Source organism: Haliotis cracherodii, unplaced genomic scaffold (assembly GCF_022045235.1).
Source record: "Haliotis cracherodii isolate W230 unplaced genomic scaffold, xgHalCrac1.p SCAF_2, whole genome shotgun sequence".
Lineage (NCBI taxonomy): Eukaryota > Metazoa > Mollusca > Gastropoda > Lepetellida > Haliotidae > Haliotis > Haliotis cracherodii.
In genome coordinates this window covers 24,665,115-24,809,293 of record NW_027266275.1, presented here as the reverse complement: position 1 = coordinate 24,809,293, position 144,179 = coordinate 24,665,115, and the positions used below count along the sequence as shown (strand labels likewise).

General features: G+C 40.4%; 4 protein-coding genes across 5 annotated transcripts; 1 reads left to right on the top strand and 3 right to left on the bottom strand.

Annotated features, from left to right (window-relative positions):
- Positions 1–8,084: 8,084 nt before the first annotated feature.
- Positions 8,085–23,734, bottom strand: LOC139467872 (peroxisomal membrane protein PMP34-like). Its single transcript, XM_071249390.1, has 9 exons — positions 23,476–23,734; positions 20,917–20,977; positions 19,782–19,848; positions 17,611–17,765; positions 14,779–14,904; positions 12,855–13,003; positions 11,956–12,054; positions 11,332–11,393; positions 8,085–9,792 (listed from the first exon to the last, which is right to left on the bottom strand). Exons 1-9 carry the CDS (start codon positions 23,644–23,646, stop codon positions 9,642–9,644), a joined length of 1,041 nt encoding a protein of 346 aa, XP_071105491.1. The 5' UTR covers positions 23,647–23,734; the 3' UTR covers positions 8,085–9,641.
- A 290-nt stretch (positions 23,735–24,024) lies between these two features.
- Positions 24,025–26,920, top strand: LOC139467871 (uncharacterized protein C16orf52 homolog A-like). Its single transcript, XM_071249389.1, has 3 exons — positions 24,025–24,432; positions 24,849–25,061; positions 26,249–26,920. The coding sequence occupies exons 1-3, from the start codon at positions 24,330–24,332 to the stop codon at positions 26,434–26,436; spliced, it is 504 nt and encodes a 167-aa protein (XP_071105490.1). The 5' UTR covers positions 24,025–24,329; the 3' UTR covers positions 26,437–26,920.
- An 11,609-nt stretch (positions 26,921–38,529) lies between these two features.
- LOC139467870 (multidrug resistance-associated protein 1-like) lies at positions 38,530–124,693 on the bottom strand. 2 transcript variants are annotated; one of them, XM_071249388.1, is made up of 31 exons: positions 124,628–124,693; positions 96,171–96,347; positions 95,496–95,621; positions 94,829–94,966; positions 94,148–94,273; positions 93,586–93,647; positions 92,046–92,177; positions 90,343–90,573; positions 87,373–87,550; positions 86,054–86,308; positions 85,091–85,156; positions 83,981–84,118; positions 83,150–83,296; positions 81,609–81,693; positions 73,788–73,854; positions 72,676–72,802; positions 72,088–72,264; positions 71,041–71,208; positions 70,551–70,752; positions 68,439–68,508; positions 68,052–68,259; positions 64,691–64,904; positions 56,519–56,829; positions 48,442–48,641; positions 47,288–47,414; positions 45,336–45,437; positions 43,990–44,136; positions 42,476–42,634; positions 41,468–41,634; positions 40,924–41,118; positions 38,530–40,601 (listed from the first exon to the last, which is right to left on the bottom strand). In XM_071249388.1, the coding sequence occupies exons 1-31, from the start codon at positions 124,679–124,681 to the stop codon at positions 40,487–40,489; spliced, it is 4,671 nt and encodes a 1,556-aa protein (XP_071105489.1). In that variant the 5' UTR covers positions 124,682–124,693; the 3' UTR covers positions 38,530–40,486. The 2 variants fall into 2 exon arrangements, with proteins under 2 accessions (XP_071105489.1, XP_071105488.1); XM_071249387.1 differs by lacking the exon at positions 56,519–56,829 and adding an exon at positions 53,145–53,455.
- LOC139468850 (uncharacterized) lies at positions 101,300–106,354 on the bottom strand. Its single transcript, XM_071250984.1, has 2 exons — positions 105,438–106,354; positions 101,300–103,107 (listed from the first exon to the last, which is right to left on the bottom strand). Exons 1-2 carry the CDS (start codon positions 106,051–106,053, stop codon positions 102,056–102,058), a joined length of 1,668 nt encoding a protein of 555 aa, XP_071107085.1. The 5' UTR covers positions 106,054–106,354; the 3' UTR covers positions 101,300–102,055.
- Positions 124,694–144,179: the final 19,486 nt, after the last annotated feature.

Here is a 144,179-nt window from a genome sequence, read left to right as displayed (position 1 = left end):
GTTATGCTACTACTATCAGATGGTTTATCAGCATTTACGGCATTGAAATTATGCAGTATATAAAATGCATTTGTATTATGCTTAAATTCGCCTTTTAGTAGACAATAATAAAGTTGTATTAAAATATATATCGAAATAAGCATGTTCAGAAACGTTCAAGCCAGTCGCTGCTACCGTAGTTATCTCAATAGCAATACAATTACTATCTATTCAAATCTATCACAGGAGATACACGTTCTACCACAGTCATCTAATCTGTGGTGTATTATTGAATGTACTATTTACTAACACCATGTACTAACACATATGGAATACAGAACCATGAATTAGGCAAAATCACAATTATTTCAATATCTTGAGAAGTAATATTGCTCTGTTGTCAATGTACACAACATGAAATCATGAACCAGTATTATCATTCATTTTCGACTGCTAATGTTATATGTAATTGTTAAAGACATTTACTGTATCTAACTATCTAAAATATTGTGTAAATTATCTCGACTTCAAGGGACTCTCTCTCTCTCAGCCTTCTCTCTGTTTTAAGGTAATAGCCGAGTAATCAGCTCTACCAGGTTAATTCCCCTACTATCTTGGTCACTGTGACCTAGCAAATGGGACCACGCCCAGACAAGACAAAACGGTCCCACATCAAGCAAAGTCAATAGTCATGAAAGCAAAGCCCATTTATTGAATAATAGCAATTTGTTTTGCACTGTTTTTTGTTCGAAACATGCCCCAAGGCTTCTGAAGTGTGTCCTCTAAAGCAGTGTCCTCAACCCTACAAAGTATAGGCAAACCATGGGTTACTTAACAAACATTCGTATTTCGGGCATTTCTACATTATTCTGCACGATTGTTGCCACCACGTCGAAGCCAGAGATTATCCACTAAGGTGGTGAAGAAGTACATAATCTGGAACGAAGTCGCTGAGCAGCGTTGCGTCCCTCAGTAGTGCAAGGAACCAAAGGCCGTGGGTTTGAATCACAAATTCGCCACGATTGTACCTGGTCTGTAAGCACCATACCCGTTCTCATTGTGTTGTCTTGTATTTTGTTTTTATTTTTTTACAAATTGATTTTTGGCGTTTTGACATTGATTGCCCTGAGGAACGTAATTTCGAGCAAAGTTCGATCTAGGATATATCGTTCCATGTTTCATTTAATTCTATTTGGAACCGATTGTTCTTTTGATGATTTTCTTTATTACCCTTTTTGTGGTTCATTGTGTTTGGAAACTGTATGGAGTTCCTCCAGTGTTCGAGCAGCAGCATACACGCAATTTCACGTTGATTCCATGCAAAGAACAGTCCGCATTGATAGTAACAGAAGTTATGTCATTTAGTTTATCAAGTTGATTCTGTGGAAATGATTGGTTTAACTGTTTTATTGACCTCCGTTTCTCAATCGGTTAATCACAGATTTAGTTATGAATTAACATAAACAAAATATACAAGGCACAGTCATAGAGATCACTGACCAAACGGGGTCTGAATGGGGGGAGTAGTAGTAGTAGTAGTAGCAGTAGTAGTAGTAGTAGTAGTAGCAGTAGTAGTAGTAGTAGTAGTAGCTGTAGCAGTAGTAGTAGTAGTAGCTGTATAAGTAGTAGTAGTAGCTGTAGCAGTAGTAGTAGTAGTAGCTGTAGCAGTAGTAGTAGCAGCAGCAGTAGTAGTAGTAGTAATAGTAGTAGCAGTAGTAGTAGCTGTAGCAGTAGTAGTAGCAGTAGCAGTAGTAGTAGTAGCAGTAGTAGTGGCAGTAGTAGTAGTAGCAGCAATAGTAGTAGTAGTAGTAGTAGCAACAGTAGTAGTACTAGTAGTAGTAGCAGTAGTAGTAGCAGTAGTAGTAGTAGCAGCAGTAACAGTTGTAGCGGTAGTGGTAGTAGAAATAGTAGCAGTAGTAGTAGCAGTGGTAGTGGTAGCGGTAGTGGTAGTAGTAGTAGTAGTAGTAGTAGTAGGAGGAGTAGTAGCAGTAGCAGTAGCAGTAGTAGTAGTAGTAGAAGTAGTAGTAGCAGCAGCAGTAGTAGTAGTAATAGTAGTAGCTGTAGCAGTAGTAGTAGTAGTAGTAGCTGTAGCAGTAGTAGTAGTAGCAGTAGTAGTGGTAGTAGAAGTAGCAGTAGTAGTAGTAGCAGCAATAGTAGTAGTAGTAGTAGTAGCAACAGTAGTAGTACTAGTAGTAGTAGCAGTAGTAGTAGCAGTAGTAGGAGTAGTAGCAGTAGCAGTAGTAGTAGTAGTAGTAGTAGTAGTAGTAGAAGTAGTAGTAGTAGTAGAAGTAGTAGCAGTCGTAGTAGTAGTAGTAGTAGTAATGGAGTAATGGTTATTATTTTTGGCGTTGACGTTCTATATCTCCATGTAAAGCCGGCGAGCCGGTGTAACTGGGTTGATTTCCGTCAAACAAGACCATTCTGAAAAAAGAACCAGACAGGGTAAAACTGGTAAAAATGGCAACATTAAATTAACGCGTGCTGGTTGTTACCGTGAGAGGGCCATTGTTGCAGGTAGGGGAAACGTTGAAACCAGGCACGACTCTTATGGCATAGCTTATGTTATAATAACGGTTTGAAAAAATTGCTTTGCTTGACACTACGTACGTGTATGTCGCAGCTACTAACGGCTTTTGATACTCATTCTCTGTTTCCTGAGACTTTTGGTTGATCTTGTTAAAAACATCCTTATCTCCTCGAGTGGTGTGACACAGCACATGTTTTCCCGAAGCAGTATTTTTCACCAGAAATTCTTCATACAACATACAGGCACAGACTGTACCGAGAACATACTGACCCCAAAACTTACCCTGATGGACATCAGGAATTCAGTTTTTCATTCTTCAGTGAGTTATGTTTTACAAATATATTAAAAGTCATACAGATTACCCAATGGCCTTTCTAGCAAAGTACCTGTGTCGCAAAGTTCGTGGACTTCTCAATGCTTATCGTAGGATAAAGATAGACGGGGAAAATGCACACAGGTTGAGAAACAATCGTCAGTAGACGTCATTATTGGTTAGATGCATGACATCAGGGTTATAGTGACGGTCAAAATACTCGAGAGATGACTTCTAGGAAAATGGCGGACGACATGTCTATCGGTAGAAACTAACACATGTTCTTGAGTTTAGAGTCAATTATAATAACACATGACCTGGCTAGCACATGACCTGGCTAATCTCGATACAAAATCCCAGCTCAAGCCCCAGCCCAGCCCCACCCCTATCCCAGCCCCGGCCTCAGCCCCAGCCCCAGCCCAGGCCCTAGCCCCAAGAGTATCCGGTGGTTGTCCTTGGTAATATTTTAAACTGTTGACGACACATCGACGTCAGCAACAGTGCCGTGGCACTATTTGTGTTGCAATGCAGGTCATAATGTGTGTGAATTTGATAAGGCTCGTATCTGTAACTATGCTCTATCACAAACTGGTAATGCTTACACTGCCTCCTGAAGACAACAATCCTATAAATTAGGAGTAGGTACAAGGGGAAAGGTCAAATAAAGGCCAAACTACAAAATATCGCGAAAAGAGGAAAATTGCTGAGCAATGTTAATAGGTTAGGTTAGGTTATTTGTTGTTTAACGCCGCACTCAGCAATAATCCAGCTATATGACGGCGGTCTGTAAATAATCGAGTCTGGACCAGACAATCCAGTGATTTGATATCATAAGCATGGATCCCTGCATTTGAGAAACGATGACCTGCATAAACCAAGTCAGCGAGCCTGACCACCCGATCCCGTTAGTCGCCTCTTACGACAAGCATAGAGTTATGGTAAAAAGAGGTTACAGCTTTCAGTATTGTTGATAGTTCAAATTAAGATCAAAGTTTTGTGAGAATTAGTGCAAAGCTGAAATAAGGGTAAAAGTTTAAAATAAACTGTCCATAAACTTTATATTTTGACTTCTCCGAAATGACTTGAGCTTAAATTTGACGTGGATGTTTGTTACTGTAAGGGGGTGTAAGTTTGTTCAAGGCATCAAAATTGAAATGCAATATGGCCTCCAGATAACCATCAAAACCTTGGTTGGTGAGAAGTTTGTTCAAATCAGATATAGCTGTCTATGACCATACTGGAAAATTTACAAAGTCGCGAGTCATCCGTCCCTGACGGAACATATATATTAAGCTCCACTACTAACTACAGGCGAGGTGAAGTGGGGCTTAGCGTCGCGTTATTGTATGGCGAGATACATGCACTTTTGTGTGTTTGTGGCTGCTTGTACTTGTCCGGACTAAGGTCGTTTTTATAGAGCAAGCTCACTGAGATACCATGCCGCAGTTTAACATGAATACCCCACTCAGACACAGTATACTGACTCCGAGCTGACCAGTCCTTGTTTTAGGCCCTTAATGCCGAGCACCAGGCAGGGTAACAAGTAAAAACCCTTTACGGTATTCTGGTATGACGCGGCCGGGGATCGTAATGGGCCTTCTGCTCTACCACTAGACAACGTTGGAAGTCCTTTACTAACTACATGTATACCAAGTATACCATATTTTGAAACAAAATGGCTGAGGAATGGCCACAGGAATTCTCAGCTTTCGTCATGGACGAAGTGCAGAGGTCAGATCATGGTAAAATAATATAATATTGTGAATAAAAGAACATGTACGTTTATTCCATTGACTTCATTTCAAAATGGCCATAAGTAGCCACGGCAGCCATACTGAAATTCTGATTCAAATCTCTTCAGCAAATTCAGGTGTCACCATTGGTGGGAACAAGTATATTAAGTTCAGCTTTATTAGTCAGTTGCTTTCTGAGAATATATTTATGATGCACGATGTTCTATCAAAACACCAAGTAGTTACCAATGCAGTCAACATATCCTAAAGGCCCCTAATATGATTGGACTGTGAAAAATTATGCTTATCACATTAATTCCACCATTGAAGAAGTTGTTGTTTCAATCTTGATGAAAGAAAAATAATTATATTTTTCAATTCCATGCCACAAGGAAGGTCCCTCACAGCCCTCTGGGAGTCAGTTTGTACTAAATATCTTTTACAAAAGTAAAGTTTTTACTCAAAAGGCATGAACAAACCTGAATGTGATTGTGTTGCTGCACATCATGTCAACGTCTCAGATTCATAGACGACCTGGTTTCTAAGAAGAAGTTCCTTAAGATCTTTTTCATAATTGTAAAAAAAAGGTCCTTGTGACCTAAAAAAGACATGACTGAAAAGTGATCTCTGTAAAACTAAAACTTTATTGATATTGATCATAAATAGACATGAGATACTGGTCAGATCCAGGATACATGTAACAGGTAAACATCAGAACAAGACAGCATCCTCTATAACCCAGTATGTTATATCTCAATTCTATAACGTACCTACCCAGTACCCATTCTTTGGCTTTGTATTGAGCATATATTGAATGTATAAAAACAGCCTTCCAATCAGACTACTCTCACCACCCATTCAACACCATGGCTTTGTATTGAACATATATTGAATGTAACAACTTTAAAAACAGCCTCCCAATCAGATTACGCTCATGAGCGAGAGAAGTTGTGTGCTAATTTGGTGATAAGAAACATGGATCTCACAATTCCACTTCTCAAGCAAAACTGTGGCGGTGAATGGGTACAAGCTGTTTATTATTATTAGTGAAAGGAGATATAATTATGTACCAGATAACTGAGGATGAATAAGATTGATGTACAGTTCTCCAATGTTGTTTTGAGCACCATGTACCATATAAAGCACTTCTGAGGGATACAGGACCCTCAAAATGAGTACGTGGTACTGAGTACCATGTAAATGTCACTAGGCTACAGGTGGAGTGAGTGTGAGTGAGTTGGGTTTAACACCGCTTTTAACAGTGTTCCAGTTATATCATGGCGTGTCAGCTTCATGTGGGAGGAAAGCCCGAAGTGATGCAGGTCTCAGACGTTTACCACTTCAGTGAAACCCTCGATCCCGAGTATGGTGCTGACAAACCTAGAAACATAATCGGGGTGAACCGGGATTTGAACCCACAATCATAGGTTTCTGGCGTGCCCAAGTGATGCAACTCTGCACAGCGAATCGCGTCCCCTTAGACGACTGGGCCACCCGTGCCCCGGCTACAGGTGGATGGTCTTGCAGCAGAAACATTAGTGGTACTGCATTTCCTCTACTATATGCCCTGGTGTCTATTACTTTCATGCAAGGTGTTGACCCACAGGAAATGGTCATTATAATTCACCCAATATCTAATACAGCTTCTACGTTATGACCCATGAAGATCCAGGATAGAATAGGTCTTCAGACACCCATACTTGAAGTAAAAGGCAACTGTTCTTGTTGTGAGAGGCGACAAAAGAGATGGGTGGACAAGCTCGCTGACTTGGTTGATGCATGTCACCGTATCTCAATTGCGTGGATCGATGCTCATGATGACAATTACTGAATTGTCTGGTCCAGACTTGATTATTTACTAACCACCGTCATATAGCTGGAATATGTTGAGTGAAGTGTTAAACTACAAACAAACAAACAAACAAACAATCTAACTTTTGGAAAGGGCATATGACCCAGCATCAATTATAGGCCGACGTGTATTGGAGACCAGGCATCTAATAGAGGAAATACAGTATATACAGAGCTGTTACAGTGACACTAATGAAAAATTCCTCAGCATAAAGGACTCTGATTCACTCCCAGCACAGAAGCGTATGCAATGCCCAGTTATGACTTTATATGATCTTAAAAGTTATTTTTTCATGTTCTGACTCTGCACAACCATAATAAATACAACAGTCATGTATGTGTACCAAACAACGAAGATAAACTGACACATATTATACATGTATACAAGAGTCATAGTTACTGATGGTCAAAAGTTCATCAGTGGGTGTAAAGCTATGGGAAACCTACATGGATGATTTCTATGTTATAACTCACATCTCAGTGGAATAGTATATATAACTATACTGACATCAGGACCAATATTATTCATTCTACTGTGGCATCTAATTTCATCAGTGGATCAGAATTATGGTATATTCTTCACAATGCTGTACTGCACATATATTATTTACTCCATCCTCGTCAGTTTGGTATTTATTTATTTATAAATATGGAATTTAAGATGTTTAACATTTTGTTAAGATAAACCTCCCATTTCACATTTCAATACTGTAAAATATTTAGGGGATTTGGAGAGTTCCCAAGTTTCTTTAATTTACACAGCCAATATGCACCAAAAAAGGATGACTGACCTACCTGAGATCAATGAGTGAGTGAGTTGGGTTTAACGCCGCTTTTAACAGCATTCCAGTTATATCACGGCGTGTCAGCTTAATGTGGGAGGAAAGCCCGAAGTGATGCAGGTCTCAGACGTTTACCACTTTGGTGAAACCCACGAGCACGGGTATGGTGCTGACAAACCTAGAAACATAATCGGGGTGAACCGGGATTCGAACCCACAATCATAGGTTTCTGGGACGCAACTCTGCACAGCGAATCGCGGCGCCTTAGACGACTGGGCCACCCGTGCCCCCCCCTGAGATCAATGACATGTTGCACACACACAATGGCAAGAAATAGTACTCCGGAAAACTGTAAACAATGGGACAATAAATAAGTCTGTTATAAACAGTAATGATATGTTCAACACTTCAACATTTGAGAAAATATTGTTAGACACATTCAAAAGTGTTCATGATCAACAACCTCTATCACTTGTCCTCACACACTACAGATGGGTTGTTAAAGTATGGAAGTTACAGCAGTCATAGCGCTAAGTCGGCTTTGTGCAAGTGGGTTCTGCTCATCACATGGTTTTACACCCTAAATATTGGTTACTGTTCTACTGCCTGATCCAGCAAACTGAGTGAAGCGACAACCTCCTGATCCGTGTTGGACACCTTGTCAATATGACCATAGAGATTAACCCCATCAGCTAGCTGACAAGGTAAGGATGTCATCTGTCATCTTCCCAAGGCAAGAGAGTTAACTGACTTTAAAAGTCCAGTTTCCACCCTTGCTGAACTAGCCTGGAATTCCTGGGCTCGATCGTAGCGCCACCAGTGGCTGTTACGAGTTAAGTTCCTTCTATGCCTCTCCTATGAACCAATCAGATTCTACCTCTCGTATCACTTGCAAAACAAAATGGCAGCGCCCAGTCAAGACGATCTGATCGACAATCAAGATCTATATTGTGAGAAAACGGGTCTTACATCAGTACATCAAATCATGTGAGCACCTTGATCATTGTTGATTAAAAACTTGAAAAGATTTGGAAAATATCTGTTGACAACGAGTTGGCGGTGCACATGCTGTGCAAATCCTGCAATGGACCCAAATCTGCATGACAGTTTATGAACCAGATTTCGATTTTGGTGCACGATTTTGATTGGACTATGACATAAGACTCGTTAGTCCAGCCAAAATATAACTCCATAATACCAGCCTAGTTTGGCAAGGGTGGATGGAAACTGGACTTTTACAGTCAGTTAACTCTCTTGCCTCGGGAAGATGGTCATCTGTGGGATAACTGAACGCCCTGCTACATACTCCCTTATCAACAGAAGGCTTGTCCTGGGCATCATATTTAGGTACTAGGACTTTTTTTTAGCTCAAATTCAATATGTACATGCTCAGCCCAACATTGGGTACCATTGTCACAGCCTTCAAATATCCAGTTCCTGTGATGGGATTTGAACCATGGGCCTTCTGATCAGGTCAGGTCAGACACCTTGTCCACATGACCAAACAGATTAACCCAAGCTAGCTGACAAGGAGGGGATTCATGGTGAAGTACAGGTAGTCAATGCATTTACATGGTTAACATAGCCAGAGTCTTAAGTCCACAAATATTGCTGTAACTGAACAATCCAGCATGAAGTGTACTGTGTTTTTCCTTGGACCAGTTATATCAATACCGATAAATATATATATAAAAAAGAAACAAGTTTTAAAATTTGTGAGAAGCTGTTTGGTGCAGCTGTACTCAGGGCAGTAAGTGAGTGAGTAAAGTTTTATTCTTATGAGGATTAAGGTTAAGACTAACTTTGGATATGGTCCCTTTATCAGACAGGTTCTGAAACCGACAATGCCAAATTATTTTATCTTGTTCAGAACAACCTACTTATAGTTTTCCAAAAGTTGAAAGAAACTGTTTTTAATGTTGCGTTCAGTTGAAGACATATTTTTCAAGGTAGACACAAGTTTATGGATAACAACTTCTTTAACACTGTAAAAAGCGATGTTTCGGTATACATCCTTATACCGTTGTCAATCTTGTCACCCGTCAACTTCTAAGTAATGCCTATCAAACAATTAAGACATATTTTTGTTTAATTTTTTGTTAAAACCTTTAAAAACATGTATAAGCAGGTTTACCATAAAACAAGGAATCAAAGCTGGCCTTCAGTGCAATTCATTCAGTATGCTGACAATTGGCCCAGAAATGTTTGGAAGGACTCAAGACTCTTTGCTTCAGAGGTAGAAGTGGAAATCGGCAAACATGAATTAAACCTTCTTCTTAAAATACTTGAACCAAGTCCACAAATATGAGCTAAATGCTTATTAAATGTCAATTCATCTAAAATATATAAACAGATTAGTAAAATGGAAGAAACGTACAATAAAATTCTGTATAATAAGAACAGTAAATGGCGAATCAAACCGCTAAAGTTGTGATGTTTGCTAAGGTCCGACGTCATCATCTTTTCGGCATGGTTGGAGCCATGCCCATCAGGCGGAATATAAAAGCTGCTATTTTCTCGTAAGTGAGGAACATGAGAGCTGCTGTGAGCACTGTCTGTACCAACTTGGTCTCCATCCCCTTGTACAACGCCTGAATACCCTGAGTCCTGGAACACAACAAAGCTGTTTTCTTATAACTACAACACATTCTTTCCTTAAGTTTTGTTTGTTTGTTTGTTGTTTAACACCACATCTAGCAATATTCCAGCTATATGACAGTGATCTGTAAATAATTGAGTCTGGACCAGACAATCCAGTGATTGACATCATGAACATCGATCCACACAATTCGGATCGATGACATGCATCCCGATCCCGTTAGTCGGCTCTTACCACAAGCAGGGTCGCCTTCCCTAAATGAGTGTGTGAGTTCGGTTTAACACCACTTTGAACTGTATTTCAGTAATACCATGACATGTCAGCTTGATGTGAAAGCCTGAAGTGATGTAGGTCTTAGACGTTTATCACTAAACATAATCAGGTCGAACGGGGATTCGAACCCATGACCATACATTTCTGGCAAGCCTAAGGGACGCCACTCTGCACAGAAAATTGCATCAACCAAGATGACTGGTCCCATCCGGGCCCCTCTTTGATAAATGGGTTTGCAATTCACAAGTAACCCAAGTTAATATCCTTGTGAAACTCAGGCAAATGCCAGCTTCATTTGCTGTGATCAAACATAGGGTATTTTCTGCTGCTAAAAAATATAATATTGTGGCTCACAAAACAATTCCATGCATACTGTAGTGGTGATTGGAAAGGGAAGTAATTCCTGTGTTTTGTTTGTTTATTGTTCAACACCAGTCAGCAATAATACAGCTATATGGCGGTGGTCTGTAAGTAATCGATTCTGGACCAGACAATCCAGTGACTGACATAATGAGCATCTATCTACGCAAATTGGATACAATTGGAACAACCAAGTCAGCGAGCCTGACCAACCAATCCCATTAGCTGCCTCTTACAAGCATAGAATGCTGAAAAACAATTTCAACCCAGATATTCATGGGGGAACTCCTCTCAAACCATTAAAGGTTTATATTTAAAGCTACACAGAAGAGTTGTTTCTAAATGCTTGACTGCAATAGAACAAAACCTAATTCAAAAATAAAACATTACCAATCATGCTAATGTTTCAGTAAATGGATGACAATATGCATAATACTTTAAAAAACTCCCATTTACATTTGTTATAAGCTGTATGTGGGCAAGTAGGAGTTAATTTGCTTATTAGTTGATAGATAAAACGCTGTGTCTTTGACAATTAACCGTTAATCCTTGATTTCAGTGACTCTGCTTCATACCGGTCGCCAGCAGCCATGCTTGTCATAGAAGGTGACTAAATGGATCAGGTGATCAGGCTTGAACACTTGGTACCCTGACAGCATGGATCGTTGATCATAACATCAATCACAGGATCGTCTGATCGTACTCGATTGTTTACGGTCTGCTGTCATATAGCAGGAATACTGCTTAATGCATCAGACAAAGCATAATGTCAGATTACAGCATTCCCAAAAAGGACAGTTAAGAGTTGCACTGTGAATACAAACTTACAAAGGCAGACTTCCTGAACTGAGTATCAGGATATTTGTAGGGGCAGATGGTATTGAAAGTGCTGTTATCACCAAATCTCCACATACCTGACGAGATGATGGAGGTTTTGGAGAATGGACTGTGTGGATTCCAGCTTGCAAAATCCAGCCTGTAAGTAGAAACAACATCTAGATGACAGTGTAACGTTTACCTGTCTGTGTTACAAAACATTGACATGTTTACAACTGATATCTGTTACCATTGTTGTTACACTTTAATTCAAACACTCCATCTGTTACTGAACTGGGATTTGCTAAAGCTGAAACATGAAGATATCTAGTTGGTTGATCAGACTGGTGAGGCGTTAGAACTTACAGAGACATTGATGGCTCACCCAGAGAGGGACAGATTACCACGCAACAGAAAACTTAACCTAGAGATTGAAAACTTGAGACTGAGATCTTTCATGGAGGCTGAGATCTTACCCCAAGACTGAGATCATACCCAAGGACTGAATCTTACCCCAAGACTGTTATATTACCCCGAGACAGATATCTTACCCCAAGACTGAGATCATACCCTGAGACTGAGATCTTACCCTAAGACTAATTTCTTACCACAAGACTGAGATCTTACCCCAAGACTGAGATCTTACCCTGAGACTAAGGTCTTACCCCAAGACTCAGATCTTACCCTGAGACTCAGATCTTACCCCAAGACGGAGATCTTACCCTGAGACGTGACTGGATCACCTGCAGAGGGTAGGTGAAAACTGTGGCTGCTGCCTTTGCTATCGCTCCAATCACAAAGTACAGGAAACCACTCAGCTCCTGTAACCATAGCAACACAACTTCAATACATTTTACATTGTCCAAATATGAATAATGGGACAAAGGCATAAATGGAATTTGTAAGTTGTTTCTGAAAAGATGTTGGGTGAGTGGGGTTTTATGCCACCTGTATGAATATTCCAGCAATATCAACACGGGTACATCAGAAATAAACTTTACACATTGTACCCATGTTTGAAAATGAACCCTGACTTGCATGAGTGAGTGAGTGAGTGAGTTTGGTTTTACGCCGCTTTTAGCAATATTCCAGCAATATCACGGCGGGGGGACACCAGAAATGGGCTTCACACATTGTACCCATGTCGGGAATCGAACCCGGGTCTTCAGCATGATGAGCAAACGCTTTAACCACTCGGCTTCCCGACCGCCCTTGACCTTGCATGACAAGCTAGCACTTTAACCACCAGGATTCCCCACCAGCCCTCATAAATAAGTACTCAATGCCTTCTGAAACCATTTCCTGGAGTTTCTACATGTAATTTCAATCAGATGGTCAGACTCTTTAACTTGGTCACCGTACCCCAGTGTTCATCACATCAACCACTGGTTCAACTGGCCTGACATTTTACAGGCCAGCATGATAAACCTGGAGTAAAGCTGACCAGCAATATTCCCTCGCTGATACCCCTGTCACATGTACAATATCTCTGTTGGGATGATTTCATCTACAAACTATTACTCCACACTCAACCTCCTTTCCCTTTAGACAGCTGAATATTTCAAAAGCCAGAAGAAACCTCATATTTTTTACAGCCCAACACCTCTCACAGACAACTTACAGGTGTTTTGAAGAGTTTCTGGAAGTATCGCTTGACGAACTCATACACCATGAACTGTATAGCTGGGTTGGAAGCCAGTAACAATGAGGGCATCGTGCCATTCCACAGTCCCGACACACCCTCAGTCTTCACAATCTTTGTCAGGCAGTCTACAAATAAACAAGTGGTCCTGAACAGTATTTCAGTGATATCATGGTGTCATACTAAAGGGAGTGGCAATTTAAAAGTAAGACAGTGGGTAGGGCTGGCTATTGATATAGATTATATAGATTGATAATCACTAAATATCGATTAATTATCGCTAAATATCAAAGAAGTAACTTTAACCATATATGCAAGAAAGTCCCGAAAGAAATCAACAATATTTCATGCCACTGGTGAGCAGTGACACATTTATGCATAGATTACTTTGTGGACATTTGAGATATAACAAAAGAAACCGTTGCTTTCCATCTTTGATAACTGACATTATTGACAATAACAAGTCAGTTTCGGTACACTTAAAAATTATTTCATTACAATAGTTATGTTATTATTTTAGATGACAACAATTTCATACCGATAATTGTTATTATGTCTTCCCATCGACGATAATTCCAGTTATCTATCTTTTTTGCCAGCCCTAACAGGGGGTATACCATCACCACTGGGACAAAACCTTAGACTTTCAACTTATGAAGCAGGAATAATCGTGAACAAAGTCTGGCAGCTAAACAATGCAACTCTGCACAGTAGCTTACTACAGACTAGCCAATGGACCACCATCTTCCCGAGGCAAGGGAGTTAACTGACTTTAAAAGTCCAGTTTCCACCCTAGCCAAACTAGGCTGGAATTCCTGGGCTCGATCGTAGCGCCACCAGTGGCTATTACGAGTTATGTCCCTTTTATGTCCCTCCTATTGACCAATCAGATTCAACCTCATATCACTTGTATTTGCTTCAAACAAGATGGCGTCATCCAGTCAAGACGATCTGATCAATAATCAAGTTCTTTATTGTGATTAAATGGGTCTTACTTCGCAAAGTGCATCAAATCAGGTGAGCACTTTGATATAAAACATGAAAAGGTTTGGAATATATATATATTGACGGTACACATGCTTTGCAAATCCTGCGGACGGCCGAAATCGTCATGGCAGTTCACAAAACGGATGTTGATTTCATAACGTGATTTTGATTGGACTATGCATAGTCTTGTTAGTCCAGCAAAAATATAACTGCATAATTCCAGCCTATTTCGGAAAGGGAGGAAACTGGACTTTACTGTCAGTTAACTCTCTTGCATCAGGCAGATGATGGACCATCTGTGCTACCCTACAAACACACAATAAGTAAAATGTCAGGGTGTATGACTAATTATACAAAGACCTCATACACAGTGGAACTGTTTGCAGAACTGTAACCATGGTAACTGGCTCACCGAGAAACATAAATGATCCTCATGTCCTTTGCTGATGGAATTACCCGAATGAGTAATAATTGCTATTTAGCTTTTCTAAATTATTGCAAGCATTTTTGTCAAAATGATCACCAATTATTGAATTGTAAAGAAGTTAACAGTAGACTCAGTGAGTTTGGTTTTACGCCGCTTTTAGCAATATTCCAGCAATATCACGGCGGGGGACACCAGAAATGGGCTTCACACATTGTACCCATGTCGGGAATCGAATCCGGGTCCTCGGTGTGAGCTAATGCTTTAACCACTAGGCTACCTGACCTCTCCTCGCTAACAGTAGATGTTTTATTTTATAAACTATGATATACGCTTGTAATGTCCTGTACTGTTCATCATAGCCAACAATATAATTACCACCTGATCCTATGTTTTACTGAGCTCATAAGACAATCATCGGATACCATTGTACCCCGGATTTTCCACAGTGTCTGCTGGAGACGGCTTTGTCACTACAGCCCCGGCACTTACCCCAGATGCCCTTGTAGTGCTGTGTTGTGTGCTCCTCGTACTTCTTGGTGTGGAGTTTGGCCCCCTGGAGCTTTATACGTGTGTTGACAACCCACAGAGGAGTCGTCGCTAAAACATTCACAATTCCTGAAACACAAAAAGATACTCTATAAAATACTCCATAAAATCTACGATAAAACTTAAGGAAGAGAATTTATGGATGGCAACTTCTTTACTATGAGGAACACAACATTTCAGAGTATATGCTTACTCCTTCATCAGGTAAATGATGAAGTATGTGATACACCTGATGAAGGAGTAAGTACTGTAAAACGTGAAATTAACGCAAGCATGAATTAAATGCGAAAAATGCGAGTGGTCTTTGCTCACATTATTAAACATCGCATTTGTATCAACAATAAGACATTTTGGATAGCAGAAATACCAACTTAGACATACGCTGAAAACAAACAACTATGTATTCCACATCAATGTTTGTAACAAGTACATAAACAATGTCTTTCAAACACTAATTACATCCTGTGAATTGTCACTACTGAGGTGAAGACAAGCGTTCTACTCACTCATGTCATCACTTATCACACCTGCCAGTCCAGACAGACGCCACCCAACAGGGTGTCTTTGCTCTTTGCGACTGAATCAAGGGCCGACACGAGCCAGCGCGCAGGTATTGTTTTAGCTGAAGTACTCTACTCAGCGCTAATCAGCGGTGCTATTTGGTGTGTGACTGGATTAATGTAAGGTTGGATTAAGGTGAGGATTCTCCTGTAAACCTGACAGAGGACGTTCTGTTTAGATATAAATCCACTGATGCTTGAGAGGAGGGGTTGTCGCATTCATATTGAGTCGCACTTTTGGCTAGGGGCCAGCGGTCGCATTCTTTTGGAGACGCATAAATTACACGTTTTACAGTATATACTCTGAAACATTGTGTTCCTCTAAGATAGAAGTTGACATTCATAAATCCTCTTCCTTATCATGCTTATGTGTATCACTTCTAAATGCCTTTCAAAGATTTCATATTTAAGTTTATTGTAATAATATTCTTCAATTTACTCTGATTAGTGCTGGGAATCTTGTGCTTGTGACCTTCTACTCCTTGCTGTAGATCAATCTTTCACCTTCAGTCTTAAACCTCTGGATGCCGAGGTTTTTTTTTCTGACTCACTTTTTCCAAAGATCTAAATAGTGAAGGTTGTGCGAGAATTGCACTCACGCGCCACTGGATCTACCTCTGGCTATAAAATTACACAGAGGTGGAGAATCTTAAATTTCCTATTTGATGGTGTAAATTTAACTGCAAATATTAAACCGGCTTTAAAAAAAGACACATCTAAGTGTTGTCCGAGAATTTATTCTGCGTTGAAAAACAGTAAATATTTCCTCTTTTTATCGTACACCGACAAAAGTACTGGGCGACGATATTTTTTATTTAGAAGCTTTACGGAAACTGTGAGCGAACAAAATACTGCCTAATATCTGAACGACAAAACTATATATCAAATGGAGTTATATGCATATGCCGAAATGATGAAATCGTACTTCATCAAAAAGAGGTAATAGAGAAATGGATGGCCCTATCTAACCTATAGTGACAAACAAAAAGTGAGATGTCAAAAAGACTTCCACTTCAAACGGAGACTCAACTGAACATGCAGAAGGGTCTTACAGTTACTGTGACAGACCCTGTACATTCTGCCAGTGATATTGACTTACGTGAGACTCACCTAACAAGGTACAGTCATGACCCGCTTATACAGGCTTCAGATATCCGGAAACCTCGGTTCCTGGACGATTTTCATTCAAAACGAAATAATTACTATATAATTTTACCCGTATATCGGGAAATTCAGTTTCCGGAACCGACGGTCATTTTCATGTACAAAACACTGAAATGCACACAAAATTGTCTCACTTATCCGGACAATACACTTCCGCTGGTGGTAATCCTTCCGCTGGTGGTAATCCTTTGATTCGTGAGAAGTCAATTAACCAAGTGACACTGAGTTACGTTTGAGACGAGCTTGTTTATTGTACATGTAATCCCCTTCGATAAATATGGCGTCTGTGGAGGTCAAAGTTGTGTAAGTATGGCCTGTCAACCAGCGAAACGTAAGCAACACGCAGTTACAGCACGCGAAAAAAGAGAAATTTGTCTGTTTAAAGAAAAGCACCCGTCAGCAAGTTTAGAAACCATCAGTAAGCATTATGGCACTGAATTTGGACATACCATAGGAAAATCGACAATTGGTGACAGTTCAAACTTCCATGACAGACTTTTTGAAACGTGTATGAATAAAGATTGAGTGGATGTATCTGTTTGCTCTGTCATCTGTCATGAGTTGCATAACTGAAGGGGAGTAACTCTTCCAGTAAGAAGCTGGTTTCAGTTATACGGAAATTTGTTTATACGGACGAATTGTGAAATGACGCAAGTGTCCGTATAAACGAGGCACGCCTGTATGACTGTTACAGTGACATGAGTGGGTTTTTTATTGGCAATTACCATACAGTTTTGACCAATAAAATATAACACAGATGAGGAATTTTACATTAAAATTGCTGAAATAAATATGACAACACAGGTCACATCACCATACTGTCACAGCCCATTCAGGTCACATCACCACTCTGTCTCAGCCCAATGTCTCCAATGATGATATTCACTTCACCTGACACAAACAGCAGTGGGCTAGCCTTGTGGTTAAAGCGTTCACTCGACACGCTGAAGTTCCAGGTTTCGTTCCCCACATGGGTACAATGTGTGCAGCCCATTACTTGTGTTCCCAACGAGACTATAGCAACAAGCAGTGTAAAACCAAACTCACTCACCTGACACAAAGCCAAGGAGTAGATCCTTGCTAGGTGCAGCTTTCTCTCCTGGTCCAATGAAAACACTCTTCAAGCCATTGTATGTGTAGAAGTACACAAAGTTAGATAGGCACAAGGAAGACACGACGGAGAACCACCCTCGGTATATGCCGTGGCTGAAACATAGCACAAGCAGTTCCGCCTGAGATCTCGCGAATAATTTTACGTATCATGGTACAGGCTGACAAAACCACGATGAAATCACTAAAATAACTGCTTCACACAATCAGCATACCTTTTTTTCTGTTTGGGGACTTTTCAAACCCACAATACATGCATTTGAAGACTTAAGTGTGTATCCAATATGACGACCATGTGCTTGTGTTCCCCCATGTTTACAGGTGGCGCTTACAGTGAGACTTCCACTGTTATGGGAGGTAACTCAATCAGTTTGTGTTCTATTTATAGCGTATTGAGACTCCAGAAACTCGCAAGATTAGTATCGTCTGTGCCTAAGTATAGCTGACATCATAGGTATCGGTGAATCGTTACCATGGTTACAGCCCTAATGAGCAGGATAAGCAGAAATAAACTCCTCACTGACCCCACTGATCCTTCACAACTAAGTTCAGAATTTCTTATTACCTCTAGGCAAAAGAAGAATATCCTACAACTAATCTACACACCAGAACATGGATACAAACGAATTACTCAACAGTTCAAACCACCTCTTATATTTATCCTTACAAAAATATGGACAAATTTATTGTTTTCATTATACACACAGAAATTGACACAATCTGCATGATCAGGTCCAAAATATCCTAATAATTCAGAACAGCTCCATAAGCACACATGAGCACAAGCAATGTTCGAAATAGACATCGGCCTATAGGCCCAAGCAAGACAGATTTATTTGCGCTTGGGCTTATGGTTTTAAATTTCAGAAGGTCCTAACGGCCTGCAGTTTATTTAGGTAATTTGAGTGAGTGAGTATTCCACTGTATTCCATTTATATCGCGGTGTATCAGCTTAATGTGGGAGGAAAGTCAGAAGTGATACAGGTCTCAGATGTTTACCGCTTCGTTGAAACCCACGAGGACGGGCATGGTGCTGACAAACCTAGAAACATAATCTGGGCGAACCGGGATTCGAACCCACTATCATAGGTTTCTGGCATGCCCAAGAAATGCAACTCTACACAGCGAATTGCGGCACCTTAGGCGACTGGGCCACCAGTGCCCCTTTAAGTAATTTGAACAGAAGGAAACAGTTGTTCTGGGTTTGGTTTGGTATCGCTCATCCAAATACACTCATCGATTGGCATGGAAGTGCTCGCCCAAACACATCCGTTTATATACCACTTGTGCATGTTCTTTTTCGTAAAGCTTGTGCTTTTCATGCTCTGTATGTGACAGACAACTACGTTGAACAGTGTAACATTTTAGTTGACATTTATTTGTTGTGGGACAAAGACGTCCTTAGGACTCCAGTTAGGTGGCTGCGTTTGAGTGAACTTCCATTATCTGATTATCGGGAAGTTAAAACCACTTCATAACAGAAAGTGGTCAATTATTCACACTACCGTTGAATATACAGAAAAAATGTCATTTTAAGGGGACTTATTCAGTTTTGCAAGGAAGGTTTGTATTTCTGTCTTTTGTCTCATTAAATGTCCGACATGATCTTTTCGACTTGTTACTTATTTAACAGGGAATAAGAACTGCCTCATTCCAAAAATTATTTATTAAGCATTATGATAAACATAACTTTCATATTTATAAACAGTTAGATCAGACCTTTCCAATGACATTTAGTCGCAAAGAAGTTTGACAAGCTGATAATTTCCTGACATATTTTTTAAGACAGAGTTCGAAAATTTAATCAATTTTTCTGATGACATATAGCGGCCTAAGCGGCTATCTCTTGTTAAGGCTTTATACACCTTTTTTATAGTTCATATTCACTACTATATGAACAAACAAAATTCTAATGTGCCCCATGGTGGGGGATAGTGATAACACTGCTTACAAGTTCATTTTACTCTAACAATATGTTATCATAGTAGGCAATGTGCAAACAAAATGTCTTCAGATGAAAAAAGGGGAGAGGCCAACCCCAGAACTCTCCCCTCTGGATTCACCACTGAGGGGTGGATAGCTTTCGATCAGGAGAGTGTATTAAGAACTTACAGTCCCTCTTCTTTCACAATATCACTTATCACTTGTGGCGTGTGCTTGGACTCTCGCTGATCATCAACTACAAATAAAGATAATGCATTTTAATTTTCATAAATCCAAACTAACATGCTAAACTGGGGTAAAGGTTAAAACTAGGAGGGAGTTCTTGCGACTGAAACAGGAAATAGGTTCTCAACCCTGCCCAAAACAGAATCACAGGTCACAAAACAACTTCTGTATTGTTTGCAATGACGTTCCTGGGGTAATTCTTGCCCCTTCATTATTGTTCTGCAGGTTAATACTGTGAGAAAGCATATTGAGGTGAGGTGAAATTGGGGTTAACATCGCATCCAAGATTATTGCACTTACATAGTGATGTGCATGCACGTATGTCGTATGTGGGGGGGGGGCTGGTACCATGCTGGACTGATGTCGATTGAAAGTGCTAGCCCACTGAGATACCATACCGCAGTTTAACATAAATACCCTACTCAGACACAGTATACTAATTCCAAGCCGCCCAGTCCTTGTTTTATCCCCTTAAAGCAGAGGGCCAGACAGGGTATCAACAAGTACCATCTTTTTACTTCTTTTGGTATGACACGGCCGTGGATCGAACCCCGGACCTTCCACTCTCCTGGCAAAATCTCTACCACTAGACCATGGAGGCAGCCGTAAGCATATTGAGCTCATACATGCTGATATGTCTACACAACATAGGGTTAATGGTCACCTAGCAACAAGTGGGAACCCCGATTGTATGAGCATGCCACAGGCATGCATACAGAGCCAAATAAATATGCATGGACATTCCTATTATACCTGATAAACGTTTACCAAGATCAGGTCACAATACTAATAGCCAGTGCAGATCCAGGGTAGAATAGGTCTTCAGCAACCCATGCTTGCTGTAAAAGGCGACTATGCTTGTATTAAAGGTGACTAACGGGACTCGCTGACTTGGTTCATGCATGTCATCGTATCCCATTGCCCGGATGGATGCCCATGATGTCAATCACTGGATTGTCTGGTCCAGACTCGATCATTTACAGACCACCATCATATAGCTGGAATATTGCTGAGTGCGGCGTTAAACAACAAACAAACACAAATACTAATAGAAATAACCATATCACATATAACCTACTTTGAAGTCGAGTCCGAGCGGTGTCCAAGGGGAAGAAGACAGTTATAGCCACCACACTTCCCTGAAGATAAAAGAAGACTATTGTTATGTAGCAGTGAAGATGATTTAAGTTTATTTGTAGTGATTGTCCAGGGCAGCAAATGGTTGAAAAGTTGACAGCTCCAGTGGCCAGACTGTAAAAGAAGTGTGACATACAGTTGTCTCCCTTGCTTATTGACAAACACACCAGACTTGATCGTTTGAGAGGTTTCAAGATGGGACAGATTCCAGAAGAATGGTTATACTAATATGAGAACAGTGCAGTGGATATTCCAGGCCTCTTACGACCTGACTTACATTTTATCTACTTGACAAATGTGGACTGGATACCTGTCTGAAAACACCAAATTTTCTGGCAGCTTCCAAGAACACTCTGGAGCACAGGCATCTTTCAGACACTTGACAGTGACAAGTTCTGGACATTGATGAGTACACTAGTTAACATATACAGTCTGCTAGCTTACTGCTCCTGCTACCATGGCTACGTATCTGACCCATCGTATTGCCTTGTGACATTATAAACCTAGCCCTGTGTGTTCCAAACTAGCTTTTGTTAATTGTTCATAAACTTGTGTGGTCATTTACTGACTTCATAACTCAGTCCCGTTCTTTCCTCTGCATTTCAGTTTGTAAATCACCTCACAGTGAGTACTCGCCAACAGCACAATAGGGGGCAGGGGCTAGGATTCTTGAGGTTTGCTGCTATGGTATTTAATTCTGCTATGGTATTTAATTCACGCAATTCTATCATGTCTATGGACACAGTAAATCTTAACATCATGCAGGCCCAGGACATCATGCAGACCCAGGACAACTAAACATGTTAAATTTCTACAATGTACCTATGAATATGTTAAACAAGTCCAAAATATTCCTTATTTCATCTACCTGATCTACAACAATCTGATATATGATAGTAATTGTTAGTACCATGGATAAAGCGGAAATAACTTGATGTAATCAAAGATATTACATCAAAGTTTAATCCCATGATCTACACATGCTACAGGTGTCTTTGTCAATAGTATATCAAATGCTGTCATAGTATAATCAATTCTCCCCCAATTTTACAAGCATGACTGAGCACTGTCATTGATTGTGTTTACATTTTTAACACTTTCTCAAAGTTCATACATATAGTTTCCACAAAATAAATATTGAAAAGTATGATTTATTAGTTATATTAAAGGTTTGTAATTCAAATTTATGTACATATAACGTATAACATTGTATTTATACAGGCAATTCAATGGTCTGTGAAACTATTCAGTCGCAGGTTTCTATTGGTAGTCACTGTACACAGACTGGTGTAATATAGACCTGGTACCCAGAACAGTCACTTCAAAACTTCAAGGCTATATCATGCATATCTGAATAACAAAACTGGGGTTCTACTTATACACTAGATTCGGACTTCTAATAATACTTATAACCATCATAACACTGAGGGTAAAAGATTACACCACATTTCATGTTTTAAAGTGAGTGAGTGAGTTGGGATTAACGCCGCTTTTAACATTATTCCAGATATATCAGGGCGTGTCAGCTTAATGTGGGAGGTAATCCTGAAGTGATGCAGGTCTCAGAAGTTTACCACTTCGGTGAAACCCACGAGCACAGGATTCGAACCAACAATCATAGGTTTCTGGCATGCCTAAGGGACGCAACTCTGCATAGCAAATCGCGGCCCCTTAGACAACTGGACCACCCGTGACCTCTCATGTTTTACATGTTAAACTTATTTGCAGGTGAATAGGGCTAGGATGGGTAACTCAGGTACACAGGTTGGTACTGAATAGGACCCAGGTACCCACAGCACTTCCCGGACCTGTGGATAGTCACGTGATATATTATTTTATGATAAAAACTCACGACAGCTCAGTTACACTACAAGTCGCTAATGTTTGCATTCCTTTTGACTTGTAAATGTTTCAGTAAAGAGAAAGCTTCAGTCGACTTCAGTGTACGCATGATCTGATCTTTTGATACATGTTTCTAATTAGTTTTTGCCAGGGCTGCAGACAAATAATCAGACATTTTGTACCCATCAATCAAGTCTACAGTGGGTACCCAGGTCGGGTCGGGTCAGGTAATAGGGATATGGGTACCATGTTAAAAGTAGTGGAACTGTTAAATTAATATGAATTTACAATTATCAGAGAACTTTCGTTACTGATACGGACCTAATTAATATGTAAGTGTATGAGCTGTTAGTACTTATTTGAGCATTTATCAAAAGAGGAGACAATGTATTTTATATTATATCAACCAACAAGAATAATAAACGTGATACAGAACTGTTTCAATGTATGGATATACATGAGCATAAACTTTAAAAATCACACAAACTCTTAATAGATCATTGAACATACTTGAGGTAATGCTTGCAGTGGTGGTCGAAGGAGAGGATATAAGTTGAGCACAAGTGTTTATAATGTAAGCATATGGATTCCGACTGATGACGGGTGGGGTTCATCAGAAACATAGTGAAAATAACAAAACACGAAGATGTCAACTTACCACGGCACCTGAAACAGCGTGTACGAGGTTGGAATACGAGAAGAGCTTCGACAAAGCGCCTGCTTGGACCATTTTCGTCACTCCATTTTTCAGCTCAAGTTCAACTTTAGGAGCCACAGCAGACGAACATAACCTGATTGAAACAGGAACCGGATATCCCCATATGTTCATGGTAGGGCAGGTCACCCTATTTTTAACGTTTAACCACCGGTGACAACTGACACACTTTATCAGTTTACTATCAACCCAAGCTCCTCAACTCACCGGTACTTTTTCGTGTACCATAGACCATACACCCGTGTAGTCCTCATATTACTTTAGTAAAAGGTTTCTTTCCGACTGAGTAGAGTTTAAGTATTGCATAGAACTCTTGGTGTTTGAAAAACATTTAATTTTCGTTTACAGTGTGCTTTTACGACTCATTAGTGTCGAAATATGTGTACATATTAAAAGGCCTAAATCGTTTTACTCAATATCCCACTGAAAATGGTCCTCCATTTATTCTTAAACATCCGGGACATGTGACATGTAAGGTGAAGGTCGTATAACCGGAACTGAAGTTTTCTTCGGATCCGTGAGTGACGTTTTGTTTTGTTCATCTCAGACGACGGGAAAACGAGTTCACGCTAGTTGATATTGGTCATATGTCAAAATATATGACGTGTGGGAATGGACGTAATTAAAATTGACGATTTTGTGTTTAATTAATTAAAGAGGTGCAGGCTGTAGCTCATTTCAGGTGCGTGGAATCAGCTGATAGAATTGAACAGAGAAATACTCAAACAGATCAGGGTCGGATCGAGAGTCGTCAGAGTCTGTCAGTTTGTCGTTAGTGCGGAGACCTAGAGCGAATAATGGACAAACTGACAGCTTTGTCTGGGATACTGTTTTTCACAGCTGATGTCTTTGCAATTGGAAGTCTCGCCAATCCTGATTGGATTGTAACCAGTGTTGCTGGTAAGTTAAACAATGATACGTAGATGTTAAATGACAATACAATTCTTGTTATGGAAATGTCAATAGACATGACCTGCAAAGTCTTTCAAGTCTGTCTGTTTGTACTCAGTCTCACAATTAATGGTAGTTTGCTCAACCTGTTTAAAACATGTTTCATTCGTTTCAATGATTCAAACAGCCAAACTTTCTTCTTTTTTTTCCTCAGTTAGTGAATATTCCTCAACAAAATCAGCAACTATCTGGGGTGATTGTTTAGTAAAAGAGTTTATATATCAGATACACTTGCACCATACAGAGCATAATTTTCATATAAATGTTAGGTTTCTTTGTTCTTTTGGACAGTATATACAGTTATATAGATTTGCTCCATTCATGACAAAGTGTTTCAAGCATATCTTTTCTTTTTGTACTTTTAGGAAATATGAGACTTGGTCTCACTCGACAGTGTCAAATGATTCATGGCCGACCAGAGATCTGCACATCGCCCCGACTATCAACTGAGTGGATGTTCTCATTTATTTGTATCGTGGGTGGGATTCTGTGCCTGACTGCCACATGTGCCCTTCTATTTGCCTCCCACTGGCGGAGGGCAACAGTTCGCTACTCAAGATGGCTGGCATTCATTGGAAGTAAGTTTTTGCTAGGGCATATTTTGTGTGGGTGAAACAATACACCAGTGTACTGGCGCCGCGTGAGTTTTCATGCAATGATACAAAGCACAATATATCCTTTTCTGTAACGATGCAAGACGATACACTTGCTAAAATATATTACTTAATTACTACTTGATTAATGACACCTCAACAATTTTGTAGGTCAAACATGTGTTGTAATTAGCATTCCTAGTTCACTACTAAAAATATTTTTTACAAAACATTTCACCCTTTGTCTGCAGCTAGCTTTTCCTTTTCAACCTCCTCTAAAAATATTTACAGTAAAGAGGTGTAAATTTGACATAAATATGCGTATCACGATATGTATCGTATCGTGACCTATATGTAGTGAGATACATATATCTTGACCTTGATGTATCGTTTCACCCCTAATATTTAAGCATAATTTTGCTATTTAGGAATTTTTCCAAAAACAGTTTTTCCCTGTTTCCATGGAACAAGTTACACTTAGCTGAAATGGAGGTGTGTGTCATTTCCAGAGCAGAACTAAGATTTTTCATCCACACTAAATACATGTGTTAATCAGGGGCTGAAGTTGTGCCTTTTGTTATTTAGGAATTTGAAGAATTTCTTTTTCACTGTTTCCATGGAAACAAGTTAGATTTAGCTGAAACCTGGGTAGGTGTTATTTCTGGAGCAGAACTCAAAAACTATTCAAGGTTTTTCATCCAAACTTGGTAGATATATTAATCAGGGGATAAAGTGGTGTCCTTTACTATTTTTAGAATTTTTTCTTTTTTCGATTCCATAGTAAAAAGTTTTACTTTCACTCTGTTCATATTGGTGTGTTTGTCCAGACCATATCTCTGATACTGATAGGCATTATTTCATGAAACTTTGCACACACAAAGACTATGCTGTCAACCGGTGCCTTTTGCAATTAAGGGATGTTTAGAATTTTTTATTTTTACATTTCCATGGCAAGAAGTTTGATTTTGACTCTGTTCCTGGTGTTTTTTGTCAGGACCATATCTCTAAAAATAATTGGTATTCTTTTATGACACGCTTCACACACAAAGACCATGTTGTCAAGCAGTACCTGTTGCTATTTAGTGATTTTTAAGAATTTATATTTTTATTTATGTCTACCCCTGCCTAGATGCAGTGCTGAATATTGTACTCAATTTCTTCATTTACTTCAGTGACCTTGTTTTGCCTTGCTGCCATTGTGTTCCCTGTGGGTTTCCATATCGACGAGATCGGAGGCCAACCCTACAAGCTGCCCAATCACACGCAAGTTGGATCATCTTATGTTCTCTTCATCATGGCCATCTTCTTCACCATCATCTCCGAACTCTTCACAGGGAAGGTGTGCCTTCCAGTGCTGTGACAATCATTCAGAGTTTTGTGGAACAGAGCTGTGTGGAGTTAATTGATGATCAACAGTAAACATAAGACAATGGGTTGAGACATTCTTACATGGTCATAATGGTGTACTGGAGGCTTATGTTGAATATCAAGTTTTATGTCTTGTCACCCTGATTGTCTCAAGTTTCATGTCTGATTGCCATGATCGTCATGCTATCACTTGACTTTGTGTGTTTCTGACGGAAAGTGGACGTTGCCATAATGTCACATCAGTCATAGTGGCACCCAAGTTGACATAAAAAAAATTAACATGACTCTACAAATATTACAGATGAATCTCATTTCTTGGTTGTTTCAAAGTATGTTTATCTCATAATTGACCACTGGCTCGTCACAACGAAGACCCGGGTCCGATTCCCCACATGGGTACAACGTGTTAAGCCCATTTTCCGGTGTGCCACGCCGTGATATTGCTGGAATATTGCTTAAAGCGGCATAAGACCATACTCACCATGCTCACTCACTCATAATTTGCCAATGGACTTCATGTGAATTGTTTATGGCAGTCCCTCTGTGTTAATACTCTTGATAGCAAAGTTTCCCTTGACATCCAGATGATGGTCAGATTTATAGCATGACATTTTCTCATACAAACATGGCTGCTGAAGAGAAACGTGGCAGGTGAGAACACATCACTACAAGCAGACATGACTGGTCTGCACTACCCTGCCAGGGCTCGACATGTTCATAGTCCTTGTTCACTTCTGTGCACAAAGTACAGGGCCGATGACAATCAGGCTCGGACCAAACTATGGTGCTTTTTCTGCAAACAGGGACCATGAATTATCTCCAAAGGGGTCACTTTTATAGTGCTCTATGGAGGACAATAAAACCAAAATGCTTATGACTGCTGATGCTTTAGGATGTGGCTGTCTGTCATGTGAGTCAGTATGGTTGTTACTGATTGATGATGTGCGACATGCTGTGTCTCTGTGTTGATGATAGAACCAGGATAGCCCCACCATTGTAATGATGATACCTGTTTAACGATGAATACTGTGTTGGAGGTCCTATGTCACAACTCCAACTGCTGGGAGGTCTTATGTAGGATCTCTCACTGTGTTCAGAGCTCTTATGTAGGATCTCTCACTGTGTTCGGGGGCCTTATGTAGGATCTCTCACTGTGTTCGGAGGTCTTATGTAGGATCTCTGTGTGTTCGGAGGTCTTATGTAGGATCTCTGTGTGTTCGGAGCTCTTATGTAGGATCTCTCACTGTGTTCGGAGCTCTTATGTAGGATCTCTGTGTGTTCGGAGGTCTTATGTAGGATCTCTCACTGTGTTCGGGGGCCTTATGTAGGATCTCTGTGTGTTCAGGGGCCTTATGTGGGATCTCTCAGTGAGTTCGGAGGTCTTTTGTACATGATGTAGGATCTCTCACTGTGTTTGGAGCTCTTATGTAGGATCTCTCACTGTGTTTGGAGCTCTTATGTAGATTCTCTGTGTGTTCGGAGGTCTTATGTAGGATCTCTCACTGTGTTCGGAGCTCTTATGTAGATTCTCTCACTGTGTTCGGGGGCCTTATGTAGGATCTCTCACTGTGTTCAGGGGCCTTATGTTGGGATCTCTCAGTGAGTTCGGAGTCTTTTGTACATGATGTAGGATCTCTCACTGTGTTCGGAGGTCTTATGTAGGATCTCTCACTGTGTTCCGAGGTCTTATGTGGGATCTCTCACTGTGTTGGGAGGCCTTACATTGGATCTCTCACTGTGTTCGGAGGCCTGTGCAGCATCGCTCACTGTGTTCAGTGACCTATGACTGGATCGGTTACACTGTTTCAAAAGGTCACATATCTAGTTCCTAATACACTGCTCGGAGACAGCTAGACAGTGTGCCCCTTACCTTGAGGTTATTTTCTATATTGTTTTTACCAAATAAATAAATGAGACCAATTCACCACATATGACCACTCACATGCATATTTTGTATGAAATTGTTATTTTTGTAATCCTTTTTCAACAAGAAGACTTGTTGACATAACTTGATAGTGATTTTGGAACATATTCAAAACATTTATTTTGTTCCCCATCCTTGTGTGTATGAGGTGGACTCTCTCATTATGATGTACATAGGTGTGTCTTCCAACCAGCTCCGTGGTCCAGTAGATAGAGCACCTGCCCAGAGAGAGGGAGGTTGTGGGCTCGACCCCGGCTGCATTGTACCAAAAGACTTTTAAAAGATGGTACTTGTTGTTACCCTGCCTGGCGCTCAACATTAATGGGATAAAACAAGGACTGGTCAGCCTGTATTTTGTGTCTAAGTTGGGTACCCATATTAAATTTTGACATTGTATCTCATGAGCTGGTACTATAAAACCGGTATTTTAGTCCGGACTACTACAAGCAGCCACTAAGACACATATAAATGTACATGCATGCATGTTGTTATAGAAGTGGAAGAATCTTGAATGTGGCATTAAACTCAAATTTTATCTCACCCTGCATCCAGTTCATGGATTATCAAAGATACAGAAAAGCCCAGAACAAATTAGTAAAATATGAAAAAATAGTTGGACCATGTTGACAGGCTTGGTGACTTGGTTGATTGTGTGTCATTGTATCAATCACTAGTTTGCCCGATCCAGACTCAACTATTTACAGATCGTTGTCATGTGGCTGGAACATTGCAGAGAGCTGCGTTAAATAAAAAACAAATGCATGAAGGCACATGATCAAACACTCCTTTACGTGGTGGGATGCATGAAAGCATGTGATCAAACACTCCTTTACGTGGTGGGATGCATGAAAGCATGTGATCAAACATTCCTTTACGTGGTGGGATGCATGAAAGCATGTGATCAAACACTCCTTTACGTGGTGGGATGCATGAAAGCATGTGATCAAACACTCCTTTACATGGTGGGATGCACGAAAGCATGTGATCAAACATTCCTTTACATGGTGGGATGCATGAAAGCATGTGATCAAACACTCCTTTACATGAGGGGATGCATGAAAGCATGTGATCAAACACTCCTTCACATGGTGGGATGCACGAAAGCATGTGATCAAACATTCCTTTACATGGTGGGATGCATGAAAGCATGTGATCAAACACTCCTTTACGTGGTGGGATGTATGAAAGCATGTGATCAAACACTCCTTTACGTGGTGGGATGCATGAAAGCATGTGATCAAACACTCCTTTACGTGGTGGGATGTATGAAAGCATGTTATTGTAGGAAAGCATGTGATCAGCTCATCGCCTGAAATCATTACAATGTGTCCACTTATGCATTGCTCAAATTCACATGAGCTCGTAAATATACATGTGCAAATTATAATAGTTTCCTGAAACACAATTGCTTTTTTTTGTGAATAAAGCTTTCATAGACATATAACTGTTTGTCATCAATATGTGGTTGAGGTAAATAAAAATACATGCTACTTTGTCCACCTATCTTGTGCGTATTCCAGGGCTGAATAGGTTTTATGAGTTTTTAGCAATGAGCAATGATCAGGATTGATTGGTTAAGTGTAACAAAGCTGATTGTGTGTCATTTTGAGTGACATGTTGATTGTCGGTTATTGATTATTTACAGGTCCTGTTATATAGCTTGAATATTGCTGGTGTGTGAAACTACATACACTCACTAACATGAAGCTGAATGTGTGTCACTGTATCCAGTGTAAGAAATAACAACCTGCGCAGTAGCCCTTTCTCTTATTTATGGTTAGTGAAAATCAAACCCAGATAGCCTGACTGAATTGTTTGATAAACCAATTCTCAGAAGTTGACAAAGTAGACACAATCTATGCTGAACAACTTCTTTAATGTATTAATATAGCAACTTTTCGGTATAGATCCTTATACTGTAGTCAATCAAGATCGAACAATCTTAGCATGCTAACGAATTATATGTGGTTGGTGAAGGATTAACACTAACAATTTACATACATAGCCTGACTTGCTGATCATTTTTCCAAGTGAGCTATAACATATAAACCTTCCCCCATCCAATGTTCACTTGAAAAAGACGAATTTCTAAAAAACAATATCTCTTGTTTTACACCCGTTCTGAAAGTGACGGAAACCAGTTTGACATTGTCTCAAATTGTAGTTCTAACTTTGGTTAATCCAATTCAGACGCCACTTTCCATGGTTGCTACAAAACCAAAATATTACCAGTTAAACATTTATTTTGGTCCCAGTCCACCCCCTGTCCAAGTGCACTGGGGCACTGCCGGGGCAGATTGGGACAATCAATTATTTTACTATTGGCAACTGAATGCAATCTTGTGTTTATAACATTTGAAGTCTGAGCATATTTCTGTTAAAACAAACAACAATGGCAGATAGGGTAAAAACAATCGCTACTTAAATCTGAAATGGTCTACGGTCAACTACGGTTATAACGAACTAGCTTATAACGAACTGACGGATATAACGAACTTACTTTTTGGTCCTGACTATTTGCTGTAGTTATGCTGTATATATGCTTATAATGAACTACGGTTATAACGAACTAAAATTAGAAGTCCCTTTGAGTTCGTTATAACCGAGGTTTACTGTAGTTTATTCGCACATGGATAACATCCTGTTTTTGCTCATGCTGTGAAGCACTGGTTTGTCTTACCAAGACCTGAGACCAAGATCTGAGCCCAACTACATGTATAATGGAATGGCTATGTATTTGGTTCAAATGCAGCCAGCAAGCATGGACAGTAGTGTACTCAAAATTCTGGGTACCCGGGTCTGGTTACGGAGAAGGACCAGGGTACCCACAGGACAACCAGGGCCTGTTTTTTTGTCACGTGATATATTTTTTAATGACAAAAATCATCTAGAACTCTATGATTACAATACAAGTCACTAATGTTCACATTTCTTTCTGACTATGCACCCATTCCTTAGGGCCTTTATAGGTGTGAATATAGATGAAACTTCAGGCAACGTCAGTGTATGCATGACCAGATTGTTTTATATACGTATCTAAGTACATTTTGTCCAGGGCTACGGTCAAACTATTCCAATCGAACATTTTGTACCCAACTCTTGAGACCTTCAGCGGGTACCCGGGTACAGTCGGGTAATAGTGAGGTGGGTATACAGGTAGTAAGTTTCGACTCGTCCCAGCCCTAGTACTTAATACATGCAAACTGTAATGGGTGTACTAGACATCCTTCAGAACTTCTCAGCCACCCCTTGTATATCAGTGAGTGAGTGAGTGAGTGAGTTTGGTTTTACGCCGCTTCTAGTAATATTCCAGCAATATCAGGGCGGGGGACACCAGAAATGGGCTTCACACATTGTACCCATGTCAGGAATCAAACCCGGGTCTTCGGCGTGACTAGCGAACGCTTTAACCACAAGGCTACCCGACCGCCCCGCCTTGGTATATCAGGTTTCCATGGTAAGGCTGAGGTGGATCTCCAGTTGGCATTCCTTTGGTTGTCACCACCTCCCAGCAAAAAGGTTGTATGTCTGGCTGTTTGTTTGTTTGTCACTGAAAACATTATGTGTAAATCAAAAATACCTACCTGCACACACCCCACACCCACACCCACACTCACACCCCACACTCACACCCACACCCACACACACCCCACACCCACACCCCACACCCACAGCCACACCCCACACCTACACCCCACACCCCACACCCACACCCACACCCACACCCAGCATGAGATGGGCTGCCCCTCAACCACAACAATCGATCACATTTTTAGAAAATATTTTATTTGAATAAAATGTGAAGAGTACATTACTACATTCATTATTTTGTAACATAACATCAAACAGATACATGTCATGTACAGGGCTTAAACCGGACATTAATGTTGATACCTACTCAATACTTTATTTCAAGGTTGATAAAATAATCTTTTATCAAGATGCAGAAAAAGATGCTGCCCACAAAATGAAAAAGTTTATTTAAACAAAATATTACCTATCGTACTGAACAACTGACAATATGTGCTGACACAATACTTTCTCCATTGGGAGCCAATGAAGACCATCTTCCCGAGGCAAGTGAGTTAACTGACTATAAAAGTCCAGTTTCCACCCTTGCCGAACTAGGCTGGAATTCATGGGCTCGATCGTAGTGCCACCAGTGGTTATTACGAGTCATGCCTCGGGAAGATGATGAAGACCAGAACATTCGGTGTTCAGCTTCTTTTCATCAGGACAGGAGGTTATCTAGGATTCCAAACTAAGCCCTTAGGAAGCGAATTGGGAAAATATTTGTTCTCTTGTTCAAAATTGAGATTTTTTTAAAGTTCTTATTTACTTAACTTCGGAGGTCTTTAAACAACATATACCAACTTTACATTCAATACAGTATAACAGCTATTAATCCTCTTCCTCATAACTGATGCTAATATCTTTCATCATTCCTTAGGCCAGACTTTTCATTAAACTTGGTTTACAATCCACCGACTACAAAATATTGAAATGTGAAAAAAAGAGAAGAAATGAACAGCAACTCATTTACTGTAACTATCTACATGATCTATATAAATAAATTATATAAAATACAATAATTAAAACCTGTTGAAAATTTACCAGCATTTTCAAAACTACAGGCCCCAATATATTTTTTTCACTTACATTTTTTTGGGAAAAAATAAAATATAAAGATTGGAACCTTTTTTTTTACCTACCAACCTGAATTTTCGGGCTAAAAATCCATTAAAAAAAGATATCTATATTGTCTACTTCGGTTGGATCAGGTGGTTTTACTGAAAAGGCCAACATTGTTTTACTAGATTGGCTCACAGAACCAGCAGCCACAGGTTTCTGGTTGCCTTGGGGACACAACTTTGACAGTGAATTGTGGCGCCTCAGATGACTGGGCCTCCTGCAGCATCCCCCCCGAATAAGTCTGTGACCCAATAGAAAACTGCTGCAGCCTTAGAAATTCAGGTGTTTTTTGGTTTTTTTAAGACTAGTCCGGAGGTCTAGTGTAAAACTTATTTAGTTTTTAGCTAGTATTGCTTAACAAGACCAAAGATGTTTACTATGTTTATATATTCTGTTGGCAATAAATATCTAAAACCACAAGTCTTCCCTTGCAAAACTAAAACTACTTGCACAAACGACTAGACTCAATACAAAAGGTAAGACCATACAACTTTAGGACTACTTAACATCGGGCAAGTGGCATGAAAAATCAGTTAACACTGGGAAAACGTCCATGTCAACACAACAGCTGTTGCGGAACAAGCACAACAATAGCTCATATTGTGCATAAGAGCAGCAACAATAAATATAAACTGATGTTAGAATAAGTGAGAAGCGTTGTAGCTGCTTCAGAGTATTTCACAGAAAAACTTACCCTAAATCCTTGAATCTATTTTGGCTTCTATTCAAGGCAGGCATCTATTTTTCAGTTACGATAAAGCCTTTAATTTCCATTAAAATGTCATGTGTAATTTGAATAAAATGTTCTCATTTTTTGGTATAACAGTTTATGTTTCAATATCACTATATTGAGTACCTAAAGGAATATATGTTTAGACCTGGCATCTAATCAAGGCAGGCGTTCATTCATATCGCGAATCTGTTACAACCTATGTGTATCCAAAGCAACATCTATTTGAGGAATTACGGTATTAGCTTTGCTGAAAAGCATAGCATCCCTGCTGTTCCTAACTACACATACCTATCAGAAACAAATGTGAATCTGGCAGCAGCTGTCACTGTCAGAATTTTCATGTTTTAGAAGCTCACTGATCACTATGAACGCAGCTGGAATGAAGCTTACCTCTCTTATCTCAGTGTCTTAAATGTTGATAAAAACAGTTTGTCATATAAGTCTGATTTACAAATGGACTAAATTGGAGCCAATATATTTTCCTGCTGTGTGAAGTGCAGGCATTGTGACTTTGTATGAAGATATACATAGAGAATCTTAAAATGCTGGCAACATAACCCGTACATCTCTTTAATTTGCCTACATGTTGTGTACCTTATATCAATATTCAGATATTAAATTTCAATAGGTTTGTATTATTGGCTAACATTATACAAATTCAAAAGAAATATTTCGACTATGGATTAAGTTGTAGCATTAAAGAACAAATATACCAAAATCTGATATTAACATGGCCATATGGACTTTTAGCGAGAACTTACATCAACAGCTGAAAAATGACCCTTGTCGAACAGCTCATCATATTACTGAACTACAATTTCATATATATTTTAGCAAAATATAGTATTTAGTAAAGTTCATTTTGAAAGATTTTTAAAGAAGCAGTGATAACCTCCACTTGGATGCAGTATGCGAGTATACTCCCCAGGGTGCTGAGAATCATTGAGTGCATATTAATCCATTGACCAGGGTAATAATGAGCGCTTTGAACATGATTTAATGTGTGGATTTGTTGCATTATTTATATGACCATTATTACGAGTTATGCTGTTTTGAACAGTATTCAGTCCTATCCCAGCTTAATGTGGAGGCAAGTCCCTTGTTCCCGAAGTCAGCTGTGTGCCATCTTAATGTAACCCGCTTGGTGTGGAGCTCACAGACCAAGGATAAGTATGAGGGTGAAATCTTAATTCATACCCATGGCAAGCAGATCCTGTCACAGCTAAGGAAGGCAACTGTTCACAGGGAACTTGCAGCACTTATAGCCCTTTGATCCAAACATGGTTGCATGAATTTAGCAAATCATACTGGTTTTTCAATTCAAATTAAACACAAGCTTCACCATATTGTATGAGTATGAGCAAAAATCAAATACCTCCAAAACTTGAGCACTATAATTAACAGGGCAGCATGGCTAATGAAAATATTAAGCCATTAAAACTAAAAGTTGACACTATTTTCAAAACCATGTCTATTACAAACAATCCATAAAATCAAAATCCTCTACATAAAATATCTATTTATGTACAGTCTTTCAATGCTAAAATGACACGATGCACACTATACAAGGCACAGAGTTATTTGTCGATTGTTGCTAAATGTATTACGGTCAAAACCAGGGAGCTGGTGGATAAGATCTACCCTTGAATTATGAAGACATTCTGTTAAATAAGCCGCTGTAATTGAAATTTGAAAATGACTCTGAAGGCCTTGTCCATACCACTTCCTGGGGGGAACAGGGGAACATAAGTGCAGCATGAAGAACATAAATGCAGCATGAAGAACATAAATGCAGCATAACGTTATATTACTTACACACATACAGTCAACAATCGAAAGTAACATAGACAACAATCAAAAGTAACAATCAAAATATACAGCACATCCATATTTGACACTTCTAACCATAACTACTTGTATTCAAAGCTGATGTTTGGACATTGAAACCATGTTTATCTTCAGATTCCCAGTGACAGTGAGTCGGTGTTTTTCATCGCTTTAAACCATGTCCAACATCCTGCCAGGGGACAATGGAAATGGGCTGCCCCACCTCTGTCCAGGTTTATGAATCACTGTAACGAGCCATCTGTCTTACATATAGATGTTCCCAACAGTTCTCCACCAGAAGACTTTCGGACTAACAGGGTTTCACTGTAACCATGGTAACAGCACCCTGAAGTCCATGTTCAATGGAGAGCAAGACGGCTAGATACATCTTGTCTAATAGCAGACAAGCATATTGAGTACAAAACCACAGTTCCTAGATGAGGAAATCAACAATTACTGTCCATTAACAGAAGGCACACAGTGTATGGCAACAACATCAGTAATCACACATTTATAACACACACTATATGTATACAGCTCAAAAAGTTTAAATACAGACATTAATTTCACATTTAACTGTTCATTAATAGAAGGCATTGACAATGAATACCTGTTTAATTCCCTATGCACATTAAGCAATATTCACTCATTCACTCTTTTAATGTCGGAAGTTCAAAGGAAATGATTATCAAAAACAAATGCCACAAATCTTCTTAAGTCTGATTGACTGTATGCTACATGAGTCAATTACAAAGGACAACAGGTTCATATTTCTCAAAACATCACACCAGTGATGAGAGCTGAAAATCCAAATGTAGAAAATATAGAATGTCTTCCTAGAAGAGGTAGTGTTCTGTTTGTCATGCTTGTGTCGTGAGTTGTGAGATTCCAATAGTCAAACATGGCACAGCACAGTCGTGCCCTGGATTACATGCAAACCATGACTACAAAGATGTCCATGACTAGAAGGAGAAATTGATCATTGTCTAAAACAGCACATTGTCTAAAACATGAAATAAAAACATAATAAAACTTTGTACATGAAAATATACAACCTTTGCACAAAATGTTCTAAATCACCTGAACAAATTATAATTCTTTAGTATGATCATCACCAAGGTTATATATATGCAATCCCATACTGGGCCTCGAGATCTTTTCTTAAATCACATGAATTCCACTCAGTCATGGCTGTTGTTCCAGCTGATATAAGTACACAGCAAACAAAAGGTAATATGTTTTCAGTGAGCGATTATGGTTTTACGCCTCTTTTAGCAATATTCCAGCAATATCACGGCGGGGGACACCGGAAAATGGGCTTCACACACTGTACCTATGTTGGGAATCAAACCTGGGTCTTCAGCAGGACGAGCAAAGGCTTTAACCACTAGGCTACCCCACCAACCCTTAATAATATGTTTTCAGAGACCCACCTCTTTTCCAATTGAAATCCTAAAGCAGTTTGTGTTTTTGTCAAGCTTTATGCCAACATGACAGAAAAGATGAGCCACTACCAAGATTTGATTCACCACCTCCCCAGCCTCAGTATAAATCAGTATAAGTCAATCTCAAATGGTAGGTAAATAAAAACAAGTATACATAAGTCTTAAAACATTTCGGTACGATGACAAACTGTGTATGTATATTTGTATTTTGTTGGTTAATCCAAACTTTTGACTCTCCCATTGTTCAACACATAAAATATAACATCTAAATATAATCAATAATCATCATGCAATGAACAACATGGCTATTGCACAACACTTTTTGTTCAATGGTACTTTTATGAAGCACATGTTTTGATCATTTTCATCAATTCAAGATGGTCAATCGTCATGACATCAACCCCAAATTTTGACAAATGGATCAGAGCCCACTGGGCCTGTACACAATGGCACCATTAATATTACCGTTCCAAAGCATCAACAGCAGCAATGTCTACAGCATCAACAGCAGCAATGTCTACAGCATCTACAACAGCTATGTCTACAAACTGGCTATAGCATCTATACTGCAATGTCTACTACAGACTACAGCATCTTCAACAAGTCCTTGGACATAAACACTGAGTTAATGGTGACAACACAGTAAAAGACATTTGGCCTTTTGCATTTGATCATTTTCTCAAAACCATTGAGTACATTAGGTTTAAATAAAATAAAAGAATTGGTTCTCAGAAAATGACTTTTGAAAATATCATGCGGGCAGGCAATGGTTGTTGTTTTTTGGCTTGTTCAAACTAGTATGTAACCAAAGAAAATTTTTTTACCATTAACCTGGGAAAGGGGCCCCCCCATCAAAAACAAGCATACAAACTCCTATTGCCGCCATTACCATAACACAAGATGCGCATTGGGAAGTAATTGCATGCTCTATTGGATCGCATTGTTTTTAAGTATTAGGATTTTTTTATCTTATTAAAAATGGAGAAAAAAACTAAACATGCGACACACTTTATGATGATGCTGGCGGTGCCTGAGAACCAAGACTATTAATCTTTTTAGCCTTACATGAATGTTATACAAATGTAACCTTCCTATTTCTGCTAATCATTTCATTACGAGGTAACATAAGACAGCTAGCTACGAGATATATAGCAAAGAATAATGAAGAACAAAGCATGGTTTATTTCACGATAAAAACATTGTTCTATCATGATTTCATTTCTGGAGATTCGAATATGCACTCTCAGCTTGATGTCATATATTCGACAATGTTTTTTTGAGAGGAAGTCCGAAGTGTCTTTTAAGTTGTTCCCCACAAATGTAGCTGGGCGGATACAGCAGATAAACGCAGTGGCCAAACGATCGCATCCTAAAGTGGGAGACATATTACAAACAGTAATAGGAGAAAAGGTACAGATAATTGACGTGAGGATTGTGAGAATATGCAGGAAATACATGTACCAAACATAACTCACCTGTTCATAAAATAGACTTGCGTGACATTTCTGAGGTCTTTAAAGAGGCTGTACATAATGTTGATATCTCATAAAAGAAATAAACGACTCGTGGTCGCTGTTTATCGTACAATAAAACACTGCTTGGAGATTATACAGTTCGGAGTGCACTTGTCGTTTTTTTCTTAAATATTGTGTCAACAAGGAAGACTCTGCAAGTAAACATACAATCAATTAAAACATCACTGCAAGGCATGCTTGATGTGATGTGTTTCCTGGTACAGGTCTGCACACACTGTTTGTCAGTCATACATGTCATGTCTGTATCAGTGTCACACATAGAACTCAGAACTGTCCTGACATAGCAATAAATACACAACAGTACTGCTAAATTTGTACTTTCAATGGTGACCCAAACTCTTTTGAACACAACATTTGGATTATCACAAAATATACGATTATCAGATTAAGTACTCTGCTCAGGTGCATCATAAAACACCACACAAGATTCCCTCTGGCGAATAGTGTCCCATATCGTAAATGACAGACACAAGCATGTTCTAACTGACCAGACTCCAACAATACACCATATGTACAGAACTTACAGAAACCTAGTACCTTCAATACACACATTTCTTTTGATACAATGATATAAAAACAAATCAAATAGTAACTGTTTGATATTTGCGCATGTGCATTATAGTGATTCTCAGTGCTTATTGGTCAGTTACCAGTGCATTTTAGTGATTCTCAGTGCTGATTGGTCAGTTACCACCATCTGACTTCACACTGTTCCATAGCCTAGACCTTAAATTGATTAGCGCTGGACGGGTAACTTGTGTACTCGGGTCAGGTAGGCCGTCAGTAGGACCTGGGTACCATGGGACTACTTGGACCAGTGGTTAGTCACGTGATATGTTGTTTAATGACAAAAAAAATAAAACTCCATGGTTACACGAGCAGTTGCTAATGTTCAAATTTTTTTCTGACTATCATATGCCTAAGATTAAGCTTCAGTCGACTTCAGTGTATGCATGATCTGATTGTTTTATTCTTGTATCTAAATAGTTTTTGCCAGGGTTCTGGTTAAAAAATTGTCAATCGGATATTTCGTACTAAACTCTCGAGACCTAAAGCAGGTACCCAGGTAGGGTCAGGTACCCCGGCAGTAAATTTGAACTAATCCCAGCCCGAGCATGTACTGTTTGCAGACAAGTGTAGGCTTGTCATGGCTTGGTGAGGATGATAATTTTGATGAAACCCACTAGCATGGGTACAGTGCTAAAAATACCAGGTATCATGTTGATGCAAAGTGCATTGTTACAGCCCATATTCCGTAACAGTAAGGGAGTTAAAACTATTCCAAAATCACAGCAAAGCATACACACTAGTTACTCCCTCAAAACACATGAGAAATCTTTCCTTATCTTTAAAATGACTATCCTGCCAATGTCCTGAAGGGCCACAAGCAGACTTGAAAAGAACCCTTTTCTACCAACGAGCAAGACCTACTGGCTTCAAGTTCCTTGCGTACTGGTGATAAATTAAACAAAACTGAAATAAACTTCCAACTTATGGAACCCGTATCAGTCAATCAATTGTTGTGCCTTCCCTTTTAAAAGTTGGTAAGTACCAATCTCCAGGAACAAAGGAGGAAGCCAATTCGCTTCCATATCAAGTCCTCCACACAACTTGCACAACATGCAAGACTCCACTGAAATGTAGGTCATCTTGACCAGTGTGACACACGGCAGGTTATTTCATGAAAACAAGCAGGCTGCTGAAACCGGTCCAGGGAATTGTTTGTCAATGTTTTCTGAACCAACTACATAGCCCTAGCCTGGCCACTCGGCAGTCGTGCGCCGCTTCTGAAACACCTGTTCAACATCTTCCTCCTCCTCACAGACGAAGAACTCTTTTGGCACCTCTGTGAAGCAGTTGGACAGACACTCAGACACTCAGCTTCTTCATAATACCAGACCTGCATCTTTAGCCATTCCGTAAAATATAGAGTCGGTGTCCTGCAGAAGGACCTGAGGATTCTCGTACTCTCGGATCTTTCCAGCATCCAGAACCATGATTCTGAGAAAACATAATGGCAACTTAATACATTATTAAGACTAAAAGAAAGTAAAACCAACTGGTCTTCAGGAAAAGTCTTCTTTTTATACAGGTAATTATCAAGGACTCTAATCAAAGTGCCTTTGGCAGGCAAATTGGGGGGAAATCTCATTTTTGCTGAAGTGAATTTTTTTAATGTTAATATTTTCGTAAATTGTGAGAAAATTACAAATTAAAAAAAAGCTTTGAAATGATAGTTTTAGACCGTAATACGTAACAAATACAAAAAAAACTCGGGACTGTTGTCAGCTATGGCTGCCTACTTCCGATGTACACCACTCACCGATCATAGTCCAGGATGGTGTTGAGTCTATGGGCGATCGTGAGCACGGTACACTCCGCGAACTCTGTACGTATCGTGGCTTGGATCAGATCATCCGTCTCCAGATCCACAGCGGCTGTGGCTTCGTCCAGGATAAGGATCTTGGTCTTCCGTAACAGCGCTCTGGCCAGACACACTAACTGTCGCTGTCCAACACTGCCATAACAAACAGTTGTTGTCAGTGGCGTCTCAATCACTCAACTCTACAGCTACCATGATATGTGGACATGGTATTATTGTTTCAGAAGAGGAGTTTTAACTTGGGGTCTAACAGAGAGGATAAAAGGATGGATGGTTTGTGAACAGACCAAGACCATAATATATTATATTACAGTTTGCAGCTTAAAGCTCACAATATTTAAATGAGCTGTAAATGTAGTAGAAATCGTAAGTAGAAAAAACAACAGGTAAGTAGATATTTGCTAGGTCCAGACTACTATATCCGTCAAATCAGTTTACAATATGTAGAATGAAAACATTTATGGGAGTGTACTTTCTGCCCCACCTGAGATTGTCCCCTCCCTCGGTACACTCGTACTGAAGTTGTTCTGGGAGTGAGGTGATGTAGTTCTTTAGATGTGCATGTTCCAAGGCCCGCCAGACATCCTCGTCCTTGAATTGGTCAAAGGGGTCAAGGTTCATGCGGAGAGACCCGGAAAACAGGACAGGATCCTGGGAAATAAAATAATTACGTCCAATGATTGATACTACTAGCAATAACAAAAGGTTACATCCAATGATTGATACAACAGGCAATTACTTTTTTTTACATCCAATGATTGATACAAGTGGCAATTAAAAAATATTGCATCAAATGATTGATACAAGTGGCAATTTAAAAAGTTACATCCAATGATTGATACAAGTGGCAATTTACAAAATTACAGCCAATGATTGATACAAGTGGCAATTAAAAAAATTACATCCAATGATTGATACAACTGGCAATGAAAAAAAATTACATCCAATGATTGATACAAGTGGCAATGAAAAAAATATTGCATCAAATGAATGATACTAGTGGCAATTTAAAAAATTACATCCAATGATTGATACAAGTGGCAATCTAAAAAATTACAGCCAATGATTGATACAAGTGGCAATTTAAAAAAATACATCCAATGGTTGATACAAGTGGCAAATTAAAAAATTACATCCAATGATTAATACAAGTGGCAATTAAAAAAATTACATCCAATGATTGATACGAGTGGCAATTGAAAAAAAATACATCCAATGATTGATACAAGTGGCAATTAAAAAAATTACATCCAATGATTGATACAACTGGCAATTAATTTTTTTTACATACAGTGATTGATACAAGTAGCAATTCCACATTAATGTGTGTGAAGAGAATTCACAGGGAATACAAGTCTTGCATATATTATAGGCTTTGTGCATACATATCACACATTGCCATATCGAGGACCGCAGAATAACAGGTGAAAATAGAAAATCCAAGATGGCCGTCTGTCAGCCATGTCTTAAAGGTGATAAAGAGAACATTTACCTGAGGAATGATGGTCAGTTTTGATCGGAGATCGTGTAGGCCAATCTTGGCAATGTCAATACCATCAATGTTGATACTGCCACCTGCAGGCTCAATGATACGGAACAATGCAAGCGTCAGGGAAGATTTACCTGCCCCTGTTCTGCCCACGATGCCGACCTGAGAACAAAGAAATAGTTTCAGGATTCAGCCATCTTTCACATGGAGCTACAGTCAAGCACCATTGTGTCGAGTTGAAGGGAAATATGTAAATACTTTGACTTATCCGAGGTTCAACACAACTAAAAATGATTGATAAGGAGGAATATGCAAGGACCAAGCTTTCACTTCGAGACAGCTGTTGGATCTACACATCAAAGTTTGACACAACAGTGTTAGACTGTAACAGTATAAGGTTTGCCGCTGTTGTGTCTCTGCTTCCTCACATGCATGTTGTTTGTTTGTTTGTTTGTTTGTTTGTTTGTTTGTGGTTTAACGCTGCCAGAGCTACAGATAAGCTGCGTATTTGCGTAAAATACCTCCCAAAAATATTCAAAACCCAATTACTTTCAATTAACTTGCACACAGAAACGCATGCATTAACCTTTAGCCTCAAATGTATAAAAACACCATGTGTACCCAATAAAGCTTTTTCAGCATGCGTACAACGGAGCTAATTTCCGACACACAATTATGAGCAAAGTTACTGTCTGAGTCAAGCCTATATTTAGAACCGTTACACACATCTAAAACCTTATCTTTGGCTGGGAAATCTCAAAATATGTTCTCATTCTGGGTAAAACCCAATAGAGTGATGAAGAGATGAGTAAAAAAATATAGGTTACCAAGTGAAAAATGTAATAACCCAATGAAAATAGAAACCCTCAAGTAAAAACTCAATTGCTCAAAAAGTTATCGAGAGCTCTGCACCACACTCAGCATTATTCCAGCCATATGACAGCGATCTGTCAATAATCGAGTTTCGACCAGACAATCCAGAGATTGACATCATGAGCATCGATCAACGCTATTGGGATACGATGTCATGCATCAACCAAGTCAGCAAGCCTTACCACCCGATCCTGTTAGTCACCTCTTACGACAAGCATAGTCGCCTTTTAAAGCAAGCATGGGTTGCTGAAGACCTATTCTACCCCGGATCTTCACAGGTCTCACTTGAATCCTATAGACACAGGTATAATAGGCTTTGAGGGAGACAACTAAATGGCCTTACATTCTGTGTAAATCAACATTATACACAACAAACTGTTGTTTGACATAGAAACATATTATTTTAACCAACATTTTTTCCTGGTTCCACTGAATGTCTGTTTTGAGACAGTCGAAGGTTGCACTACAAATCATATTTATACATTGACACATACTTGTCAACCATTCTCTGCAAATCACTTGCTTCCTAACAGCGTTAGAACCTACATTGAAATGTCGCTCCTAATTGTAATAAAGAAGTTGTTCATCCATATATCTTATCCTTACTGAGGTAACCAAGGACACCATGCCACTAATTATCTCACCCTCTCCCCACTGTTAACACTGCAGTCGATTCCCTTCAAGACAAGGTCAAGGCCATCTCTGTAGCGTGTCTGATAGTTGTCAAAGGTCACCTTCCCAGTGACCGGCCAGTTACTGTCAGGCTTCTTGTCTTCTATCTCCCATGGAGCCTGAAATACACCAGACCCAGTTGAGTTGACAACGAAAGCACATACACTGTCACGAAGACGAAGTCAGACTATGTAAGATTCTACGAAACACTTACAAGGATAGGACAAATACTACTCATGGTTCATGCAGACATGGATGAGTAATGTGGGCAAAATAACATCCTAATATGGCTGCCACAGTGATAATGTATGAGGGTTGATCAGTGAACAACTATTGGAGGCACAGTTCGGATCATCACACAAAATATCAGCATCATAGGACTTGATACAAATGTAATGTAAAAGTAAAAGTTCCCACAGTAAACATCAAGAGGAACTCAGAGATGACAAGCTCATGTAACCCTTAAAGGCAGATGAGCTAATCAAACATGGGACTCACTTTGAGAGTCCATCTCAAGTGTGCCATTCTTGTACCATTTTTTAAATGACTGCTATTGATGTAAAATGATTACTATTGATGCTATATGATTAGTATTGATGCAATATTATTACTATTGATGTTATATATGATTACTATTGATGTTATATTATTACTTTTGATGTTATATGATTTCTATTGATGTAATATGATTACTATTGATGTAAGATGATTACTATTGATGCAATATTATTACTAGTGATGTTATATGATTACTATTGATGCAATATGATTACTATTGATGTTATATGATTACTATTGATGTAATATGATTACTATTGATGTTATATGATTACTATTGATGCAATATGATTACTATTGATGCAATATGATTTCTATTGATGTTATCTGATTTCTATTGATGTTATATGATTACTGTTGATGCAATATGATTACTATTGATGCAATATGATTACTATTGATGCAATATGATTACTATTGATGTTATATGATTACTATTGATGCAATATGATTACTATTGATGTAATATTATTAAATTGATGTTATATGATTACTATTGATGCAATATGATTACTGTTGATGTAATATGATTACTATTGATGCAATACGATTACTATTGATGCAATATGATTACTATTGATGTTATATGATTACTATTGATGCAATATGATTACTATTGATGTAATATTATTAAATTGATGTTATATGATTACTATTGATGCAATATGATTACAATTGATGCAATATGATTACTATTGATGTAATATTATTAAATTGATGTTATATGATTACTATTACACAAAGTTGACAGTGGTCTCACCTCAGTTGGGGTCTCTGTGTATTCCTTGATTCTCTCAACGGCCACAATGTTGGTCTCCAGCTCGCACGTCATCCTCACCATCCAGTTGAGGGTCTGTGTCACCTGTGTACATAACAGTAATAGCCCATACAATATGCTGGTGTAGACTGAAGTGAGAATGTATAATGGGTCATGGGCTTTACCACATAGTAGTATGTGTGTTGAACCAGAATGAGGTTTCTAAGCATAAGAAAAACAGGTCATATTACTTCTTGAGCAGTTTACCCTGAGCCACTATGCCGTGAACCACATGCCCTTAACTGCTATGCCCTAAGCAGCTTCACCCAGAGCAGCCATGTCCTGCACAGCTATGCCCAGAGCAGCCATGTCCTGAGCAGCCATGTCCTGAGCAGCCATGCCCTGAGCAGCCATGTCCTGAGCAGCCATGTCCTGAGCTGCTATGTCCTGAGTAGCTTTGACCTGAGCAGCCATGTCCTGAGCAGCCATGTCCTGAGCTGCTATGTCCTGAGCTGCAATGTCCTGAGTAGCTTTGACCTGAGCAGCCATGTCCTGAGCAGCTTTGCCCTGAGCAGCTATGTCCTGAGCAGCTTTGCCCTGAGCAGCTATGCCCTGAGCTGCCATGTCCTGAGCAGGCATGTCCTGAGCAGCTTTGCCCTGAGCAGCCATGTCCTCAGCAGTTTTGCCCTGAGCAGCTATGTCCTGAGCAGCTTTGCCCTGAGCAGCTATGCCCTTAGCAGCTATGCCCTGAGCAGCTACACCCAAAGCAGCCATGTCCTGAGCGGCTACACCCTGAACTGCTCTGCCCTGAGCTGCTGCTATGTCCTGAGCAGCTATGCCCTGAGCAGCTATGCCCTGAGTGGCTATGCCCTGAGCAGCTACACCCAAAGCAGCCATGTCCTCCGCAGCCATGTCCTGAGTGGCTATGCCCTGAGCAGCTATGCCCTAAACAGCTATGCCCTGAGCATCAATGCCCTGAGCAGCCATGCCCGGAGCAACTAAACCCTAAACTGCTCTGCCCTGAGCGGCTACACCCTCAACTGCTATGCCCTGAGCAGCTATGACCTGAACATCTATGCTCTGAGCTGCTATGCCCTGAACTGCTATGTCCTGAGCTGCTATGCCAAAAAAATGGATATGCTCTGTGCAGCCATGCTGTGCTGCCATGCCCTGAGATGATATGGCTGAGATTCTATGTCCTGGCCTGCTATGTCCTTAACAGCTATGCCCTGGCCTGCTATGTCCTCAACAGCTATGCCCTGAGCAGCTATGCCCTGAGCAGCTATGTCCTGAGCAGCTATGCCCTGAGCAGCGCTGCTTTGAGCAGCGATGCTTTGAGCAGCTTTGCCCTGAGCAGCTATGCCCTGAGCAATTAAGCCCAGATCTGCTATGCCCTGAGCAGCTATGCGCTGAAAAGCTATGCTCTGAGCTGCTATGACCGAAAACGGATATGTTCTGTGCAGCCATGCTCTGTGCTGCCATGCCCTGAAATGATATGGCTGAGATTTTATGTCCTGGCCTGCTATGTCCTTAACAGCTATGCCCTGGCCTGCTATGTCCTCAACAGCTATGCCCTGAGCAGCTATGCCCTGAGCAGCTATGTCCTGAGCAGCTATGCCCTGAGCAGCGCTGCTTTGAGCAGCGATGCTTTGAGCAGCTTTGCCCTGAGCAGCTATGCCCTGAGCAATTAAGCCCAGATCTGCTATGCCCTGAGCAGCTATGCGCTGAAAAGCTATGCTCTGAGCTGCTATGACCGAAAACGGATATGTTCTGTGCAGCCATGCTCTGTGCTGCCATGCCCTGAAATGATATGGCTGAGATTTTATGCCCTGGCCTGCTATGTCCTCAACAGCTATGCCCTGAGCAGCTACGTCCTGAGCTGCTATGCCCTGGGATGCTATGCCCTGAGACAGTGTTAAAAATCTTGCTACAATTGGTTGTTCTGCAGTACTTACATTCATGGCATACGAGATCGACAGTCCGACAATGCCCGGGTTGAGACTGTCCCGACCCAGAACAGCAAACAGCGATGCAAAGAAGATGATGCAGTTGCCCACAAACTCCAGGCGAATTGCAAGCCATCTGTCAGAAGAACAGCAGTCTCACATTACATTACTCAGTCAAACCTCATTGTCCAATGATAATAACTAAACAAGGGAATGCTTACCTTAGAGACTAGACCGCTGGAATTCTTAATTAAACTATTTGGCAGAAATAAGAACCATTAATAGTGTACTCTTGTTCCAGGTAATAAAATGAACACTTTCCAAGACACATTAATGACGACATAAATCATTATTGTCAAGGAGAGAAATAACTGAATGTGAATTGTTTCAATATTGACAGTCAAATCTGGCCACAAAAAAACATGTTTTTTGGGTTGGGTTTGTTGTTTAACGCCGCACTCAGCAATATTCAAGCTATATGAGGGCGGTCTGTAAATAATCGAATCTGGACCAGACAATCCAGTGATTAATATCATGAGCATCGATCAACACAATTGGGATCGATGACATGCATCAACCAAGTCAGTGAGCCTGACCACTCGATCCCGGTTGTCACCTCTTACAACAAGCATAGTCGCCTTTTACGGCAAATGGGTAGCTGAAGACCTATTCTATCCTGGATCTTCACGGGTTACAAAAACATGGTTGATGGCCTAAGCACAACCATGCTGTCAGGGCATAATGACATACTTTCAGTGACATTGATTACTGTAACCACCAAAACACAACTGGACTCTCGCAGCAAGCGGTACACCAACACATTACTAGGGTTAGTATTGTAATAACCATATGGCTGTCACCACGAAGGTTAATCACAAGTCCTCATGTGGAGAATCAAACCCAGGCATCACACCAATCATTGGCTCAATAGTGTTCTGTGCAAAGAAGGGGAGGGGGAATCATAATTCAATAATGACAATACGAGTACATTGTTTCCAGCAAAAGAAACTAACATTTTTAGTCTACTAGTCCTTATAATGATAACAAAAAGCAAAACCCTTAAAAATGGCAAATTCAATTAGTCTTTATGATACTTACTATTGGGCAGTTTGGCAAGGACTATAGGACTAGTGCCAATTTCTATCGCTAGTTTCACATCTCACCTGTTGGAGACGATACTTGGGTAATAGGAAATCTGGTTCTCATCCACTTTATTTTGGGATTCGTGTATGAAGCAACTCTGCCGTCCGAAGGCTCGGATGGTCACAGCTCCTGTGATCGTCTCCCCGAAGTGGGAGTAGATGGGGGAACGGCTCACTGACTCCAAGCGCTTCAGTTGCCGGGACGATGCCACATAAAATCTCTGAGGTCGAAACACACATGTATAATGACTTACAGTGATAGACATCCAATTTAAGTTTCAATAATAATTATTCTCAGAATACGATTCATTTTTTGAGAGTAACCACTTAAAACACATATTCTTCAATTGCTTGAATTTAAAAAATAACAACCTCTTTGAATAATGGCTAGAATTCCACAATCAATATAAATATTTATGCAGTAACAAATCAACTAATTCACACACTAAACATTTTGAAAAGACAATGAAAAGATGATTGCAGTCTGCAGTTTATAAGAATAACGGCAAGCTCTGGTAATTGTTCAAAATTACTTATCAAAACCATATGACAAAGGAAAATGTTTGTTAAGTCTTTATAAGACTAGTTGGATGTGTTAGTAAAAGGTGCAGTAGATCTGCAGATAAGGCAATATACAAAGAGGCTGGAATATACAGAAAACATGCAGCAGCTACAGAAGCAAGTTGTTCATTCACCATGGAAGGCCAGCAAGAGACTATGGAAGCACAAGGAAATACCCAGTGATACCTGAAGGCTGATATACAACAAGCAACACAGAAGTCTTCTCATCTATCAACACTCCGTAACCTCAAACTAATTTGACTTTCTGAAGCTGACACCGCGACAACATGACACCGACCATGATGGACAAGTTCACGACTGTGGCGTCACAACACATCAAAACACAATCAACAACAATGGTGTCTGTATTACAGCAACAGGGTTGTAGGGTTGTGGACTTATTGATAAGCTTGTATTATTTCGCTAGATGTTTTTAACACGTTTATCCTGAACCATGTACACAATAAATAAATTCTTCAACCAAGTTCAGTCACACCTATCACGATCTTTGTGAGTACACGCATCTCACCAATTGCTTCAGAAACAATTCCGAAAGATCAAAATGGCTGTGAAGTTGCTCATCCATTCAGTCTTGTAATTCGTTTCACATTGATCTCGTAGAATGCCACTCTGACACAAAGAGTGAAAAAGTATACTGCAAACAAGCGCTGAACTGACACAGATTCTGCATTCACAACATGCCTCCAATACCTATGAGTGAGTGAGTGAGTTTGGTTTTACGCCGCTTTTAGCAATATTCCAGCAATATCACGGTGGGGGACACCAGAAATGGGCTTGACACATTGTACCCATGTTGGGATTTGAACCCGGGTCTTCGGCGTGACTAGCGAACGCTTTAACCACTAGGCTACCCAACCGCCCCCTCATACCTATGAATACATATGTCAGCTTCTCGTTTCAGCCACAGCCTGTTTCCAGCACAAGTAAAACTAACACGTATTCTGACCAATCAGCACACAGGTTACATCCTGTGATTTGTCTAGGACCCTCAACTAAGTGCAACTAAGTGCCTCTGCCAAGCAAATTGGGAAAAAATTGTTAATCTGTTCAAATTTTTTAAAAACTTTTAACTTTCTTACATTGAGATGTCTGCTAACATTGAATACTGAGATTGCATTCACTGCAATAATATAGAGCTATGCATTAAAGCAGCTTCCTTTTGGTCCTGTTATCAGTGAAATTCAAGTCACCGTGACCAAGCCATAACACTAGTTACTAGTTGTATTGATATTATCATGAATTAGGACCATTTTAATTCCAATCTTGGAAATTTTAATGAAATTTGCTGCAGACTTGAGGCCGAATATTGGCCTCTGAGCAGGAGTAGAGGTGAGGTGAAATGGTGTTTAACGTCGCGTCCAAGATTATTGCACTTATATAGCGACGTGCATGTACGTGTGTGTGTTTGTGTGGCTGCTTGTACTAATCCGGACTGATGCCGATTTAGAGTGCTAGCTCACTGAGATACCATGCCACAGTTTAACATGAATACTCCACTCAGACACAGTATACTGACTCCGAGCCGACCAGTCCTTGTTTTAGCCCCTTAATGCCGAGCGCCAGACAGGGTAACAACAAGTACCATCTTTTAACGTCTTTTGGTATGACGTTGTCGGGGATCGAACCCCGGACCTTCCGCTCTCGAGGCGGATGCTCTACCACTAGGCCACGGAGGCGGCTAGCAGGTCTAGACACATGCATTGAGTGCCCCAGCCTTGCGGCCATCAGCTCTTCATATTGTCGCATGATCAGGCAACGGCATAGTTTAAATAATGTTCCTGCACAGAAAAGGTCCCACTTGACTTCTGCGAGTCATGAACGACCTCATTTCAATAGTTGACCAAAAATTGACACACGTCATTCTAACACCGCGAAGTGGCTGCATGTATGTATGGGTGATGGAGGAATGTAGCGTGTACAAACATATAAAGTACTGACAATGACAAGAACAAACATTCCAAGCTTGAGGGAGCTTGTTAGTACGAACGAGCACAGAAAGTAACAACTGGTAACAATACGCCAAACACGTATCGAGTACGAGGATGTAATTCAATGAATAATTTTATCTATCCCTAAAACATATCGGCAAAAAATTCTTTCCGGGTGGATGATAATTTCAGATTAACAGAAGTGCTTACAAGCATTATGATTGGTGAACAGACGTAATTTGCATTGAAAAGAGATCTTAATTTCCATTAAGGAAGAGTAATACGATTCCGATAACATAAGTTCCAGATTTCTGGACGTGTTCTGTCACCTTGACCTACATAGTCCTGCTATGGAGGATGCCGGCGGAGGCAAGATGCATCATGGGACATCCATGGACTTGGTGCAGAGGGCAACTTCACATTAGATACAGGCTGTTTAGGAGAGTAGAAAATAGACAATATGGTTTTAAGATGATAAATGCAGTGAGGGAGTGAGTGGCAATCTGTTTATTCATATTTAGCAATCTATAATCTATCTCATTGTTTGCTTATATTGTGGATGAACAACACATTTTGTCAATGTGGGGTACCCTGGTGTTTCAGGTGATGAGATGGGGCCTTAACCATACATTGTGCCCCTGTGGGGTACCTGGTGTTTCAGGTGATGAGATGGGGCCTTAACCATACATTGTGTCCATGTGGGGTACCCTGGTGTTAGGGGGGATGAGATGGGGCCTTAACCATACATTTTGCCCCTGTGGGGTACCCTGGTGTTTCAGGTGATGAGATGGGGCCTTAACCACACATTGTGTCCATGTGGGGTACCCTGGTGTTAGGGGGGATGAGATGGGGCCTTAACCATACATTTTGCCCCTGTGGGGTACCTGGTGTTTCAGGTGATGAGATGGGGCCTTAACCACACATTGTGCCCCTGTGGGGTACCCTGGTGTTTCAGGTGATGAGATGGGGCCTTAACCATACATTGTGCCCCTGTGGGGTACCCTGGTGTTTCAGGTGATGAGATGGGGCCTTAACCATACATTGTGCCCCTGTGGGGTACCCTGGTGTTTCAGGTGATGAGATGGGGCCTTAACCATACATTGTGCCCCTGTGGGGTACCCTGGTGTTTCAGGTGATGAGATGGGGCCTTAACCATACATTGTGCCCCTGTGGGGTACCTGGTGTTTCAGGTGATGAGATGGGGGTTTAACCATACATTGTGCCCCTGTGGGGTACCTGGTGTTTCAGGTGATGAGATGGGGCCTTAACCACACATTGTGCCCCTGTGGGGTACCTGGTGTTTCAGGTGATGAGATGGGGCCTTAACCATACATTGTGCCCCTGTGGGGTACCCTGGTGTTTCAGGTGATGAGATGGGGCCTTAACCATACATTGTGCCCCTGTGGGGTACCCTGGTGTTTCAGGTGATGAGATGGGGCCTTAACCATACATTGTGTCAATGTGGGGTACCCTGGTGTTAGGGGGGATGAGATGGGGCCTTAACCATACATTGTGTCCATGTGGGGTACCCTGGTGTTAGGGGGGGATGCGATGGGGCCTTAACCATATATTGTGTCAATGTGGGGTACCCTTGTGTTTCAGGTGAAGAGATGGGGCTTTAACCACACATTGTGTCAATGTGGGGAACCCTGGTGTTAGGGGGGATGAGATGGGGCCTTAACCATACATTGTGTCAATCTGGGGTACCCTGGTGTTTCAGGTGATGAGATGGGGCCTTAACCACACATTGTGCCCCTGTGGGGTACCCTGGTGTTTGGGGGGATGAGTGGACACCTTAACCACGAAACAGTGCAACCCATAACCCACATGACACTAAACATGGAGATTGGCATAGTTATTTCTGTGTATGCAGCGTGTGGCAAGAAATGTCAGCATATAATATACATGTACACAGATATACCTAGTGTACTCAGCAAACTACATGTAACATTTTACAGGTCATTCAATCTAAAAACTGAAGTGAAGTGAAGTAATTGTTAGAAAATACGCAAACAAAAAAACAAAATGAAAAGCAAAGAAAATGTGAACAAGACCAAAAAAAACATGAATAAGCCATGCACAAATAATAAAAACACAACAACCATGCACCATGGCATTAAAACAAATGTAAAAAAAACTCAATCAAAAATGCAACCATAATGGTTAGAGAAGCCACCTTAAACAATCGAAACTACTTTCCATACAACCAATTACCTGTACAAAGTAATAGAGAAACATCAGAGGGACGATGACAACGAGAAACAGCGGGGTGCTGATGGATATGACCACCAGGGTGCTGAACACGTGCAGAAGGCAGTACAGCCACATGTGGACAACCGAGGGGATCGTCACGTCAATGCCATCCACGTCTTTGCTGAATCGGTTCACAATTCGACCCAGTGGGGTGGTATCAAAGAAGCTCATGGGTGATTTCAAGATGTTCTTTAGGAAACTCAAATGCAGAATTTTGGATGCATCTCTTGCCCCAATTGTACGAATCAGTGTTCCAAAAAATATGAAGAGACCTGCAGAAATTAAAGATGGAGGCAATGTTAACAGAGTAATGTCTTATGTTCACAGGTCCAATAATCTTTTTTTCATTTGGTGTACTGTACTTAGCAATGGTAAATAATTGAGTCAAGGACCAAGCAACACAGTCATTGACATCATGAGCATCAATCCACATCACTGGGTATGATGACACACTATCGACTAAATCACCAGGCTGAGCACCTGATCCTATAAGTCCCCTGTTACAACAAACATAGATTGCTGGGATGTATTCTAACCAGCAATTCCCATGGATCCGTTAAGCTGCCTCTTACGACCAGCATAGGTTGCTTAGGACCAATTCTAACCTAAAGTCCCCATGGATACGTAAGTCACCTCTTACGACCAGTATAGGTTGCTTGGGACCAATTCTAACCTAGAGTCCCCATGGATACGTAAGTCACCTCTTACGACCAGTATAGGTTGCATGGGACCAATTCTAACCTAAAGTCCCCATGGATACGTAAGTCACCTCTTACAACCAGTATAGGTTGCTTGGGACCTATTCTAACCTGGAGTCCCCACGCATACGTAAGTCACCTCTTACGACCAGCATAGGTTGCTTGGGACCAATTCTAACCTAGAGTCCCCATGGATACGTAAGTCACCTCTTACGACCAGCATAGGTTGCTTGGGACCAATTCTAACCTAGAGTCCCCATGGATAAGTTAGATGATATGGGCATATTCTTATTGTCAGCATATGATGATCTTTATTGGAATTCACAAAGAGACTCAGATCACACAATGATATGAAGGAACATTCAGGAGGTCTTATGACCTGTTTTCCAAATATTGAGCAAATGTCTAAACTATGCAAGGACCAAGTACTGGTGTGACATGTTGAAACAGTCACAAGTTCTTAGGAATGAAAAATATCCAACGCTAACAGGTGCAGTACTAATATAACTAGCCATAAATATTACCCACACTATTACCGGTAACAAATTTCTTATTGACCTTGGATGATCTTGATCTTGACACTTATGAAGTCGGATGAAGTCTTTGCCTGGAGACGTCATGATGCATTAGAATCTGATGCAACTTGTTTCACAAACATAATGTTACCTTGACCTTACACTGACCTTAAGCTAAAACTTTTCAAAGCAGGACCCATCCTTGACAAGAAATATACAAAGTTTCGTGGTACTATTTGAGAAAGTGTAACCACAAACATTGTGCAACTTATGTCTTGTGACTTATCCTGTGACCTTGACCTCATGCGCAAAAAGAATTCCCAAGGTTATAAAGCTTTTAAGGTGCTTTGAACAGTATTTAATTTATATCACTGTACATCACCTTAATGTGGAAGAAAACCTGAAATGATGCAGGATGCCATTTCAGGGTTGGTTGGTTGGTTTGTTGTTTAACGCCGCACACAATATTCCAGCTATATCACAGCCGTCTGTAAATAATCGAGTCTGGACCAGCCAATCCAGTGAATAATATCATGAGCATCGATCCACGCAATTGGGATCTATGACCTGCAATTCGCCTCTTACAACAAGCATAGCCGCCTTTTATGGCAAGCATGGGTTGCTCAAGACCTATTCTACCCCAGATCTTCACGGGTACCATTTCAGGGAAACCCATGAACGCCAGTATGCTGTTGTCGAACAATATATCATGATCAGGACAAAAGTAGGATTTGAACCACAATCACAGGATTCTGGCATGCTGAATAAGAGTTGCACAGCAATAGGCTTAAGATGATTGGGCCAGTGTGTTGCCCCAGGTGTGGTGGATGTGCAGAAGGAACTACAAATGTTGCTCATGGCAGCATCTAAGCAACGTATATTATTGCTGATATCAAGCAGAGAAGCTTAAAATGATAAAGTCATTGATATGGAAAAACAAAGAGAATTGACAGCATGCTAACTGCTTACATTCATATAGATATTATGTTTTGTTATAGATAAATGTTTTATCCGAATGTGGTGAAAATACTATAAAAAGCTAAATACTATTAATTATTACATTTACCGTATTCGACGTAATAAGTGCCCCGTTCTAATAAGCGCCAATGGCGATATTAGCTAATATACTGACAAGTGAACAATCCCAATTTGCACCCCTTCTGATTGATCAATGTACACAAGATTTATTTATTCACGTATAATACGCACTCGTGTGTTACATGCACCATTAATAATGGGCAATTAAATTCTGGAATAATATATCTGTTGTATATAAATATTTCATTCTGTCAGCATAAACCACGAAATTTATCTTTCAACTCTTTTTTACACCAACAATATATTCTCATATGACAGCCTTTTTCCTGAAGGACAGTGAGATAAAATAAGTAATTTTTCATAAATACCGATCTCACATTTTGAATATTAGTTTCCACTGTAATGCCTTCATTAAAGCTGCTGTTTTGTAGGTTGTTATTGTGATTTAAAACCTCTGATTGACCACGGCAGCATTCATAATAAAGCTTTCAATTTCTCAAAACATTTTACAACCATAATCTTGATTACAAATATTGCCTATTCCTCATTTTCATCTTGTATTTTCTCAACATCCTTCAGACAGAGCTTTTCACATTTCACAACTTAAGAAGTGTTAAGCATTATGTTTAGCAGTCGTGATACTGAATTCATAAAAGAAGCCCCTGGTTACAAAGGCATGGGTTAGGAAAAGAATGAACACCAGTAAAGGCAGAGTTAACGCAGTATTTACAAGAATAAAGTCTTTCACCCTAAACATTTTCCTTTGTCAGATGTTCGTTCCCCAAGAACTCATAGATTCATAATGACCATGAACAATATAATCCCCCAAACAGTTTCCGTTACCTCAATAATGAAACACAAGCATCCTCGGGCTCCAAGTTAGTCCAAAACATAGGCAATAATATCCGATTTTACACAATGTAACCCAAAGTGACCTTACAAGGGAATAATTACAGGATCCATCAATGTAATGTCCAACCTTCAACACTGAGACAGCTCTAGCTAGTGTTACAGCCCAACCAACCAGCCCTGCAATCATCTTGCCTCAACATGTTGACGACATGCACATATAACTCTGTCCTACCTGGATAGGGACATAGACAATGACAACGACTGGGATGGCCACAGCCACAAGGGGTGTCGTGTACAAGATGATGCCACACGTTCCAACAGCGCCCAATATGACATTGAACATTGACCTTATTGTGAAGGGCAATACAAGGTCGATCTCAGCAATGTCATCAGAACATCTGTTCATAATTCGGCCGATTGGGGTCTGGTCAAAGTATGATAGAGGGGTGTTGAGCAGAGACACGATCACTTCATGATGCAGGTTCCGAGAGGCAGCAATTCCCGAAATCTGTGTCGCCAGCGCACATGCCATTATCAGCAGCCCTGGGGAGACAGGAAGATGGAGATAGTGTTTACCTCATACTTCGTCTTATAACAGCCTCGGAAAATGATATTTTACCACAGCGAAGAAACAGTCACACCTCAAAACATGGTGATGAAATCGGTATGAAGTTGTCAGATCTCACGTGAAATTACCACACAAACTCATCATGAATAGCTGTCAGCCTGAAGAATACTAGGAAAGCAGCATCACAATGTACTAAAATAACAAGTGGATCATCATATTCTTGACTTGGTAACTTTAAGCTGAATCAGAATAGTATCAGTGTTCTTGACATGGTCACATTCTGATCCTGAGTGAGTGAGTGAGTATGGTTTTATGCCACTTTTAGCAATATTCCAGCAATATCATAGCCGGGGACACCGGAATATGGGGTTCACACATTATATCCATGTGGGGAATCCAACCTGGGTCTTCAGTGTGACGAGCCAACCCTTTAACCACTAGGCTACGCAACCGTCTCCTGATCCTGATCTTCCTGTTGGAAACTTAATCCTTATGAGACATTCTTCATTGAAATACACCAATAGGTGATGTATCCTCAAGTGAAGTTGTACAAACTCATGTCCCTTCTCCAGCCATAATGAATGTGTCAGCGAGAGTTAATGAGTGAGATCTAGCAGTCTTGATCCGCACTGCAGCCATATCACAACGGGACACCACAGATACTTAGTGTGCTACATCAGCAGGTGTAAGCAAATCAAATATCATCAGTATCCACAGACTCTAATTCCTGGTGAGGGAAAGCATGTTAGCATATCAGACAAGGAGCTACTGGTCTATCACTTTGTAGTAGGAAAGAGGTTTTAGTAACATATCTCAAATTTCAAATTTCTACTGACGATCACCCGTTTCTTATCACACGTTCACTGGAGGGGTACGGTGTAATTGTTTTTCTGCACATAATATTCGCAAAAAAATAATTCCAAAATACTGAATCCGTTAGAGGGGGGCTGCGCATTATACTCGGGTGCACACTATACTCACGAAAATATGGTACACATTCACCATAGCAGATTCTAACACACCTGTTAGGGAGAAACCCAAAGGGAGATAACTTGTATCAAACATGTCTGAAATTGAATTCCAGGTCACTGATTGGCTACTCCATGGTGATGATCAAAGGTCAGAGATTAAATGGTTGGCCACTTTCCTGATTATAAGTCTCTCATGCTTCAGTCTAAATTTACCAAATAATTTAATAATAATCTTCTTTGATCTTATCCATTATCAACATTGCTTTATAGTCCACAGAGAGAAATGAAATTTTTGTGTGGAAGGTCACACTAAGTATGATAAGTATGGCTGAAAAAAAGAAAAGAAATGGTTCTCAGGCAATGACTTCTGAAAATATACTGCTGGCGGGCAGTGGGTTTGTTTGTTTTTTTGGCTTATTCAAACTAGATTTTAGGGTGTGTAAGAAACAGATTACTGCAACTCGTAAGAAAAATTGCATTTGACAGCCACTCGTGTAGTAATCTCTAGTTACACGATACATTCTGTGATTCTAGGGCTTAATAACCATTGACAGGTTTAGGCATAGACAGGGATAGAAGCTATGAAATGAATGCATAAATATACACACAGATAACGTGAGAGAGAGAGTTGGGTTTAATGAGCTCAAGGAAGAGAGATTAGTGATGTCATGGTAACTCATGGCATCACAATGGTCTGGAAAGCAATATATCCAAAGACATAGCAGACGTATCTCCTGTGGAAGCCAGTTTTGGAGGACAAGTCTTGGTATAACAACACAATGTTTCATTAGAAGGTAGTCAGGCAGGCTGGGATACATACTAGCGTTATTACTGATTTAATGCATGAAGCAGCTGTAGACTGTCTAGCAGAGGAGGGCGCCATACTTCCCACAACCATACATGTATGTCAGCCATTGGGAGAGGTGTTCACTGATGCCTGCAGATAGCACTGTCAGCATTCAAGGTATATCTGTTGTGTCGGGTTGGCAGTGAGTGAGCGAGTGAGTGAGTATGGTTTTACGCCGCTTTTAGCAATATTCCAGCAATATCACGGCAGGGGACACCAGAAATGGGCTTCACACATTGTACCCATGTCGGGAATCGAACCTGGGTCTTCGGCGTGACGAGAGAACGCTTTAACCACTAGGCTACCTGACCGCCCCCAGGTTGGCAGTGAGTTGGGGAGTAATTAATCTTCCATAACTGTTGTTGCAATATTAGACATATCAGGGGATTTTGAAGATTGGCTTCAATCATTGTACCATATTGGGATCAAACCCAGTCCTGCTTTACGATAGAACACCTGACCAAGTCAATCAAAAAGCCTGCGAATAGACTGTTGTTCAATTCACACAGCATATGAATCGGTGAAATGCCATCAGCTGATTGTTGGCCATCACAGTATAAACTTCTTGATCACACACAATTTTGATTAAATCACAGAGATTTTCAGACTGTTGAACTTCAAAGTCATATTTTTAAAGTAAATTATCCCAATTTTGAACAACTGGAAAGTGTGTGAATCTTACAACATTCAGCCTAAGACTAAGGCCTGAGTCAAGTGAAATTCTGTTCAGTCTAGTATCAACAGCTAACCAAGGTCCATACGGGAACATTACAATGTACACAAAATTATGCTTAAAGCACAGTTCAGGCTCATGGACTCAAAAGTTGTTGGCAAAGACCAAAACTAAATTTAATTAAGTTACAATATTCTCCATTGAACTATCAATCCAAGTGCAAAATCAAAGTGAACTTGAAGAGTTCAAAATTTGGCAGTCTATCAATGTACACCTCTCAGCCAATCACTGACACCTCATGTCACCTGACCTGCACTATCATGTAAAAGAACATGAGAGGAACCATCACACAGAGGAACAATGGTGTCGTTGTGCTGATTATAATAATGACTGCCAATACAGCAATGATTCTGGTGATGAGGTCAGAGGTCGTAGGTGCCAATAAAATGTCTACAACATCCACATCCTTTGCAAATCGATTGAGAACACGCCCGAGCGGAGTAGTATCAAAGAAGGACATTGGGGAGGAGAATACATTGTCCAGCATAGCACTATGCAGTGTCCGCCCAGCACGGACATGGCCCAGGTAGAGCACTACGCTTGCTATAAGAACAGCGACACCTGAAACATAACATGGTACTGTCATGTGGGAAACCTTGAAATGTCACCTGGGACGCCTGGCATAGCAGCCTACTTTCCCAAGCTGAAACAAGAGTAATCAGAAGATGACAATCCCCCCGGCCCCCACATATTCGAAAGCACAAATCATCTGACTGTCACATTAAGTCCAACTTGATGAGAGTATTTCTCTCTAATCTGTCTGTCCGTATACAAGAGAAGTTATTGAGCTCTCAAAACAAAATCATGGAATTGGGATTTGGAACTTTGTATTTCTATGTCAGGTACACACCAATATGAACAGTCAAAATCAAAGTTGTTGACATGGAAATCAAAACAAAAAAATGCCAAAAATCTGCAAATAACAAAAGGCACATCAGGATCTGTTTAATATATCTGCCAAGTTTTGTTGAAAAATTAGAACGGCTTTCAAGTTACTCTCCATAAACCAAAAACAACTTGTGCAAAAGTTTCCGTGAAACTAGCAATCATGTCCTTGTCCAACTTCTTTCCACAAAGTTTTCTAAAAATAAAAAAATTGAAAATCCCAAAATATCAAAAGGCACCACTTCAGTATGTGACTGATAGATTTGCCAAGTTTCAACCAAATGCACTGAATGTTTTTTCGATTCTGGCCCAGAAAGGGAAATGATTACGGACAGACAGACAGACAGGCAGGCAGGCGGGCGGACGGACAGACGGCTGATGGATGGACAGACAGACAGACAGACAGAGTGACTGATCGCTATATCCCCCGCATTATATGCCGGGGGCATAATTATTATTTTGTTAGAATCTTCTGTTTGAGACATCAAAGACTGATTGATGTACCATACAACCATGTGATACAACCATGTGATTCCGCAACTCAGTTAATAATCTTATAGTTTATTTCCTATTTCGCCTACAGCATCTTCCGTAATAAAAGTGGGCTGTCATAATTGCACAGATGCAGCACCATAAACAGAGTTCATACTAGTCGATAAACAAGATGCACTCGTGTTCGTAGCAGACTTTGTAAGGCTAAATAATGACCCTGTCCTTATCATTGTGTATAAAATTTTAGTTCTTGTGATTGTTTTGTATAGATTGGCTTATCATTTATAAGAATTGAAGAGAAAATTGTATTTTCGTATCTTCGTTGCATATTTGTAACAAATACGAAAAATTCAGGACAGATTTTTTAAGTCCACGAACATCACTTCTAGAGGAAGACTGATTAGTAATTTCAATTGTTTCTTACGTCACGGTAACCTGTGACTCCACAATGGCTTCATTGCAGCAATATCTCCCAGACTTGACCTCACCCTGGAGATATTGATTGACCTCAACAAGGAGAGATTGCACGACCTCAACAAGGAGAGATTGCGCAACCTCACCCACGGATATTGATTGACCTCACCCAGGAGATATTGATTGACCTCAACAAGGAGAGATTGCATGACCTCAACAAGGAGAGATTGCTCAACCTCACCCACGGATATTGATTGACCTCACCCAGGAGATATTGATTGACCTCAACAAGGAGAGATTGCTCGACCTCACCCAGGACATATTGCTTGACCTCAACAAGGAGAGATAACTCGACCTCACCCAGGACACATTGCTTGACCTCACCCAGGACATATTGCTTGACCTCACCCTGGACATATTGCTTGACCTCACCCAGGACATATTGCTTGACCTCACCCAGGACATATTGCTTGACCTCAACAAGGAGAGATAACTCGACCTCACCCAGGACACATTGCTTGACCTTACCCAGGACATATTGCTTGACCTCACCCTGGACATATTGCTTGACCTCACCCAGGACATATTGCTTGACCTCACCCAGGACATATTGCTTGACCTCACCCAAGACATATTGCTTGACCTCACCCAGGACATATTGCTTGACCTCACCCAGGACATATTGCTTGACCTCACCCAGGACATATTGCTTGATCTCACCCAAGGATATTGCTTGACCTCACCCAGGACATATTGCTTGACCTCACCCAGGACACATTGCTTGACCTCAACAAGGAGATATCTCCTGAGGAAGACAGTTTGGGATGATAAATATAACATGACACAATGCTTCTTTGAAGTGACACAGTGAGTTTGAATGGTATTTCAGCTATATCATGGTGTGTCAGCTTGATGTGGGCGGAATGCCCGAACTGATGCAGCAACATGATGAAACCCAAAAGCTTGTGCCCCATCACACCTGGTGTTAACTGTAAACTTTAAACATAACTAGCATTAAATCTGAAGCCGAGTTGGGCACAAAGCATAATTAGTGACCTAATGCATGAAGCAGCACAGGTGGGTGCCACACTTCCCACAACTATACATGACAGCCATTGAGAGAGGTGTTAATTGATGCTTGCATATAGCACTGTCAGCATTCAAGGTATATCTGCAGTCCTGAATTGACAGTGAGTGGGTGAGTAATTAATGATCCATGCCATTTGTTGCAGTATTAGACATATCAGAGGATTTTGAAGATTAACTTTACACATTGTACCCACGTTGGGAATCAAACCAAGTCCTGCTTTACGAAAGAAAACCTGACCACTGAGCTCCCCCACTTAACCCTTGCTATGAGATGTTCGACTAAAGGTTTCAATTAGTCTATTAAAGAGCCTGTGAATAGACTGTTGCTAAATTCACACAGCGTATGAATCTATGAAACACCAAAAGTGTATATGCTGGGGATTGCCTAAAAGTTGGGCCAAGTAAAGTCAGTTCGGGTCAGGCCGGGCTGGGCCGGGCCAGCGGGTAATACTAAACCCTTTTGCAATCCTTTTGTGGAATCACTACCTCATATATTCACACGCATATAAAAATTGAGGTATACATTCCATATTCCATGTTATATGTCATTATGTTGATAATTAACATAACCAACATGTTTGTATAAATGCTACAATCTGTGACACTATAACGTGGCATTTAGGTAGATATAATAGTTTTCTTTATATTCAAACCCATTCCATGATGCAGCTGTAAGGTGTAAGTTGATTTGGGTGAGAAACACTGTGGGGGCCATGTTGAGAGTATAGAGGAAATAAGGTTTCACTTTGATGAACGAGTCCTTCTTATATACGAATTAAAGGCCACTTCGTTTGGGTAGATTAAAACTTGTTCTGTAGATAACATATTTCATGATACATCATTTGGTATTAACTGATTTGACCGCCTGGGCCAAATTGGACCAAACACTTGAGATTCCCATCTGAATGCACTGAGATGTTAGAGGAAAATGAAATGGCTTTCTTTAACTCCCTTGCTTATAGGAGCTGAATGCCATATATTATGTCATCTTATCTTTGTATTTAGTTAGATACAGCTATGTGGACAGATGAAAATTTGTATAATTATAGTTAGAAGTATTTGATACGATTCAAATCCTATGTTGCTTTACGAATCCTCTTTTACATGTAACCTAGATCAGCAACACATACCAACTGCTCAACTTCTGGATTTCAAGCTATTTACTCACAATAACTTACTTCTGTTGCATGTTTGTGGTTTGTGATTGCTCATTAATGTCATGTGTATATTGTGAATAAATAATATGTAGGTACAATTGTCGATAATAGAGTAAGTGGCCAATAATAACGCCAGCCAGCCTTGGCCCGGCCTGGCCAACTTTTAGGCAACCCTGATTGTTGGTCATCACAGTACAAACTCACTGATCACACAAAAATGATCAGATTTTTAGACTGTTGAACACCAAAGTCATGTTGTCAGAAGAAATTTTACCAATTTCGATCATATGGAAAGTGTGTGAATCTTACAAGGTTAGCTATCACAAACAGGCTAACGACTTCAATTTACACCTCTCAGCCAATCACTGTCATCGGATGTCACCTGACCTGCACTATCATGTAGAGGAACATGAGAGGAATCATCACACTGAGGAACAATGGTGTCGTCGTGCTGATGATAATAATGACTGCCAATACAGCAATGGTGCTGGTGATGAGGTGAAATGTCGTTGGTGCCAATAAAATGTCTACAACATCCACATCCTTTGCAAATCGATTGAGAACACGCCCGAGCGGAGTAGTATCAAAGAAGGACATTGGGGAGGAGAATACATTGTCCAGCATAGCACTATGCAGTGTCCGCCCAGCACGGATATGGCCCAGGTAGAGTGCTACACTTGCAATAAAGATGGCGACACCTGAAACATAACATGGTACGGTCATGTGGTAAACCTTGAAATGTCACCTGGGATTCCTTAGCTTGATGTGTGAGGAAAGCCTGAAGTGATACAGGTCCTAAATGTTTACCACTTTGGTGAAACCCACGAGTATGGTGATTACAAACCTAGAAACATCTCAGGGCAAACCAGGATTCAAACCTACAATTATAGGATTCTGGCGTGCACAAGGGACGCACCACAGACAACTGGGTCACCTGTGCCTTCCACATTCTGTAAGAAACGGAAACCACTGAAACAGGACATCATGCAAAAACACATTAAGATTCATTAAGTCGACGCTGCACTCAGCAATATTCCAGCTGTATGAAGGCAGTTTGTACGTAATCAAGTCTGTTTCAGACAACCCGAGTTTGACTGAGTAACATCCCATGCCTTTGTGTACTGATGACATGCATCAACCATGTCACCAAGTCTGACCCTTGATTGCCTCTTGTGGCAAGCCTTGGTTTCAGGGATCAAGCATGACACAGAACATTCACAGATCTCATTATGGTAGATGGAATTGTACCTTGAGAAAATCCCAGAGCTCCATACACGCCTAGCCTCATGTCCCGTTGTGCAGTGTTGGTGTGGTTGAACCTCTCGGCATCATTACTCCAGTCACTGAGCCAGACGTTGGAGCCGATGCTGGCGGCATTGTACAGGAGGTAGAAGAGAAGGATGACGGCTGACAGGATGGGACCAATAGCCTTGATATAGGCCATGAACACACCTAACTTCACCTGAAGACAGACAGAGAGGTTACACACACAAGACAACTTAAGAGTGAGTGACTGTGCTGGGTTTATGTCTCTTTGTATGTTTGATGTTTGACACCCCACTCTTTGTATGTTTGATATTTGACACCCCACTCTTTGTATGTTTGATGTTTGACACCCCACTCTTTGTATGTTTGATGTTTAACACCCCACTCTTTGTATGTTAGATGTTTAACACCCCACTCTTTGTATGTTTGATGTTTAACACCCGACTCTTTGTATGTTTGATGTTTGACACCCCACTCTTTGTATGTTTGATGTTTAACACCCCACTCTTTGTATGTTTGATGTTTAACACCCGACTCTTTGTATGTTTGATGTTTAACACCCCACTCTTTGTATGTTTGATGTTTAACACCCCACTCTTTGTATGTTAGATGTTTAACACCCCACTCTTTGTATGTTTGATGTTTGACACCCCACTCTTTGTATGTTTGATGTTTAATACCCCACTCTTTGTATGTTTGATGTTTAACACCCCACTCTTTGTATGTTTGATGTTTGACACCCCACTCTTTGTATGTTTGATGTTTAACACCCGACTCTTTGTATGTTTGATGTTTAACACCCCACTCTTTGTATGTTTGATGTTTAACACCCGACTCATTCTATGTTAGATGTTTAACACCCCACTCTTTGTATGTTTGTTGTTTCATACCCCCCTCTTTGTATGTTTGATGTTTGACATCCCACTCTTTGTATGTTATATGTTTAACACCCCACTCTTTGTATGTTTGTTGTTTCATACCCCACTCTTTGTATGTTTGATGTTTAACACCCCACTCTTTGTATGTTTGATGTTTAACATCCCACTCTTTGTATGTTATATGTTTAACACCCCACTCTTTGTATGTTTGTTGTTTCATACCCCCCTCTTTGTATGTTTGATGTTTGACATCCCACTCTTTGTATGTTTGATGTTTGACACCCCACTTTTTGTATGTTTGATGTTTAACACCCCACTCTTTGTATGTTAGATGTTTAACACCCCACTCTTTGTATGTTTGATGTTTAACACCCGACTCTTTGTATGTTTGATGTTTGACACCCCACTCTTTGTATGTTTGATGTTTAACACCCCACTCTTTGTATGTTTGATGTTTGACACCCCACTTTTTGTATGTTTGATGTTTAACACCCCACTCTTTGTATGTTTGATGTTTAACACCCCACTCTTTGTATGTTTGATGTTTGACACCCCACTCTTTGTATGTTTGATGTTTAACACCCGACTCTTTGTATGTTTGATGTTTAACACCCCACTCTTTGTATGTTTGATGTTTGACACCCCACTCTTTGTATGTTTGATGTTTAACACCCCACTCTTTGTATGTTTGATGTTTGACACCCCACTCAGTTATATTCCAAATATTGGATGACAGCCTGAAATAATCACGTCTGGATGAGACAAACCAGTGATCAATACTGTCATCAATGGTCAACACCTTCGGGTACTATGAAAAGCCATCAACCAAGTCAGCGAGCCTGACCACTGAATCAGCCATTACGACATAGGTTGGTGGGGACCAGTTCTAACCCAGTAAGACCAAGGGTGTAAGCCGCCGACATTTCAGTCATTTCACAGTTTGTCATCTTGGTGAGTGAGGAAGCGAATGAGTGAGTTAGTGATTATGGATTTACGTGGATTTTACCAACACTTCAGCAACATCATGACGTGGGACACCAGAAGTGGGTTTCACATATTTTACCAATTTGGAGATTCGAAACCCAGGTCTTCGGTGTGAGGAGCAAATGCCTTTACCACTAGGCTACCCATGAAGCAACAAGAAATATTGCTGTACATAACATGGTTTGCAAAATAAACTATTGTGAAAATATACACAAATTTTGAAAAATAACCACTTTACTGATATCCCACTTCTTATAACACTATCCATTCACATCACATCATGGAGGCAAACCAAGACTGGACCACATACTTGTACCCATGAAATCAATCCTGATCCAAAGCTAATGAAGGCTTTAACAAAAATGCCACACATCGGGTTAGGCATGCCATACACTAGTCTGCAAGTCCCAAGACAATCTGGACAAAAGACTTTTTTCCACAAATCTTGATATCTGTTAGGAGCAACTAGTATTAAATAAGCTGTTAACTCATGAAATCTACCCCTGCATAAACTGGCTTCATATCAAGTTTCAGTTGAAAGAGCACCATCCAGATAACATCAATACTGGGCTAAATAAAATATGCTGATAATGACTTACCGTATATTGCTGTGTATAAGGCGACCCCACGTATAAGAAGAGCCCCCTGTACACGCTTTCAAAATCAACCCAAAACCCTATACTCCGTGTAGAAAGCGACCTGGAATGAAGCACATCACAAGTGCGCACACAAACCTTATATGCAATAAAAATATGTTTATCTTGCGTTGTTTTTTCTACGATGTGTAACTCCAGCACATGTTGCCATTTTGTGTTTACATGGTGCGACACCAAATTGGTGCCCGTAAAATAAAATTCATTTATGAAGTAATAACATATCGGAGACAATGGTGAGTAATTTAATCGCCAATTAACTATGTTGTAACTAACTAGACTTATGTTTGCTTCACATTCAGCATGTTTATTCCAAAATCACTTATACACACCGTCTCCAACAGTTGTTAATACAACTGTAAAAACAGCGGGAATTGATTTCAGCTTCACCGGTTATCACATGTTAGGTCACATGTGCAATATGCAAATGCTGACTGGTACTTCCAGCTCTCTACTCATGGATGTTGATTGTTTTACCGTGTCAGCTGGTTTGACAATCTGCATCGAGGCCAGGGTCATTTCAACTTTATTTGCAGAAATTATTAAAATATATTCAAGGAAAAGAGATACAAATCACGTTTATGTATGGAAATAGTTATTGGAACAGTTATTTAGGACGAAATGCGAAGTCTTATTGTCAAATGCTGGGCTGGCTATCGGACGCCGGTTGACATCGCCAGTGGAAAAAGATGTGAGATCTTCGACTCCGTGTATAAGACGACCCCCCTTCTTAACCCCCTCATTTTAGGTACGAAAACTCGCCTTATACACAGCGATATACGGTAACCCATTACCCAAGTAAGAACCCACTCAATGTCACCATCTTACCCTGCCCGTCTCCACTCCCTCGGCCTGTATCAGTTTGTCTTCCTGCTTCTTGCCGTCTGCTTCAGTCTCATTGAGCTTGACTTTGCTGGTGGCATCAAGATGGTGGTCAGTTTTCTGTCGGAGATCGTGAGTGGAGTTGAGGGTATGGCTACTGCCGTGTGTGTGATCCGATTCTGTGCGAATACGCTCCGATATCTTTGAAACATGTCTGTAAACAAAGTCACAGAATTATGCAACAGAATCAAGTCGCCATAAATGAAATTATACAACTGCAATAAAGGTCATCTACTGTCATTGACAGCGTCAGTAAAATTCGTTTCATAAGTGATAGTGAGGTATAGTGGAGAGAAGACATCAACACTTCAACAATTGCTGAAACAAACCTACCTCTGAAGATCCTTTGTGTCATCCAGTACTGAACCAAGTTGAGACAAGATCTCTTCTCGTAGACTCACATCTGGAATTCAAACATGAGTATGTTATTCCAGTGCAATCAAGATACACATGAGGGGTGGCTGAAAATCTGTAAAGAAGACACAGCCCACACATTCACAGAGATGTTTGAGGTGTGAGCCCCACTACAATGGATGTACAGTACCTCGTCAACAGTTTGCATGTATTAAGTACAATACTCTCCATACTCACAGGCTTCATTTAAACCAAATACACAACCAGAAAGTATATTTCTGCAGACATCAAACGACCTGATATTGTGCTTGAAGATGATCCAAGATTAGGAAGACCTTCAACTGCCACCACTAATGAAAATGTTGACAAAAACATTCTGCCAAAACAGTAGGCACTTCTCAGGAGAAAGTTGGGAACATTTTGAGGAATGAACTGGGCATGACACAGGTTTCAGCACAATGAGTTCTAAGGCTTCTGAAACAGAAACTTTCCAGGTTCATTATATCTCCAGCTCATTTTGAGGGATTTTCAACCATGGATGAGCCTTGGGTTCACCCCTATCAGCCAGAGACTAGCAACAGTCCTGCTGTGGGGGACATTTTACACCATCAGGAGAAAGCCTTTTATACCAGATGAATCCAGTCAGAACAGCATCATTGGCAGAAGTGTGTGGACCTCAGAAGGGATTATGATGAATGCATTCCATCAAAGCTAGGCTCAGAAGATTTCTGCAACCCTTCGTACCTCTCAGAATGCAATGTACAAGCCATAGTAGTGAGAGTTGCTATGGAGTCCACCCATCCAAACCAGTGGTTGATAGCACGAATACCGTATTTTCTTGAGTATAGTGCGCACTTTTTTTCGAAAAAACACAGCTGTGTAGAAGGGGGTGCGCATTATACACGAATTATGAGTTTGGGTGTTTTTTTCCCCCATGGAAAGACATTACCGTGAGCACGAAACACCGGAAATACCATGTCAACAAATCCATACTGAAGTACGCAAAATATTTATGTAATTACACTGTCTGTCTATAAAAAGTGTTCTTTGTATTTCTGGACTTATGTTTGTAACTTACTACATTAATTTTATTCAAAATTCCTTATAATATTGTTTTTATTAATTTCTGCGAAATCGTGTGTGAAGCGATCGTAAGATCGCACAACTCACCGTTATTAACAGCAACAACGGTCAGAATACCGCTATTGACGCCTTGAAACGAACTTTAGTTGACAGAGAATGGATACATATATCATAAATGACATACTTTGACTCGTTAAAAGTCATATTTGTTTTTGTTTGACGATTCTATGTCAACATGAAATTCTCGCGCTCACGTGATCACGTGCGCGTGAGCCTTGACGGTGACTGGTCAGACATGTTCCATGTAAAAAATAATACCCGGGAATAGCGATCAGCTGCTTCGCTTAGGGTTATTATTATTTTAAATATGTTTAGTAAAGGCTGCATATAATTAAGAAAATAATGGAATATATTATTCCTGATAAATAAAATAGTTTCAGATACAATTGTTGCCGATCCTTGCATTAAAAATCCTATAAAGTTATATCATTGGTTGTGTCTTGACCGAATCACCGGTCGATTCCAAGAAAACGTGTGTACAGCTGATTGCTGTTTCCGGCTTAGTTTACGAGAAAATACACAAGGTAATCTTAATCCCAAGATATAAAACAATGCCTAGCAGAACAATAAATACTATTCAAACGGTAAATAAACATGTCTGGTGATTTTTTATCTCAAATTTCGAATTTGTACTGACGAAATTTCTCAGCATCCGTTCGTTTGCCGGACTTCGCTGAAAGGGTACGGTGTAATTTTTTTCTGCGCATATTCAAATTTCATATTGAACCCGGTAGAGGGGGGTGCGCATTATACATAGGTGCGCACTATACTCAAGAAAATACGGTACTCATCCATGACGTTTGGGTGTGATGACCCAGTCAGCCCAGTAACACACTGTAACCACTCCATCATAACGCTGGACGTGTTTTCTAGAAGCATGGGGTAGTGGGGACCTATTATGTCCCTGAATCTCCAACAAAGTTAACTACAAAGAGTATGAGTTCCTACCTTCCATGTCCCCGAGATCCTCCCCCTTGTCATCCCCCCCAAGCTCCTCAGTCAGGTAGTTCTTGAGGAACACCGCAAAGGCGCCAGCGTGGTCCATGAGCTCCCCGAAGGACCCAACCTCAGACACTTTCCCGTCAACCAGCACCACGATCTTGTCCACCCTTGGCAGGTAGCTGATGCCGTGGGTAACCAGGATTCTGGTCTGAAACCGAGAGCACTCTTGAACACGCTCGACATTGATACATGAAATTGGATGGACAAACATAAGGCTGAAAAAGGTAAATTAGTCATGGTTTTTTTGTAGTTTGCAATATAAACTTTCATACAAAAAGCCAATGTCATCATAAAATATGCACTGAGTTCTGAGTTAGAGATAACGGGAGTCATCTTTTGAAGTACTGTTTCTGAAGTATGAAGTGTTTTTCCCGAATCTTGGCACGTGGAATTCAAAGAAAAAGAAACAAAAACCTTTCAGGTTAGTGATACCTACCTTGCCAGAAAGCATTCCATCTGCGCCTATGACATTGTCGAAGATGTGTTTGCCAACGTGGGAGTCAACGGCACTGAGGGGGTCGTCAAGCAAGTACACATCGGTGTTCTGGTACACGGCTCGGGCTATAGCAACCCGCTGCTTCTGTCCACCGCTCAGGTTAATGCCCTGTCGCCAGGATAGACAGGACAGGGTGAAACAGGGTGAAACAGGGTGAAACAGGGTGAAACAGGGCACAGTGGTGGGCACAGGGTTTTACACAACACACAACACTGTGTCCAGAACGCACAACTGTAGAGAATGGTTGCAGAAAACAATATACTGCAATATCCAATTGTATCTACATGTATCTGTGTGGTCAGGGGACCGTTACACAAGACAAGCTGTTGTAAGTCAGTGGTGTACCGATGTCAGTGTGGTCAGAGGACTGTTACACAAGGCTATCTGTCGTAAGTCAGTGGTGTACCGATGTCAGTGTGGTCAGAGGACCGTTACACAAGGCAATCTGTTGTAAGTCAGTGGTGTACCGATGTCAGTGTGGTCAGAGGACCGTTACACAAGACTATCTGTTGTAAGTCAGTGGTGTACCTGTGTCTGTGTGGTCAGAGGACCGTTACACAAGGCTATCTGTCGTAAGTCAGTGGTGTACCGATGTCAGTGTGGTCAGAGGACCGTTAAACAAGGCTATCTGTCGTAAGTCAGTGGTGTACCTGTGTCTGTGTGGTCTGTGTGCGAGTTACAACATTCAGTGGCATTGGTAAAAGATTTTGAACTTTTGCAAAAACCGAACTGAAAACCATTTATGCTTGTGTTCCGTTTTTGCCTTTTGCCAATCAAAAGAGAAAATGTCAAACCTGATTATATATGCCAACAGACTGAATCTAAATTAACTTGTCATGCAAGTCAAACTAGCTAAAAGCAAATTTGTATGGTATCGTGGCTCATGAATCGAGATAAGTACCTATACGTGAGGTAGTTGTATAGTGGCACCCCTTCTACATACAAACAATGTTGCTCCCGGACAATGCTGGTCTTCCATTCACTTACCTTCTCCCCAATCTCCGTCTGGTCACCGGCCGGCAACATCTCAATATCGGGGTCCAGGGCACACGCCCCAACCACTTTTCTGTATGCGTCATCATCAGACGTCTCCCCAAATAGGACGTTGTCCTTCAACGTAGCATTCTGTATCCAGGGTTGCTGGGATACATAGGCAACACTCCCCTGGAACATGTACACACATGGTGAACATCCATCACACGCTGGTGGGATCGTTTGGGATTTTTACACTGTAGCATGCAACACTTGCTGTATCAACACTGTAGTCTGTAAAACTTATGATATCAACAGCCTGCAACTTTAGACACTAGTCCAATGCCTGAGTCTAGTCTGTTTGGTCTCTGCTCAGCTAATAATAGTCTACATGATAGCACTAAATTCTCCTGAAAATGATGTAAAAGCCAAATTCAGGCTAGTACTCTTGAAAGTTTTGTTTGGCACACACAGGATCAATAATGTAACATGCATGATTTGTAATATCAATACTATCACCTGTACAATTTAGGGACATAGTGAAACCTGCATGATTTGTCTATGAGTCACACCAATATTCAACTATCACTGCATGGCACTGACCTTGACATTGACCGTGCCTGATATCCGGTCCATCTCCCCCAGGAGAGCGGACAGCAGGGAGGACTTGCCTGCCCCTACCACCCCCACCACCGCCACCAGGGACCCCTCCTCCACAGAGAAGTTGATTCTGGAATGAAACAATAATTATTTATATAGTTGAATCTATGGATCTGACAAATGTTGAGGAGAGGTGAAATGCGGTTTAATACTGAGTTCAAGATTATTGAACAGCAGTTTTACATGGATACCCAACTCAGACACAGTTTACTGACTCCGAGCCAACCAGTCATTGTTTTATCCCATTAATTCAGCCAGGCCATGTACCATATTTTAACGTCTTTTTGTATGATGTGCCGGGGGTAGATTAATCAAGAAAGAGAATTAAATACTGACTTTTCATTAAAACAGTTTCAGGTTGTGTTCTCCATAAAATTGTGTTCTGATATCACTCCAAGTGAGTGAGTATGGTCTTTACGCCGCTTTTAGCAATATTCCAGCAATATCACAGTGGGGGACACCAGAAATGGGCTTTACACACTGTACCCATGTCGGGCATCGAACCCAGGTCTTCTGCGTGACGAGCGAACACTTTAACCACTAGGCGACCAGACCACCCGAGATAACTCCAAAAAGACGATTGATCACTGACTGTTACAAAAATATGTACGCCAAACGAACCAAAAGAAAGGAGCCAAATGGAATGGTGCGATGGACGTTAACACACTCTCTAATACAGAGATACAGTAAGCTACGTTTATTCCGACCACCCTTATAAGGAACTGACCGATAAAACCACCTTATTGTTTAGTCCCGGCCATTTGTTGTATATATCTGTATATATGCTTAAAATCAATGGTCCCTTTGAGTTCATTATAACTGTAGTTTACTTCATACAGACTTACTAACAAATATTTCATTGTGGGTTAGAGATACTTTTCAATGACCATATCAAGAACCAGTGTGAACCAGGATTAGGCTCAAACCCATGCACCTGTTGATCACACATTCCTAAAACATACTGATACATAATGACATCCGTGACATCCGTGACAACAGACAACCTGAGACAATCCTGCTGCTTCTCCCGTGAAGAGCCTTTAGTCACTACTTACCCTTTGAGGGTAGTGGCTGCCTCTGGGTCCCAGGTGAACACCCCATTGTCAATACTCACAGCCAATTCTGGAACATCAAGTAAAATCTACATGGCCGGAAGTCTTTAATATGTAAGAATTCACTTCAAAACTTTTTGCGATTATGGAGCTATGAACATAAAAAAAACAGTACAAAATCCCAAATCCATGTAGCAGTTTCTTACAAAGGGTTTAAGTTTATAACTCCATAAATACAAAAACAGTGTAGTCAATTGTAGTGTGTAGTGCTTTCATTCTTGTTTGCCCTATTTATGAATATATTCACTCAAAATATTTCCCATATTTAGACTTTATTTCTGGTAATAATCGTAAAGACATACTACAGTCAAGCCCTGTTAATATGAAATGGTTGGTTGCAAATGATTATGTCGGATTAACGAAATTAAGTAGTATCAATGTTCGTGATTAAAAATAGGACAACTACACGATAGATAACGATACAAACATGTCATAAAAATATGAAAAATGAAATACTCATAATGTTATGTTACATTGTCAGCAACATATGTTTTCTAATCATGCAACCTCTAAAGCTTAACACAAAAAAACTGTTACGGAATGTATGACTTATTCAAAATACTTTAAAAAGTATAGCCTGGAATGGAAGAAACTGGTACCTCAAAGCTAAGAAAGCTGCTTTCAAGTAGCTAACGTTGACTTACTGTTAGTCATTTTATTGGTCTGACACAGTTCACGAAAGGTTGTTCTGACGTGATCTGTATCAGGATGTCCTCAGCGATAGCCAGAACTGTATCTGGCTTTAATGTGATTGAGGTAATCTAAGCATGTGATTAATCCTGTTTTCTTTATTTAAAGTATTAATTGTTTATTGTAAAGCAAGTTTATCTCTGCAGCCGTTGTAATATGCAGCTACCAGCCGACTCATCTCTCATCAAAACACGGGTCTGTGTACTCGCGGGCGGATGACCGCAGAGTACCCTGATCACCGTGTCTGATTAATGAGACTCATTAATGAGTGATTTCGGTTATTTGTCTGCAAATTAGGTGGGTCAGAGTTGGAGAGCTAGACTGTCTGATTAACGGGTGTAAATAGCACTGATTTAATCAGTTCCCATTATTTGTGTCAGATAAGAGACTTGACTGTAGTTAAAATGTTAAACTCTTCTGATGTAAACTGTCTTCAGAACTTAGCCAGTTATGTTAAAGATGCTATGGTGGTAAGACTCACTGTCTGTGATGGTACATGTGTAACACATTGTAGATATAGGACTCACTGTGTGTGTATGGTACATGTGTAACACATTGTAGATATAAGACTGTAAGACTCACTGTGTGTGGTATAACACATTGTAGACATAAGAATGTAAGACTCACTGTGTGTGGTACATGTGTAACACATTGTAGACATAAGACTGTAAGACTCACTGTGTGTGGTATAACACATTGTAGACATAAGACTGTAAGACTCACTGTGTGTGGTGGTACATGTGTAACACATTGTAGACATAAGACTGTAAGACTCACTGTGTGTGGTGGTACATGTGTAACACATTGTAGACATAAGACTGTAAGACTCACTGTGTGTGGTGGTACATGTGTAACACATTGTAGACATAAGACTGCAAGACTCACTGTGTGTGGTATAACACATTGTAGACATAAGACTGTAAGACTCACTGTGTGTGGTGGTACATATGTAACACATTGTAGACATAAGACTGTAAGACTCACTGTGTGTGGTGGTACATATGTAACACATTGTAGACATAAGACTGTAAGACTCACTGTGTGTGGTGGTACATATGTAACACATTGTAGACATAAGACTGTAAGACTCACTGTGTGTGGTGGTACATGTGTAACACATTGTAGACATAAGACTGTAAGACTCACTGTGTCTGGTACATGTGTAACACATTGTAGACATAAGACTTTAGGACTCACTGTGTGTGGTGGTACATGTGTAACACATTGTAGACATAAGACTGTAAGACTCACTGTGTGTGGTGGTACATGTGTAACACATTGTAGACATAAGACTGCAAGACTCACTGTGTGTGGTATAACACATTGTAGACATAAGACTGTAAGACTCACTGTGTGTGGTGGTACATGTGTAACACATTGTAGACATAAGACTGTAAGACTCACTGTGTGTGGTATAACACATTGTAGACATAAGACTGTAAGACTCACTGTGTGTGGTGGTACATGTGTAACACATTGTAGACATAAGACTGTAAGACTCACTGTGTGTGGTATAACACATTGTAGACATAAGACTGTAAGACTTACTGTGTGTGGTATAACACATTGTAGACATAAGACTGTAAGACTCACTGTGTCTTGTATAACACATTGTAGACATAGGACTGTAAGACTCACTGTGTGTGGTGTAACACATTGTAGACATAAGACTGTAAGACTCACTGTGTGTGGTATAACACATTGTAGACATAAGACTGTAAGACTCACTGTGTGTGGTATAACACATTGAAGACATAAGACTGTAAGACTCACTGTGTGTGGTATAACACTTTGTAGACATAAGACTGTAAGACTCACTGTGTGTGGTATAACACATTGTAGACATAAGACTGTAAGACTCACTGTGTGTGGTATAACACATTGTAGACATAAGACTGTAAGACTCACTGTGTGTGGTGGTACATATGTAACACATTGTAGACATAAGACTGTAAGACTCACTGTGTGTGGTATAACACATTGTAGACATAAGACTGTAAGACTCACTGTGTGTGGTGGTACATGTGTAACACATTGTAGACATAAGACTGTAAGACTCACTGTGTGTGGTGGTACATGTGTAACACATTGTAGACATAAGACTGTAAGACTCACTGTGTGTGGTGGTACATGTGTAACACATTGTAGACATAAGACTGCAAGACTCACTGTGTGTGGTATAACACATTGTAGACATAAGACTGTAAGACTCACTGTGTGTGGTGGTACATATGTAACACATTGTAGACATAAGACTGTAAGACTCACTGTGTGTGGTGGTACATATGTAACACATTGTAGACATAAGACTGTAAGACTCACTGTGTGTGGTGGTACATATGTAACACATTGTAGACATAAGACTGTAAGACTCACTGTGTGTGGTGGTACATGTGTAACACATTGTAGACATAAGACTGTAAGACTCACTGTGTCTGGTACATGTGTAACACATTGTAGACATAAGACTTTAAGACTCACTGTGTGTGGTGGTACATGTGTAACACATTGTAGACATAAGACTGTAAGACTCACTGTGTGTGGTGGTACATGTGTAACACATTGTAGACATAAGACTGTAAGACTCACTGTGTGTGGTGGTACATGTGTAACACATTGTAGACATAAGACTGCAAGACTCACTGTGTGTGGTATAACACATTGTAGACATAAGACTGTAAGACTCACTGTGTGTGGTGGTACATATGTAACACATTGTAGACATAAGACTGTAAGACTCACTGTGTGTGGTGGTACATATGTAACACATTGTAGACATAAGACTGTAAGACTCACTGTGTGTGGTGGTACATATGTAACACATTGTAGACATAAGACTGTAAGACTCACTGTGTGTGGTGGTACATGTGTAACACATTGTAGACATAAGACTGTAAGACTCACTGTGTCTGGTACATGTGTAACACATTGTAGACATAAGACTTTAAGACTCACTGTGTGTGGTGGTACATGTGTAACACATTGTAGACATAAGACTGTAAGACTCACTGTGTGTGGTGGTACATGTGTAACACATTGTAGACATAAGACTGCAAGACTCACTGTGTGTGGTATAACACATTGTAGACATAAGACTGTAAGACTCACTGTGTGTGGTGGTACATGTGTAACACATTGTAGACATAAGACTGTAAGACTCACTGTGTGTGGTATAACACATTGTAGACATAAGACTGTAAGACTCACTGTGTGTGGTGGTACATGTGTAACACATTGTAGACATAAGACTGTAAGACTCACTGTGTGTGGTATAACACATTGTAGACATAAGACTGTAAGACTTACTGTGTGTGGTATAACACATTGTAGACATAAGACTGTAAGACTCACTGTGTCTTGTATAACACATTGTAGACATAGGACTGTAAGACTCACTGTGTGTGGTGTAACACATTGTAGACATAAGACTGTAAGACTCACTGTGTGTGGTATAACACATTGTAGACATAAGACTGTAAGACTCACTGTGTGTGGTATAACACATTGAAGACATAAGACTGTAAGACTCACTGTGTGTGGTATAACACTTTGTAGACATAAGACTGTAAGACTCACTGTGTGTGGTATAACACATTGTAGACATAAGACTGTAAGACTCACTGTGTGTGGTATAACACATTGTAGACATAAGACTGTAAGACTCACTGTGTGTGGTGGTACATATGTAACACATTGTAGACATAAGACTGTAAGACTCACTGTGTGTGGTATAACACATTGTAGACATAAGACTGTAAGACTCACTGTGTGTGGTGGTACATGTGTAACACATTGTAGACATAAGACTGTAAGACTCACTGTGTGTGGTGGTACATGTGTAACACATTGTAGACATAAGACTGTAAGACTCACTGTGTGTGGTGGTACATGTGTAACACATTGTAGACATAAGACTGCAAGACTCACTGTGTGTGGTATAACACATTGTAGACATAAGACTGTAAGACTCACTGTGTGTGGTGGTACATATGTAACACATTGTAGACATAAGACTGTAAGACTCACTGTGTGTGGTGGTACATGGGTAACACATTGTAGACATAAGACTGTAAGACTCACTGTGTGTGGTATAACACATTGTAGACATAAGACTGTAAGACTCACTGTGTGTGGTGGTACATATGTAACACATTGTAGACATAAGACTGTAAGACTCACTGTGTGTGGTGGTACATGTGTAACACATTGTAGACATAAGACTGTAAGACTCACTGTGTGTGGTATAACACATTGTAGACATAAGACTGTAAGACTTACTGTGTGTGGTATAACACATTGTAGACATAAGACTGTAAAACTCACTGTGTGTGGTATAACACATTGTAGACATAAGACTGTAAGACTTACTGTGTGTGGTGGTACATGTGTAACACGTTGTAGACATAAGACTGTAAGACTCACTGTGTGTGGTGGTACATGTGTAACACATTGTAGACATAAGACTGTAAGACTCACTGTGTGTGGTATAACACATTGTAGACATAAGACTGTAAGACTCACTGTGTGTGGTGGTACATATGTAACACATTGTAGACATAAGACTGTAAGACTCACTGTGTGTGGTATAACACATTGAAGACATAAGACTGTAAGACTCACTGTGTGTGGTATAACACATTGTAGACATAAGACTTTAAGACTCACTGTGTGTGGTGTAACACATTGTAGACATAAGACTGTAAGACTCACTGTGTGTGGTATAACACATTGAAGACATAAGACTGTAAGACTCACTGTGTGTGGTGGTACCTATGTAACACATTGTAGACATAAGACTGTAAGACTCACTGTGTGTGGTGGTACATGTGTAACACATTGTAGACATAAGACTGTAAGACTCACTGTGTGTGGTATAACACATTGTAGACATAAGACTGTAAGACTTACTGTGTGTGGTATAACACATTGTAGACATAAGACTGTAAGACTCACTGTGTGTTGTATAACACATTGTAGACATAAGACTGTAAGACTCACTGTGTGTGGTGTAACACATTGTAGACATAAGACTGTAAGACTCACTGTGTTAGGTGGTACATGAGTAACACATTGTAGATAAGACTGTAAGACTCACTGTCTGTGGTGGTACATATGTAACACATTGTAGACAGAAGACTAAGACTCACTGTGTGTGGTGGTACATATGTAACACATTGTAGACATAAGACTGTAAGACTCACTGTGTGTGGTGGTACATGTGTAACACATTATAGACATAAGACTGTAAGACTCACTGTGTGTGGTATAACACATTGTAGACATAAGACTGTAAGACTCACTGTGTGTGGTGGTACATATGTAACACATTGTAGACATAAGACTGTAAGACTCACTGTGTGTGGTGGTACATGTGTAACACATTGTAGACATAAGACTAAGACTCACTGTGTGTGGTGGTACATATGTAACACATTGTAGACATAAGGCTGTAAGACTTACTGTGTGTGGTGGTACATGTGTAACACATTGTAGACATAAGACTGTAAGACTCACTGTGTGTGGCATAACACATTGTAGACATAAGACTGTAAGACTCACTGTGTGTGGTATAACACATTGTAGACATCAGAGTGTAAGACTCACTGTGTGTGGTATAACACATTGTAGACATAAGACTGTAAGACTCACTGTGTGTGGTATAACACATTGTAGACATAAGACTGTAAGACTCACTGTGTGTGGTATAACACATTGTAGACATAAGACTGTAAGACTCACTGTGTGTGGTATAACACATTGTAGACTCACAATGGTATAACACATTGTAGACATAAGACTGTAAGACTCACTGTGTGTGGTATAACACATTGTAGACATAAGACTTTAAGACTCACTGTGTGTGGTGTAACACATTGTAGACATAAGACTGTAAGACTCACTGTGTGTGGTATAACACATTGTAGACATAAGACTGTAAGACTCACTGTGTGTGGTGGTACCTATGTAACACATTGTAGACATAAGACTGTAAGACTCACTGTGTGTGGTGGTACATGTGTAACACATTGTAGACATAAGACTGTAAGACTCACTGTGTGTGGTATAACACATTGTAGACATAAGACTGTAAGACTTACTGTGTGTGGTATAACACATTGTAGACATAAGACTGTAAGACTCACTGTGTGTTGTATAACACATTGTAGACATAAGACTGTAAGACTCACTGTGTGTGGTGTAACACATTGTAGACATAAGACTGTAAGACTCACTGTGTTAGGTGGTACATGAGTAACACATTGTAGATAAGACTGTAAGACTCACTGTCTGTGGTGGTACATATGTAACACATTGTAGACAGAAGACTAAGACTCACTGTGTGTGGTGGTACATATGTAACACATTGTAGACATAAGACTGTAAGACTCACTGTGTGTGGTGGTACATGTGTAACACATTATAGACATAAGACTGTAAGACTCACTGTGTGTGGTATAACACATTGTAGACATAAGACTGTAAGACTCACTGTGTGTGGTGGTACATATGTAACACATTGTAGACATAAGACTGTAAGACTCACTGTGTGTGGTGGTACATGTGTAACACATTGTAGACATAAGACTAAGACTCACTGTGTGTGGTGGTACATATGTAACACATTGTAGACATAAGGCTGTAAGACTCACTGTGTGTGGTGGTACATGTGTAACACATTGTAGACATAAGACTGTAAGACTCACTGTGTGTGGCATAACACATTGTAGACATAAGACTGTAAGACTCACTGTGTGTGGTATAACACATTGTAGACATCAGAGTGTAAGACTCACTGTGTGTGGTATAACACATTGTAGACATAAGACTGTAAGACTCACTGTGTGTGGTATAACACATTGTAGACATAAGACTGTAAGACTCACTGTGTGTGGTATAACACATTGTAGACATAAGACTGTAAGACTCACTGTGTGTGGTATAACACATTGTAGACATAAGACTGTAAGACTCACTGTGTGTGGTATAACACATTGTAGACATAAGACTGTAAGACTCACTGTCTGTGTGTGGTACATGTGTAACACATTGTAGACATAAGACTGTAAGACTCACTGTCTGTGGGGTTGTGCTGTACAGCCGATGGGTCCAGCTCCTCGTGTTGAAGGAAGTGCTGCAGCCTCTTCAGTGACACACTGGCCTGTGGGGAGCAACACACAGCCACAGCATTACAACCAACATCACCGCCGTAGCTTAGGTCTACAGGTGCCATTACACCTCATATGAATATGTTATTTAGGGGAGCTTGATTTAAATAAACATTCACACCACTCGGAAGACACACCTTAATAAAGACAAAGGTCGCACACACCACTTTGTCTAAAATGGTAAATTGTTTCTATTCTTCAAAGATTCAAATAGGAATTATTCTCTTTCACTGATTCAATACTTTTTCAAAAGCCCACTTGTCAAGGGAAAATCAGAGCTACCAGCTCAGGGTAAATGCTGAATACATAAGACAATGTGGGTCCAGTTCTATCTAGCATAGAGACTAAAGTGTTGACAATTTGAGGGGAGATAACTCTATCAACCATATGATCATGAAATGAACAGTATGTCATTAACTGATGGTGATATAAGAGATAATTCAACATAAAACACTGATAATGAATGACAATCATTAAATTATAGATCACAGAGGCGACTTGCCACTGGAATAGTCTGACATGAGGTGAGGGGAACATGTTCTGTTGCTATGACTGACACATGTTGCTATGACTGACACGTTCTGTTGCTATGACTGACACGTTCTGTTGCTATGACCGACACGTTCTGTTGCTATAGCCAACAGGATTGTTGCTCTGACTGACACGTGTTGCTATGACCGACATGTTCTGTTGCTGTGACCGTCACGTGTTGCTATGACCGACATGTTCTGTTGCTATGACAGACACATGTTGCTATGACCGAAACGTTCTGTTGCTATGAAAGACATGTTCTGTTGTTATAAACAACAGGATTTTTGCTATGACTGACACGTGTTGCTATGACTGACACATTCAGTTGCTATAACCGACAGGATTTTTGCTATGACCAACACATTCTGTTGCTATGACTGACACGTGTTGCGATGACTGACATGTTCTGTTGCTATGACCGACATGTTCTGTTGCTATGACCCACATGTTCTGTTGCTATGACCCACATGTTCTGTTGCTATGACAGACATATTCTGTTGCTATGGTCAACATGTTCTGTTGCTGACTGACACGTTCTTTTTCTATGACCGACACGTTTTGTTGCTATGACTGACATGTACTGATATGTGTTGCTATGACTGACATGTACTGACATGTATTGCTATGACTGTCATGTATTGACATGTGTTGCTATGACTGACACGTATTGACATGTGTTGCTATGACTGACATGTACTGACATGTGTTGCTGTGACTGACATGTTCCGTTGCTATGACTGACATGCTCTGTTGCTATGACTGACATGTTCTGTTGCTATGACTGACATGTTCTGTTGCTATGACTGACATGTTCTGTAGCTATGACTGATATGCTCTGTTGCTATGACTGACAAGTTCTGTTGCTATGACTGACATGTTTTGTTGCTATGACTGACATGTTCTGTTGCTATGACTGACCTGGACAATGTTGGTGATGACCTGGGGCAACATGGAGAGAGGAAATCGGAGAATATTGAACAGTGACAGCGACACAAAGGCCTTCTCAGCATCCAGGACATTGTTGGAGTCCGACATCACATAGACAGCAAACGTTGTCAGGGAAACCTGGGCAAGGTGAACAAGCAGCATTGACAAGAAATCGGAAGATCACTGACACAGGCTAGAACACGTCAGCTCTTAATTGTAATAAAGAAGTTGTTCATCCATAAATTCTTATCCTTATTTACGTCAGCCGGAGACATCTACCACAAGCAACACACAAGGATTGATTGATTGATTGAGTTTGGTTTTATTCCAGCAATGTCACGGTGGGGGACACCAGAAATGGGCTTCACACATTGTACCTATGTCGAGATTCGAACCCAGGTCTTCGGCGTGACAAGCGAACGCTTTAACCACTAGGCTACCCAACCGCCCCCAACACACAAGGAACACTGTGGGATAAACTGTCTCACTAAGCAGATTAGTTTGTTTGTTTCTTGTTTAACGCTACACTCAGCAATATTCGAGCCATATGACGGAGGTCAGTAAATAATTGAGTCTCGACCACACAATACAGTGACTGTCATGAGCATCGATCCACACAATTGGGATACGATGACATGTATCAACTAAGTCAGCGAGTCTGACCACCCGATCCCTTTAGTCGCCTGTTAAGTCACGTAGCAGTAATGTATGTAACATGGAAACAGATATAGGCAACCTAACACTGGAGAGAGAGATATATGATTTGCTGAAGTGGCTGTCACATGCAAGACTAAAGGAGGTAACTCTGGCCTGTGGACTGACCATGAAGGGGGCTGTGGTCCAGGTGAAGGAAGACAGCGCCTGCAGGTAGGACGACTTCTTCAGCACATCCAGCTCTTTGTTCCTGATGTCTAGGATCTTCTTCTGGAACGATGGCTCCCATGCATACAGCTTCAGCACCTGCACGGGAAACACATCGAGAATCTCACCTGTCTTTTGCTATCAAATATATCATGATATAAAGTTTATAACACCAAGACTTACAGTCATATTTTGAAATGCGACATAACGGATGAGAAATGACAGCCATTGTAAAATATCCACCACATATATCGTTGGAAACATTGCAAAATAATTTTTCTTAAACAGAGACACATTTTGATGGTTTTAAACCTTGTTGCGAAGATTCCACGAAAACTTTCCTAAACCTTTGATTTTTTACATTAGCCCATACACTACAAGCGATATCTTCAGTGGAGTGAGTGAGAGAGTTGGGTTTTACACCGCTTTTAGCTATGTTCCAGCAATATCACGGCGGGGGACACCAGAAATGGGCTATCTTCAGTGGAAGCCAGTTTTGGATGATAAGTATACTTGATGGATAAAAGGAACTAAAACAGTTTATACAATGTTTCAAGAATGTTTTTGATGTTAATGGAGATGTTTATCAGTGCAATGGACACCATTGTAACCATGTGGGGATCAAACCCAGCTCTTTGGTGTGACGAGCAAACGCCTTAACTACTGGGCCACCACACTGCCTACCCCTAGATGGAACACTGTTCACTAATCTCCACAAGCAATCATCAAAGCACTACTTATTAAATGATTTGTTTGTTAGTTGTTTAATGCCGCGCACAGCAATATTCTAGCTTTATGCGGTCTGCAAATAATCGAGTCTGGACCAGACAATCCAGTGATTAATATCATGAGCATCAATCCACGCAACTGGGATATGATGACATGCATCAACCAAGTCAGTGAGCCAGACCACCCAATCCAGTTAGTCGCCTCTTATGACATGACACACATAGTCGCCTCTTACCACACGCATGGGTTACTGAAGACCTATTCTACCCCGGATCCACACGGGACACTTATTTAATGACAGAAAGCTGGTTCTCGTTCAGATACTAAGCCGGGCAGTCTCACCTTGATTCCATTGAGGACTTCATTCATCAGTTTGATCCGCCTGTCCTTCAACGCCATTTGCTGAACCTTAAATACAGAAACACAAACATCAACAAAGGCAAACAAGGAACTAGTACTTAATAAAACTCCAAAATTATTATGCACTAAATATAAAGGACCGAAATAAACAAATCTGGATTCAAACCCATGATCAGCAGATACTTGAACGACTAAGGGAGGGAACTCCACACGGCTGACAGCAGCACCTTAAGACCACTGTGACACCATCAGTAAAATACATCTGTTTCACTAACTATTTCACACTAATTCTTTACATAATATTATTATAGTTTAAAAAAAAAAAAAATACTTGTCATGACTATCTTAATTATCTCTGAATGGTTTGGAGGCACAGGTGGCCCAGTGGTCTGAGGTGTCCGGTTTTGTTGTGCAGAGTTGTCTCCCCTAGGCATGCCAGAAGCCTAAGATGATAGGTTTGCCCTGGCCATGTTCCTCTGTCTATCAGTTTATACATGTAATTATAGGTTTCATCAAAGTGGTAAACATCTTAGACCTTAAATAACATAACTTTAATACTGTTCAAAGAGAAGTTAAACCAAACTCACTCACTCACTCAGATCAATTGTTTACACAAAATCACTATATTTTTTAAAGTGAGTCAGTAAGTGAGTGAGTGAGTGAGTATGGTTATACACTTTTTAGAAATATTCCAGCAATATCACGGCGGGGAACACGAGAAATAGGCTTCACACATTGTACCCATGTCGGAAATCAAACCGGGTCTTCAGCGAATGATTTAACCACTTGGCTACCCGACCGCCCCTTAATTTTTAAAGAAACCACCAATCCTTACATTTCACTGGTTTTGGTTGTTGTGTGGCTGTGACAATAGATTTGAACTCACTCACTAGTCATGGACTACTGGGTTGTGTTAACCTGTAAAAACCCAGTGGTTCCTCCCACCTGAAGGTTCTTGGTCTTGTTGGCGATGACGGCGTTGACGGGGATGAGGAGGACCATGACGCCCACACCTGCCATGATGGACGGCCCCAGGGTCTGCCACAGGAAGTAGAGGGACACAGAAATCTGGAAGGGGGCGGACCAGATCATGTGGAAGTAGGTCGTCAGGTCCATGAACCGCTGAGCATCCACAGACATTAGGTTTGTGATTTCACCAACCGTGGATGTTTTCCTTGCAGAATTGGACAACTTCAACGTCTGAAAGGAACAATAATCTCCTACACTGTCTAGTAGCACTACCAACAGCTGATTTTGCCTTGCATGAGAAACTAACTAACCAGTAGGGAGTCTTATGAACTGGGCACAAGTCATCACTCAAGTTGAACAATATTCAAGTACTCAGAAATCACTCTTTTTTTTCTCCCCAGAGTTACACTCTTCACTGTCACAGCTGTGTACCACATGGATATTTGTTCACAGTTATCAAAATGAAATTGCTGAAGACTAAGAAAATGTGACTAGGCTAGTTGCCAGTGACACCTGGTCAGGGCACCAGTAACATGGGTACTACCAGCAAGCAGTTGAGTAATGAAATCTATACCTGTTCACTATTGTTGTCATTATGCAAAAATCAATTAAACAACAATCATTTTCAGCTCCCTTACCTTCCTGAACTCTGCAGCCATGATGACCATGTTTGACTTCATCATGAGGACTTACCTCTCCGGATTCCACAGCCATGATGACCATGTTTGACTTCCTCATAAGGACTTACCTCTCCGGATTCCACAGCCATGATGACCATGTTTGACTTCATCATGAGGACTTACCTCTCCGGATTCCACAGCCATGATGACCATGTTTGACTTCATCATAAGGACTTACCTCTCCGGATTCCACAGCCATGATGACCACATTTGACTTCATCATAAGGACTTACCTCTCCGGATTCCACAGCCATGATGACCACGTTTGACTTTCTTATGAGGACTTACCTCTCCGGATTCAACAGCCATGATGACCATTTTTTACTTCATCATGAGGACTTACCTCTCCAGATTCTACAGCAATGATGACCATGTTTGACTTCATCATAAGGACTTACCTCTCCGGATTCCACAGCCATGATGACCACTTTTGACTTCATCATGAGAACTTGCCTTCCTGGATTCCACAGCCATGATGACCATGTTTGACTTCATCATGAGGACTTCCCTTTCCAGATTCCACAGCAATGACGACCACATTTGAATTCCTCAGAAGGACTTACCTTTCTGTACACTGCAGCAATGATGACCACGTTTGAATTCCTCAGGACTTACCTTTCTGTACACTGCAGCAATGATGACGGTCCTGAGCCTCATGCCCAGGACAAGGCAGCCATGGAAGTACTGGTGGAGGATGAGGGACTGAACTAGAGCCACTAATACAAGCAACACTGAATACAGGTAGCCTCTCCATAGCATCTCATCCTTGTTCTTGGTAAAGTTGATGAGGAGTCTGGAAGAGTGAGTGAGTGAGTGAGTGAGTGAGTGAGTGAGTGAGCGAGGGGAGCGAGGAAAGCCTGACATGATGCAGGTCTTAGATGTTAACCACTTTGGTGACACTCGCAAGCATGGGTACAGTGCTGACAAACCTAGAATTAATTGGGGCAAATCGTTGATTCGAACCAATGATCATAGGTGTCTACAAGAACTAAGGGACAAAACTCTGCACAGCTTATTTCAGCTATCAATACATCACAGGGGAGAGGGTCTGCTGTTGATTCCATCAAAACAGCATCACCTTCTGACACCAAGAATGGGCCTTACACATTGCAATGCAAGTGGGAATCAAAAACAGATTATTCTCATTAACAAGCAAACATTTCAACAGTGAGACTTCCCAATCTTAACTTCTTGAGTGGCATTTAGAAGTTGGAGTACTAAGTAAGGATAAGATATATGGATGAACAACTTCTTTATTACAATTAGGAGCATCGTTTCGGTGTCAGTTCTAACACCGTTATCAAGCAAGTGATGTACAGTACTTGCTTACTTACTTACTTTGGAGATTTAACGTGCGCTTTCCGACTGATGCGTATTTCGCACACGGGCCCGGCCAGGCCATTTAATGTGTTTCCGAAAGGGGCGAAAGTGGTCTGTGCAACCCAAGAGGGGGCTTTAGGGGTTGCTTATATAGAATTTGGGAATTTTGAGATTTGGAATAGATGCCGATGGGGTTGGGGAATAGAACTAAGGGAGCTGGATATGGTGGATGTTTGTTGTTTATGTGATTTTGATTTGGTAGGTTATTGTGTTTTTAGATGCGTTTTATTAGTTCCGTTTTGATTAAGAATACTCCTAAGGCCTTGAAGTTTTCTAGTTTATTTTGTGGGTTTAGTATTGCTTCTAGAGTGAGAGCCTTGTTTAGACTGAGGGTGGTTTGTAATGCGGTTCGATGTGCTAGGTAGTGTGTGCAGTGGGTGAGTGTGTGTTCTGGGGTTTCTGGTTGTTTGCAGTGTGGGCAGTTACCTGTAGTGTGTTTTTTTATAATTTTTAGGTGGTTAATTAGGTTGGTGTGTCCTGTTTGGAGTTTAGTCATTACTCTGTCGATTTTTTTGGATGGATGGAGAATTTTTGGTTTGGTAAGTGGTTGCTGAGCCCTTTTTTGATTTGGCTATTTGAGTTTAGATATAGGTTATGCCATTTTTTGTGATTTTTTGCTTGTTTACACTTTTAATTTCTGATTTTGAGATGGGTAAGTTTAAGCTTATTTCTGGGATTTTGAGGGATAGTTTAATTTAGATGTACAGAGTATAGTTGACAAGTATATACACAGGTAGGAGGCAGTGTTTAGACAGTAGTGTTGATATCAGATGTAGTGACACTGGAGTGGAGAAGCCTGTTATGTACACCAAAAGGGGTGATATAAGGTTAACATTATAACAAGCAAAGCCAGTAGTACAAACAAAAGGATTAAGACTGATTGGGCCTTTGATGAGTTGATGGTATGGAGGGGGTATGTAATAGCTTTGATCACAGTTGATTGATGGTTGGAGTCTTTTGATGTCACTCCTAATTGTAATAAAGAAGCTGTTCATCCATATATCTTATTCTTACTTCCCAATCTTAGCCACAGTTAACAAGGCGTAGGGTAACCATTACATGACTGCTGAATTGTTAGCAGACTAAGAATATTCCTCTGCACTACGACACAAAATGTCCTTTGCTTGGAGTGAGTGAGTGAGTTGGGTTTAACGCCGCTTTTAACATTATTCCAGTTATATCATGGCGTGTCAGCTTTATGTGGGAGGAAAGCCCGAAGTGATGCAGGTCTTAGACGTTTACCACTTCTGTGAAACCCACGAGCACGGGTATGGTGCTGACAAACCTAGAAACATAATCGGGGTGAACCGGGATTCAAACCCACAATCAAAGGTTTCTGGCGTGTCCAGGGGACGCAACTCTGCACAGCGAATCGCGGCACCTTAGACGACTGGGCCACCCGTGCCCCCGTCCTTTGCTTGAAAAGACATACAAGACCACGGCTCCCTGTAAAGTCAAACAAATTGAAGCTCTAATTCACCCTTCTACAATAATGTTAAAACAAATCTGCAGAAATGGTTCCTATAGCATTTCAATAAGTCTGCAAATTTTTCAACTGAAAATCGTGACAATAATGTAAGCATGAATCTATTGTCAAAATGCCCCTTACTCGTATTAAAAAAGTGACACATTTTCATCCGGACATATTGGAGGTTATTGTCATGTCAGGTTCACTGCACATGGGCAGAAACAATGACATACACGACAGCGAGAACTTGTATCTGATTTTAATGAGATTGAGGTAATCAAACAATGTGATTAATCCTGTTTTCTATATCTAAAGCATGAATTGTTTATTGTTAAGCAAGTTTATCTCTGCAGCCGTTGTAATATGCAGCTACTAGCCGACTTGTCTCACATCAACACTTGGAGCCTGAGCAATCTTTGTCTGTGACCCAATCTACCCCATTAGCATATGCAATATTGGGAATTTCCTGCATTGACTTCATGGATGTTGTATCACATGTCAAGCAATTGAAGTTATGTTAGTGAAGATAGCAAATGATATCATTCAATCAGTTGCTATCATCTCATCCCACATAATAGAATTGTATGTCGACAGACTTGGTGATATCGTTTTAAAGTTATATCTCATGATGCATTTTAGGCCAGGGGACACTCAAAATAATTTGATGACATATTAATTTCAAGATGTACAAATATTCAGCTCAGTTTGTATACCCATGCACATCATTTTTCACTTACTTGAGCAACTGTGGGTTGACAAACAGCAGGATGTCGTGGATGAGTTTGTATCCTGCTGCCATCAAGAAGAACCCCATGAAATTCTTCACTAAACTATGAAGTAGCCTTGGCTTCAGGACCTTATTGCTTCCATCTGCGACCTTGACATCCGGGTTGACCTCCGTGTACACCTCACCATCTTGGTATCGAGTCTTCAAACCATTAACGGGTTTGATGAGTCGTGCATTATGTCTGTGAATAATGGGAAACAGTTATACAGATATCATACCACCTCACATTTAGCATGTACTGTCATCTGATGAGCAGGTACACATAACAGACAATAGCTTGCTGGCATAGATGGATTGAATTAGTGAAGATCGAGATGGGAGAGATGGAATGGGATTCACGGATGGATGGAATAGTGGGAATTGATGGATGGAAGTGCAGGAATTGATGGATGGAATAGTGGGAATCGATGGATAGAATAGTGGGAATTTATGGATGGAATAGCAGGATTTTATGGATGGAATAGTGGGAATCGATGGATGGAATAGTGGGAATTGATGGATGGAATAGTGGGAATTGATTGATGGAATAGTGGGAATTGATGGATGGAATAGTAGGTATTTATTGATGGAATAGCAGGAATTTATGGATGGAGTAGTGGGAAACGATGGATGGAATAGCAGAAATTGATGGATGGAATAGTGGGAATCAATGGATGGAATAGTGGGAATTGATGGATGGAATATCGGGAATCAATGGATGGAATAGTGGGAATTGATGGATGGAATAGTGGGAATTGATGGATGGAATAGTGGGAATTGATGGATGGAATAGTGGGAATTTATGGATGGAATAGTAGGAATTTATGGATGGAGTAGTGGGAAACAATGGATGGAATAGTGGGAATTGATGGATGGAATAGCAGAAATTGATGGATGGAATAGTGGGAATTGATGGATGGTATAGTGGGAATTGATGGATGGTAGAGCAGGAATTGATTGATGGAATAGTGGGAATCGATGGATGGAATAGTGGGAATTGATGGATGGAATAGTGGGAATTGATGGATGGTATAGCAGGAATTGATTGATGGAACTGCGGGAAATGATGGATGGAATGTCAGCAACTGATGAATAATATATAGTGGAAATTGATGGAAAAAATTGGGAGAATAGATGGAAGGATGGAATAATTGGAATTGTTGGATGAATAGATGGAATAGTGGGAATTGATGGATGAAAAAGTGGGAATTGATGGATGGAAAAGCAGGAATTGATGGATGGAATAGTGGGAAATGGTGGATAGAATAGCAGGAATAGATGGATGTAAAAGCAGGAATTGATGGATGGAATAGCAGCAATTGATGGATGAAAAAGTGGGAATTGATGGATGGAATAGCAGGAATTGATGGATGGAATAGTGGGAAGTGATGGATGGAATAGCAGGAATTGATGGATGGAAAAGCAGGAATTGATGGATGGAATAGTGGGAAATGATGGATGGAATAACGAGAATTGATGGATAATATATAGTGGGAATTGATGAAAAAAATAGTGAGAATAGATGGAAGGATGAATAGTGGGAATTGATTGCTGAATAGATGGATTGGTGTGATGGAGTAATGATAAACTGATTGAAATGATAGATAATTATATAGAAGCATATGTGGGTTGACAGATGGATACATGGACAGGATGGATGGATATGGCACCTACTCCTTTGCCTTGGCCACCTCCTTGTCCCAATGCTGCTGGAACTTGGGGAAGACAGTGGCTGAGGTGTCGACATCATTGAGTGCCCACAGGTCCTTCCTCTCCAGCGCCCGCTTGTAGCCCTGGATCACCAGCCTGTTGAAAAACACCAGCAGCCACACATCAATCAGGATTCCCACTGCAGGGACTTCAACACCAGCTGCCACACATCAATCAAGATTCCCACTCCAGGGACTTCAACACCAGCAGCCACACATTAATCAGGATTCCCACTCAAGGGACTTCAACACCAGCAGCCACACATCAATCAGGATTCCCACTCCAGGGACTTCAACACCAGCAGCCACACATCAATCAGGATTCCCACTCCAGGGACTTCAACACCAGCTGCCACACATTAATCAGGATTCCCACTCCAGGGACTTCAACACCAGCAGCCACACATCAATCAGGATTCCCACTCCAGGGACTTCAACACCAGCTGCCACACATCAATCAGGATTCCCATGTCAGGGACTTCAACCCCAGCAGCCACACATCAATCAGGATTCCCACTCCAGGGACTTCAACCCCAGCAGCCACACATCAATCAGGATTCCCACTCCAGGGACTTCAACCCCAGCAGCCACACATCAATCAGGATTCCCATGTCAGGGACTTCAACACCAGCAGCCACACATCAATCAAGATTCCCACTCCAGGGACTTCAACACCAGCTGCCACACATCAATCAGGATTCCCACTCCAGGGACTTCAACACCAGCAGCCACACATTAATCAGGATTCCCACTCCAGGGACTTCAACACCAGCAGCCACACATCAATCAGGATTCCCACACTCCAGGGACTTCAACACCAGCAGCCACACATCAATCAGGATTCCCACTCCAGGGACTTCAACACCAGCTGCCACACATTAATCAGGATTCCCACTCCAGGGACTTCAACACCAGCAGCCACACATCAATCAGGATTCCACTCCAGGGACTTCAACACCAACTGCCACACATCAATCAGGATTCCCATGTCAGGGACTTCAACACCAGCTGCCACACATCAATCAGGATTCCCACTCCAGGGACCTCAACACCAGCAGCCACACATCAATCAGGATTCCCATGTCAGAGACTTCAACACCAGCTGCCACACATCAATCAGGATTCCCACTCCTGGGACTTCAACACCAGCAGCCACACATCAATCAGGATTCCCATGTCAGGGACCTCAACACCAGCAGCCACACATCAATCAGGATTCCCATGTCAGGAACTTCAACACCAGCAGCCACACATCAATCAGGATTCCCATGTCAAGGACTTCAGCTGACCCCATTCAATCAGTATTGCAGTTATATCACGGCACTGTGATTTACAAACTATGATAGTGTATTTCCCACTGATAAATTGTAAAATCTGTTTCTCACATCATAACTAGAATTTCAGGACACGTAACAAACAATTTACTTCCTGAATCAGCTTCAATCAGAGTGATGGTGTAACGACTGGCGTGAAGGTGAGATGGCCATGTGATGACTACAACTCACCCTGTGAACCACCAAAAGGTGATCTGGGACAGGAAGGACACGTTCATCTCCGGGCATGGGTTCTGCAAAACAAAATATATCATTCGTCGGTCTCCAGAAACTATGCAGCATAACCCATAATTTACTAACCTCATTTTCCATTCATGTGCAGTGTTTGAAATATTCGTAAACCCAACAAGACAGTCGGGCAGGGGACCCATAAGTGTTGCCTGCCCATCTTGAAAGTTACCTGCCAGCATTCAGACATTATAAATATTGAAAAATTGCAAAAAGACAAATTACATCTTGATTCAGTTGAAATAATTCAAACAATCACTTGAGAATCTACAAGAATTTATAATAAAATTGAATACGTAAATAATCTTAAAACTTTCTGCCAGACAGTCAGGCAGGTGGAGGAAGATTTCATGCAGCCTGACAGAAAAGTTACCAGCTACGGACAGGCAGTTATTTCAACACTGTGCATGTGAATGAATTATTGCAGAAGATGGTGATCCATTATATATTCTTGTTATGACAAAGTATCAAGTACGCCAAGATCATACTTGACAACATGACTTACCGCCGTCTTCTTTGTGGCATCTGCATTAGCCGGTGTTCTATCTACACAAGCTGCTAGTATCAACTGGGCTATCACTAGAGGGAAGTAGATCTTATACGTCACAAACCGGAACATGTCTTCTATACCCTGAAAAACATACAATGTTGTTGTAGCCATATGAAGGTGGAACATTAGTAATTGAGGCAGGTTGGCCACCTGGTCGATGGTGTGACAAACAGCCCACCAGGGGACCTGTGCTCGAAATGAGGGGGACCTCTGGTCTTTAATGGAGAAAATACATTGCAAAACTGTTAATATCATCATTTTGTAGACCGTCTCATGTGCAGGTCATTTGTGAATATATATTTAAGATGTGTATCATACTGTTTTCTGTCATATACACCAGAAAACATGGACTATTATGTAACTTTTTAGTCTCAGTAAGGGGGGCTCATTAAGATTACTTAGTTTGGTCTAGAATTAAGTCATAGGAGCGTATTGGAGCAGGAAGCCTATTATGGCTTACAACTGTGACAGTTCATGTTGAATGACTGTGGTACAGAAAATTATTGATATAAACTTAAGTATTTTACAATGTCAATATATTTTTGAGACGGGCAGCAATGCTGGCCTAAACAGAAAACCTGATTCGATACATGGGAAGGTGTATCATGTATTGTACTGCCAGGTTATGACTCCCACCTGACTGACTGCACGTCGTATATTCGACTGATACGTCAAGATGGCCGCCAGGAGCAGCAGCAGCCAAAAGTTGAAGAGAAACCCGGATGTTCGGATTCCTTTCTTTCTTTCAAAGTGGACTAAGAAGCAAAACAACACCTGGAACAGAGAACACTACTGTTAAAACCGTCACAATTGTCCTTCACCTTGTCATGAGGTTGCCCAAGCAAGACTATATATCATGGTGAGAGATATTTTAGAATATGAGTACGAAAACTTTCATCCATTCTTTGAAATATCAGTGTGAATGAGTTGGGGAGTTCAGAAGTATTGAGGTGAGGTGAGGTGAGGTGAGGTGAGGTGAGGTTTAACAACGCGTTTAAGATTATTGCACTTTTATAGTGACGTGCATGCACATGTGTGTGTGGCTGCTTGTACTAGTCCGGATTAATAGAGCTAGCCTACTGAGGAGTTATCATGCTGCTGTTAACAAGGATACCCAACTCCAACAGTATATATACTCCAAGTTGACCAGTCCTCGTTTTATACCTAAATACCTTACGACAGAGGAAGCCAAAAATGTGTTTCATGTTTGTGATGATAGGCTGCCTATCGAAGACACAATGAACCACTGCCCAATCAGCATTCTACATGGTATGATCACTGTTGCCATGGAAACCAGACTTACCATTGTTAGAAATAAGACAAGAGGGGATATGAAGTAGACAGGGGGAACCGACTTCCCGTCCGTCATCTCATGGACACTGCGAAAAATGTCAGCCAAAGCGATGACCCCGATCAAGCTGGCCAGGACCTGTAATATTCAACTGCATGGTGACTGCAATTACAATTTCACAACATCAAATTTATTGCCATTATCTGTGATTAAAACTATCTGAAGTTAAATATTATCCTCACCATGATTGCAGGTACATGTTATAAAAAATTGATAAAAATAATTTCATCTTTTTAAAACTATACCTACAAAACATTACAAAAGAATCACAAAGAATGTATATTGTACTGCAAGTACTACAAGTTCAATTAAAAAAAAGTCAAAAGAGCAGTGCTAAGTGGTTAGCAGAAACATCAAACACATGACAAAATCGAAAACATCACGTGACCCTTTCAAATGAAACCCACAAGCACAGGTATGGTGCGGACAAACCTGGAAACATAATCGTGGCGAACCGGGATTCATCCTACAATTATAGGTGTCAGGCGTGTCCAGGGACACAATTCTGCACAGCGAATTATGGAGGCCTTAGATGACTGAGTCATTCGCGCCTCCAATGATATATGAAACAATGATGTAATTTGATGTAACAGAAAATATTTCAACCCCAAAGATCTGCAAACTTACAAGTTTGGCAATATTGTAGCCCCACCATGATATGGGCCCTTTGCTGCTGTTCCTGAGGGAGAAGATCCTGTAAGGGGCGATGAGTGCCAGGAAGCCACACGGCACCCAGAGGAGGACAGTTCTCTGGAAACATTGTGTCAGGTCGGGGTCCGTTGTGTTCACAGAGACGGCAGGATCCTGAAATAAAACATAGCCATGAACATTTGTTCGCCATCACACCCTTATATTGTCATGGCTGCAACGGAATAAGTATTTACTTAAAGAGGTTTGCCAAATAGCACTAGCTGAACCTTTTCAACGGCCATGGTGACACACTGAAGTCTATAAACAGGCTATAAACAATGATAAATGAACAGTTGAGAACAACATCAATGAGGACAGCTTTGCGCAGCTTTCCAAATGCATGTCTTCTCCAACTCTGCTGTCTCCATCAGTGTATCAGCAGGATCGGTATCAGCAGGATCACACTGGCAGTAACAAGTCCAGACAGATTGGGTGTAATCAACCATAGCAAGTGCCTTCCAATACACAATGTATTGTTAGTTATCCAGGAAAATCTTGTGGAGCGTAAAAAAATAAGGCTGTGTTTGAATCATTAAATTTGTCAACATAGTAAATTTCATGCTGCCATGTCATTAAGTGACATTGGTAATCTGGTAAGAAATACACTCCAAGTTCAAGGTGTCAGTGGCTGACTTTCCTTACAGCATTGTACAGTTTACTCTTACAATGAAAGCCCAATTTTAAATAAGTTTAAGGCTTCTGAGCATGTGCAAAGATATGGCATCAGAATGATTCTATGAAATCAAGTGAAGGGTGCCAGTCTCTAACCCCATGACCATGCATTGGACCCAAAAAAATCATCCCTGTGAGTCCCCTGCATTTGAAAATAGATAGACACAGGCAAATCCATGCAAGTCACAATCAGCATTCATATTCATTTCTGAAAAGAGCATCCACAACTTAAAACGGTTGAATAGTAACCATGGTAAAGTGGTACTGTCTACATTATGATTAAATGATGAACATGTTCTGGCATGAATTCTATACTGAAACAAGACCATCATGGCAATGATCACATGCTCAATTTGCAAATAGTCTGCACTCTAACACTAGAAGCAAGATGATTTTCTTTGCCAGTTGTTCCAGGTGCTAGTGCATTCCTGACTTGGAATATCTGGGGGATAAGTGAACAGTATTTCTACATGATTTTGAGACAAGGCAGAAGAGACTGTTGTAAAATTATTTGTAGTAACCGTCAGTGGCAGCAAGTGATTGAAGTTCTGGTATAATGTCAGACCCGTGAAGATCCGGGGTAGAATAGGTCTTCAGCAACTGATGATGTAAATCATCAGTGTGCCAGGTATATAATTATCCCGTTTGTTAAAAAGATTGCTTACGCACCACAGACAAGAGTTAGCGAGTGAGTATGGTTTTACGCCGCTTTTGCAATATTCCAGCAATATCACGGCGGGGGACACCAGAAATGGGCTTCACACAATGTACCCATGTAGGGAATCGAACCCGGGTCTTCGTCGTGACAAGCAAACGCTTGAACCACTAGGCTACCCGACCGCATGCCCACAGACAAGAGCAGATACAAGTATCATGATATGTATCGATCGTGAGTTGGTGTATCGTCCCAGCCCTATCTGGAAGGGTAATTTACTGATCAGGCTAATTTCACAATTCAGTTCCGTACGTACCGATTTCCCTCACAAACGTTCATAAACACTAAACAGACATACCGGGTAACTAATAATGAAAATGCAGAAAAATTAATCGGATGAACCAGAAGTAAGTGTTAGGTTGAACCAGAACAACATCATACACAACATGCCAATCACCCTCCAGTTGACAGTAGCTGCTTACACATTTCATCACTGCCATGCTCATGTCGCCAGCAGTTGTTTATTAATTTCGTTGCTGCACATATGCCCCTGGAAATAGTTTCGGCAAACTATACACAACACTGAGTCAGGTAGCTGGGTTGACACTTAAACATGTGACAATTATGCATGTAAACATATCAAGCCTTTAACAAATACCGATGAAATGAAAGCTAGCTACTCCCTCAGTTGTAAATCTGTATACAATCCCGTGGATGTTTCACGCCTACACACAGGATGATCAGAAACTGGTTTTACTCAGCAATAATTACTCTCCTGGGGACATGGGAACAGGGAGCAGCATTAGTCAGTTATTTAAACTAGAAACGCTCTGGGGGTATTGCTGTTTTGTTTGAAATTGCTTAACTTTTGTTGAAAACACACCTGTTGATTTATTGAATAGATTTGACGAAAGGATGTGTAAGCTATTTTCATGATTGTTTAATGAATTCGGACGTGAAGCCATTATGACGTGCAACAGCTGACATGACAGATTACCACTGTTAAGTTGGTGAGGTGAAATGGGGTTTAACGTCGCGTCCAAGATTATTGCACTTATATAGCGACGTGCATGCACGTGTGTGTGTGTGTGTGTGTGTGTGTGTGTGTGTGTGTTTGTGGCTGCTTGTACGGCTGCTTGTACTAGTCCGGACTGATTCCAATTCATAGTGCTAGCTCACTGAGATACCATGCCACAGTTTAACATGAATACCCCACTCAGACACAGTATACTGACTCCAAGCCGACCAGTCCTTGTTTTAGCCCCTTAATGCCGAGCGCCAGACAGGGTAACAACAAGTACCATCTTTTAACGTCTTTTGGTATGACGCGGTCGGGGTTCGAACCCCGCACCTTCCGCTCTCCGGGCGGACACTCTACCATTAGACCACGGAGGCGGTCACCACTGTTAAGGACAAATAATCACTTCCTTGTTTTGATCATATAATGTATAGTGGCTTATTCATCACAAGTTTCATCTTGAGTAACAGGACACGAAAGTGTTCCCGACATGGGTGCAATGTGTGAGGCCCATTTCTGGTGTCCCCCGCCGTGATATTGCTGGAATATTGCTAAAAATGGCGTAAAAAATACTCACTCACGCACTCGTTATTACAATCCTATTTGACCCATGAAGATCCAGGGTAGAATAGGTCTTCAGCAACCCATGCTTGCTGTAAAATGCATCTGTGCTTGTCGTAAGAGGTGACTAACGGGATAGGGTGGTCAGGCTCGCTGACTTTGTTGAGGCATGTCATCGTATCCCAATTGCATGGATCAATGCTCATGATGTCAATCACTGGATTGTCTTGTTCAGACTCGATTATTTACAGACAGCCGTCACATAGTTGGAATATTGTTGAGTGCGGCGTTAAACAACAAATAATCAAACAAATACAATTCTATTTTAGGGTTTTATTGGTTAATGTTTCTGGTCTGGGTTTACTTGAGGTAAATTCTAATGTCCACCAGGCCAACCGGCTGTAGATGAGGAAAGATGAGGATTGAGGATAGATAGTCTTAATGGAGCTCATGGGTCACAAATCATGCAAAGATGGCTGATCGTGTTCGCCAGATTTACTAGTAAGAGTTTCTAGGGCTTTGGTCCTGTCCTGAAGCACATGTAACACATGTGGTGTTTCCTGAGGCAAGGGACTTCGTTCAAAATATGCCTCTATTCGCCAGCAGTAACTGGGTACCAAGTAGGATGAGATGGTAACTTGATCGTTAACCTTCTTGCACTTCACAGACAGCTTGGGTTGTATACTCCCCAGAGAGCTGAGGGTGAATATCGAGTGTACACTGATCCATTGACCAGGGTAACAGATAAGCCGACCCCTTAGATAAGAAAAGGTATTAATTTGAGCATTGTAATATGAAAGAAAATGATATGACCCGCAGATAAGCCGAACAAGGAAGTGAAAGACAAAGATACACCACAAAGTCGGACTGCAAGACTGTGCAGGGATTAGCAGATATTCAATATCAATATAAGATGGAAAACGTTGTAATGATATTGAAAAAGTCATTATAATTTCTAATAAAGATTTACTCCCCTAATGTGAGAAACTGTTTCTGTTGTCTTTTTTTAATCTCATTATGATCGTAATATTGCCATCAACAACGAAGCCCCATTTTGTGAATCGGTGTATATAGAATTATGAGCTCGTGAGAAAATGTCTCAACTAGAGCGACGACTCGCAGTTTGAATGCAGCTTCTTAAGCATGGTGTTTTCGTTTCAAACTCATGATGATAATGTCAGTCAGTAAAAACATACCAACTTTTATACCCCTATGCCATGTCTGCAGTGGTCACCCTTTGTGACGTCACAGGAAACAGCTGATCACAGGTTTTTTTGCAAATGGCGAATGGAAATAACTCGCCGTTTCGGTTGTTTATTTGCCTCTTTCAATAATAGTAGATACTTGTTCACTTTCAATTTATGCACTTTGCAAAACGTATGTAATAGCTATTGGCGATTTCATCTGAGGATTATAAATTATAATATCTGTAGATTATCTTGTTATGTGTAAGATCATGGACTTTATGAAGAACATTCAATTGAAAACTTATGATCGTAAATAGCAACATGCATAATTTGTTCTTAATAATGACAGCATTGGCGTATAATAACTTTATTGAACATTTATAACAATAATGGCTGTAGTCATGGCAACTCCAAAATTTTCAGGAAGTTTATGCAGAGACAACAAAAGAAACTATGAATTTAATGATTTATTATGTTTGGCACAAAAAACTGGGGGACAGATGCCTAGCTAAGCTAACAATATAAGTCTGGCATCTGTCCCCCCTACAAATGTAAAAGCATGTAAAACATAGGCAAGAATGATTGTAGAGAAAACATGGACTGGGGCCCAGTAATACTGTGTAATGGATATGGTAAGTAAATGCTAGAATTACAGCGCCACATCCACTGCTGGGTGTCGTTCCCTGATGTGGCGCGACGATGGTGGAAATACAGAGATGTACAACTTACTGGGTGTCGTTCCCTGTACACCCCGGACGGATTGCAGATGGGTGTGAAGTAGAGAATGGGCCCTCAGTCAAGATGAAGTATAAAAATGAATAGATAAGCTACTTGGGGTTTAAAATACAGAGTATCCCCATTGTGACTAGCAATGTTATTAACAGTATATGTAAAAGGAGTAAATACAAAAGAAAGTGAAAAAAGGTGGAAATTGGGGATGGTGGTGGGAAAATTTAATATATAACGTGCGCTGACAAAGTAGGAAGCAAAAGTGCAAGCACGGCAGAGACAAAGGATTACTGTCGCACATGCGCAGTGTGGGTCACCGGACGTGATGTATATATGTGCTATAAATAGATGGGCATGTGCGCACTGTCTCTGCATAAACAACATTTTAACATAGATGATAAACTTACAATTTATGCAGAGACAACAAAAGAAACTATGAATTTAATGATTTATTATGTTTGGCACAAAAAACTGGGGGACAGATGCCTAGCTAAGCTAACAATATAAGTCTGGCATCTGTCCCCCCTACAAATGTAAAAGCATGTAAAACATAGGCAAGAATGATTGTAGAGAAAACATGGACTGGGGCCCAGTAATACTGTGTAATGGATATGGTAAGTAAATGCTAGAATTACAGCGCCACATCCACTGCTGGGTGTCGTTCCCTGATGTGGCGCGACGATGGTGGAAATACAGAGATGTACAACTTACTGGGTGTCGTTCCCTGTACACCCCGGACGGATTGCAGATGGGTGTGAAGTAGAGAATGGGCCCTCAGTCAAGATGAAGTATAAAAATGAATAGATAAGCTACTTGGGGTTTAAAATACAGAGTATCCCCAAAACTTAGTTGTAGAAAAACAAGTAAGCCCCAAGTAGAAAAGAAAAAAGAAAAAAAGAAGAAGTTAAAAGATATACATGGTAAAAAGACATGGAAGGTGGAAAGGCTGTAAAGAAAAACAGCTGTCCTGATGATTGTAGATAGGTGTAAGGTGATATGGTCAACAGTTACTCATAGCGACTTGCGCATTCTTGATGCTCTCTTGAGCCACATGAATGTAACGTAAGTAGGCCTGCGACGACCAACGTCCGAGAGTCTGAATCATATGGTCCTCAACTTGAGCTTTGCTTGCCATAGTGGCGGCCCCAATGCGAAACGAGTGAGTGTTGTAGTTGGCACTAGGGACTCCACATAAATTAATTACATGTTTTAATTTCCCTTGAAAGGAATCTCTGGTAAGAGGCCTAAGTAGCTCATCCAAGAAGAAAGCTTGAGAAGAAGCTTGGAAACACTTACTCCTCATGTTAATGTATTTCACTAGAGCTCTCACTGGACACACACATTTATTTGCATATAATTGCAACACCACACCTTCCTTGAATGGGTCTGTTTTGGAGGCTTTAATCTTGATGTCCGCTCTTGTACACTGAGCATTCACATTCACATCACTAAGGCACAAATTGATAGCTGGATCAAATGATCCTCGCACTGTAAACTCACTACACCGAAGGAAAGCAAAAAAGGCCAAGGTGCATGCTGCTTCCATCATGCAGTCGACGAATGGTGTAAAGCAGCCCTTACGTAAAACACAGCACATTTGTTTCAGCAGGCCGGTGGTGATAGGTAAGCGAGTGAGTTTTGGCTTCCCTTGGGATTTCTTGATACCTCGTAACAGCAGTTGTACTCTGTCTGGTAGAATTGCTTGAGACACTTCTTGATAACGCCCTGCACGCACATAAAAGAACTTAACTCCTGCCAAGTACAGTTTGATGGTACTGTATTGCAGCTGTAACTTGGAATGGCAGTGTGTGATAAACAGTAGAATCCTGTTTTCAGTAAGTGGGGGCAGGTTGGCCTTGGTCGCTTCGAAGCCATTCAAGAGTAGGAAGAGCTTAAAACGTGATAGGCCCGTAGAGTAAGCTTGGAGTGTAGATGGGGCCACCCCTGCGTCCATCAACCTTTGGGCATCTTGACTCAGGTCACGATGAGCTGTTGATAGGAGGGGCATGGAAATGGGTGTTGCTCTGCCAAAGGGACCAGCTCTCGGAACTTCTGGAAACGAAAACGTGATAGGGCGTCAGCTGACTCATTGTGCTTGCCGGGTAGGTGACGTGCCGTTAAACTAAAGCCATATCTCATTTCAAGCAAAGTGACAGTTCTCATCAACTTCATGATTTCTAAGTTGGGAGAGCGACCTTTCTTCAATATATGTACAGTACCCAAATTGTCACAGTGAAAACAAATTTGTTTCCTGCCCCAATACTGTCCCCACAAGAACACCGCTACCACTATAGGATACAGTTCTAAGAGGGATAACGATGTCGTAGTCAAGGATGATAATTCTGTCGGCCAGTGTCCTGAGAACCATTTGTGGCCCCAAATACCCCCGAAGCCGAAGGTAGAAGCTGCGTCTGTGTACAGGTGGAAGTCGTAATCCAGAGTTAGAATAGTATCTCTGAACATGGATATGCCATTCCAAGTAGATAAAAATAGATCCCACATGGCTAATTCCATGAGAGTGTGCTCGTCCAAGGTCACCAAGTCGAAGAGATTGTTCACTGTAGTAGACATGGATATGAGAAATGATACAAAGGCGCGGCCCGGAGGTATCACTCGAGCAGCAAAGTTGAGGTGGCCTAACAAAGATAAGAGCTGGCGTTTTGTGATAGCCGCCTTGTTGCGGCAAGAATTGATCACTTCTTGAATGCGATGTATTTTTTCCGCTGGCAGACGTGCTTGCATATTCACAGTGTCCAGTTCAATGCCTAGGTATTCCAAACAAGTGCTTGGTCCCACTGTTTTGTGTTGTGATAACGGTATACCCAGGCGTTTAAATATCATGGACATGATAGCCATTGTCCGCTCTGCCATGTAATGCGGTCTGTCGATGCACAGGAAATCGTCTAAAAGGTGAAGCACACATGAGACTTTATAATTCTCGGTAGCGATCCAACACACAGCTTGAGACAAGTAGTCGAAGAGTTTGGGGCTAGAGCGTGAGCCGAATACCAGCCTGGTATAAAAGTAATATTCATCCTGCCACTTAACGCCATGAAGATGCCAGAGAGAAGGACTGATGGGGACTTGTTTGAAGGCATCCCGTATGTCAAATTTGCATAATTGTGTTGCAGTGCCCATACTCTGAATATGGCCGATAGCGTCATCGACACGAACATAGGCCATGGAATAATCTTCCTTCTTGATAAGGTCATTGAGGCTGGGTATTTCACAATCGTGAGGTGCGGACATATCAACGATCAGTCTGTATTTTTTGGAGTATTTCCCCTGTGCTAACCCCAGTGGATTAATCCTGTACACAGGAAAGGGTGGTTCGCAATAAGGTCCAATGACGTAACCCTTGGCTACCTCGTCCTCAAGTAACTTTGTCACCACATCGACTTGCTGCCTGGCCGAGAGATTATTCCTACACTCCCAAGAGGAAGTAGGTGGACTAGAGATGCCTGTATCGAAACCATGAGTAAATCCCTGAATGAGTGTTTTGACAAATATTTTATCTGGATGATTATGTAGTTCTTTTTGGAGCTGTTGAACGTTGATAGGAGAACGAGTTACACTCTGAAACTGTGGCAGCCGGAGGTTAGAAGGTCATGCCTGTTTATCGGACTTCTCTTGACTGCCCTCACTCTGAGATACAGAAGCTCTTTTCCGACATCTGAAGACTGGGTGTGTGGCATGGCAATGGAGGCACAAATGAAGAAAATAGCATGCAAAGCGATTGCATCCCTTTTCGTCATTGAAGTTATTACAGATTTCTTTTCCTTTGAACTGGACTCGCTGTCTACCGCGCCAGTCTGTGGATGGATGAGCATTCTTTGCAAACAATGTCCTACCCCGTCTGGGACAAAAATCTGTGTTGTGAGACAGGCTGCCACACACACTGCACTGTCTCGCTTTTCTGTTGGCTGCTACTGAGTCGAGAAGGCTTTTGTCCTTGATGCCCCAATAGACTGGTGTGTTGTAAGTTTCGAGGAGGGTAGCTGCTCTTTGAAAGAAGGCTTGATGGTAGTCATAGAACAACGAACCCTCGTGTTGATTGGCAATGTCGACTATGTCAGCCATATATTTGTGGAGTTCTTCTCTGCGATCAGCCACTTCGCACACAATGTCGATGTATTTAGTGAACGATGAAACAAAATCTCCAATGGTCAAGGGTTGAGTTAAACGTTGATCCAATGCCCCTTTAAATCGAATTTCGTTCCCTTCTCCATCCATTATGGTGCGAACGTTTGACAACTCATGTTCAGGCAATGTCAATAAGGCGATGTTGACATACTTCCCCTGCTGAATCTTTGTTCTTAGTGCAGATGAGATACATACTACATTAGGTAAATCATGAGAAGCAATTCTGAGGGAATGCCTACCGAAAAGCGTGTTGGGATGTCTGGTCGTCTCTTGCGCTGAGAAGGTGGATATCTGGTCACTTGCTCTGCTTGGGTTTCCCGCAATCTGTCGAGACAGAGATTCGACTGTTCGTTGTAAGGCCTGTATTTGATTTTGGAGAGAAGCAGCATTCTCCGGTGAAGTACAAGGCACTTGAGACTGGGGCGATGGATGTGACGATCGTTCGGCGGAAGTGATCGTGGGCGCCGCCATATTGGAAAAGGGTCCGAGTGGTCTCTCCGGCGTAGGAAAAGTAACCCCATCTGAAGTTTGACAGTCGTCACTCGTAACTGTCGAAGATGGTCTCCTGCGAATTTCATTGGCCTCCAACAAGCGTACTAGGTCTTTCCTGGTCATGTTTGGTGTCTGTATGCCGAGATTTCGTAATTTTGACTTAAGTTGCGCCGTAGTCAAATTGGAGGGAATGTCAGTATAAACTGTTTGGCGCCGTCCCGATGTAGATCGGACTGGAGAAGATTGTATTGCAGCTGCAATAGACGGTGGAGGTTGGTGCAAGTCGTCATTTGGTAAATCAGTTGGCGCACTTGACCCCCGTCTTGTAGATCGTGACCTCGAGCGTGTTCCCCGTCGATTCATGTTGCCCGTCGAAGTTCAAAGTTCGTCCAATCCCCAAGTGTCAGTTCTTCATAGCTCCGCGAAACCACGGGCAGGTAGTTGAGATGATGACATCGTATTGGCCACGTTAAGGTTCCGATTAGTAAAAATTTAATATATAACGTGCGCTGACAAAGTAGGAAGCAAAAGTGCAAGCACGGCAGAGACAAAGGATTACTGTCGCACATGCGCAGTGTGGGTCACCGGACGTGATGTATATATGTGCTATAAATAGATGGGCATGTGCGCACTGTCTCTGCATAAACAACATTTTAACATAGATGATAAACTTACAATTGTAATCTATCGGACCGTCATTCAGCATGTTCAGGGGATGATCACGATCAGAAAAATATTATCATGAAAATGAATCCCATCGATAAGCCGACCCCTTTCTACAGAATCTTTCTCCTGGTCCTCAAAATTCGGCTTATCTGCGGACATAAATGGTAACTTTTTTGCTTCAGGAAGATGAAACTTTCAGTCTGACACAAGTCTGATTTTGACATGTTCCATTGTATTCCACAGTGCTTGTTTATCTGATCAGTTAAACTGTTGTTGCAAACACTAAACACATGTGGTTGCAGTGAATGTCAAGGTGTATCAAAGTTGCCATAACATCACTGTCTGACATTTGGAGGACACTCTATCACTTGCCGTGATTACCATGGGCTGCCTTGTTGAAACTGTAAATTAGGCTGAAACATTGACAATTACATTCTGTTCGAGCACTGTCGAGCAGTGTCATCACAATACAAGCTGTTTCCCACCAGCAACCAGATCGTTCTGCAAAAGGCTATCAAACCAGATAGATGCGGGTTACAATAGGTCTTCAGCATCCATGCTTGCCGTAAATAGAGACTATGCTTGTTGTAAGAGGTGGCTAACAGGACCGGGTGGTCAGGCTTGCTGACCTGGTAAATGCATGTTATCGTATCCCAATTGCGTAATCGATGCTCATGATGTCAATCACTGGATTGTCCCTGTCCAGACTTGATTATTTACAGACCGCCGTCATATAGCTGGAATATTGCCGAGTGCGGCGTTAAACAAACAAACAAAACGTCAGTAATTGTTTAGCGCGTAGATTGAAAGATAATCACCAGCCATTATTATACCACAAAGGAAACTTCAGACTCTTTGTGACTTGCATAAAAGGACCCAGAAATACATATCTGGTATAGAATTTGGTATATCTCTGATTAGTTTTGAAACTTATGTAGCAGTTTGACAAGTCACCATTTGATATTAACCAACTTGTGGTCTCATCATGGGGAGCACCCACGAAGTGATGGATTGATTTACGATTTTCAATAACCATGACTTGGTTTATGTAAAAATATATATGACAGTAATTATTAAGGCATTCATTCTGATAATAAAGGCTCTTGACCGGAGAGATTTCCAAAGTTGTTCATGAACCTGTGGTGATTACAAGTGTTAGTCATCATTGATCAATCAGCCGATCATTAAAAAGTGATTAAAAAGATGTGTCAGATAGACACCAAGGTAAATTTATAATTTGCTGTAGACTGTCATTTGTCAGTCTAGACTAGGGCTGCAACGATACAGGAAGGTCACGATACGATACGCATCTCGGTATTCTGGTCACGATACGATACGTATCTCGATACGCAATGATAAAAAAAACAAGACTTAAAGCATGGAAAGATTGAACCTTTCATGATTTTGGAACAGTCAAAATTATTTTATAATAACAAGACTACTGAAGTTGTTCAACTTTCCTTCAAAACAGTTCAAAGTTCAAACACCAGAAAATAATTACTGTACTCCACCAGTGATACAACTTCAAAACAATTTTGATGCAATGGTCGAAGAAATTGTATCTGAAATTATTGTTTTATCAGGAATAATTTATTCAAATATCGTGTTACCTTAGTTGCAGCTTTTACTATATAATTATATATTTATAATTATAAGAACCACAAGTGTAGCATTTTGGTACTGGTGATTGCTGTTGCAGGATAATTTGACCAGTCACCCTAGGGACTTTCCGTGCTACATGTATTTCGATTGCGATAACGTTATGTTGACATATATTAGCCAAATTGCCACAAATATGACTTTTAACGAGTCAAAGTATGGCATTCTTAATATATGTATCCATTCTCTAGCAACTAAAATTCGTTTCAATGCGTCAAAAGCGGTAATCTGACCGTGGTTGCTGTATCCCTTCACACACGATTTCACATTACTTAATGAAAACAATATTAAATGAAATTTTGAATAAAATTAATAAAATATATTACAAACACAAGTCCTGATATATAATGAACACGTTTTAATAACAAGATAGTATAATAATGGTATTGAATTGCGTACTTCAGTTCAGATTTGCTGACTGGTATTTTCGGTGTTATGTGCTTGCGGTGATCAGCTGATAATGTTTTATGAGATGGGGAAAAACATCTGTCGGTGTAAAACCTGAGCTTATTAAAAATGTAACTACGTTTTTGGGAGCCATGCATCAGCACGCGCTATAACCAAGTTAGCGGTTTATTGAAAGGCAAAACACCGAGGAAACGCTGTACTTGAGATTTGCGTTCCGTATCGTGGCGTATCGATAAATGGGCCCACTTTTATTGTATATCGTATCGTGGGTCAAGTATCGCGATGCATCGGAATATCAGTGTATCGTTCACCCTTAGTCTAGACACGGATCGAGTTCGTAGTTTGGATGTTCATTTCAATAAATGTGATATGAGAGGTGGAATCTGATTGGTCAATAGGAGGGACATAGAAGGGACATAACTCATAATTGCCACTGGTTGCGGAATGATCGAGCCCAGAAATTCCAACGTTGTTTGCCAAGGGTGGAACCTGAACTTTTATAGTCAGTCACCGGTAATGTCTAAAGACTTAGAGCATGCTTATGCATGGATAACAGCACTATATACATAGACTATTATTACCATCTTTTCCCCTTCAAATGGTTGAATAATATGCATCCCCTGTGTTTTATGTTCAAAGTTGTAAAAGAGCAGTATAACAAACAAGAGATTGAATTTTCTCCTCTCCCAACAAAATACTATAAATAACACAATCTAGTATATTAAAGCGAAAACCACCTTGCAGAAAATGACAGACTCCCATTTTTTTAAGGGTTCAACACATAAACTTCCATCAATGATGTCACATACTGTTTGTTTGTTTGTTTGTTGCTTAACACCGCACTCAGCAATATTCCAGCTACATGATGGTGGTCTGTAAATAATCGAGTCTGGACCAGACAATTCAGTGATTGTCATCATGAGCATCAATCCACGAAATTGGGATCAGTGACATGCATCAACCAAGCCAGTGAGTCTTACGACAAGTATAGTCGCCTTTTACGGCAAGCATGGGTTGCTGAAGACCTCTTCTACCCCGAATCTTCACGAGCCATATGACATATTGAAAAACATATCCCTTTCACATAAAGTAATCTGGCATGACATGAATATGTGTGCAGTTGTACACCTGGGATTTGGTTTTTTTGTTTAACGCCGCACTCAGCAATATTCCAGCTATATGACGGCGGTCTGTAAATAATCGAGTCTGGACCAGACAATCCAGTGATAAATATCATGAGCATCGATCCACGCAATTGGGATCGATGACACGTGTCAACCAAGTCAGCGAGTCTGTTCACCCGATCCTGTTAGTCGCCTTTTACGACAAGCATAGTCACCTTTTACGGCAAGCATGGGTTGCTGAAGACCTGTTCTACCCCGGAATCTTCACGGGTCTGTACATCTGGGAAACCACATTATTGATCCCTGGGTTCTCAATGGAAACTCATGCATTAGTGTGTGCATTATGAGACACATATTGTCTACTGTTTAATCAATGGTGAAGTTGATGTTGTCAGTGTGCAGTGAGAGCCGCACATGGCACCACCATCACACATCACCATCTACATGAATAGCTCATAATTACATTGAGCATGTTGAAAAGAGTTTGATTTACGAATAAAATGAAACTGGTCATCACAGCAAGGATTCTGCTCAATTTCACTTATTCTAACAAAATATTAATGACAATAATTTATTGTCAATGTCCTAAAAAAATAGGGACAACAGATGTCCATTCATCTGAGATGCTGCAATTTGCTGTGCAGTTTAGGATCCATTAGGTGTGCCAGAATCCTATGATCATGGGTTTGAGTGAGTGAGTGAGTGAGTGAGTGAGTGAGTGAGTGAGTGAGTGGGTGAGTGAGTGAGTGGGTGAGTGAGTGAGTGAGTGAGTGAGTGAGTGAGTGAGTGAGCATGGTTTTACACCACTTTTAGCAATATTACAGCTATATCAAGGCGGGGGACACCAGAAATGGGTTTGAATCCCAGAATCACCCAAGGATGTTTCTGGAGCAACAGACTGTGCTCTTTTGGTGTCACATGAGTAGTACACATGGTACGGATTAACCAATGGAATTGCAAGATTCTTAATAGAGGTTTAACGATAATCAATAGACATACAGGTTGCGAACCAATCACTCTGAAAGTCCCTGACAGTGTAATGAGTGAAGTTACTTCGTAAATTAGAAAGAATACAAGTGAACAAAATCATGATAAACATGGCCAAGATCGAAGAATGATCACAAGAAATCTGGTTATTTTAATACATCTGTCACCCAGATATTACTGCAAAATAGTTGACTTAATTAGTATATAATACCAACAAAAAAAAACATATTTAATTCTTATTTGGACGAGCAATGGGGCAGGTTCATCCATAAAACAAGAGGACATTCATATTTAGCTTTACCTTGTTGTGGCAGTCTACTAAATAACATGGCACATGTACCGTCAAGTCCCGTTAATCCGACATAATGATCATGTTGGATTAACGAGTATGTCGGGTAACCGAAATTAAGTAGTATCAATGTTTGTGATCAAATCAGACATCTACTCGATAGATAACGATTCAAACACATAATGAAAAAATATTAAATAGATATTTATATTGTTATGTTACATTGTCAGCGGAATATGTTTTCTAATCATGCAACCTCTAAAGTTTAACACAAAACAACTGTTACAGACTGTATGACTTATTCAAAATACTTTAAAAAGCATAGTCTGGAATGGAGGTCGCAACTTTGAAACTGGTACCGCAAAGCTTAAGAAAGCTGCTCTCTAAGTGGCTAACGTTGACTTTATTCATTTCATTGGTCGGTCATAGTTCGCAAAAGGTTGTTCTGACGTGACTTGTAATGGGATGGCCTTGCCGATAGCGAGAACTTGTATCTGATTTTTTTTTTAGATTGAGGTAATCTAAACATGCGATTAATCCTGTTTTCTTTTTTTAAAGCATAATTGTTTATTGTTAAGCAAGTTTATCTCTGCAGCAGTTGTAATATGCAGCTACCAGCCAATTTGTCTTGCATCAAAACACGGGCTGTGTACTCGCGGGCAGATAACCACGGAGTACGCTGATCACTGTGTCAGATTAACGAGAGTGGAGTTGGAGTGCGAGACTGTCGGATTAACGGGTCTAAATAGCACTCATTTAATCGGTTCCCATCATTAGTGTCAGATAAAGCCAATTGTCGGATTAACGAGACTTGACTGTATTCTGTACACACGGACTCCCACTACTTCCCTATTTGTCACAAACACAGAATAGTTTCCTTAAGCTTTGACAATATGCAAGAAACTCTTGACCCGAAATGCTGTGTTCCCTGCTCTGGACACACAATGATAGAAATTAACAAAAGTATAAGAGAAAGTGACTTTCCTTGAAGTTTTGTTTGTTTGTTTAACACCACACAGCAATATTCCAGCTATATGATGGCGGTCTGTAAATAATCGAGTCTGGGACAGAAAGTCCAGTGATTGATATCATGAGTAACAATCTAAGCAATTGGGATACGATGACATGCATCAACCAAGTCAGCGAGCCTGACCACCGATCTCGTAAGTTGCCTCTTACGACAAGCATAGTCGCCTTTCACAGCAAGCATGGGTTGCTGAAGACCTGTTCACCATGGATCTTCGTGGATTACCCTGAAGTGGTCCTACGGGTGTCTCAACCACTGAGGTTTCTGGTTTGTTCCATAATGCCAGGACATCATCTCAAGACCTACACCAGATTCACATTCATTCTTTCTTGCCAAATACAATTATCTTAAATAATCTGTTCATAACACACAAGCTAGTTTGTTCGGCACATGACACCATTATTGATATCACTCCATTTTTGTTGACATCATAGTTTCTGTAGAGTGAATATCTGATAAGGTCACAATATCCCTACTCTGCAGTGTCACCAGGTCATGATATCCCCACTGTGACCAGGTCATGATATCCCCACTGTGAAGTGAAGTGAGTATGGTTTTACGCTACTTTTAGCAATATTCCAGCAATATCACGGCGGGGGACACCAGAAATGGGCTTCACACATTGTACCCATGTCGGGGAAAGGAACCCGGGTCTTCGGCGTGACGAGCTAACGCTTTAACCACTAGGCTACCCGACCGCCCCTATCCCCACTGTGATCAGATCATGATGTCGCCACTCTGCAGTGTGACCAGGTCATGATATCCCCACTGTGACCAGGTCATGATGTCGCCACTCTGCAGTGTGATCAGGTCACGACATATCCGCTCTGCAGTGTGATCAGGTCACGACATATCCGCTCTGCAGTGTGATCAGGTCACGACATATCCACTCTGCATTGTGATCAGGTCACGACATATCCGCTCTGCAGTGTGATCAGGTCACGACATATCCACTCTGCATTGTGATCAGGTCACGACATATCCGCTCTGCATTGTGATCAGGTCACGACATGTCCGCTCTGCATTGTGATCAGGTCATGACATATCCGCTCTGCATTATGATCAGGTCACGACATATCCGCTCTGCAGTGTGACCAGGTCACGATATCCCCACGCAGCAATGTGACCAGGTCATGATATCTCCACTCTGCAATGGTGTGGTCATATCAGTTTATTGTCACCGTGCATTCCATGGCATGCATGGCTGAGATTAATTTACATATGTATTTGGCTAGGAGGATTAGCATTATTGATTAAAACATGGATGCATTGGTCCTGGCTGCTGCTTCAATGGCAATGTACATATCACCACACTCACCATGTCCTAGTAATGTAATTTCTGTTTGTTCTGGAACCAGCTTCGGCATTTTTAATCTGTACAGTTTTCAATTTGTACCAACAGATCCAGAAGTTTCCAATTATCCTTAGGCCTGTGAAGATCCGGGATAGAATAGGTCTTCAGCAACCCATGCTTGCCATAAAAGGCGACTATGCTTGTCGTAAGAAGCGACTAACGGGATCAGCTGGTCGGGCTCGCTGACTTGGTTGATGCATGTCAACTATCCCAATTGCGTGGATCGATGCTCATGTTATCAATCACTGGATTGTCTGATCCAGACTCGACTAGTTACAGACCGCCCTCATATAGCTGGAATATTGCTAAGTGCTACGTTAAACAACAAATAAACAAGCAAACAAACAATTATCCTTTGTTCATGTGAATAGTTTTCAAAAAGGTTCCAGCATTCTGCATGATTCTGCATCAGCAGAAGGAATGGTGTATTCCGAGGTTTTAAAGTCAGATCATTCAACGTATATCATGGCTTACAAAGGAAATAGAAAATTGTATTTACTCACAATGTCACAGATCAGATATGAGTCATTTTCAAAAGATGTAACTATTTGAGTTTCCAAAATTACAAAATCCAATGGTTGATATAATATCTTTTTTTGGTTTAAATGGAGTAACAAATATCTGAAGCTGTCAGTAACATCAAATGGAAGTCTTAATGATGCTTTTTTGAAAGAAGAATAACCAGTTACCATAGCAACTGAAACTTGGCTTGTCTTTCCATAACAATGTTTGTGTGAATTATTTTGGTTTGAAATTCATGAAAATGCAAAAAGCACATACGAAACATATTTATTTCTTCATATTTTTGTTTATTAAACTAGAAGTGAGGATGAAGGGCATTTATTTAGTCTCTTAATGACCAATATGTACTCAGTGTCAATTCTATGAAATACTGTTACCCCTTCAACATCAATATTATGATTTCTATATTTTCAAGATTTCTTGGAGGTTTTTTATTTGATAAACAAAGATAAACTGTGATCAACTTATGTCTCATTGCGGAAACTAAAGACATATTAAGATATATATATTTTTTAAATGAGTGCGTTATAGGAAAGACATGCATGTTACAGGATTGACTATATTTGTTACAGAAAAGACATTGCAAATTCATATCATCAATATGAAAAGAGTGGTAAAGATTATCTTAAATGTTTCTCATGTACATAATAATGCTTGCAAAAGAAATACCAGTCATTATCTTTTTCAGTTATATTGATAAATTTATTCCAACTTTTTAAAGGATAAATTCTAAAATATGTTACAGTAAGGACAAAGGTTTGTTACATGACAGAACAAATTACCATACAATGACATTTTAGATCACCAAGCAGTTTCCGCATTTTTACTGTAATAGCAAATGTGTTACTTTGAATAACAATGCACATGTTTGTTATATTTATATTTTTAAATGATTAATATGAAGAATGTTACCTATGACCTACATTATAACTGTTACAGAAAAGACCTAAGACGTTACAGTACTGACAATGTGAAACAAAGTTTTGGTCAGCCTAGTTAGTTCACTATCATAAGTAAACAAAGGTTTACCAAACAGGGGTACCACTAGATATAGTTATTGTTATATTTCCATCTCATTGTGAAATCTCCAGACTGATGTGATAGAAGACAGTTATGGTGAAGACAACATTTTGTTACATGAAAGACATTTAGAGAATAGTTTTCATGTCTTTTTATGGTTTCTATGATCAACAATCAAATCCAAAGTTTTTGAGGTTGAGTATTAATTTTACTAATATTGTGAAACACTGAAAGTATTTGGTAAAAGAATTGTGGTATACTTGAGACAATAAAGACTTGGTCAACTTGTAGAATGAACAATTCAGAAAATGTCAGAAAACACATGACCTACAATTAGAACACAACTTTCAACTGCAAGTAAGAATCTAAACTACAACCTGCAATGCAACACTTGAAACATCAAGCCATCTAAGAAGAAAGTTGAAAGATTATAGCTGTCTTCCCAAGACATTATACCCCTTCATAGTGGCTTTTAACTGTAGACCAAATGTTATTGTCAACCTCACAATGAGATGATTCTGGAGTCTTCTGTGACTTTGGGATGATTGTCTCCATCACTAGCCTCCTCATCTTCAGCCTTCACCTTCTCTCCATCACTAGCCCCCTCATCTTCAGCCTTCACCTTCTCTCCTTCACTAGCCCACTCATCTTCAGCCTTCACCTTCTCTCCATCACTAGCCTCATCTTCAACCTACACTTTCTCTCCATCACTAGCCCCCTCATCTTCAGCCTTCACCTTCTCTCCTTCACTAGCCTCTCATCTTCAGCCTTCACCTTCTTTCCATCTCTAGCCCACTCATCTTCAGCCTTCACCTTCTCTCCATCACTAGCCTCATCTTCAGCCTTCACCTTTTCTCCATCACTAGCCTCTTCATCTTCACTTTCTCTCTATCTCTAACAGCATCTTCAGCCTTCACCTTCTCTCCTTCACTAACCACGTTTGGGGTAGATTGTGTGTAGTGGTCTGTTCAAAACATTGGCTAAAGTGTGAATTTGGCAGATTCCCATAAAAGACTTGTCCCTCTTCACTTTGAGGGTTTTGAGTCGAAATATGCTTTGGACTATGTTGTCTGTGAGACAAGTTCCTGGAACATATATGTCAGAATACTGAGCATAATGACGTGGCAAGTTATGTCCCTTTACACTGACATCCTTCCTTTATGCCTTGAGACTGGAAATTTCCATCAAGATCTTTGGCTTCATTGGCAACAAGTTCAGAGACTACTTTCACTGTCATTTCTGCTGCTCTGTCAATTGTCCCAAAAGCAAGTACACTGCCACATGATGGTGAGCAGTTACCATTTGATAACATAGTACAAGGATACAGCTCGCCATTTGTCATTGCCATGGTTAATTTAGTTGTACAGTTCCACTTTGGAGTTGCTTTGTATTCCAGTCAAGCAAACATTGCTATTCAGTAAACCTTCATGAAATCAGCATTAGTGAATTTCAAATTATTTTCATGATGTAATGAAATCTATACATTGTCATACTTGAGTGTTTGTCTTTGCCAACAAAGACCTTTTCAGAAAATAAAGAAGCGTAGAGAGTTGAATTTTAGTGCAGTGAAGAAATGTTTTTCTCCAAAACTCGTATTCTAAAACTTGTTTGACCTTTTAAAATAGAAAATACCCATAAGCTATTAGGTACTTCATGATCACTGCCATGATTCTATATTAAATGTAAAGTTTGTCTTTTCTATAACCATGGTACCATATTAACTCCGAAATCATAAACACTTATTTTAGCAAGCTTAGGAACAAGTAACTAAAATCTCATTGATCCCTTTAGTACAATATATCATCAAACATAACAGAGAGTAGTTACTTTGATTCTGATTGTCTTATGGAAATGTAGAATGTCATTACTGAAGCAAAACTGTCTTTGCCGTAACACATTTCTTATAACAATTAGGTGTTTCAATAATTTTGCATAAAATGATGAAGTGCAAGTTTATCCTACAAACTGCCTGATTGAAATAATTAATTAGAATATTGAAAAAGAACAGAGTAATTTACTTTGCTTCTTTATAACTTTTCAATTGCAAAATGTCATTACAATAACAAAATATGTCTTTACTGTAACACATTTCTTATAAAAACCATATGTTCTGACAATGTTGCTCAAAATGATAAAATACAGCTTTGTCTTTCAAACTGCTGAATAAAAATATTCAGTTGGAATGTTGTAAAAGAACAGAAAGTAATAGTTTTCTTACTTTATAGCTTATTAAGTGAATAAAGTCATTACCATAACAAAATCTGTCTTAGCTGTAACAAAATTTAGTGTTACAGGAAAGACTGTTACAGGAAAGACAAATCATTAGATAAAAAATTATATTGACTAATTAATGGTCCCTTCATGAAGCTGAATGTTCACACAATTTTCTGTTCATGAATCGGCACATAAACTTGGATCTTGAAATAACTATTTTGCATCTGTTCCATTGAATTATAGCGTTATGGGAAAGACATGAAATGAAAATACTCATCATTTCCTTACCTTTTTGGTTAACTTTTAGTGCTTATTTGTCTCCTGGTGCACATGGCACATCACACTCCTATTGTATAGGAAATGGTACTAGGCATGACAGAAAGTACTGATATCCTTGCATTGGGGATCATTGATTATTCCAAAGTTTTATTAAGTGTTACAGGAAAGACACAAAATCTAAGGACGGTGTTATATATGATTATTATTCAGGAATTATATCAGTTAGATTGAAATCATACACTGAAATTCCTAAATGAATCTCGTTTTTATAAGATAACCACAGTAATATTATATATATGCCAATATTTATAAAATGACAGTTTCTCAAATTTGAAGCTAAATGCACTGGGACAGCCAAAAATGCACTTTTTACCCATTTAAAACGCATCAAAAACACATAATATGACACAATGATTGAAAATAACCATTTTACTAGATGCATTATTTTGCATGTGATAATCTATACAAATTGCAATGTCAATATATTTTTTTAAATTTTTTTAATGGGTTCAGACAGAAATAGTGACATCTTTTGAAAATGACTCATATATGACAAGGAAGATAATACTGTCCACATTCATTTTCCATGTTTGCTTATGACAATCAGGAAGACATAAATAAAAAAAATTGGATTCCAGTTCAAAGCTTTTTTAATTACCGTCTTCGACATAATCAAGCACCCAGGGCACTCTCAAAGTTAGAAATAGGGGGCTCTTATTAGAATATTATTTTGGTGAAACAAACAGGGCTAAACATGCTAAAGGATAAATTTTGTGGTTTATATGAAGTGTTTATAAACACTAGGGTTGGGAATTGGACCAAAAAGTGTATTGTGATATATTGTAATATTTCAAAAACATATTGCAATATTATTGCAATATATTGGGAAATAATTTATACCAAGAGAAAAGCTTTTTTTCATATCCCTTTGACAAATATTGATATGAAAGCTGCAATGTTAACAATTTGGTCAAAATTATGAACCAATTTTAATAAATTGTACTATTATTTTTATCTACAATCAAATAAAGAGTATGAAGCATTTGTGTTGTCTTTGTTTTGATTTAACAAGGTAAGACTATACATCATGGCATATACATGTCAGTCACAGTTTGAATAATGAGGGAAAAACCGATACGCCAAAAACGTATGAATTTGTATTGCAATATACCTGTATACCGATAAAACCGCACATCCCTAATAAACACCAGATATATTTTTCCAGAATTTAATTGCCCATAATTAAGGGCGCACATAACACACGAGTGCGTTTTAAACGTGAAGTCTTGTGCATATTGATCAATCGGAAGGGGTGCTAATTGGGATTGTACACTGGCCAATATGTTAGCAAATATCACTGTGGGCGCTTATTCGAGTGGGGCGCTTATTACGTTGAATACGGTAATGCTGTGCTTGCATATCACACTTTTGAATATTACTCAGAACTTGTTCCCTTGCCTGACTTTTACCAGCAGTGAATGCTCAATGACCCATCATTGTTTACCCAAATACTATTCTCCATACTATCATAGCCTCTGCCCTGTGAAGATCTGGTCTAGAATTGGCCTCCATGCTTGTCATATGAGGTGGCAAACAGGATCGGGTTGTCAGATTGCGTAGACTGATGCTCATGATGTCAATCACTTGGCTGTCTGGTCCAGCACTTGATTCATTGCAGAGCACCGTCATATATTGGTATGGAATATTGCTGATTATGGTGTTAAACAAGAAACAAATAAACTATCACTGTTACTCCAAAAAGCACTTAGTTATACTTTCAATACAATTATTATACAAAACATTATATTCCATGTCACCATTATATAAAAATGCAAAAAATGGAAATTATAGAGAATTTGATATTCTAAATATTTTCAATTACAACATGTGATGTTAATCTACAAGTACCTCTAAGAATGTAACGTTTGCCACACTTATCGCCCACTGCTAGGCAACGACTACTACTATGTCCAGCGTGACATCACTAGTACCATGGCCCTGTAAGAAATGGCTGAACCTCACAAGTCTCACTGTTGTTTCTGTATGTTTGCATGCTCCCCAGTAAAAGTGCATGTGAGTGAAGCCGATACATAACACAATGGACTACAATATTATATTCTCACAACAACAAAATAACCTGAAGAATCTTAAGTTTGTTTTAATTCCCATTTCTGTGATTTGTTTTGTTTGTTGTTTAACATGTTTAACGCCGCACTCAGTAATATTCCAGCTATATGACAGCGGTCTGTAAATAATCGAGTTTGGATCCAGTGATTGACACCATCAGCATTGATCCACGCAATTAGGTTAGTGAGTTGGGTTTTAATGCCGTTTTTAACAGTATTTCAGTTATATCACGGCGTGTCAGCTTAATGTGGTAGGAAAGCCCGAAATGATGCAGGTGTCAGACGTTTACCACTTCGGTGAAACCCACGAGCACGGGTCGTCGGGTATGGTGCTGACAAACATAGAAACATAATCGGGGCGAACCGGTTCGAACCCACAATCAGACGCCTCAGACAACTGGGCCACCCGTACACCCCACCCCCCCCCCTTAAATTAGGATATGATGACAAGCATCAACCAAGTTGGTGAGCCTGACCACCCGATACCATTAGTCACCTCTTGTGAATCAACTAATAATGCAGAAAAGACCTTAAGACCAACATAATGGTGCTGAGCATCACCAATACCATGTTTTACATAGATGTCATAATCATTCATCAGGCTCACGACTATTTTTCTTCAAAATTATTTACCAAAAATCCATAAATTAAACATGAACCTATTACCGTGGCCTCGTGTTTTATTATTTACCACGTATGTGTGTTTTCTCATCTGATGTGGGTGCCAGTGAGGTGGCCTATAGTTATAGACACAAATCTTTGGTCATGAAGAAGATGCTGGTTCAGATCTCGCTATGGGTACAAAATGTGCAGCTCATTTCAGGAGTCCATTGCAGTGCTGGAATACTGCCACATTTGGGGGACTACTCCCACACTCATTCATTATGGGTATTGTGTAATACTTCCTGTGATTTCCTGGTCTAAATATCCCCTGTATAACTGCTGCCTAACAAAACAGGAACTGAACTCAGGAAAGTCTTCATCATATCTGTATGCCCATATGTCACAAACACACAAACAAAATCCCACCGTTAACCTTATAACTACAGATTTCAAGGTGTACATAAATTTCAGTGCCACTCTCAAATTATTGGGCATTTATCATATCGACCACTACTCTCTTGTATCATTACGGTTTGCCATAGGCTTGAACATAATCTTCGCTCGTCAAGCCGAAGACTCGGGTTCGATTCTCGACATGGGTACAATGTGTGAAGCCCATTTCTGGTGTCCCCTGCCGTGATATCGCTGGAATATTGCTAAAAGCGGCCTTATACCAAACTCACTCACTCACTGATTGAACATAATCACCATGTAACACCTTGTATATCTACAAAATACCGTAAAGTTTGGCTTTCAGTAAATTTAGTTACAAATCATTGCACTATGACATCAGAGGATCCAGATAAACCAATCAAATCATCACATCGCTAGTGAATTCAGTCATCGGCTGCAGTATTCAAACTTCAAGGTACAATCCATTTTTGAAATGGGAGAAGTTTTAAGGAAAGAATCAACATTAGAGATGAATGTAGAACAATTTCCATTTTTGAACTTTTTAAGTTTATTGTATTAAAGTTTAAACAGATAAACATTGTTTGAGAGTTTTCTAGCGCTAGTAATATTGCTGTCATTTGAAAATACACCATGGGTTAGTAGTACCAGCTACCTCCCTTGCCTTGACAAAGTGGATGGCGATTTGAGTGTGGTAATAATATGCCTTGTAATTTGAAGGCATCACAGAAAGGTAAAGGTGCCAATAAAGAATTACGTCCCTTTGAGTTACCGTTCTTTTCACACATGGCAAATAAACCCCTAAACACCCAGTAATCTGAATGCAGCATTGAAATTTGCGTACAACTTGAAATCTGATGTTGCATCCGGACCTATTAACATATATGATAAATATTAGGGCCATTACAATTCACTCGCGTATTCGGTGAATCAAACCGTATCCATTCATGAATTGAATTCGGTATTGGTGGCCACTAGAATCAAGTATTTATGAATATGCAAATATGTGCATTTACATACCCTGTACCTAAAAACATCCATAAGAACATATGATATGCATAGATTTCTTTAAAGACAACACTCTTATAATATTTAATTTGACAGAAATTTGGTCACTGGTCATTGTAGCATTTGAGCAGATACTAAGACGAAGTACCTGGACAAGTGCAGTATATAAATTTATAATATAGATAATTAACAAACCATGTCAAATAATTTATGTTGCTCATGTTTCTCGTCACGATATGGCTGAAATATTGCCAATGTGACATTACACTTTAACTCACTCACTCACTTTTAATTTTTCACTGAATATAACAAATAATACATCAACTGCTGACTTATTGTTGTATTCATGAATTAATATTCATATTCATTACCCCATATTCGTGATATGAATCGTATTCGCCTCATAGGGTATTCGTTGCAGCCCAAATAAATATCAATGAATGCTTACTGGTCCTAATCCATTTTTATTTTTAACAGTCATGCGGAACAGTACATCAGTCAGTATTTTCATGACAATACACAGCGCTATTCAGTGAGTGAGTGGGTTGGGTTTAACGCCGCTTTTAACAGTATTCTAGTTATATCATGGCGTGTCAGCTTAATGTGGGAGGAAAGCCCAAAGTGATGCAGGTTTCAGACGTTTACCACTTCGGTGAAACCCACAAGCACGGGTATGGTGCTGACAAACCTAGAAACATAATCGGGGCAAACCAAGATTCGAACCCACAATCATAGGTTTCTGGCGTGTCCAGGGGACGCAACTCTGCACAGCGAATCGCGGCACCTTAGACGACTTGGCCACCCGTGCCCCACCAGGATTCGAACCCACAATCATAGGTTTCTGGCGTGCCCAAGGGACACAACTCTGCACAGCGAATCGGGGCGCCTTAGGCGACTGGGCCACTCGTGCCCCCCAAGCCCTATTCAGCTATTAAGAATGACAAAGAACATTCTTGCTGCTTCCAATATAAATTTCCATTTCTATGAGAACATATGTGTCTACAGTGTCTACAGCTAGAGAACTGACTTTCAGCTACCTGCACCGTCAAGCTCAGGTCATGTACTATGATAATGTAGGTAGGATAGGTTTACTAATTGAATCAGCCTGTAACAGGGCTACAGATTAGCTGCGTATTTGCATAAAATACTCCCCAAACATATTCAAAACCCAATTACTTTCATTTACGTTGTGTACAGAAACGCATGCATTAAATAAAAAACTAAAATGTATAAAACATCACACATAAACACTAAATGAAGATTTTTCAGCATGCGTACAACAGAGCTAATTTCCAGAACACAATCAGAGCTAATTTACTTTCTGAGTCAAGCCCATATTTAGAACCATCAGATCTATATACATCATGATACATCTAAAACATTATTTCATTTTTTGGGAAATCTCAAAATGTTTACTCATTTTGAGAAAAACCCAATAGAGTGATGAATAGATGAAAGAAAAAATATTGGTTACTCAATGAAAAATGTCATAACCCAATTAAATTAGAAACCTTTAAGTAAAACCTCAATGGCTCAAAAAGTTATCGGGAGCTGTTTACGTTGAAGTATTCCCTTAATTAACTAACTTATTCTATCATATTTTTCGTGACATAGATGGTTTACTTTTAACAATTGCAGAAAATGTTAATGAAACTGGTTGTTGATTTTTAATTTTGATATCAAATTGTTTACTTGATCTCTAGATATTGATAAAAAGAAGCCCTGAATGTACACACATAGTGAGAAAGTGGCAATAAGTGTTGCACTTGTGCCCAATCTCATTGTCGTTTTGGAAAATAAAATATGTTTAAGTACAAAAATATTAATCAGATCCTATAAAGTTAATGTGTGTATTTGTGATCTATTTTAAAGTTAAACCATTACATTTGACGTAATAAGCGCCCAGGGCGCTCTCAAAATTAGAAATGGGGAGTTCTTATTTGAATATTATTTTGGTGAAAAAAACAGAGTTGAAAGATAAATTTTGTGGTTTATGTTGACTCCAGAATTTAATTGCCAATAATAAAGGAGGATATAACACACTAGTATGTATAATATGCGAATAGGGGAAGGAAGGGGTGCTAATTGGGATTGTTCACAAGCCAATATATTAGGAAATATCACTGTGGGCGCTTATTAGAGCGGGGCGCTTTTTACGTCGAATACGGTACATATCATTTCAAATTTGTTCCATAGAGACGAACCATAGATAAAGCCAAGTGTTTGTTCCATACCACTGCACTGAGTCAACTGGGCACATGGGTGCCAATTCTATACATAAACATAACATGCACTTTAAGTATAACATTTGACAGCATCATATGTATAATATTTACATCAGAAATGATCAGTGAGGATATAACATGATACAAATCTGTCTCCATCTTATTGCTTGACTCATTCTTTACTCTCACAGCGAGTTAAATCTGTGAGGAGTTATTTTGCCAAATGCTGAAATACATGTACTGATTGCAGTACTTGACAGGTTGTTGTTGTGACCGGTCTATGCAAACATAAATGCTCCAAAGGACACACAAGGCAAATGATATAACAGCTGACTGGCACTATCAGATCACTGACTGACATTCATTATTCTGAACACCAGTAAGCTAAACAAATTGAAGAGTGAGCCAATGACAGGTCTGATTCGATGAGACAGGAAACTCCAATCTTTTTTCTATGCATCTGCTACTGGTCAAGTAGGATGGATGTTGGCAGCAGGGTGCTTATCGGCTTCTTTGGGGAATTTCTTTGTGCGTTTTTTCCCGACAGCATGGAGCCACATTTGGTCGATTTTAACACTTTTTATCACTTTAGCAATCACTGCCCATGGGATTCAAACCAGAAGTAATGATACTTGTTGCCGTATCATAATCATAATCATAATCATAAGGTTCAAATCCGGGGTGTATAAAACAAGTTTCAGAACGATGTTCAAGTGGCCACAAAGGAAAACAAAGATTAAACATATTTCTTCACATCAGCTTTTCACAAAACATGTGAAACAACTTTGCCTGAGATTATCGAGTACCTATGTCACAGGTCTTGGCCATAAACTCTGTCAACATAAAAATAAGCCACCCAATAACAGCATTGAATCCTGAAAAAAGTCCTCAGCGATTGCATAGCCGGTGAACTCTCACCCGTTAAGTGTGATTGGAGTGATATAAACCGTAACGTATATATATGACACCCTACCAGTCTTCGCAGTGTATGCTGTAAATCTAGCTGGTAACTCACCCACAAGAGATCATCACAGAGAGCGAAAGTGGCAGGCGGAGACGTAGCAGCCATGCTTGCTGGTGCTGTAGCGGGCGACAACTCTTCCGTGATTATACGCGCGTATTTCACAACCGCTAATGATTACTAGAATGTGCGGTTTCCGCATACCACGATAGTAAATTTGCTGAGTCACTTCGGGTTGCAAAGGTCATGTGAACAATGAGGTTACTGGGTTTATGCAATATAAACACACATGCGTTATCTAATGTTAAATATGACTGAAAACGGGTTCACAAGCTTAGGCCAATGCGATGATAATGATTGTTACAGCCTACTAAAATATTGCTGTAAAGAGATCAGCCTCGAGGTTAGGATATGGGATTAGGAGCTCCTTTCACTTTTTATAAATTGTAACAACTGAACTGTAGGACATCATGGGCATAAAGAAAAGAAAAAGCAACAATTTTCAATAACAAAAAGAGGAAGCAACATCTTTATTGATATATATATCAGATGTACAGACGATTAAGTGCACACATGTCCCAAGCATTATTGTGGGGGGGGGGGGGGGGGGGGGGGGCACGGTAAATAAACTAACAACATATGCAGCGACCTGTGAATGATGAGTTGAAAGTAGATCATTTCAAATCATACATCACGCTGCTCATATAGATGCACAGCTTGCAGGTGGTTTATAAAACATATTTATAGATTTATGTATTTCATCCTTCCATAACATATATCAGCTAATATCATCATAAACATTTTGTCTATACGTAAAGTCATGTCCACAACTCCCTCGTTTACCTACTGGGTAGATTTCTTTTATCCAGAGACCATATGGTCTCTGTTTTATCTTTTGGAAATTAACAAATGGACTCTATCTTTCTAATCAGCATCCATGACACCGTGTCAACGGATTCGACGGAGACAATTTTGCTCTGTTTTTGTAGTAGTGTTAGTCAGTTTATGTGAGTAGCGTCAGTCAGTTTATGTGAGTAGTGTCAGTCAGTTTATGTGAGTAGCGTCAGCCAGTTTATGTGGATAGTCACTCCAGTTTATATGAGTAGTGTCAGTCCAGTTTTGTGAGTAGTGTCAGTCAGTTTATGTGGATAGTGTCAGTCAGTTTATGTGGATAGTGTCAGTCCAGTTTATATGAGTAGTGTCAGTCCAGTTTATGTGGATAGTGTCAGTCAGTTTATGTGGATAGTGTCAGTCCAGTTTATATGAGTAGTGTCAGTCCAGTTTATGTGAGTAGTGTCAGTCCAGTTTATGTGGATAGTGTCAGTCCAGTTTATGTGGATAGTGTCAGTCAGTTTATGTGAGTAGTGTCAGTCCAGTTTATGTGAGTAGTGTCGGTCACATACTTGATGTCAATTACTATCAACATCTTTATTCTATCACGATGTGACGTTTCGGTATAGGTGCTGATACCGTTAAATTGTACCTCTGTGTGTGCCCATTACACTCTTGCTTGACAACGGTATGAGGATCTGAACCGAAACGTCGTCACATTGGAATAAAGAAGTTGTCCTCCACAACATATCTTGCCTTTACTGTTACTTACCAACTTCTAAAAATGCCAATTAAACAGTTAATTTCCTGAACATTTCCATCTTCCCGAGCCACGGGAGTAAACAGACCATACAAGTATAGTCAGCTAACGCCCGTGCTTCGGGAAGATGGAATACCTTGGTCAGGATTATCTTTGGTAAAGAACTATATACTTGATTTCACTTAAGAATTGACTTTCACTTTGTGTGAGTTCATTGGAGTAGGAACCTTCATAGAGTGAGGGCCAAACTGTATGAACGTGAGAGCTTGCGAATCATCGTTTAGTTCACTAGGATGGGTCGTAGCGAGGATATTCGTGAACGATCGCGCAGTCAAATTCTGACGTTTCTCCATGTATACTGAACCACCCAGATTAAATGGTCCAAATGATCAGAAAGAACGTTTCTGTGTGTATTCGGGCTTTGGAATTCCAATCTCATTAAAATCAGATCTTAGTTCTCGCTTTGTTTAGCGGTAGCGAAATATAAGATCTGATTTTAATGACATTGGTCGCAGCAAAGAAATCACATCATATTGCCTCAGGGCTGAAACTGCTGGAATTGTTATTTCTTAAATGATATTAGCGTCGGTCCAACCTGTAGCTTGTAATAGGCTGTTCCTGGCTCAAGATTCGGTGCGAAACGTCAAATTGTCACATGTAGAGACGCAGCCAAGCTTTGAATGTGTCCTTTCATTAAAACTCTGTCGCTTTATACTGTTTATAGGAGACTAGCACATATATTGTGGTGTCTGTTACTAAGAATAGCAACTTATTTTCACGCTGCAGCTGGGGGCACGGATGTCCCAGTCGTCTAAGGCGCCGCGATTCGCTAGAAACCTATGATTGTGGGTTCGAATCCCGGTTCGCCCCGATCATGTTTCTAGGTTCGTCAGCACCATACCCGTTCTCGTGGGTTTCACCGAAGTGGTAAACGTCAGAGACCTGCATCACTTCGGGCTTTGCTCCCACATTAAGCTGACACGCCGCGATATAACTGGAATAATGTTAAAAGCGGCGTAACCCACCTGACTCACCCAGGCTGCACCTCGAACACCAACTGACACGATGGAAGGGAATGGAAGAACACGTCGTGAAATATAAATCGTTTGACGGGCATTTCTTAGATGTTGAATGACAAATAAACACAATTTATGAATTTATGGATAACAACTTCTTTAATATATTATAATAGGGCGACGTTTCGACATAGCTCCTTATTTTGCCAGGCAAACGGTCTTGCTTGACAAGGGTATAAGGATCTATACCGAAACGCGCTAGCATATAATATAACCATACATTGTGTCTACTTCGCCATGAATATTTTGTTTCTGCCTGGCCTGTACGTACTACTCCAGACAACAGCTGGTGCTCACATGTAATATCACATCAATGCAATAACACACACATCATTTAACAGACCTTTGTGTTGTTTGTCACGGGAATATACCATATTGTCCCACTGCCAGGAACTCCATTGTAATCAAGTCGCACAAAAATACGTAGATATTACTCAGTGATGCATTACTGATGTCGACTGAAATCACCTGGAAAGAAATGAATAACATTACTGATTATGTTTTGTGGGAGATTGAAAATGATTATCATCATATGAGACTGTGGTAACAAAGAGATGCTAAGGTCCAGTGAAATCCAATATGATTGTTGAATTGTTTGTTGTAATAAGATATATATATCTTTAGTAACCTATATATATATATATATATATATATATATATATATATATATTTATATATATATATATATATATATATATATATATATATATATATAACCTATATAGGTTACTAAAGACCTATTATTATATTCTACCACGCATAGAAATTCAATTTGAGCTTTATCTATATCTATTCTAAGTATCTTATCACTGTCAACGTACAGAGACAGATCAAGGATATTTACAATTCGTGTACAGTCTGTCTCTGTACTAACATGCATGCTTGTAATCCTCAACAATATGACACACATATGTGGGTACATTTACATTTAATATCTATACACTGTATCATGTTTAAAATAGTGTGGAAGTAAAACATCAGAGATAGCACTTCAAATTGCAACACGTCAGCATAGTTATCGGGAAGGAACGTTGGGCTCTCCTACCATCGCTCGTCAGTTGGATGTCAAGCGGTTTAAAATGAAACGTTCACCGCCTTCAAGTGTTACATTGATATAAGATACATTCCACAGACGCCTTTAGTAGTGATTCGTTGAGTGAGTGAGCATGACTTTACGCAATATTCCAGCAATATCATGTCTGGGGACACAGAAATGGATTTCACACATTCTACAAATGTGGGGGATCGAACCCGGGTCTTCGGCGTGACCACTATGCTACCCCACTGCAACTGTGCCATAGTTAGGTTTAGTCAAAGGGATGACACATTAAACCCGATCGCACATATGCGGACTTCAGGGCTCAGGGGGGTGTGTTTCTTAAACACCTGACGACATTTTCAAACGAAGCGATGTTCATGCTAAACCGGATGTTGGTAGGTCGCAACGACCATTTGCTTACTGGACAGGAAACATTGTGATTACACCCGAGCACACGGAGCAAGGTTTAGGCAACTGTTCATAAAACGCAATGTCCATTATACGATTCCGACATATTATTTTTGTTTGTTTGTTGTTTAACGCCGCTCACAAAATATTCCAGCTGCATATTATGCCAAGTGTTTCCAGTATTCCATTATTCGTATGTAAATACTATAACGATTGTGGTAAAGTTATTCCAATATTCCGTCCGTCTTTGTTTATGAATCATAATCAAATAGTGATGATATCAGATGTTCGCGAAAAGATGAGCACATCCCGCCCTACCAGTGGCAACTGTCGCAATAATAATAATGATAATAATAATAATAATAATATAAAAATATCCAATAGAAATCGAGTCGATTGTACAATTCCGACTTGTGTATTCATGAGTATGTGTTTATGAATCCCTATCCATGGGCGGATACAGAGACATGGTTGATGTATGTCATCGTATCTAAGTAGCGTAGATCGATGCTCATGATGTCAATTACTGTATTGTCTGGTCCAGACGCGATTATCTACATATTGCCGTCATACAGCTGGAATATTGCTGTGTGCGGCGTTTAACAACAAACACACAACCAAACGAACCTAAAGCTGAAGTTAATTAAAAAACTCTTGGCCAAATTACCTTGTTTTGACTTTGCCAATCCAAGCAGAGATTCCAATTTATATGCATAAAGAAACAGTTCAGTCAGAAGGGGGCTGCCTATTTTGTGCCCAATGCCTTATCATTCTATTTCACATGATATTATTAATCAGTCCAGCATTTACATATTGTTTTCACTAAACTTTTGATGGCATTTGCTTTCACTTTAGACTCCTTGTCCTGAACCTCTGAAGATATAGATGTGGTCACCACGCTTCGTAACGCACGTCCCATGGATCAAGGAAGTTTTTACTTAAGATTGTCATGTGGGATGTTTATGTGGGAAAGATAATTGAACTTGGTTTTCTGCGGGGATTGTTGAAATTCAAGCAAATCCTTTGAGTCTGAGAATCCACATTGTATTTATTCCACTCGTCTCAAATACTTTCTGTGATGCGTGTTTTTGCGGACTTCTTCCTCAGTTAACATACCGGCCTTATCCCAGTACGTGTCTCTTCTACCAAGTTAGTCATGTTTAACACTTAACACCCGTCCCTTAGCGTTAAGCACCCACGTCAAAAGGTTGGTTGGTTGGTTAACGCCAGCTATATGACAGCGGTCTGTAAATAATCGAGTCTGGACCAGACAATCCAGTGATTAATATCATGAGCATCGATCCACGCAATTGGTATTGATGACATGTATCAACCAAGTCAGCGAGCCTGACCACCCGATCCCGTTAGTCGCCTTTTACGACAAGCATAGTCGCCTTTTGCGGCAAGTATGGGTTGCTGAAGACCTATTCTACCCCGGAATCTTCACGGGTCCACGTCAAAAGGAACATGATTTAATCTGTGAATCATGTCTGAAGTTAAATATGGCCTATAACTGCATGTGAAAAGATTTCACTGTAATGACTAATGGCATTGACAAAATGGCTTCTATCATTTCTAGAATGATCAACATCCTGATGTCATTTTTGGCCTATCTGCTGCCTGAGATAGTCAGCTTATACCACGATAGACAGCTTATATAAGAAAAATCAACAACCTAGACAATGTTAAACTAACTAACATCAACAAGTACAGTTTTTGATTTGTTAAATTTCTCGGAATATATACATCATAGAAAGGCCATACATTGTTACAAATCCTAATATAGCCTAATCAAGCTAAAACTGCGCTAGTATGAAGTAATAATGGCGTATTTAAGCTGGAAAGCGTCTTGTTTTTCAATCTTCGCACAGGACAGCGCATACCCCTGTGATTTTGTATGCATATTGCCTCCCATGATAAGATGCTGGTTGTCAAAGCAACATTGATAATGGTTTACATATCCTGTTTGTGATGCTTTTTGGGTAGGCTTTTGAGTGAACACAGCCCCACCCCGCCCCGCCCGACTCCACCCCACCACTACTGAAGTTACCGATGACCCAAGTGCTACCCCGCACCCCCACCCCATCCCCATCCCATCCCATCGTTATTACATACAGTTATAGGGCGGTCGGGTAGCCTAGTGGTTAAAGCGTTCGCTCGTCACGCCGAAGCCCCGGGTTCGAATCCCGAGATGGGTACAATGTGTGAAGCCCATTTTCTGGTGTCCCACGCCGTGATATTGCTGGAATATTGCTAAAAGCGGCGTAAAACCAAACACACTCACTCAGGCAGAATATGGACATTGCAAAGAAAAAATGGCGGCTATCAAGGAGTTAGTTTCGCTGACAAATTTTACATGCAGTGGGCCGTAGAAATGAATCAGTGGTGGAAACATTGACGCGAACGTGAAGCAAATACATGTAGGTTATAATACTCAGCAAGACGTACTGAAAAAAAATCCATATACTTGTCCCAATGGATCAATATATATAGAGAGGATAATATACAGGAAAGAGCAGAAAGATCTTTCTGAGAGTGATTAACGTTCAGGCTACTACAGATTATCATATTTCCTGATTAAATGGCGAACAGCTGTTAATGTGAACTTAAGTGACGCTATCTCGAGAAGAATTATATAATTTGATGTGACCGAGGCATCCGTGATAAGAGAAGTTACGAATGAAGCTGAGTATGAGGAAGAATACCTGACCGTAATACGTAATTTTATTAAAGTGCGGATGATAGACACAGCCGTAAATACAGATAAAGGTGATAACGTCTTAAATCTGTTTGCCTAGCGCCATCTGACCAGCACAAGAAGAGATACTACGGTGGATTGTGTCCGAATCGCGTTATCACTTTGACCCTCAGCATGGTAAAGATATTGGAATATTTGCGTTAGTTTGTAATATTTCCTTATTTCACAATTGATGTAATTACTCACTACACCCTGTCCTTAGAAAGTCGCCTAATATAATATTTAAGAACGTTGTCCACTTTTACTAAGTAATAATTTCATACACGGCATTGAATTCATAGAGCATTTTGTAAGTTCTTCGTTGAAATTACAATCGACCTAAACAACTGTATGGGATATATTTAACTCTGTTTCTTCTGTTGCAATGCCATGATACTACTGACAACAAGCATGGAATACTCATATCCAATAAGGGGCGGTCGGGTAGCCTAGTGGCTAAAGCGTTCGCTCGTCACGCCGAAAACACGGGTTTGATTCCCGACAAGGGTACAATGTGTGAAGCCCATTTGTTGTGTCCCCCGCCGTGATATTGCTGGAATATTGCTAAAGCGGCGTAAAACCATACTCACTCACTCACTCACTCATATCCAATAAGACATGTCCGGTTTTGTGCAAGGCATTATCCCTCCGGAAACGAGCACTACCGCCATTTTCAGTCTAAGTCAAAGTCGTTGCTATGGAAACTCGTAAATAAATATTTTTTTCATAAATCCCAGCTTATCAAAAGGCACCAGTTTACTACTAGACATACCTATGTGCCAAGTTTGGTTAAGATATCTCTCATGGCTTTTTAGTTCTGCTCTGGAAACGAAACGTGACGGATGAACGGACGGACGAAAGACGGAAGAACGGACGGACAGCACCCATTCCTCTATCCCCTTGCCACTTCATGGCGGGGTACACTAACGTGTAAATGAACTTTATGTAATCAGTTGACCGAGGAGTGTCTCTTACTGATATTCTTATGAATGTTGGCCTCTTGTGTCAAATGAAGGCATTATTCAGTTGTACAGATGATGTGTTGCCTGGTACAGCACCGTTTAAAATACCCGCCTGCCCGACAGCCCGAGACGGTTCATTTTGCAGAAGGACGATCAGTTTTGAAAAGTTGCACTACCGTTGGTCGGGCTAGTATTGTATTCACTAAATTACCTATGCATTTTAGATTTAATTCAATGTAATAGGTAAATTAACTGTAAACGTTAAACACATTATTGATGAATAAAATTTCAATGAGTTATAGTTACTAAGTTGGTTATATTGCTGACTAAAACGTAAAACAACATTCAGTCACCCCTTCATCTTCTCAAAAACATAAATTGCCGAATGTGAAGTACTTATATTATGTTCTGAAAAAGATTCAAAACTATAAAATGATAGTGATGAGTATTTTACTGCCGCTTCAGTAGGTAAGTGATAACTGGTAGCGCGATGCATAACATTTAATCATGCAGTATGATTTATGCTCTGTCAAAAAGTGGGGTGTAATTCGAAGTATCAATACTGTGCAGATATCGTAGCCGATGGCAATCTGTAGCTGAAACGTTAACATATCAATGTTTGATGTCAAGCGTCTATAAATGTTCAACCAAAGTATAATCACAATACTTTACAAAATAGGGAAATGTGCAATGTGTTAAGGTGAAGGTACTCGTCACGCTGTCTTAATAATAGTACGGCATATCACACTATTGACTGACTGAACATTATATAGATAATCGAACAACTCGGCCCATTTTCACGTGCACATAATACAATTTGGCTAAATGTCTGGAAGCAAAGATATTATATTTTCAAGAAGGGAACCGTCAGACTCTAAAGGCAAGAATTATATCCTGAAATATTCCCGGCCTAAAATATTCCCAGAATATTATAGTCCAACGAACGACAAGTCAATTACTCGACCATAATATTACGTTAATCTGCATACTTTTGACACTGCTGCAAACTCTGAACGCCATTTTCAAGCTTTTCGCGAACTCTAATGTTTGGGGAAATGCCATTCAACAAGTTTGCCAAAGGCACCAATACAGCAATGACGTTACGAAATCCCCAATTGTTTCTAGATGATAAAACAGTGTCACTCCATGGAGCCTAAACATAGTATTAAGTGTCCATGGTCAGACCATTGTCAGAACAAACCCACACTCGAAGGAGGAAAGTGTTCAAAGCGACCCACCAATCCCCCAACGGTGGTCGTGTTTTAGTGTTGTAGTTGTTTCTTATCAACATAATGGTTCGTTTCCGACATAAGTGTCCCCCTGGATACTCGTTACACGACAGTGACATGACCGTTCTGTTGGAAGTCTGTGTACGTGTGACATTTGGGTATGTATATTTAATACAGACCTAGTCTGTCTCACACAGGTTGAAGAAATGGCAAAGTGCCAGACTCCACAGTCCAAGAGACGTTTCCGTCAGCGCGGGTGATTTTCTTTCACATTGTACTCACATTGCACATTTACAAGGTTCACACACGTGGACATATTGCATATTTACGAGGTTCACACACGTGGACATATTGCACAGTTACGATGTTCAAACACGTGGACATATTGCATATTTACGATGTTCAAACACGTGGACATATTGCATATTTACGATGTTCAAACACATTGTCATATTGCACAGTGATGATATTCAAACAAATGGTCAAATTGCACAATGATGATGTTCAAACACATGATAATATTGCACAGTTAGGATGTTTAAGCACGTGATCATATCTCACAGTTACAATGCTCATGCACGTGGTCATATTTAACGAGGGGCGATCGTGTAGTGGGTTCCCGACATGGGTACAATATGTGAAGCCCATTTCTGGTTTCCACTGCCGTGATATTGCTAGAATATTGCTAAAAGCGGTGTAAAACAATACTCACTCACTCACGGTGTTCGAGCCCGTGTTCCTATAGCGCTGTAACGATGTTCAAGCACGTGGTCATATTGCATAGTTGCTGTGTTCGTCATATTGATTGTTTACGGCGTTCAAGCACGTGATCATATTGCACGGCGACGGTGTTCGGGCCTGTCTTCCTATAGCGCTGTACCGATGTTCAAGCACATGGTCATATTGCGTTGTTGTTTTGTTCGTCATACTGATTGTTTACAGCGTTCAAGCACGTGATCCTATTGCACGGCGACGGTGTTCGGGCCCGTGTTCCTATAGCGCTGTACCGATGTTCAAGCACGTGGTCATATTGCATTGTTGCTGTGTTCGTCATACTGATTGTTTACGGCGTTCAAGCACGTAATCATATTGCACGGCGACGGTGTTCGGGCCCGTGTTTCTATTGCGCTGCACGATGTTCAAGCACATGGTCATATTGCATTGTTGCGTTGTTGCGGTGTTCAAGCACGTCGCTATATTGCATTGTTGCTATGTTCGTGCATGTCATAGTTGGAACTATAAATATGATGTCTCACCTTCCAATAATGTAAAGAGAAGGACGCATGTTCAAGTTGCCTTTTTATTACTTTAATTAGTCAACTTCCAACATTTAACGCAATTTTTACAGTTTCCTCAAGGGAACTGTCTAAAGGCCAAACTGTTGTCTGTATATCAAAAAGATTATTCACACACAGATCAAGTATTCTTTGAAACTGTCTTAGGTGGCCAATATATCTGATTGAAACGTTGGCGGAATCCACAGCTTTGGCGCCATTTGGCTTCACTGAAAACCTCATGAGGTCTGGCTACATGTGTAGGCAGTGTCTTTCATGCCTAACGAGGGACATCAATGGCTCACTTACTCCCCCACATTGGTCCTTCTACCAAATTAGTCGAAACCTAATTACTTTTACATTTTACATACGAAAAATATCAATCGCAATTTTACAACGGTTTCAATTACCTCTGTTTAATTCGCCTTGTTTTGAGGAGAACTCTAGTCTATATGGTCAGAGGTATCAAAAGACAGTAAAGTACTTCTAATTTTCGAGTCACGTTATGGCTTTAAACTATACAAAGATGCACTTATTTTGTTGACAATCTCTTTTGATATCCTGTCCCTGCCTAACAACTTAAGTACATTTGTTGATTCTCTGAAATTATATATTTTATGTTTTTATCGACAAATGTGATGGGCCACCATATATACTCAACAACAAGAGTTCCTGTGACACCAATATTTTAGTGTATTTTTCAAACAAGCAGGTTTGGTTTTCAATATTGTAGTACATGTATGGAATCAAGTCACAAAAACGCCACTGCTACAGAAAAACATGCATTCCATGCAAAAGTGGACTTTTATGCAAGCCCCATGCATGTCACTACCCAAGAATGGGTATAAAAACGTGCGTTAATGGGATTCCGCATGCATTGTTTAGCATCGTGCTGACAACATCCACTCAGAAAAACAACAAAGTTACGCAATTATTCAACATTACGAAATGCCACGCCTGTCCGAAAAATGAGCGTCTGCGAGCCATTGGTATGCTTGAAGTAGGATCGAGTCAACGTGATGTTGCAAGACAATTTAACGTCCACAGAAACACCATTTGGTGTTTAGGGCAACGTTGGCAACAGACGAGTGCAGTCAGAGACCATCCTCGGAACGGCAGGCCAGGCGTAACTAACAATCGACAAGACAACTGGATTCGAACAACACACCTATGAAATCAACTCCAGCCAGCAACAGTGACTGCAAGAAGCATCACTGGCCTTCGACGAATATCTTCACAAACCGTACGTCGCCTGAGATGTGCAGGGATTGTCGCCAGAAGTCCCGCCAGACGTCCCATTTTGACAGGAAACCACTGTCAAGCACGCCTACGACGCGTCTACGCTGGACAGCCATGCAGTGGGGAAAAGTTCTATTCACTGACGAGTCTCGTTTTCACCTCAGCCACAGCGATGGACGGATTCGAGTGTACCGACGTCGAGGTGAACTTTACGTCAAACATTGTGTCATGGAAGATTGGTTCAGGGGCGGCAGCGTTATGGTATGGGGTGGGATTACAGCAAGACAGAGGACCCGTTTGACAGTGGTAGAGGGAAATCTCAATGGACACCGCGGCGAGATCATCGGTCCTGTTGTTCTACCGTTTTTGCGTCGTCATGGCCCAGGCATAACCTTTCAACATGATAACGCCCGGCCTCATATTGCTCGACTTGTTCAGAATTCTCTTCAACAAAACAACGTGAATGTCATCCCCTGGCCGGCTCGCTCCCCTGATATCTCACCAATCGAGCACATGTGGGATCAGATGGATCGGCGCCTTCGACGTCGACGTCAACCGAAATTGTTTTCAGATTTGGTAAAAAACATAACTTTGCATTAAATCTTATTCAATGTCACAGGAACTTTTGTTGTTCAGTATATATTAACAAGACGAATGTGTATTATCTGTTCGTTGACAAGGAAATGTCAGTTAGGCAAGTAGTGGATGCGAGTTTTGTCAGTTATATCATTTATGTATTATCCTAATGACATTCACCGTCAATACTTCATGTTGAAGGAACGGAAAACACGACCCCCTGAAGTATTGACGATGGATGACTTATGATAATAGGTTCGGCCATTAAACAGAATGATATCCGATTAGAGAAGTGTTGTAAATGTGATGGCCGATTCAGTGTGTATGGGAACAGAAACATGACGTCTTCATGATGGTTTCAAACATATGATTTAATTTGTCCGTGTCACTGGAGTACGTATGTTTATTTTTCAAAGGGGGCAGGGGATATGAACGCCTTGTGTCTGCCACTGTCGTTGGGTGTTGTCTATATGAACCAAGAGGTAAAACTGATCAGGAACACGGATAAGATGGATGAATGCTGCATAACGCTGTAGTTACCTTTAAATCAGCCATATCGTGATTGAATATATCTACTCGAGTCCAGGTACACCCGTGGCTAAAAGCGAGAGCGAAGTTCAACACACACAAGGTCATGTCACACAATGTAACAGCCATGTCACACAATGTAACTTCGATGTCATGCAATGTAACAGCCATGTCACACAACGTAACAGCCATGTCACACAATATAGCTAGTCATGTCACACAATGTATCCCGCCACGTCACACAATGTAACAGCCATGTCACACAACGTAACAGCCATGTCACACAATGCAACAAGTCATGTCACATAATGTAATCAGCCATGTCACACAATGTAACAGCAATGTCACACAATATAACAGCCATGTCACACAATGTAACTAGTCATGTCACACAATGTATCCCGCCACGTCACACAATGTAACAGCCATGTCACACAACGTAACAGCCATGTCACACAATGTAACAAGTCATGTCACACTATGTAATCAGCCACGTCACACAATGTAACAGTAATGTCACACAATATAACAGCCATGTCACACAATGTAACCAGGCACGTCACACAATTTAACCAGACACGTCACATTATGTAACCAGTTATGTTACACAATGTAATAAGCCTTGTTACCCAATGTAACTAGTCACGTCACACAATGTAACCAGTCATGTCACACAATGTATCCAGCCACGTCACACAATGTAACCAGAAACGTCACATAATGTAACCAATCCTGAAACAAATGTAATCAGCCTTGTTACACAATGTAACCAGTCATGTCACACAATGTCACCCGTCATATCACAAATTGTAATCCGCCATGTCACACACTGCAATCAGCTTTGTTACACAATGTAACCAGTCATGTCACAGAATGGAATCAGCCTTGTCACACAATGTATCCAGTCATGTAACACGATGTAACTAACCGCTACTCATAATCAGGCCTTTATGTCAAATACGGGACACGGGTCAGTTAATAAGCATAATGTGTGAAGATTTCAATGTTGTGAAATTCTTTAAATCTAAACTTCGGTCACAAATGAAATATACATGTCCCATAATTTGGTGATCAAGGTCTCCTTCAACGAAGTGATCTAACTCTATGACTATCGTATAGGGTGTAGCACGACGACCTGTGTCTAATCGTTGAAATGAGTCCGAGGCGCGGCGAAATGCTAAGCTGTGTGGTTGAAGCGTTTTGTAATATCTGAAATAAATTTAAATGGAAATTTTGATATAAATGGGTGCAATATATTTTCACCACAATATAATACCCAGGATTACGAATGTCGTTTTGGAAGTGCCTCAGGTAGACGTGTGTGCGTGGAAACCAAAAGCAGCAACTGCGTGGGGTGACATGCTGATTTTATAACTTCAGTTTTATCACCCTGTAACAAAAAAAGTATTACGTTATAACTCATTAACAACATAGACATTTCATACTGAACACAGTAAATGGCGTTTAAAACCTGACTATACGCACGTTATATATACACATGCATGTGCAAAATAGTCATGTTTGTTTGTTTGTTTGTTTGTCTGTTTGTTGTTTAACGACGCACTCAGCAATATTCCAGCTATATGAAGGCGGTCTGTAAAAAAATCGAGTCTGGTCCAGACAAACCAATGATTGACATCCTGAGCATCGATCCGCGCAATTGGGATCGATGACATGTATCAACCAAGTCAGCGAGCCTGACCACCCGATCCCGTTAGTCGCCTTTTACGACACGTGTGTGTATTTATGGTATTGCCATGTAATACTACAACATAGTTAGTAAATATAACCATAACCGATACTAGTCATACTATTGTACTGGTACTAACTATACTAACTATTGTAATATACTTAACTACACTAGATGATAATACCAACCAAATATACCAACTGAATATATACCACGTGTGTAGTACTACGGTATGAAACATGTAAGTCAAACATTAGCTCACATACACGCATGGCGAGGGATTAGAAGATAATTAGATACCTACGCCATACTGTCATATTTGTACCATTACATAAGGCATAACTTATAATGTGTGCTACGCATAAACTGCTACTGACGTTACAGGTGACATAAACTGCTACTGACGTTATATAGCGACGTGCATGTACGTGTGTGTGTGTGTGTGTGTGTGGCTGCTTGTACTAGTCCGGACTGATGCCGATTTATAGTGCTAGCTCTCTGAGATACCAGTTTAACATGAATACCCCACTGAGACACAGTACACTGACTCCGAGCCGACCAGTCCTTATTTAGCCCCTTAATGCCGAGCGCCAGACAGGGTAACAATCTTTTAAAGTACCATCTTTTAACGTCTTTTGGTATGACACGGCCGGTGATCGAACCCCGGACCTTCCGCTCTCCTGGTGGACCCTCTACCAGTAGACCACGGAGGCGGTCTTCTGACGTTACAAGTACTACAATTAATAGTATAATATGGAAAGAGGAATGACACACGCCATCTACACACATGCATTTTAAAACAAATAGCCAACCAGACGATTGCATCTGGTTTATCTAAGATCAGAAAGACAATAGAAGTTGACACTCCAAGGAGTCACACCTGAGTGAGTTGAGTGAGTGAGTATGGTTTTACGCCGCTTTTAGCAATATTCCAGCAATAGCACATTGTACCCATGTCGGGAATCGAACCCGGGTCGTCGGCGTGATGAGCGAACGCTTTAACCACTAGGCTACCCGACCGACCCAGCACCTGAAAGATGTATCTTAAGATAATATTGGGTCAGAGATTTGCCCGTGTTTAAATAATAAAAACACCATCTTACTGAAAAACTATGATCAATCTTTTTCACACTTTGTAGCCTAACTTCTTCATTTGTCCTTTTCTCAAAGTCCAAAGCATGGATGAGTTGAAAAGAACAAACCCCGATTCAGATTCATATGAACATATTTGATATTTTTTATAAGGATTGTTACAGATCTTCGTGGTCAGAGCGTTGTGAGCATGCATTGTCCTTAGCCTGCAGTCGAAACACATCAGAGAAATATTATCATATAAAACCTCACAGGAAAATGATTCGTAATCTGTACACTCAGGTTGTGAACCAGGATAGATAGCAGGGTGAAATCGGCGGGGATCGTGACAAGCCTGGAAAGTACGAGTAACTAGTACTGACACAGTAAAGTGCCCTACATCAACCACGGCGACACATCAATGACGTCATGGACGGTCTTGGACGATTTCGGGGACAAACAGATCGTGGGATTACACAACCATACTTCACTTCCTGTGTTCTGAGATAAAGCAGACGGTCTTGCTGTTTTAGTTGAATGTTTACGCCACGAAAAGCAAATTTGATAAGCATTGATTACGTTTATTAAACCGTTGTTTGACTACGAGTGTATCGAATCATACGTTCTATTATTCTATTCTAACAACTGAATCTTTGCGTTTCTGATTGAATTATGATACAGAATGGCTCAAATATTGAATTAGCTATAAATTTCATCCCAAAGGACATGTGAAGAAGCAAACCTCATTGAACAAACCTATCTCATATTATATCTTGCTCGAATAATTGGTATAGCGGAAGAACCCATAGGATTATAAACTGACAGGCAAAAGAAAGTATACATCCATACCATATGTTCAACATATACATATATGTATAAAAGTTTAGTTAAAGAAAACTTAATACATATATAATATCATATAACTTCACTTTTTTTAATGTAATTAGTCATTTCGCATTATTTCACCAAAAAATATACCGTCGCACACATGTGAATGTGAGTTCTTTAGTCCTCAATGTCACCAAAGGACGGGGCTGCGATCAATTATGAAACAGCCCAGGACACTCTTTTATTTATCTGCGCATAACTTCAGAACCATGTGTATCGTTTGTACGTAAAACAAAAAAACTCAGTCCTTTGAGCGGAACCTTAGGATAAACATATTTTGAAATCATCCTGTGAAACATTAAGTACTTTGTTTTGGAGGTGAACACTTTTCCCCCGATGAATTCATAAACGGAGGAAGGGGCACGGGTGGCCCAGTCCTCTAAGGCGCCGCGATTCGCTGTGCAGAGTTGCGTCCCTTGCCTACGCCAGAGACCTATGATTGTGGGTTCGAATCCCGGTTCGCCCCGATAATGTTTCTAGGTTTGTCAGCACCATACCCGTGCTCGTGGGTTTCACCGAAGTGGTTAACGTCTAAGACCTGCATCACTTCGGGCTTTCCTTCCACATTAAGCTGACAAGCTGCGATATAACTGGAATACTGTTAAATTCGGCGTTAAACACAACTCACTCACTCACTCATAAACGAAGGTTGCAGCTTAAACGTGTGTAAACGTGTGCCAGAGAATGTACTTCTAATATCTTTTCAGAATGAACAATTATGAACACATGTGGGTGTAAGGAAATATAAGATTGAATTGATATCTGTAGGGCATTGTGAATGTTAAGTGTCGTTCATAGTACATGTAACATGTAACAACCGGTAGTACTACCCGTGTTTCAGAATTATCATCCCCTAATAGTCTTTATGTAAAGACAATTAACACTATCAACAAATGTTTCATGATCATTCAGATAAAAATGGCGAGAAATGAGTCTTTTTTTTGTCTTCAGACTCTTTCCGCGATTGAATTCATTTCTGTAGTTGGTGGATTGAGGGGTTGAGTGGTGTGTGTGTGTGCGTGCCTGCCTGCCTGCCTGCCTGCCTGCCTGCGTGCGTGCGTGCGTGCGTGCGTGCGTGCGTGCGTGCATGCGTCTATGTGTGGGTGGGTGGAGGTCTGCTCTAAGTTATTTATCCAGAATTTGTTGGTTTACCTAGGATTAATTAAATACAGCTGCTCCACATGGATATGACACAACACGTATGCATGATGTTAAGAAAGGTAGGTTACAGTGTGTGGAAGTAAGCGTAAGTTTCTTTCATGTTGTGAAATTACATTTGACGATAATGTAAATCGGTCTAAAAAAACCTCGGCACTCACAAATTGTGTTAGAAATTGGCAAAGAAGTTATAAACTGTCGTGTTTTAACAGCAAATTGAGTAATGGTTTCAGCACGCCATATCATGAAGCCTTACGATTGCAACCTTACCGCTCAGGTTGACACACCGAATTAAGAACGAGCTACGGTTGCTTTGTGAAGCGGGCGTAACTTCAGACTACGGCAAGCTTAATTGTGGTAAAGGTTTAGGTAAAGTAGTTTTGTGTGACGGGGCCTTGACTGACGCTCAAGTGCAATGTAGAAAAATGAAAGAAAGTTTCTGGGCTTCAGGTTTGCAGTGTCTCGGTGACTTTTTTCAACCAAGTAACGTTTTGATGACGTTTGTATTTTTTCGGTCAAATCCATTACATGTATATTTTATTTTATATGCGTATAAAATTGTCCTCGACCCATAAGTAGAAGAACAAACGACAGCCATCAGACCAGTATTTCCAGCAGGCGACATCAATCGTCATTTCCCTGTGCTCTCCACTCTGCGGTCCATGACACTAGATGTTAAATGCGTAATTCATTGAACTATCAACTTGGTAGTGGCTTCCTTTATAGATTGAGAAAAAATGTCATTCAATTGTTTCCCCGAAGGACCGTGTATCTGGCGAGCAGACGACAGAGCTGCCAGCAGACGTGACTTCTTCGCGAAGAGCTACAGTTGTGTAAACAGAATCTGATAGACATCACCGAACTATGAACATGTTCCTTGTAATAAAGCCTATCAAACTAACTTGCAATAATCGAATTGATTTTTTACATCTGGAATATGAGAGAAAGTCGATCGGGAGTGAAGCTTCGTGGCCCACCCACACTTCCGGTAGCGGAGACCGCTGTATCGTCTTCGTGCATCTATCACTAGGAACAGTCGTCTTGCTTTGCGCCCGACGGCTCTAATTTCTTCGGCCGAGCTATCTATTTTCAGTCACAGCTTACAAGGAACATAGGGAAGTAATCCAAATTAAGACGAAAATAGCTACCAATGTTTCTAAAAACAGAGCATCAAATGGGAATTTCTGCAATGCACACAATATCCCATTTATACTTAATCTGCTATGTTTCTTGTAATACGAAAACGACAGACAGTGACATGTTGTTATCTGTTTCATTAACTATGGTTTGAAATGTTCTGTTTTATTTTAAATCTTTATTGACAGGTCAGAAACTAAATACCGCGTAAAGTGCTTACGTCAATAACAGCGCGTCTTCGCCTTTTATCGAAAAGAAAGTCATTAACTGACATCTTGTGTGAAGCTTTGACTTGGCAACCTCTGGGCATCGCGTTTGTTTTTTTTTGGTATGTTGCCGTGGGCAGTGTGTTATTGCATCCGTGTTACAAGATGTTGCTGGGCAGCTCTGATGGACACAAAATAGACCCCAAACACATTACTTCATGTATTAATATCAACAAAATAATGTCTACATTGATTTTCAACGGTAATTTGAAACCCTGTTCTCTTCCATGAGAGAACCTTATAGTTAATGAATAATTGGAACTGAGTACTATCCATTGTAACTTCATGTACACGCACGCGCGCACACACACACGCACACACACATAAACATGCGCACGCACACATACGCATCAACACGCGCGCACACACACACACACATACACGCGCAGACACGTACACATACGCACACACACACGCACACATACGCACATACACATACACACGCGCGCGTACACACACGCACACATACACGCGCAGACACGTACACATACGCGCACACACACGCACATATACACACGCGCGCGTACACACACGCACACTTACGCACATACACACACGCGCGCGCGCACACACACACATACGCACACATACACGCGTAGACACGCACGCAAACACACACACACACACACTCATATATATTTCATTATCACACTCTACGGAAAAATCCCCTTTCATAAAAATATCCTAGCTGTATTATTTTGGAATGATATTCAAAGAAAGCAGTAGCTGCCTATAGC

What these genes read in the sequence shown, in the direction of transcription:
- LOC139467872 (XM_071249390.1), bottom strand. Translation starts at nt 23,646, where the DNA reads ATGAACATATGGGGATATCCGGTTCCTGTTTCAATCAGGTTATGTTCG. An exon ending in ATTGTGAAAGAAGAGGGACT is followed by an intron (nt 17,766 to 19,781) that starts GTAAGTTCTTAA and finishes GCTATGTTTCAG; the next exon opens with CCACGGCATATACCGAGGGT. An exon ending in AGAAACTCTTCAAAACACCT is followed by an intron (nt 12,055 to 12,854) that starts GTAAGTTGTCTG and finishes CTATGGTTACAG; the next exon opens with GAGCTGAGTGGTTTCCTGTA.
- LOC139467871 (XM_071249389.1), top strand. Translation starts at nt 24,330, where the DNA reads ATGGACAAACTGACAGCTTTGTCTGGGATACTGTTTTTCACAGCTGAT. An exon ending in GATTGTAACCAGTGTTGCTG is followed by an intron (nt 24,433 to 24,848) that starts GTAAGTTAAACA and finishes TTGTACTTTTAG; the next exon opens with GAAATATGAGACTTGGTCTC. An exon ending in ATGGCTGGCATTCATTGGAA is followed by an intron (nt 25,062 to 26,248) that starts GTAAGTTTTTGC and finishes CATTTACTTCAG; the next exon opens with TGACCTTGTTTTGCCTTGCT.
- LOC139468850 (XM_071250984.1), bottom strand. Translation starts at nt 106,053, where the DNA reads ATGAATCGACGGGGAACACGCTCGAGGTCACGATCTACAAGACGGGGG. An exon ending in ACATCCCAACACGCTTTTCG is followed by an intron (nt 103,108 to 105,437) that starts GTAGGCATTCCC and finishes TTTCGTTTCCAG; the next exon opens with AAGTTCCGAGAGCTGGTCCC.
- LOC139467870 (XM_071249388.1), bottom strand. Translation starts at nt 124,681, where the DNA reads ATGGCTGCTACGTCTCCGCCTGCCACTTTCGCTCTCTGTGATGATCTC. An exon ending in GTGTTAACAGTGGGGAGAGG is followed by an intron (nt 42,635 to 43,989) that starts GTGAGATAATTA and finishes CTTTGTTCTCAG; the next exon opens with GTCGGCATCGTGGGCAGAAC. An exon ending in GAGGGAGGGGACAATCTCAG is followed by an intron (nt 41,119 to 41,467) that starts GTGGGGCAGAAA and finishes TTGTTATGGCAG; the next exon opens with TGTTGGACAGCGACAGTTAG.